At 45.6% G+C, this 144,179-nt stretch overlaps 1 protein-coding gene, 2 long non-coding RNA genes and 1 pseudogene across 6 annotated transcripts in view; 3 read left to right on the forward strand and 1 right to left on the reverse strand.

Annotated features, from left to right (window-relative positions):
• The window catches only part of LOC146036963 (polymerase delta-interacting protein 3 pseudogene), a 9,371-nt pseudogene extending 3,597 nt beyond the window's left edge, over nucleotides 1-5,774 (reverse strand).
• A 14,014-nt stretch (nucleotides 5,775-19,788) lies between these two features.
• LOC146036154 (uncharacterized) lies at nucleotides 19,789-101,317 on the forward strand. Its single transcript, XR_014460782.1, has 3 exons — nucleotides 19,789-20,111; nucleotides 20,268-20,313; nucleotides 101,272-101,317. It is a non-coding gene; the product is annotated as an uncharacterized LOC146036154 (long non-coding RNA).
• On the forward strand, nucleotides 52,829-74,579 carry LOC146036733 (uncharacterized). 4 transcript variants are annotated; one of them, XM_083160629.1, is made up of 5 exons: nucleotides 52,829-52,904; nucleotides 60,377-60,524; nucleotides 62,153-62,198; nucleotides 65,104-65,173; nucleotides 73,960-74,579. In XM_083160629.1, exons 1-4 carry the CDS (start codon nucleotides 52,882-52,884, stop codon nucleotides 65,127-65,129), a joined length of 243 nt encoding a protein of 80 aa, XP_083016755.1. In that variant the 5' UTR covers nucleotides 52,829-52,881; the 3' UTR covers nucleotides 65,130-65,173; nucleotides 73,960-74,579. The 4 variants fall into 4 exon arrangements, with proteins under 4 accessions (XP_083016755.1, XP_083016752.1, XP_083016754.1 ...); XM_083160628.1 differs by lacking the exon at nucleotides 65,104-65,173 and adding an exon at nucleotides 56,713-57,133 and having other exon boundaries at nucleotides 52,849-52,904; XM_083160626.1 differs by lacking the exon at nucleotides 65,104-65,173.
• Nucleotides 101,318-143,576: 42,259 nt separating the features above from the next.
• The window catches only part of LOC146036734 (uncharacterized), a 1,146-nt gene continuing 543 nt past the window's right edge, over nucleotides 143,577-144,179 (forward strand). The window contains exons 1-2 of the long non-coding RNA XR_014460946.1: nucleotides 143,577-143,759; nucleotides 144,155-144,179. The exon at nucleotides 144,155-144,179 is cut by the window's right edge and continues 62 nt beyond it. This is a non-coding gene — a long non-coding RNA (uncharacterized LOC146036734). The remainder of the gene's footprint in view (nucleotides 143,760-144,154) is intronic.

A 144,179-nucleotide genomic window follows, 5' to 3' on the forward strand; every position in this document is an offset into this window, starting at 1 on the left:
AGACTCTCCTGGGGATTTGTGGTGTCGGACAACGCCAGTAACATTGTGCGGGCATTAAACATGGGCAATTTCCATCACGTGCCATGTTTTGCCCACACAATAAATTTGGTGCTGCAGCATTTCATAAAAAATGACAGGAGTGTGCAGGAGATGCTTGCGGTGGCACGCAAAATTTGCGGACACTTTCGGCATTCTGCCACAGCCTGCCGAAGGCTGGAGCGGGAGCAAAAACTCCGCAACCTGCCCTGCCATCAGCTGAAACAAGAGGTGGTGACACGCTGGAACTCCACCCTCTATATGCTGCAGAGGATGGAGGAGCAGCAAAAGGCCATTCAAGCCTACACAGCCACCTACGACATAGGCAAAGGAGCGGGGCTGCACCTGACTCAAGCGCAGTGGAGGCTGATTTCCGTGTTGTGCAAGATTCTCCAGCCGTTTGAAGTAGCCACACGTGAAGTCAGTTCCGACACTGCCTGCATTAGTCAGGTGATTCCCCTGATCAGGCTGTTACAAAAGCAGCTGGAGAAAGTGAAGGAGGAGCTAAAGCGTAGCGATTCCGCAAAGCATGTCGCTTTTGTGGATGAAGCCCTCCATACGCTTTGCCAGGATACGAGGGTGGTCAGTCTGTTAAAGTCAGAGGAATACATTTTGGCCACAGTGCTCGATCCTCGGTTTAAAGCGTATGTTGTGTCTCTGTTTCCGGCGGACACAAGTCTACAAAGGTGCAAAGACCTGCTGGTCAGGAGATTGTCATCTGAAGGGGACCGTGACACGGCCCCAGCTCCTCCTTCATTTTCTCCCCCACCTGTGTCTGTGAGGAAACAGCTGCGATTTCCCACACAACCCGCTGGCGGGGATGCAGGGCAGGCAGGAGGGAAATTGGACATCTGGTCCAGACTCAAGGACCTGCCAACGATTGCTGACATGTCTACTGTCGGTGCATTGGATGCTGTCAACATTGAAAAAATGGTGGATGATTACTTTGGTGACAGCATCCAAGTAGACATGTCAGACAGTCCTTACCTGTACTGGCAGGAAAAAAAGGCAGTTTGGAAACCCCTGTACAAACTGGCTCTATTTTACCTGAGTTGTCCCCCCTCCAGTGTGTACTCCGAAAGAGTATTCAGTGCAGCGGGGAACCTGGTCAGTGAGCGGCGAAGGAGGTTGCTCCCGAAAAATGTTGAGAAAATGATGTTTATAAAAATGAATTATCACTTATTCAATGAAGACCAGGAATTGCCTCCAGAGATTATAACGGGACCTGTGATTGTGGAGTCCAGCGGGGACGAATTGATAATCTCTGAGAATGAGGAAGTACACACTGAAGGGGGCGAGGAATCAGAGGAGGAGGGGGAGGAGGAGGAGGATGATGATGAGTGACGATGACATCTTGTTGCTGTAGAGCCAGTTTATACAGGGAGATATTATGAATAGGTTTTTTTTGTGTGGGGGCCCAAACAAACCAATCATTTCAGCCACAGTTTTGTAGGCCCTGTCGCTGAAATGTTTGGTTTGTTAAAGTGTGCATGTCCTATTTTCGCAACATAAGGGTGGGTGGGGGGGACCAAGGACAATTTCCATCTTGCATCACCATTCATTATTCCTACTGCTGAGAGTCATTCATATGTGGGACTTGTCTCTTTTCAATGCATTCCACCTCATTGCTGCACCTTCATGGGTGAGAATGTGATCTCCCTGACCTGGAGGAGTCAGGGCTGTTGCCGGAAGGCTCAATTACACTTCTTTTTGGGCGGCTACACTTTTTTCTACCTGTCTGGTCTGGTGCCCACTGCTGAGAGTCATTTTTAATGAGGGTATTGTCTTTCAAAATTCAAATGCATATAGCTGTTTGCATTCCACCTCATTGCTGCACCTTCATGGGTGAGAATGTGATCTCCCTGACCTGGAGGAGTCAGGGCTGTTGCCGGAAGGCTTAATTACACTTCTTTTTGGGCGGCTACACTTTTTTCTACCTGTCTGGTCTGGTGCTCACTGCTGAGAGTCATTTTTAATGAGGGTATTGTCTTTCAAAATTCAAATGCATATAGCTGTTTGCATTCCACCTCATTGCTGCACCTTCATGGGTGAGAATGTGATCTCCCTGACCTGGAGGAGTCAGGGCTGTTGCCGGAAGGCTCAATTACACTTCTTTTTGGGCGGCTACACTTTTTTCTACCTGTCTGGTCTGGTGCCCACTGCTGAGAGTCATTTTTAATGAGGGTATTGTCTTTCAAATGCATATAGCTGTTTGCATTCCACCTCATTGCTGCACCTTCATGGGTGAGAATGTGATCTCCCTGACCTGGAGGAGTCAGGGCTGTTGCAGGAAGGCTCAATTACACTTCTTTTTGGGCGGCTACACTTTTTTTTACCTGTCTGGTCTGGTGCCCACTGCTGAGAGTCATTTTTAATGCACATCAGGGTCAGGATCAGGCACATCATAATTAATAATCAATCAATCATAATCATAATCAATCAATCATAATCAATCAATCTAAAGCTAAAGTTTTTTTTAGTTTTCCAGTTACTGCAGTTTTATACATAGCTTGGTTTTTTTAAGTTGAAGACTTGTCAGTGCAATTTTCTTTTACAATATCCTTTATCTTTGCATGGACTTTGTGTATTTGGTTAGCATTCTGAGGTGTACACTGACTGCCTTCACCTTGAGCACGATCAGTTTCTGAAGCGGCAAAAATCCTTTTGTTTTGAAGATAGTCACTTTCTTTGCCGTTAGTTGTACAGGCTGACCTACTAACAGACACAGTTGCTTCGGAACAAGTTGTTGGAAATTTTTTAGGAGATAAAGCTGTACAAACCTTCTGGCCCCCCTTTTCAATTTTTAATTGATTTGCAAACATTTTGTAGTATTTGTCATATGTGCATAGACAGAACTGCTTTTTCCTCATCAGATAACCTTTGTAATGATTTGACCTTCGCATCTCTCTCCTTTTTATTTAATGACAAGAACGATGAATACTTCTTTAATTTCTTCATCAACTGTTCTTTATTCATGAAATGGTCCGATAAAGCCTTTCCTCAAAACTTAAGTAAAGTTATGTTTCCTTGATAATACTTTCACAGCTCACAAAATTCTCATCACTGGCTTCCTTTTCTTTGCCACTTGATACCTTGTTTTCACAATAAAGATTGGTTTCTTTTTGATGACCAGTTGGGTACAATTACACATCTTTTTGGGCGGCTAAACTTTTTTGGGGGAGGCTGCATTTAAACTTCTTTGGGGGTGGCTGCAATTAAACTTCTTTGGGGCACAGGGGCACTCGGGGTATCATGTAGTGGGCTGCCACACATTTTTTTAAATATGGATCTTTCAGCACAGAGACCAACTGCACATCAGGGTCAGGATCAGCCAGGTTGTTAAACGGGGTTTCGACCATGAATCAATCACATCATAAAATTAATTAATAATCAATCAATCATAACCAGAATCAAGCCAGATAGGGGTCTTGTTAAATATTAAACTGACCAAAACAGATACACACACAACTAGTACTGCCTCATCTACCTGTCTGGTCTGGTGCCCACTGCTGAGAGGCAATTAAACTTCTTTGGGGGCCGCTGCAATTACACTTCTTTGGGGGGCACAGGGGGTATCCTGTAGTGGGCTGCCACACATTTTTTTTAAATATGGCTATCCACAGATTGTTCAGCCTGCCATTTGAGATTGGGATCTTTTATCACAGAGACCAACTGCACATCAGGGTCAGGATCAGCCAGGTTGTTAAACGGGGTTTCGACCATGAATCAATCACATCAAAAAATTAATTAATAATCAATCAATCATAACCAGAATCAAGCCAGATAGGGGTCTTGTTAAATATTAAACTGACCAAAACAGATACACACACAACTAGTACTGCCTCATCTACCTGTCTGGTCTTGTGCCCACTGCTGAGAGTCATTCGTATGAGGGACTTGTCTTTTAAATGCATACAACTGTTTGCAATACACTTGATTGCTGCACCAATCGCCCACTGCTGGTTGCAGCTCTCACCCTGCATTAATTTGGGAGTCTGCCACTGAAGTCTTTTTTTTTGGAGCCTTGAAACTTTTCGGGATGCTGTACTAGCCGACATCTTTAGGTGGACTTTGGTCTGTCTTGTATCCAGCACAGTGGTCTCGTGTGCAAGAGATTGTTCTCTGTCCTCTTTTGGATTTGTGTCACCATCACCATCTTCATGGGTGAGAATGTGATCTCCCTGACCTGGGGAGTCAGGGCTGGGGCAGGAAGGCTGCAATTACACTTCTTTTTGGGCGGCTGCAATTACACTTCTTTTTGGGCGGCTGCAATTAAACTTCTTTGGGGGCGCCTGCAATTACACTTCTTTTTGGGCGGCTGCAATTACCCTTCTTTTTGGGAGGCTAAATTTTTTTTATCCTCCTTTTTTAATCCTCCTTATCTGCACAGCCGGGTCCATCAGTTACTGCCACTGCTGCAACCAATGCTAGTTATGGTTACGCATGCCCTATGGCATCACCACGGGCAGCAAAGTTTTCCAGCGCTGCATGGAGCAACAGTTCGCTGGCTTTCCATTTGACATCATCGCTGTCAGCATCCTCCTTATCTGCACAGCCGGGTCCATCAGTTACTGCTAGAGATGTGCGGGCTCGGATTTCAGAGATCCGAGCCCCCACGGACGTCATCATTCCGAGCCCGATTCCGAGCAGCGCTCAGAGATTCCCACCTGACTCGGGTCCGTCCGCGTGATTAGAACATCATCTCCTGGCGCCGGATTTCGCGAGGCTTTATAAGCGGCTGACGCGCCCGCCATCTTCAATCCAGTCAAGTAGTGGGTTGGGAGAGGGTGTGTTGGTGCTGCTGCTGGGGCTTAAACTTGAGCTTGACCTTGAGCGCAATATTTTGCAATTATTTACCGTCATTTTCGTTCCTTCTAGGGGGCTGAAAACAGACTCTGTTGGAGGAGGTACCGCTGGTAGGGCCTCCTTTGTAACAAGAGTATGTGACATATTGATCAGCGTTTTAGTCCGTAGTAAAGGTACTGTTGGGGCAGGCGGTGTAGCACTGGGAGCAGTGTACGTATCATTCTGTACAACTTTAGTGAAAGGTAATGTTTGGCCAAGTGAAAATTGGTTGCCCAATGTTCCTGGTCTTTTCTGTAAAGTATTTGCAGCTGTGAATTTCATCTGTTTGGAAGGGATGGGAGCAAGTTCCATCTCATCATCCTCATCATCATAGTCATCATTCTGAGATGAGACCTGTTTAACAGGCTGGTGGTTGACCACATTTATTCGCATTCCCTTGACAGAGATATTCAGACCTGAAATGGTCTTGTGTTGTGGAATCTGGATGGTTTTTGTGAGGTTTATTGCCGATGAACCTTGTGCCATAGGTGATTTAGCAGCTACTGTTGGAGCACTCCTCTTAAAGTAATCTTTTCACGAGCGTCCATCACTTTGATAGGCTTGTCTCCTGCCATGATCTGTTGCTTTCTCGAATTCAGCATTTCACGGGCGTCCTGCACTTTACCCCTTATGCGGAAGCGAGCATCTTTGGCCACCAACTTTTCACGGGCATCTTTTATCCCTAGTTTTTGGCGTGCATCAGTCACACCAATTTTCTGACGAGCATCAATTGTTCTCTGAAAACTGGTGGCAAGTGGACGATTGTTCACAGATGGTTGGAGTCTGGATCTCACGTTTCCTATACCTCACCTGTTACTGACCCTGCGGTACATCCCGCTGCCCACGGACATTCCCCGTTTCCTGATCAGTTCATCCAGCGACACGTCGGCCATATTCCTCCAACCACACAGCTGCTATATCTAATTTAATAAAAACAAAAATAATACTTGTGCTGTGTGGGACTGTAAAAAAGAATTCCATGCTGCTTGTGCACTGACGTCTGCCACTGAGTGCCATGGCCAAGCAGTACCTAATAAGAAAATTAATTATTATAAATTCTGCTGGTGCACAATACTAGTATTGCTGACGTATCTACCTGTCTTGTGCCTAGTACTACTGTCTTATCTACCTGTCTGGTGCCTAGTACTGCCATATCTACCGTCTGGTCTGGGGCTCACTGCCTAATACTGCCGTATCTACCTGTCTGATCTGGGGCTCACTGCCTAATACTGCTGTACCTGTCTGGTCAGCGGCTCACTGCCTAATTTTTTTTGGAGCCTTGAGACTTTTAGGGATGCTGTACTAGCCGACACCTTTAGGTGGACTCTGGTCTGTCTTGTATCAAGCACAGTGGTCTCATGTGCATGAGATTGTTCTCTGTCCTCTTTTAAAATTGTGTCACCATCACCATCTTCATGGGTGAGAATGTGATCTCCCTGACTTGGGGGAGTCAGGGCTGGGGCAGGAAGGGTACAGGCTGAGTGGGGGTAGGGCACCCTTGTACTCTGCTGCTTTTGCCGGCTCCGGCCGGTAGCGTCTCCCTGGTGTCACGGCTGGCACTCTGCAGGGCCTCCCTCTTGCCTTCCTCATGATGCTGGCTGCTGGCTCTCTCTGTGTGCGCCGCTGTCCATCACCGCCGGGTCTCCTGCACGGAAACGCTGCCCGGCTCTCTCCTCTCTAGCGGGTCTCACTTCTGCACGCTTCCAGGCTGCGCACTCTGCTGCTCTCCTCTCTGTGGATCTTTAGGGTGCCCAGCCTGTCTTCTCTCTCTAAGCACGTGTCATCCTCTCTCACGCTGCTGCAAACCCTCCTCCGTCACGCTGCACAGTTTCATTTCACCTCTGACCTCTCCTTTTGCGCTCCCTGGGCAGCCAATCAGGGGGGTGTCAGGCTCCCTGCACGTGGACTGAGCTGGGGCTGTTTAACCCCTCACATCCCTGCAGTTTTCCTCTGAGCAGCATTGGCTGCAATTAAACTTCTTTGTGGGCACTCCAGGGGCACAGGGGGTATCCTGTAGTGGGCTGCCACACAAGCCCATTCACATTTTTTGAAATATGGCTATCCACAGGTTGTTCAGTCTGCCATTTGAGATTGGGATCTTTCAGCACAGAGACAAACTGCACATCAGGGTCAGGATTAGGAAAGTTGTTAAACGGGGTTTCGACCATGAATCAATCACATCATTAAATTACTTAATAATCAATCAATCAATCAATCAATCATAATCACAGTCAAGCCAGATAGGGGTCTTGTTAAATATTAAACTGACCAAAACAGATACACACACAACTAATACTGCCTCATCTACCTGTCTGGTCTAGTGCCCACTGCCTAGTACTACCGTATCTACCGTCTGGTGCCTAGTACTTCCTAGTACTGCCTTATCTACCGGTCTTGTGCCTAGTACTGCAGTATCTACCGTGTGGTGTCTAGTACTGCTTCATCTACCTGTCTGGTCTGGTGCCCACTGCTGAGAGTCATTCGTATGAGGGACTTGTCTTTTAAATGCATACAACTGATTGCATTCCACTAATGAGAGTAATTGATTGCTGCACCAATCGCCCACTGCTCCTCGGCTGCACTGTGTAAACAGTGCACAATCAAGCCAGATAGGGGTCTTGGTGCTTGTTTTGAGGTTGTAGCAGGGGAGTGCAGCTACGAGTCGTAACACCTTGAGAGAAGATCAGTACTTCTCTACCGGCAAAGGACATCCTCCTCGACAGAGCGCACAGCTTCACGAGGGACGCATGTGAAGCAGTGAGCAAAGGGAACACCCGCCTAGCGAGCCAGATCATCTGAATCCACCCTAGCGATCAATAGAGTTACAGAAGTCGCAGCCAGATAGAACTCTTCCAGCTGCCACCTAGTCATTGATTAGCCCCCCACTCCACGCATTAGGCAATGATTGACGAGACGAATGGTAATAATAAATAATAAATGAATAATATTACTAATCACCAAATTAAAAATCAGATGAAATTAATTATAAATAATCATAATCACAATCAAGACAGATAGGGGTCTTATGAAATATTAAACTGACCAAAACAGATACACACTCTGCACCATCGAGCAGGTGATCACTGACATGCCAGGTGCAACGGTCTTTAGCACCCTGAATGCCAAGTGTGGGTTTTGGCAGATCCCTCTGGACAGAGCCTCTTCCATGCTTACTGCCTTCATGACCCCTATTGGGTGCTACGTCTTCCTACGCATGCCCTATGGCATCACCACGGGCAGCAAAGTTTTCCAGCGCTGCATGGAGCAACAGTTCGCTGTCTCTCCCTTTGACATCATCGCTATCAGCATCCTCCTTATCTGCACAGCCGGGTCCATCAGTTACTCCCACTGCTGCAACCAATGCTAGTGATGGTTACGCATGCCCTATGGCATCACCACGGGCAGCGAAGTTTTCCAGCGCTGCATGGAGCAACAGTTTGCTGGCTTTCCATTTGACATCATCGCTGTCAGCATCCTCCTTATCTGCACAGCCGGGTCCATTAGTTACTGCCACTGCTGCAACCAATGCTAGTGATGGTTTACATTACATTACATCTTCCATCTGCCACCTTAAAATTGATTAGCCCACTCCCCTACACCCATTAGGCAATGATTTAAGAAACGACTGGTAATAATAAATGAATAATAATCACAAAATTAAACAATCAGATTACATTATCACACAATCAAGCCAGATAGGGGTCTTGTTGGATGTTAAAGTGATCGAAACAGTTACACACTTGCAGACAAACTCTGTGCTGCACAAAATGCCCACCGCTCCTTGGCTGCACATGGTAAACAGTGCATGATCAAGCCAGATAGGTATCTTTTATGGGCCTATTTTTTTAAACTGCCATCATGTCTGCCGCTGCAGTGCCACTCTTACATGAGCCACGTGTTTGTGCCGCACACTTGTGTGGCTTAGCATAGTTATCCAGCTACCTCAGTGCAAACTTTGGCAATAAAAACAATATTGTGAGGTGTTCAGAATACACTGGAAATGAGTGTAAATGAATGTTATTGAGGTCAATATAGCGTAGGAGCAAAAAAAACACCAAATTCTGCAATTTTAGCTGTTTTTAGGCTTTTTTAACAAAAAAAATCAGAACCCAAAACCCAAATAAATCCAAACACAAAACACTTAGGAGGTGTTTTGCTAAAACCCATTAGAACCCAAAACCTCAAGGTAATCAGAACCCAAAACCCGAAAAGTGGCCGGTGCACATCTCTAATATATATATATATATATATATATATATATATATATATATATATATATATATATATATATGTTGAATTACACCACACTGCAGATGTTTGGAGCACATCATAAATGCACAATTACAGTATAATTCAATATATGATAAGCAACTATCTAAATATAGGGTATTTAAACCTCTTTTGCTATGATGGGGCTCATTCACAAGTGGGCGCTGTAATGATTTTGGCCAATGTTTAAAGATCTGCCACCGCACGTGCGGATATTGGATTGCAATGTTACCATCACTTCCCCAAGCACATCAGCATGAGTGACCAGGGGCATTTCAAGAGAGGAAAGGATCCACGTGCAGCTCCTGCAGCGGGACCCCTCCTCCCTGTGCATTCTCAGGTCTCCAGGAACATGGCGCCCGTGCCTTGTTCCCAGGGACATATGCACTGCGACCAGGGCCGGCGCCACCACTAGGCAAATCTAGGCATTTGCCTAGGGCGCCAGCCACTGGAGGGCGGCACTTCGCCCCTCGCATGGAGGCTGCAGGGGTGTCTGTGCCGGGTACCTGCGGCACTGTGTGATCTGGCGGCGGGGTCCCTGCAGTGATGCACGCTATCCGGCAGCCAGGCGGCGGGGCGTTTCTTGGTGCCTGGGGCAAGGCAGTAATTTGGTGCCCCCCCTCCCCCACACACACAACCCCCCCCCCCCAGGGCCGCCAAAAGCGGGGTGCCAAGGGTACAGCTGTCCCGGGCAGGGCACTCTGCATTTAAAAGGAGCACCTCTACCTTCTGTCTACTTCAGATGTGGACATTTTTGTAGGGGTGCAGGGTCTCTGTCTACATGGGGACAGAGACCATGCACCCCTACAGCCAGTGACGGCTTAAGCCTTCGGGGGCCTGGGGCACGTTAGACAGGGGGGCCACCTTGCACTCCTCATTACTGGCTGCACAGGAGAATATTACACTGTCAAAACATAGAATAAAGGCAGCATAAACTTGGTCAGGGGGGGAATTAATAATATATAATATACTGTGGCCAAAAGGGGGGGTCTCATTTGCATATGCCACACCCCCTTTTTGAGCGCTAGTGTCCGTATTCCACCTTTTTAAAAGTTGCTAAGTGTGCTATTACTGCTGGATTGCTTTTATTATATATATTTTTTTATATTATTTGCCCATAATTCCACTTAATCTTAATAAAATTTAATACTAATATTATTTATTTATTTTATTACCAGTGGGACCATACCTTAGTGGAGAATTCATGTTTTTCATAAACAATAATAAATAACCGGAAATCGAGTACTTGTGAATCAGTAGGAATCCCACAAAGATTGGTGAAGGTATGACATCTTCCTCCTATATAAGAATAATGAACCAAAATATCTCTTCTGTATATTTTTAAGTTTTTTTTGTCCTATGGCAAAACAAAAATCAAGTTAATTCACCTCTTACAAAAAGAATTTCTGCGATCTGTCCATCTGTTCCTCATTTATACAACTGTTTGTAAAATAGAAGTCATTAACATAATTATGTCTTTCCTTTTTGCATGTTGACTGCTTACCAATATGTTCAATTTTTTTAGATTTATATAATGTACCCCTGATGAAGTCTCGTAGTGAGACAAAACGCGTTGGGTACATGGTTTCATCTACTATTTGAGAAAATCCTCTGACAATGAACGACCATGAAATACTTGTGTTAATGTTTGTATTTTAATAAATGTTTTATATTTAAGAATATTGTCTATGGATATGTAAGATAAAGAAAGACAAAAAATATATATTGTTAATTATTGGGCGCGCTATAACATTTTTGTGGTGGTATTTTGTGTTGTAAAAGCGTCACTAGTAGGAGGCTATAACTAGTAGGAGGCTATAACTAGTAGGAGGCTATAACTAGTAGGAGGCTATAACTAGTAGGAGGCTATAACTAGTAGGAGGCTATAAGACTCACTATTAGGAGGCTATAACTAGTAGGAGGCTATAACTAGTAGGAGGCTATAACTAGTAGGAGGCTATACAACTCACTAGTAGGAGGCTATAACTAGTAGGAGGCTATAACTAGTAGGAGGCTATAACTAGTAGGAGGCTATACAACTCACTAGTAGGAGGCTATAACTAGTAGGAGGCTATAACTAGTAGGAGGCTATAACTAGTAGGAGGCTATAAGATGATAACGTAACCAGCACTACTAATAATATCCACACAGCACATGTCCCATCATTGGTGGCAGCTGAGGAGGAAAACTTGCGTGCACCCCAAAATAGGGGGTATGGCCTATGATCGCAGTACTCCTATGCCCCATTTTCCCACTGTGGGGGCATGGCCACCACTCTTTGAGCTTTTGCCCATGCCCACAGCACCTCTGTCTTGCTGAATAGACACTGTGCACGGCATCTATTCACCTCTGCATGCACCAGGGGGACACCCAACCAACTGCCCCCCCCCCCCCCCCTCCCTGGACCAGAGGCAGAACTACCATGGGTGCAGTGCACCGGGGCCCCTGAGGTCTATGGGGCCCAATGCTGCACCTGCCACCCACTATTTTTCACAGTCACTCTCTGCCACCCCCTGCCTCTCCCTGTCAACCCTCTGCCGTTTTGCATTGTGATCTTGGGGTGGAGCAGGGCGGCCCAAATTATAATTTTGCACCTGGGCTCACCAACCATAAGTTTTCGGGACAGTTAGGAGGTATGACACAGATGTCAGTGGGAGGTATTAGGGCATACTTGCCTACCTTTGAAAACAATTTTCAGGGAGATTATAGTTGGTAGTAGAATATTGCACAGCGTCCCATCAAGGGGGCGTGTCATGCTCTACCCAAAGGGCATGTCTAGTTCCATATATGGGCGTATATGTGCTTAAATGCTTGTTGCAAGATATTTCTAGATAACATTAGTAACTATATACTTTGGGAAATGTATCAAGTATTCATAATAACAGTGAAGGGGCGTGGCTTGGCTGAGCATGTGAGTGGCTGTGTTCTCACAGAGCTCCCCATTTATCCTGTTATAAATCCTTAATCCTGAACCATCTATCTATCTGGACACCCCATATCTCCCCCACCACATCCCTGGAACCTACTGACACGGATTGGTGAGGGGTTTGTGCCGTGACTGCCATCTTGGGAGACGGAGTGACCGGACTCCGTGCCTCCTGTTTCCCCTACCTCCTCCTCCACTTGGACTCAGCGGGCTGCATCGCCCCTCCACCGCAGGTCCTGCTCCCAGGCTGAGCGACGGAGCTCCAGCACACGGCTCCGATGTGAACCCGCGGCCTCGTCCCCCCGCTCGGCGCAAATAGCCTGGAGCGGTAGATTGGACGTGGGGACTCGGCGCCCACCACCCCTACAGCCATCGGAGGGCAGCGGTCCCCCTAGGAGGATACACGGCGGGTGAGTCGGACCGGTTCAGCGGCTGCCGACGGTCGGGGGAGGGGCGGAGGCGCTCGGCGCCATCTTGGATCACTTGGCTATCTGTGTCACCCGGCCCTGGCGTCTCACGCTGTGCTCTGTCATCCTGACCTGTGATCCCTCTCCCCTAATACATCCAGTGCTTGGGGTGGGCTCTCCTAGCTCACACACTCTGCCCTCTATGCTTGTAGGGCTCCTTACTGGCATTCTGTTGCTTAGCATTTAAGGCACCTAAAGAGATAAAGCCAGTTATAGGGTCTGTGCTCTCTGATATTGCCTATGGGGCTCTTCCACTACAAGTGACAAACACCTGAAGGATTAACCCCTTATGCTGTGACCTTGTGCTCTTCGATATTGCTCCTGTGACTCTCACATTGGCTTCAGCTGATACCTGAAAGGTTAACCCCTGATACACTGACTCTGGGCTCTCTGATATTGCTTTTGCTACTCTGCCACTAACTACACCCGTCACCTGAAAGACTGATACCCTGTACAGCCACTCCTGGGCTTCCTGTTACTGCCTGTTATTCCCCCCCTTGACTCTGCTCCCCCAACACTTCAAAACTACAACCTCTGTCGCTCAAATATACACCCCACTGGACATTTGGCGGGATACCCTGCTCTACCCTCCACCATTAACCATGGTGAAAACCGGCACTGCGTCCGCCGCCACTAGGCTGGAGAAATATGCCCGTGGCTCCCAACCCCCCTCCTCAGCACACTCCTCACAAGCACTCTAACCCCCCGCCATCTCCTCAGGAGGGAGAGGAACTCCCCCCTGCTGAAAACCCCGTCCACTCCACACAGCAGATCCTTTTGGCCATTTCAGCATCCGAGCAGACGGTCATGGACAAAATTGGCCAGGTTCAATCTGACATATCCCTCATACGCCATGACATGCAAAAAGTAAGAGAACGGGTGGGAGAAGCTGAACACCGGATATCTGACCTGGAAGATACAACCAACCCCCTAAAAACAGCAGTGGCTGATCTCACCACACAAATGGCAGCTGTCAAGTCAAAACTGTCGGATATGGAGGGACGGCTTCGTCGCAACAATGTGCGGTTTGTTGGTCACCCGGAGAGGGTGGAGGGCTCCTCCCCCGAGAGATTCCTTGAGAGATGGCTCCTGGAGCTGTTCTCCCCGGGGGACTTCAGCAAACAATTCGCCGTGGAGAGAGCCCATCGCTTGCCCTCAGGGGCCCCGCCACCAGGCGCTCCTCCGCGCACATTTATTGCCCGCTTCCTACATTACAAAGACAGAGATGCAGTTCTTCATCTAGCTCGTTAAAAAAGGCCCGCTTAAAGTCGACAACCAGGTGGTGGCAGCAAACCCAGATTTTGCAGCGGACATTCAGAAGACCAGGGCCCAGTTTCTGCAGGTTAAGCGTAGGCTACGTGACCGTCAAGTCCAATACTCTATGCTCTTCCCCGCACGCCTTCGGGTGGTGGCGGACGGCAATACACACTTCTTCAACTCCCCTCAGGAAGCTGAGCAGTGGCTGGACCGCAGACCACGGTGACTGTACTGCTAATCCCTCAGTGAGCATAATGGGTCTACCCTATTATAAGTGGGGCATTTGACTCCTTTGATTCTTCTGTTTTGAGCCGCTAATATCTATTTTATTTTTATTTTTTTGACCTAGGCTCCAGATAGCATTCTCCGTCACTTAATATAAGTTTTTGTATGGTTCAGGATTTCCTTAATCTAAAGTAGCTCGATGCAAGGAAATAGTTTCTTTTATAGGCGACCACTGGTCTCTATACCCCTTAGTTTACACAGTTAATCTACTGGTTGGGTTAATTTAGTTTTAGCTGTTAAATGGGATCCAAAGTATATCTAAAGTTTGGTAGGTATGCCGGGTGGGACGGGAGTTTGGGTTTTTTCCTTTCTTTTTTCTTTTCTTGATGATTTATTATGTTTTTTTTTTATTTTCAATTGCAATGCTGTCCAAATGGGTACTGTACTTTATATCTGAACTATTTGTCTGCACTGATTATTGAGACTATAGGATGGGTGGATAGTGATGGGGCTTCTCACTTGCCAACTGCTGCTTGGGTGACGCTGGGGCGGACAGGGCCTCCTTTCTGCCTATACCTCTGCCTCTGCCCATGCTGTTTTGCCCTATTGAGGCCTACCCTCTCTCTTCCTGCCGTGGTGGCGGTTTCCCCTCCCTCCTTCTCCCCCGTGCCCTCTTTAAGCTATGTCTCCTCCAATTAGTGTTGCGGAGCTCCGCATACTCGGCTGGAATGTGAGGGGTCTGAACGACCGGGTTAAACGCTCCCTCGTCCTCTCCGAAATAAAGAAACGTGGAGTGGATGTGGCCTGTCTCTCAGAGACCCATCTGATGGGCACCAAGACTTTGTCCCTCAAAAAGCCCTGGGTGGGAAACATGTTCCACTCTCTCCAATAACGCCCACGGGGATAACAATATTGATAAAAAAAAAACATTAATTTCCACCTCACCCATCACCAAATTGACCAGTATGGACGATATGTGTTCCTTAGAGCTACAGTTAACCATATTACTATGAATATACTTGCTATATATACATACCTCCCCCCTATAATAACGACATCCTTAAGAAAGCTGTGACATTTCTCTCCTCCTTCCCATCGGCCCCTGTTGTCTGTATTGGGGACTTTAATAATATTCTGGATAGGTCCCTGGACAGGCGGTCGGGTGTGTGTGATCCCACCTGTCCCCCCTCTCCCTCCCCTACTCCATTCTCCAAACTAATAAATGAACTCGACCTGGTTGATGCCTGGAGACATAGACATCCGAGCCAGAGGCAGTTCTCCTGCTACACGGCGGGCCATCAATCTTTCTCCAGAATAGACCTTGTACTGGTCTCCCCAGACTTGTTGCCCAAAACTCTGTCGGTGGAGTACCTCCAGAGGGGGATATCGGACCATTCTCCCCTAGCTATCACGCTTGATCTGATGCCCGCTAGAGGCGCCAGTACCTGGAAGCTTAATCCGTTCTGGCTCACTTTACTGACAGACAGTGATGTGCTCCTGGAGGAGTGGTCTGATTTCCACATGGACAATACTTCGTGCCCTAGCCCAGTTATTAAACACGAGACATTTAAGACTGTTATCCGTGGCTCCCTCCTAAAGAGAATAGCCAAAATTAAGAGGGCTGGTAGGGAGGAGGAGGTTAGGCTTGAGGATGCATGTTCACGTTGCGAGAGCACATACTGTACTTGAATTCTGGCCTCCCGGGGATAGATTGGCGTGGGATGTGGCCCGTAAACTTTGGACCGACCATCTGTTTGATAAGTCCAAACGCAAACTCCTTTTCTCAGCGCACGCCAGATATTCCCAATCAGATGTGGGGGGGTAGCTACATGGCCTATCTGGCCCATGACGAGAGATCTTCCAGCTCCATTCAAAAGATACGCGACCCCCTAGGTGTGGAACACTTCACCACGCCGGAAATAGCACAAACCTTCCTATCCTTGTATTCATCGCTATACTCGTCCCGGGCTACATATACCCCTTACCAATTAGAGCAATACCTCTCGGGAGTTAACATACCTCCCCTCTCTCAACAGTCTGTTGCCCTTCTGGAAGCAGATATAACCTCCTCTGAGATAGAGTCTGCAATTGCCTCTTTCCCCAACAAAAAAGCCCCTGGTTGTGATGGTATACCGATAGAGGTGTACAAAAAATACAGGGACTATTTTGTGCCCTATCTTCTCCAACTGTACACTGATTTAAAAAGGGGGGGCGCTCTTCCACAGTCCATGGTGGAAGCTACTATTGTAGGAATCCCCAAACCTGGGAAGGATCCCTCCCTCCCAGATTCCTACCGCCCCATTTCACTCCTGTCAACGGACGTGAAAATATTAGCATAAATACTAGCTACCAGACTTAATGCGGTGGTCATCTCGGTTATCCACGAGGACCAATCTGGCTTTATGCTGGGCCGCTCCACCACTCGAAACCTTAGGAGACTCTTTTGCCACCTGCAGGGGGGGACTGGGGCGGGGTCGGGGCAGTGGTGGTGTCTTTGGACGCCGCCAAGGCCTTTGACTCTGTTGAGTGGGACTATTTGTGGGCGGTTCTACGGCGCTTTGCCTTTGGCCCCAATTTTATTGACTGGGTCCGCCTGCTGTACTCCTCACCTGTGTCCCGCATTTTGGTCAATGGGTTTGTGACCTCGGCATTTCCACTGGGCAGGGGTACTAGACAGGGCTGTCCGCTCTCACCTGCCCTTTTTGCCCTTGCCATTGAACCCTTGGCCATCATGCCACGTGACTCCCCAATCATTCGAGGTATCCCTTTGGGTGGATGGGAAGATGTTGTTGCCCTATATGCCGACGACACTCTTTTATTTCTTAACAATGCTGGGGCTTCCTTGGAGGGGATGCTACAGATAGTGGAATCCTTTGGGACATTCTCGGGTTTGCTCATTAATTGGGGGAAATCCAGTATTCTCCCCCTCTCGGGTAAGATCCCAGACGGAATATCGTCCACCTCCCCGCTTCAGTGGGTCCTTAAGTGTAAATACCTGGGAGTCTGGATCACCCCTAAAATATCAGAATTTGTATCCCTTAACATTGACGCGGTCACTAAGGAACTTAAAAAGAAAATACACCAATGGAAGAAACTCCCCCTAATTGTTATGGGCCGAATCAACCTTATTAAAATGTCCATACTCCCTAAGTACCTATACCTGCTCCAGCACGCCCCGATCTATATACCTAAACGAGTATTCATGGCTATTAATACCCTCCTCTCCTCCTTCATCTGGGCGAATAGACCACCTAGGATTGCACTTAAGACACTCACTAAGCCTAGAGTGGATGGTGGTCTGGGACTCCCGGACTTCCGAGTCTACTACTTGGCGGCCCAGCTGATGCACCTGTCAGACTGGATATTGGGTAGAGCAGGTCCTACCTTTGAGAGCTCCTATGCCGAGTGTGTGGGGTCCCCCCCCCCCCCTTCAGTTTCTTCTTTCTTCACCCCTCACACCCACCCTCTCTCCTCTCTTTAGACAGGCACTACTAGTATGGCGGCAGACTCACAAAACTTGCACCTGGGTTGGGGTTGATGGGGATACCCCCCTGTGGCACAATAAGGAATACCCTGAATTTAAGCAACTCTCCTATGATGGTTTCTGGTTAAAGCCGGCCTTATATCCGTCTCCCAACTATTTCTTGGGGGAACGTTAAAAACATTTCAGCAACTCTCTGAGGAATTTCAAATAGCTAATAGTTCCTTTTACCACTACTTGCAGCTTAGACACGCAACCCAAACTCAGTTTAAAGACTCCCCCCCCTCTACTTCTGACTCCCCAATCAAAACCCTCCTTCAAAATTTGGCCACCACGAAACAAGTTTCCACCTTATATAAATGTATTGTTAACCGAATAAATACTAATAGTCTCGACTCCCTTAAATCCAAATGGGAGCTCAATATTGGGCCACTGGATGGGGAGCAATGGGCCGAGATCCTTGACTCGGTCAGATATGCCACTCCCTGCCTGAAATATCAGCAAATTTCATTTTATGTGCTGCACAGAGCCTATCGCTCTCCAGCGTCAATGCTCCGAGCATTGCTCCCAGCATTGCTGACGACGCCTGCCCCAGGTGTGACTCGCCCGGCGCGGACTTCTGGCATATGCTATGGTCCTGCCCACCAGTGCTGGCCTTCTGGGAGGCGGTATGGGCTGACATAACTACTACTGAACCGTCTCTCCCCCCCATGAACCCCAGATGGTGTATGTTTGCTCTAGGTATTGAGGAATCCTACTCGCCTCCAATATACAAATATGTCATCTGTCTGACCACCCTGGCGAAGGTCCTGATTGCCAGGAGATGGTTTGATATCTCGCACCCGAGTATATACAGGTGGAGAGCCCTTGTCAACGAGGTCCAGGGATGGCGCCACCACTAGGCAGTGTTAGGCATTTGCCTAGGGCGCCGGCCACTGGGGGGCGGTAGTTGGGAACAGGGCAGGAGGGAGAGCTGGAGGTCTGGCTTAGCGGACAGGAGGGAGGGCTTGCTGCGCTGTGTGCAGTTCAGTCCCGGACCCCGGTGCATGTTAACTGACATTTTCCTTCACCCGCACCGCGTACAGCCGCTCAGCCGGGCAGCGTCTGAGGGTGAGCCAAGTGCTCAGCGCTGCCCGGCTGAGCGGCTGTACACAGTGCGGGTGGAGGAAGGAAGATGTCAGTCACACTGCACCGGGACTGAACTGTGAGGCCTCCCTCCTGCCCGCTGAGCTCTCCAGCTCTCCCTTCCGCCCGCTGAGCTAGACCTGAGCGCCTCATCTCCTGAAGGGTGAGTAATATATACACCGGATCCCCCCCCCCCTCCAGGAGCAGCACGGCGGCTTATTCCTCCCCACCTCCACCCGTGGAGCGGGTGAGCTCCGGGATGCCCCCCTGCCTGGGGCGCTCCGGCGCCTTGCACCGGCACTGACGAGGTCACTGGCCACGAAAGATTCACCTACAGATCAAGAGGCTCACTCGCCCCCTACATAGCTAAGTGGAGTAGATGGACCTCTTCTAGATTTGCCCTGTCCACAGATCCCCAGCAGAATTTGTCTGAGCGTTAATACCCATTAGGGTTCTTACTGCTCACTTATCCTCTCCCCAGGATGGTTTGGACAAGGCCACTTCATACCCCTTCTGTTTAGCAGAAATAATAACCGGTTAAGTGTGCTATGCCCATCTTTTCTCTTTCTTCTTTGCATTGCAATTTCTTGCAGTTGTTCTTTTTTCTTTTCTTTGTAGTTGGTTCTGGGGTGGGGAGAAGGTACCCTATCTTAGGGGCACCGGGCTAAGTTTATAAAAAAAAATTTTAACATGTAAATGATCCATATGCATATGCTGTACGGGTATTAAACCCACTCAAACAAGTGATCCTACTGAACAAGAACAAAACTTGACACTGACACCAATGGAAGGCTAACGCTTGTTTATTGTTAGTAGATATTTTGTGCACTGATTTACTGCTGTTAATAAAAATCACTCAATTTAAAAAAAAAAGTATTCATAATAACAGTGCTGCCTGCAATATCTGATTTTATATATCTCTGATTTCACCCCACCCCCCCACCCCCCCCCCCCCCCCACCCCAAAAAAAGTAACAGCTTCATAAGGTGGGTTAGGAGAAATCAGGGAGATTTCGAGATTTTTCAGGGAGAGAGGGAGATTGCTCCTATTTCGGGAAGTCTCCTGCAGAAGTCTCCTACAGGAGGGTAGGCAAGTATGTGGTAAGGTTATACATAAACTTGCTGTCTCAGCTGCATGTTGCTTAGGATAATAGTTTGCTTATTCTTACCACACCTATTTCCCAGCTACAACAGCCTGGTTTCTTTGATGTCAAATCAGGCAGAGATTGCTTAACTGTGGGCGAGTTCATGTGGTGGGGAATGCAAGAAATGAGTCCATACTGAGAGGTAACATAATCTGCTCAGTCAGGACATGTTATAAGAGGAGACTGGTTGTGATTGGTCGGCGGGAAGAGGACGCTGTTAGTTTCCTGTTTTCTACAGTTCTAAACCACAGCTATACGTCCAGCACTTACTGTATGAAGGAAGGGCATTCATCCTGTTATCGCTGCTCAACGTTACACAGCCTACAGACATCTCAGGTGAGTGGATTAGATAGATAGATAGATAGATAGATAGATAGATAGATAGATAGATAGATAGATAGGAGTCACTGTTGGTCTGGGAGAAATTGCTTACTGTTTTTACTATAATGTCATTTTCAGTCCCTCACTTATAGTATGTATTGCTTATTACAGAGCTGGTGAGTTACTGTTGCAGGATACAAAGTCTTATATATATAAGGTAAGTAGTAAGAAGCGATGTATTAAATGGTAAGTGTGATGAAACAAGTGCACGATTACATCCACACTCCCAGCATAATTCCACCTGACAACAGTGGAAAGTCACTTTTGAGTGCAAATAATCACATTACCGTTACCACTGTGAAGTAGGCACCAGAAGCACGGGCATGCAGGGTCGTAACTACCGGTATGCCAGTGGTGCCTTGTCTACAGCTTATAGGCACTGTGGGCGCAGTACCACCAACAGCACCCGGCCTCGTGACTCTGCCACCCGCCTGCCTAAATATGATTGTCCGATCTGGCCGTGGATGGAAGCAGCAGCACTGGCCGGCTATGTGGCTACTTCTCACAGCACCCTCAGTGTTGGCTAGCTTCTTATGTATAGACAAAACGGAAGTTTATGCCAGTCGCACAGGAGAATATGATATCAATTAAATTCGGTGGACCCTTATGTACGGGTTATTGCGAATTTCACAGTAGAACCAAAAAGGGTGTGCTACCATTACACATTGGATATTGAGAACAAAGCGAGAGAAAGGAAAAGAATGTCTTTGGTTGGTGCACCTAAGAATTATGTACAATAAAATGTAACTTTTATTTGGAGTTTCTAAAAGGAAAAACACACAAACATACATGTAAACAGACTGGTGAAGATAATCTCCGGGTGTGTATATCGAATATCGAATCTCAGAGAACCTAATTTGCGGTTCTTATTTCACACACTATGAGATCGATTAATCAATTGCGGCTTATCCGGCAAACATAGTAACCCTTGTTAATAATCTGCTATAGGTTGGGTTTTTAACTATAATTTGTTCTATAAATATAAAGGCTGAATGGTAAGTCCCAGCAAAAGAAAAACAGGAATGTCCTGTTTATATGGGTGCACCTATCATAATTACAATTTGTACTTTTATTAGGTATACTTTAAGAAATACTGCGAATTGTTTAAAAAAAAATAGGGAGAATGGACAAACAACAATTAAAGTAGGAAATCACAAATAGTAAAATAAAGGTGGCAGACAGGCTGCTCTCTCCAAATTCACTTCTATAGTAAGGACGGATTGGTGTGTGAGTATTGAAGGTGTTTGGTGTATTCACACAATAGATGTCTTCACCGTTAGTATCCACAAAAAATAGGGAGAATGGACAAACAACAACAGCCTGTCTGCCACCTTTATTTTACTATTTCTGATTTCCTACTTTAATTGTTGTTTGTCCATTCTCCCTATTTTTTTAAACAATTCGCAGTATTTCTTAAAGTATACCTAATAAAAGTACAAATTTTAATTATGATAGGTGCACCCATATAAACAGGACATTCCTGTTTTTCTTTTTCTGTGACATATCTCACTGTCCTGGGGTAGCACACCTCCTCTTTCAGTCATTTCTATATTAAACTGAATTTGGGGGTCAGTTAAGACACTTATTGTGTAGTCTTGTGCGACCAATCTTTCTCCTCTTGGTCTGAATGGTATGTCCTGCTGTGCAGAGTTAACCTTTGGCGCTAGGTGCAGATGGTGGTTCCGTCACCCGCCCAATGGTTTAATCACTACTGCTGCTACTGACTGCAGCCATTGATTCCCTTGTTGCCAGGGAGTGTCTGAGGTATGTGCCCGTGCACGGCCTCAGGGATGCGAGCTGCTTGCTGAGGTGGGGTGACAGACGTCAGACACCCCACTTCTCAACAGAGGGTTCCGTGTACAGCGGAGACCCGTGAGCGCAACGTTACATAAATCAAAAATACATTGATATGTGTGGAGGGGGTATCGGGGGACACACTCTGTTGAGAAGTGTGGTGTCTGACATCTGTCACCCCACCTCATCAAGCACCTTCCATCCCTGAGGCCGTGCACAGGCACATACCTCAGACGCTCCCCATCTCATAGCAGATTATTAACAAGGGTTACTATGTTTGCCGGATAAGCCGCAATTGATTAATCAATCTCATAGTGTATGAAGTAAGAACCGCAAATTGGGTTCTCTGAGATTCGATATACATACCAGGAGATTAACACGTTACACCCAATCCAATATTAGGGAAATAGTACATCTTAGGTGCACCAATCAAAGACATTATTTTCCTTTCTCTCGTTTAGCTTCTTATGTAGCAGTGCTACCCCTGCAGCTGTCACCGGTCCCTGCCTCCATTTTTTTTTTCAGAGTCCGAAACCACCCGCCCTCAACTAAACCCCACTCTTTTGACACACATGATGTGGTGTCGGCCAGCAGCCTATCAGAGCTCACAGGCCATCATCAACAGTTAGTTATTGGCTAGCAGACCGCGAGTTCCGAATGACTCACAAGCCGACACCATATTTGAAACATACAAAAAGAATTTTAGGAGGGCAGTGCTCTACTGTGGGTACTGATTGCCAATGATACACAAATAGGGTATGTTTTACCCGGCGTAGATCTCAGACAGCTTCTTTTCCACAGTTATTTTATATGATCACATGTAAATAAAATGAAAGACAAAAAAGAAATATATAGTGTAGTAGTCCCAAAACACAAAGTCTCTATGAATATAGGAATCCCACGGGACCACAAAGGCTGGGCACTTTTCTTCTATATTTCAAATGTGAAGTAAGAGGATCTTGGTTATGGGGTCACCTCGTGCATCTACAGGATATTCAGAATGCTTACACTCTGCTTACATGAAAAGGGTTAATACCCCATATATAAAGGTTTATTTTTAACGGAATCCTTCTGTGTCAGAAACTGTACAACAATGCTTACTTGGCCCTTACGTGTAAAAAGATGGTTGTATATAAAGGTTTCTTTACATAAATGTCTCAATCCAGTTCCATTTGGTAAAAAAGGTTTCTCTTTTATTATAAAATCACATAAAACACCGGTGCCAGATGTAATAGACAGCCAGAAGTCCTGAAAGGGGCCAGATGGAAAACCCGGGAAGCTCACTCACGGTTTGCTGGCGTACAAGGCAACTCGGCAACAGATACTCATCAGACAATAGTGGCACCCCACCAACGCGTTTCGACCTTTGAACAGTCTTTATCACGGTGGTGCCACACCTACTCCTCTGGCGGTTTATATACCCTCAGGTACAGATGACCTGATTAAGGGGCGTGTTCCACATAAACAGTAATCAATAAAATGCCATAACAAACATAAACATCTCACAGCATGTGTATAATATACATCCATTAAATACATCTCATGATACAATAATAAGAAAAATAAGTATAAATAGACGATTCTACCTAATTCCAGCATGTAAAGTTTAACCTGGAAGTCCTGATATGGTCATATAGGGCCTTATTTTGGTTCATTCTTTCTGACAAAATCCTTCTTAGATGGACAAAACCATGTGCACTGCAGGGGGGGCAGATGTAACATGTGCAGAGAGAATTAGATTTGGGTGAGTAATTTTGTTTCTGTGCAGGTAAAATACTGACTGCTTTATTTTTACACTGCAATATAGATCTCACTTTGAAGTAAAACCCCACCCAAATCTAATTCTCTCTGCACAAGTAACACCTGCCCCACCTGCAGTGCACATGGTTTTGCCCATCTAAGAAGGATTTTGTCAGAAAGAATGAACCAAAATAAGGCCCATAGTGCTGATATAAATGCTGCTCATCCTGTGTAAAATGAGGAAGTGTGCAGCCTCATACTTATCCCCATTCACTGATAGTAATGTATTAACCCTTTTTCATGTAAGCAGAGTGTAAGCATTCTGAATATCCTGTAGATGCACGAGGTGACCCCATAACCAAGATCCTCTTACTTCACATTTGAAATATAGAAGAAAAGTGCCCAGCCTTTGTGGTCCCGTGGGATTCCTATATTCATAGAGACTTTGTGTTGGGACTACTACACTATGTATTTATTTTTTGTCTTTCATTTTATTTACATGTGATCAGATGAAATAACTGTGGAAAAGAAGCTGTCTGAGATCTACACCGGGTAAAACATATCCTATTTGTGTATCAAGTATCATTGGCAATCAGTACCCACAGTAGAGCGCTGCTCTCCTAAAATTCTTTTTGTATATGCTTTGTTCTGACCAGGTTGATAACTCCTGGTAAAGGAGGTTAGCTGCACTTTTAATTGCGCACAAGAAATCCAACCTGTTTACCACCATATTTGAAATGTCCACCGGATGCACAGGAGGGGAGAAAAAGGCTACTTGTGTATTATCACGGCGCCCAGTTTTCCTACGTACGGCACCGCAGGCAAATCGCATCTCATCGCATGGGCCATTTTAAGGGTCATGCGAAGCGGTGCGATTTTTTTAATGTCATTTATTCACTGCTCTGTATGCCCCGGGGATCGCATCACATCGCATTGCACCTCCCGCATAGTCGCATGCGATTTTATAGGGTGTGCGATGCCATGACATTACCTATACTATAATATCATTGGATGACATACGATGAGGGTACCCCTCACTATCCACGCCATCCCGAAGCACGGCGAGCCCAAATCGTGGCGAGCGCAGCGGATTACTTTACACGCTTCGGGCTCGGTGGCTCGCTGCGCTCCACACACTATTAGTGGATGGTGGGGTAATGAAAACGTCGGAGGATGCGTTCTGTCGCGGCTTGCCACGCGATCGCATGCGGCCCATGCGATGCGATTTCCCTACACAGAATAGCCCACAAAGCAAATTGCTTAGTGGGCGCCGTGATAATACACAAGTAACACAAACAGTGTGCTCTGCGCTGAGCTCTCCTCTTATCCCCCTCTCACCATTTTAGCAGCTGCTCCTCTCTGGCCTCATATCAGAAACTGAGTGGCACTTTTGGGGGCATTTCTTAAGGGGCACTACTAGTGACATTATGTGTAGTGGGCATTCTAGTGTGTGGCGTGATGTGTAATGGGCATTATGGTGTGCAGCATCATGCATAATGGGCACTACGGTGTGCAGCATCATGTTTAAGGGTATTATATGGCCATACCCCCTTACCTATGAAGCCACTCCCTTCGTTTTTAGCGCACCTCCGGTGCGCACTGTCCCTATTTTGACACGGGAAGGGGGGCACCAATTCCCTTTCTTGCACAGGGCAATAAAATGTCTAGTTAAGGCACTGCAGACATGTACTGCTACATATTTTTTTTTTTTAAATAGCCCCCATTACACACTATGGGGGCCAGTGTGGGGGATGATCGGTTTGCTGGGGAGGGCTCTCCTGTTGTGCTGACCAATCAGCAATGATCAGCAGCACGGCAGACACTACGGGAGGGTTGCGGGAGGTCCCTCTGTGACTGGCGGCTGCAGGCAGATTATGTTCCGGTTGCTGCCCTCGCTATGTAACGCACTGATTTCACCATCTGCGAACAGTTTAGATAATGTACTTGCTGGTATGTAGAAATGCCAGAAAACGGTTAAAGTATTATACTGTATATGAGATAGGAACAGTAGCACAAACCGTTGCATTAAATATCACAGATGAGTCACTAATTCATTGTCGTGTTTTGTTTTGGTAAAACGAGTGTGGATTGTTACATAGGCTGGGGTAAATTTACTAAGATGGGAGTTCTATTGAAGATGGGATGTTTCCCATAGCAACCAATCAGGTTCCATCTATTATCTTCTAGAACCGTTGTTCTCAACCTCAGTCCTCAGGACCATAGTTGCCTACCCTCCTGCATTTTGCAGGAGACTCCCTGAAATAACAGCAATCTCCCTCTCTCCCTCATTAGTCTACCAATCTCCCTCATGTCACCTAGCCCACATTACACTGTTACACCATAGTTACCTCAGCTCCTGCATTCTGCAGGAGACTCCCTGTTACAGCAGCCATCTCCCTCTCTCCCTCATTAGTCCAGAAATCTCCCTCATGTCACCTAGCCCACATTACACTGTTACACCATAGTTACCTCCCCTCCTGCATTCTGCAGGAGACTCTCTGTTACAGCAGCCATCTCCCTCTCTCCCTCATTAGTCCAGCAATCTCCCTCATGTCACCTAGTAGTAGTAATAGTACATTTATTTATAAGGCGCCACAAAGTGTCATAGCAAACAAAAAACAAATTACAAGGTAACGTACAGGGTGTGTTGAAAAATACAGTATAAATAGGGGTATAGCTGGTAGAACTAAAATCAGCATCAGTTCAGAAGTAATAATGAGGGAAACTGGGCGTAAACATGGGCGTACACGGGGGTGTGCACAAAAAATGTACGGTGCTACTACCGCTCGATCGGCGAAAGCACCGTGCATTTCGGACACAAAACAGGCGGACACCAACCGCCACCTCCAGACCACCCCTACAGATAACGCATGAGAGCGGACGCCTGGGTCTGCTAATTAACGCTGATTACTAGTCAAACACATACACCTGAATGTAATAAGCAATGCTGCAGTCTATTAAGTCCAAACCATTATTTCACTACCTGCAAGCCACACACAGCACTCAAACACATTGGAAGCATATCTTTATACACTTCTCTACATGTAAAGGTTGGTTTAATTGTAGGTAAGAATCATTCTTATGTAGAGTACACACCAGGACGACCACCATCGTATACAACCGATAGACGACCATGGAACGATTTCCCTTGGACTTCCCGGGAGCTCCCAGGCAGTCCCCAGCAAACGATTAGCAAAAATTGTGGTTTTTTGGCGGAACGATCCAGATCCGATCCCGATGCGCCCGCGATGGTCGTTAAGACGGTCGGATCGCTGGTTTTTGTTTTTTTGCAAGAACACATGCGACCGTCGTCAGATTGGCCTTTGAAATTTGAATGAAGGGGCTGGACTAGCAGAGGGGGAGGACTAGCAGAGGGGGATAGGAATAGCAGCAGCCATTTTAAACCAGTGTATTTCTGCTTTGTTACTAGTGAGGCTTGGTTTATACCTGCTGAACGCTGGACATAGCTATTTACACATTACTTTGTTTTGCCTGCCATTACAAAGTGTCTTTTAACCCTGCACTATGGAGAATGCAGTGATGGGTAGTCACCAGCAACAGTACCTGCTCTATTATGCAGTGTTGAAGCTCAGACATCAGAGAGCCCAGCGCAGGAGAGAAAGATCATGCTGGACAAAGCAGTGGCTACTTCAGCGTCAGACTCGTTCGCACATGCCACTGCTCAGGGACATCAGGGAAAATAACCCAGACGATTTTCGTAACTTCTTGAGGATGGATGATGCCACATTCCAGGAATTGCTGCGTCTGGTGACTCCCCACATCGAGAAGCAGGATACCAAGTATCGCATGGCTATCCCTGCTGAGGAACGGCTGGTGGTGACCCTGAGGTTTCTGGCGATAGGACGGTCTCTTGCTGACCTAAAGTTTGGATCCCTCATCTCCCCCCAAGCTTTGGGCCTCATCATCCCGGAGACCTGCAAAGCCATTGTGAAGGTGCTGCAGTACCAGTATTGCAAGGTAAGGATGAAATATACACCGTACACTTTATTGTGCAAACAAAATATTTTTATTTATCATTTAGGCCTAGGACAGAAACAGGTTTTTTAGGCCTTTCATATGTAAAACATGTGTAAATAGTAAAATAGTAAATAGATTTATTGTGTCAACACAAATATATTATAATACCATATAAAAGCTATTGTACAAAAAAACACACTATATATAAAGATTTAAGTATGTATGACCCAGTTTAAACTTTCCCAATAAGTACGGGCTACTGTGTGGCAGAGGATGTCTGCCGCAGATAAGTAAAGGCTGCGGCCCACATGGCGCATGGCGCAGATGCAATGGCCCCCGCCCCATTGATGTGCGCCGTACGACATGTGAGCAGTGGCCATCACATACCTGCAGCTGAGACCATGTCTGCCGCACAGTACCCCATACTATTGGCAAAGACAAAAGGGCAATAAATGGAGTTTGCTATCCAGATTGAGGAGAATCCTGTTCTCCCTCTGGTAATGCAGGTACAGGTAGCAGCATATAAAAAAACAAAAAACACACTCTGGTAACTTCTGGAACAGGCACTTACAACAGTAGGGATAAGGTACTGTGTGGCAGAGGATGTCTGCTGCAGATATGTCAAGGCTGCGGCCCACATGGCGCATGGCGCAGATGCAATGGCCCCCGCCCCATTGATGTGCGCCATACACCATGTGAGCAGTGGCCATCACATACCTGCAGCTGAGACCATGTCTGCCGCACAGTACCCCATACTATTGGCAAAGACAAAAGGGCAATAAATGGAGTTTGCTATCCAGATTGAGGAGAATCCTGTTCTCCCTCTGGTAATGCAGGTACAGGTAGCAGCATATAAAAAAACAAAAAACACACTCTGGTAACTTCTGGAACAGGCACTTACAACAGTAGGGATAAGGTACTGTGTGGCAGAGGATGTCTGCTGCAGATATGTCAAGGCTGCGGCCCACATGGCGCATGGCGCAGATGCAATGGCCCCCGCCCCATTGATGTGCGCCAAACACCATGTGAGCAGTGGCCATCACATACCTGCAGCTGAGACCATGTCTGCCGCACAGTACCCCATACTATTGGCAAAGACAAAAGGGCAATAAATGGAGTTTGCTATCCAGATTGAGGAGAATCCTGTTCTCCCTCTGGTAATGCAGGTACAGGTAGCAGCATATAAAAAAACAAAAAACACACTCTGGTAACTTCTGGAACAGGCACTTACAACAGTAGGGATAAGGTACTGTGTGGCAGAGGATGTCTGCTGCAGATATGTCAAGGCTGCGGCCCACATGGCGCATGGCGCAGATGCAATGGCCCCCGCCCCATTGATGTGCGCCATACACCATGTGAGCAGTGGCCATCACATACCTGCAGCTGAGACCATGTCTGCCGCACAGTACCCCATACTATTGGCAAAGACAAAAGGGCAATAAATGGAGTTTGCTATCCAGATTGAGGAGAATCCTGTTCTCCCTCTGGTAATGCAGGTACAGGTAGCAGCATATAAAAAAACAAAAAAACACACTGTGGCCCTTGTGTGGCAGAGGATGTCTGCTGCAGATATGTAAAAGCTGCGGCCCACATGGCGCATGGCGCAGATGCAATGGTCCCGGCACCATTGATGTGCGCCATACGCCATGTGAGCAGTGGCCATCACATACTGTGGCCCTTGTGTGGCAGAGGATGTCTGCTGCAGATATGTAAAGGCTGCGGCCCACATGGCGCATGGCGCAGATGCAATGGTCCCGGCACCATTGATGTGCGCCATACGCCATGTGAGCAGTGGCCATCACATACCTGCAGCTGAGACCATGTCGATGGTAAATGATAAAATAGCCTATTTTTTAAGACAGATCCTCAAAAACAGCAGACTCTGGATCTTCTATCAGTAAAGATCTGTAGAATTGACGGTACTGGGGGGGTTGAGAAGGCTGTGTAGGTGTTGACTGGGTATGTGTTGGAATTGTGCTCGACTGGCCTGCTACGCTGGCAGGCGGAGTAGGCACTGGTGATTCTAATGACAGTGGTGTGTCTGGTGCACTACCCATGCCAACTATTTTAGTGCCACTGTTGAGATACCCTAAACTGCCATTATACACCAACTCCATGCATAACTTTTCAAAAGTAAGTTGCTGATCCGGAGCCATGTTGCGAACACACTCTGCCACATAAGTGAAGTAGTTGTCATGTTTGTCCGGGTTTCTTTGCAGGACTTGATGTGCCCGCATCATAAATTCTTCATGTGCTGATGCTTCTCCTTTTTTTCCTTTGCCACGCATTTTTTTGGCACGGGGGAGTGGTGGAGTGGGTTCCAGGGTGGGTGGCGGAGTGCGTGCCGGAGTAGGAACTTCGCTTGATGTGCATGCATTATCGGATAGTACGGATAGGTCTGGGGTTGCAGGTGGGTAGTCACCAAGCTGTAAAGAAATTGAACATGTTTACTAATCAATTCTATTTACTTCTTATTTCAGTTCCCTACCAGCGTGAATGAATGGAAAGTCATCGCAGAGGAGTTTGAACAGCGATGGAACTTTCCAAATTGCGGTGGAGCCATTGATGGCAAACATGTCCGCATAGCCCAGCCTATCAATAGTGGGTCCTACTATTTTAATTACAAGGGCTATTTTAGCATTGTACTAATGGCTGTTGTTAATGCCAACTATGAGTTTATCTTCCTGGATGTAGGAAGGAATGGCCGTGCATCGGATGGTGGCACTTTCAAGGACACAAAGTTCTACGAAAGGCTCATAGCGAACACCCTTCACTTGCCGTCTGTCCAGGAAACTAAACAGGGGCTTAACTTTGTTTTTGTGGCTGACGAGGCTTTTGGCCTGCACGAGCATGTCATGAAGCCATATGCGCAAAGGGGCCTGAACCATGACAAAAGGATCTTTAACTACAGGCTATCCAGGGCACGGCGTGTTGTGGAAAATGCTTTTGGCATCCTGGCTAACCGGTTTCGCATTTTCCACACTGCCATTAACCTGAGGGTGGACAAAATTGACTGGGTTGTCACGGCGTGCTGTGTCCTGCACAATTTGCTCCGCAGAAAAGCCACACAGCAAAGGGCTACAGGCACAGCACTCCAAGAAGACCAAGAACTGCCGGAGGAGGTAGTGCAGATATCCTCCTTGCAAACCCCAACACAACACTACACAGGGAGTGCACGAGCCAAACAGGTGAGGGAAGAGTACATGGCCTACTTTAATGGGGAGGGCGCTGTGGATTGGCAGGAGGAATCAATTAGATAGCCAAAAAAATAGACTCACCGATGCAGACTGCGAATTCTCCTCCTCCTCCTGCGCCGTGACTTCTTGGTTTTCATGTTCTACCATAAGGACTACTCCTGTCCTCATCGACTCCTGGCTGAGGGTGAATGTCAACCGGTCATAGTACCAGAGCGATGTTTGGTACATCTCGTCGACTCCAGCACCAGACTTCTTTGCAGCCTCCACCTTCTTGTGTTCCTTTAAGAACACTGTGCGCAGATTCTGGATGCGTTTCCTCACCCATTCAACATTGGCCTCTGGGTGAAATGGAAGACTGTAGCGTGCCAACTCCTCCAAGGCTTGGTTTCTTTTCATTTTGTTCGAATACTCTTTGGATTTTGTTCGCCACAGGCATTCGTGCGAACGATATTTTTCAATAAACCCTTCAAGAAACTCTTGTTCCTTTGCGTTGGACATTGGGACTGTAAAAAGATAAAACCATTTTAGTTGTTATAGTTATACCCATGTTTTGTTTCATATTTAAATTTTTATAGTATATCCATGTTTTGTTTCATATTTAAATTTTTATAGTTATAGTTATATCCATGTTTTGTCTCATATTTCAATTTTTATAGTTATAGTTTTTTTTTTTTTTTTTTTTTATTTAATTTTTATTTTTCCAAAATTACAAAAAACATACAAAATGACCTATATCGTTTACAGATACCTTACATTGACCATGCATCTTTACAATGTTATTCCAGTTCCAACAATAGTTCGTGACGACTTAACATCAACCCGGGTTTTAATAGACCCAACATAAAAAAAAAAAAAAAAAAAAAAAAAAAAGGATTTTAAAAATTTTTTTTGCACTTTATCACAATATACAATCAAGTTTCTTTAGTGTTCATTGGTGTATATACTAAGTATCAATTAATCTAACGGCGGAAGGGGAACCCCAGTCCCAAAACCAACGGTGTACAAGTTTACTAAGTCTAATTGTATCTAAGATACATAATGGAATATTACCAGTGCATAATTAATTGATGATTAACTAGTGAGAGAGGGAAAAAAAAAAAAAAAAAAAAAAAATTTTTAATCAGTGCACTTTATCACCATATACAATCAGGTTTCTTTAGTGTTCATAGGTGTATATACTAAGTATCAATTAATCTAATCAAACATCCGTGTAATCTTACTTAAAATACAATCCAGTGATTATCATACATAACCAATAAATTAAGTCTAAAAGCATAACAATGTTTGGGGGTCATAATTTCAAACTTTAGGTCGGTTGTCGTCATTATTAAGTATGGTCTTATAAGTCTCACAAATTGACAGTGTATCCATGGAACACATACCCTAACCCCCCCTAGGAACAAGCTTACTCCCCTCCCCCCCTGGTTTGCCTCTAGTAATAAGTAGTTGACTGTGCCTAATAACATCTCCGCAGATTGCTCTGTGTAACTATATTATGCCAACAAGACCACAATACCTCACCCTTCTTCTGTGCCCCTCTGGCTATATATATATACCGCTCATGATCCATTGTATTACCTGCCAATGCAAGCCATTCTTCATACATTGGACCCTCCGCTGCCAACCATTTTCTGGCAATACATACTTTCGCGATAGTACAGAGGTTCAATATCATGTTCCATGTGTTTCTAGGTATTAACTCCCTGCCCTTTACATTCAAAATACATAATTTCGGGGTACATGCACTCCTAGGAATCCCAGCTTGCACAAGGAAGCCTATAATCCGATCCCAGAAGACCTCAATCACTGGGCAGCTCCAAATTAGATGCCAAAAAGACCCTTCCGCCCTTTTGCATTTAGGGCATACTATCTCCGTTCTACCACCAAATTTTGCTAATTGTTCAGGGGTAATATATGACCTATGTATAATAAAAAATTGGATTTGCTGAAACTTTATTTGAGCTGTAGACCTGGAAGTACCTGCTAACGCTTCTCGCCACTCTTCGTCGCTTATGTTACCGATGTCCGTAACCCACTTATTCTTTAAAAGAGCGAGATTATCTTCTCCTGATTTCCCCAGGAGAACTTTGTACATTTGAGAGGTTAAATGGTTTGATTTAACCTTTCCCATAAGAGCTTTTACTCTAGATTCTTCTATAGCAGGGCCTCCAACCCCAAATTGAGCCCCAAGTGCGTGTTTTAACTGAAAGTGCCGGAATCGGTAAGAGGCATCAAGATTAAATTCTTCTTTTAGCTCACGGAACGAACGGTATTCCCCCTGGGCATAAATCTGCCCAATCTCCGTTAGGCCTTTAGATCCCCAGGTCTTCCCCATCTGGAGATCCTCAAGCTCCGGGAACAATTTAAAACTCATGAGGGGAGATTCAGGGTCCAACCCTTTACTACCCAGGAGATTATTAACTATTGTCCATATTTTAATAATTTGTTTAAGGATTGGGGGCCATGATTTTTTAATACCACCGGTTAGCAGGAGGTGTAGAGGCGAGTATCCGGGGGCTATTACCCTTATCATATTGTTAATTATGTCGGGTTCTTGTCCTATGCCTATACATGTTTTTATAATTGACAATTGAGAGGCCAGGTAGTACAACCAGAAGTCAGGTAGCCCCAATCCGCCCTGGGGCTTAGGCCTTGACAGCGTTTTTAACCTGACCCGGGCTCTTTTTTTATTCCAAACAAGTGAGGAGATGATTCCCTCAAGGGTACGGAACCATTTCCGGGGAAGGTATTTCGGAGTATGTTGTATAATATATAAGATTTTGGGCTGTATGACCATTTTAATCAAGTTTACTCTTCCTGTCATTGAGAGAGGGAGCTTAGACCAGGATGTTATTTTTAGTTTGATGTCTTTTACTAAGGGGGTCAAGTTTAACCTTTCAAAATCCTCTATATCGTTGGAGATCCATACTCCCAGATATAAAAATCTATCTACCCTTTGTAGTGGAATACCTGGGGCGGGGAGTGTGAGAGGGGGGTTCCCCAGTCCAAGTGCACATGATTTACCCCAATTAATTCTGAGACCAGACATGGTGCCAAAATATTCAATCATGTCCAAAATAATTGGCATTGATTGGGCATAATTGTGAAGAAAGAGTAAAATGTCATCCGCGTAGAGAGCTATGCGATCCTCCCTTTCCCCCATAGAGAGACCCCGAATACTGTTGCTAAATCTAATTGCACTGGCCAATGGTTCTAATACTATGGCAAAGAGTGCCGGCGAAAGTGGGCAACCTTGACGGGTGCCCCTTCCTATGGGGAAGGAGGATGAAATATAACCGTTAACCATAACTCTTGCTGTAGGATGTATATATAGGAGTTTGATCCACCTCACAAAACCCGACCCTACCCCCATCCACTCGAGCACCTTCCACAGGTAGTCCCACTCCACTGTATCAAACGCCTTAGCGGCGTCTAATGATACTACCGCGGCGTTACTTGTCCCAGCTTGCAGGGTTTGAATATGAGCATATAGCCTTCTCAGATTGGATGAAGAAGACCTACCTGGTATAAAACCAGTCTGATCGCTGTGGATCAAGTCGCCAAGGACCTTATTTAATCGAGTGGATAGTAGTTTGGCAAGGATTTTAGTATCACAGGGGAGAAGTGAGATGGGTCTGTAGGATTCCCTAGCACACGGGTCTTTATCTTTTTTCAGTAGTGTTATTATCAAGGCCTCTGACATAGAGGGGGCTAAACATCCTCTCTCATACATATCATTAAAAAGGGTAAGTAATTTGGAAGCAAAGAATTGGGGAAAGAGCTTGTATAGGTCCTGGGGAAGACCGTCCGTCCCTGGAGCTTTCCCACTGGGGCTAGCTTTAATCGCCTCAATAATCTCTTGAACAGTTAAAGGGGCGTCCAACATGACCATATCCTCCTGAGAGATTTTTTGGAAGGGGATGCGGGACAGGTAGGTCTCTATAACTCCTGCAGTACACTTGGTTGTAGATGTATAGGTTTTTTTATAAAATTGTGCAAAACTTTGTACTATATCAGGGGTGGTGGTATAGCCTTCTCCCTTATCCCCAATTATTTTTGACACTATAGCAGGGGGTCTATCAGCCTTTACTAAGGCAGCAAGGAAGCTCCCGGGTCTATCCCCTTGTGCATATATTTTGTGATGTTTAAATACCTCACGTCTCTTAGCTATCTCATTTACTTTATTCAACCAGGCTTCCTGGGCTCCCAACCAGGCTTGTTTACTTTGCTCTGTTTTTTCTTTTATATGCTTTTGTTCTGCACTAGTACACTTATCCTCTAATAGTAATTCTTCCTGCCTACAATTTGCCTTAAACTTAGCAATCTCTTTAATTATTGAGCCCCGAACGTTCGCCTTAAAGGCGTCCCAAACTATTTCGGGAGCTGCCGTACCTTGATTAAGAGACCAAAACCCCTCCCACTGCTCCTCCAACCCCGAGCCCGGGACTATTTTGGGTAACCATTGTGGATTAAGTCTCCAGTACACTAACCCTCTCTCCTCTCCAGGGGTGACTATCACTTCCAGAGGGGAGTGGTCCGATATGCCCCTAGCCCTGTGTCTCACCCCTGAGACTCTAAGACAGAAAGATTCAGTACCCAAGGCCATGTCAATTCTAGAAAGGGTTTCGTGTGTCCCAGAGAAGCATGAAAATTCCCGGATTCCAGGGTTCCATACTCTCCATATGTCCTTTAGCCCCATATCTTTAATAGTAGAGGAGAATGGGGTATCTTTACTAACAGTGCTACTCTTTGACGAGTGCCATCTATCCCAGTGTGGATCCTGGACGTTATTAAAATCGCCGAGTACCAACGCTGGTGTATTAGGGGCAGAAGCCATAAACTCTGCGACTTTTTTCAGGACCCCATAGCTAAAGGGGGGAGGTATATATACAGACATTAACAAAAACTCAAACATCTCAAGTTTACATTTCATAAAAATAAATCTACCATTGGGGTCCGTGTGTACAATTTCAGGTTTAAAAGGAATACCTTTTCTCACAAGTATAGAGACCCCTCTGGAATTTGTGGTGTACGTCGAGTGGTAAGCCCACCCAACCCATGGTCTTTTGAGTGACAACACCCTACCACCTTCAAGGTGGGTCTCTTGAAGACAGGCAATATCAACTGCGTTTTTACGTAACTCATTCATAACTAATGCTCTTTTAAACTTATTGTTAAGACCCCTGGTATTCCATGATGTAATATTATATTTAATAAGGCCCATATTTAACTCTTAATTACAACATATTAGAAAACAGAGAAGGGCAGAGAGTTAACTGAGCACAAGGCAAACCAAGGAGCGAAGCTTGTTCCTAGTATCCCATTTCCTCCCAACCACCCCCCACCCTGCATGCCACCCCCTCTTCCAGACATGCCTACCCCCCTATCCAACCCCACCCATTCACCCCCGCTACCCCAAAAACCACCCTGTGAGGCAATATATGTCATGACCACACATTTGCGCTACTCTCCCGTCTGACAACTGACTTAATTCGAATAGTATTATGTCACCTTAATCCTATCCTTAGGCCTTCTTTACATACCAATTTTGCTTACAAGAAAGGAAGGAGAAGGAAAAAAAAAAAAAAAAAAGAAAAAAAAGGAAAAAATCATTAAACCTGGTGGTTAATGCTTGATTAGCTATTTAACCCTATAGATCATTCAGTAGCCAATGCCCGTTTACTAGGATGATTCCTATCCAACCAGTCCGCGGCCTGACTCTGGTCTGAAAAGAAAAAAGATTTCCCTTCCGCTATGACCCTAAGTTTTGCAGGGAATAAAACTGCATAATCCAGGTTCAGCTCCCTCAAACGTTTTTTAACTACATTGTATTGAGCTCTGTCTCTTTGGACTCCTTGAGAATAGTCCGGGAACACTGATATTTTCTTCTGGTTCCACAACAGTGGCCCTTTTTCTCGATTTAACCGCAGAATGCGGTCCCGGTCAGGGTAGTACAAGATTTTCGCAATCAGAGTTCTATCTGGTGCCCCTGGGGGTAGGGGTCTCATAGGCACCCGGTGAGCTCTTTCAATTGCAAAGAACTTAGACAATGATTTATCCCCAAGTACTTCCACGAGCCAGTTTTGCAGGAAGCCCTCTGGATCGGACCCCTCAACCTTCTCGGGGAACCCCAAGAACCTCAAATTCTTGCGCCTTAGGCGGCCTTCCATGTCGGTAATTTTTGTATCCATTTTATCGACTTGTTTTTTCAAAAGATCTATTGTTTGCACCAAGGGGGTGATGATTTCTTCGAGGTTAGTTGTACGTTTCTCTATTTCAGTGGTGCGTTCTCTAATATGTTGAACCGCTGTGTTTATAACTCCCAGATCTTCTTGTAAACTCTCAATCTTGAGGGTTAACCGTCCCTCGCTTGCAGACAGAGCATCCAGAACCTTTTGGATATTAGGAAGTTCACTTTGTGTGTTTATCCCTTCAGGAGGTGTGGCGGGGGGATTGCTGTCTGCTCTAGACGAAGTATTGGGTGATGCTGGGGTTCTGGCGAACTTAGCCAATTTATTGGCTGCGGTATTCTGCGTTTTCCCCATTCTGGGACCGGGTTAGAGCTCCGGCTATGGTACCGGGAGGGCTAGAAGTATCAAAGGCGTACACAGAGTTCTTATAATTAGGCACAAGATAGTTTTGAGGCCTTAAATCTCCAAAGAGACAAGTGTGGGTGAGGTAAGGTATTGATTTTTGAAACACCCTTCCTTACAGTCCAATCGCTCAGCCAAGTTTCTAGGTAACAACGCTTTTAGGGGTAGCAAGATCAGTGTAACAACTGGCAGAATCGGCCACAGCACAGTGCAATACCGGCCCCTTCCAAGGGTCAGCCCATATGATCACAGCGTCGAATATGCAAGGTAGGTTATACTACCTCTAGTGCGTTTGCGCCAAGAGGATTAGATACTGGCTTTGAAGTTAAAATACCCAGGTATGACAAATATGAGTGCTGGTGTGTTGCTCAGGTCTAAACACTGTGACCCAGCTGTACGCTCTGCCACCGCGTGCACCGGGGAGCAGTGGGACCTTGATAGCAAATGGCAAACCGCGCAGTCAGTCCAAGCACTCAACCAGATTTCCTAGATGATAACCCCTCAATGATGGCCCAACTCGATCGATAATGTCACCAGTAGCGTCTGACCACAGCACAATGCAACACAATCCCCTGCCAAGGGACAATTTATGCATCAAATGAGTAAAGTACCTTTGATTCAATATACGATTAGCTCTTCTGCTGTATCCTGGGTACTTGGTGTAACAACCATAGGGGTCCCTGGAGCAGGCCGCTGCTGTATCCCACCTCCAGTCCACGCTCTGCCACCGCGAGTCAGGAGGATTATACCCTGGTTTTGGTTCTGAGGTGCCCTGGCTCTGCCACCACGGGGAAGGATGTTGAAAAACGTTGCTCCGGTCCAACCGCTACAACCCGGCTGCACACTCTGCCACCGCGTGCACCGGGGAGCAGTGGAAGCCTGATGATGAGTGACTGCGCAGTCAGCCGTACGCTGACACTCGCCTCTTGGTGATCTCTGCGGCAATAGCTTGGCGCCCTCCTCTTGCGTCTCTGCGCACGTCACTGGGTCACGCCGCGAGAGTGAAGCCTGTCCCCGCTATGAATCCCCCACCAGCCGGAGTCCCGGGCCACCCACGAGAGCTCCCTCAGGCGGTCCAGACGCCGGGGGGGGCTTTGGATAGAGCTCACAAGCCGGGTAGGGAAGGAATTAACTCAGGCAGGTAACAGCATCGTGGGTAATCACAGCGTCAGGCGGGAGAGAGCACGGGAGCGTCCTACTCCCTACATCCTGTGGTCACGCCTCCTCCTTTTATAGTTATAGTTACCAGTTTATCTAGTTCTTATGTTTTAAGTATTTAAAATGTTAATAAACTTTTATGAAAACCACTATACATTTTATTGTGCATATTGCTATTCACACACACAGGTGAATGGGGCCTAGCAGAGAGGAGTGCATGGAATACTGCAATGGTGGACAATGGTTTATGTATATATCTATATATACACAAACACACACACACACACACACACACACAGGTGAATGGGGCCTAGCAGAGAGGAGTACATGGAATACTGCAATGGTGGACAATGGTTATATGTATATATACACAAACACACACACAGGTGAATGGGGCCTAGCAGAGAGGAGTACATGGAATACTGCAATGGTGGACAATGGTTATATGTATATATACACAAACACACACACAGGTGAATGGGGCCTAGCAGAGAGGAGTGCATGGAATACTGCAATGGTGGACAATGGTTTATGTATATATCTATATATACACAAACACACACACACACACACACACACACACACAGGTGAATGGGGCCTAGCAGAGAGGAGTGCATGGAATACTGCAATGGTGGACATTGGTTATATGTATACACACACACATGGGGCCCACCCGAGCAAACAGTGACATGGTCGGGTGCACGGTTGACAAACCAGTGCTCTATACACACTATATACATTGGTGGCAACAGTGGGCATGCATAGGAGAGCATTGGGAGTGCAAACATACCAGGTTGTTGTTCTGGGAGCTGAGACAAGAAGGAGAGTCCAACTGCTGCGCCAGCGCTGTTTGCTATGTGGAAAAACATGGCGCCGGGGGAGTGTTTAGGAAATGCCACTCAAATAGGCTGGATCAAACAACGGACGCACCAACGGACGCACGACGGAGGCGGCAAAAAACACTCACGATCTGCATACGATTGACGGTCGGTCGGCCTGGGATTGCCGGATCCTACCTGCAGCACGTAGGACCAAAGATGCGACCAAACGAGTGGCGGGTACGCGCATTGGATCGGAATCGAATCAAATAAATGGCAAAAACACACGATAGTACATACAATCTGCATACAACCGGTCGGAATTGGATCTAAATTGACAGAATCGGGCCCTAGTCGTCCTGGTGTGTACCCAGCATAAGACCTGCTTATATATGCCAAAGTAGTTATTTTGTAACCATTTATACACATTCAGTAAGTGTTTTCATATACTTTAAACAGCAGCACACTCAATCTACACAAGTCGACATGTGTCAACGTTTTCACTCTAATACAAACATATTTTTTGTCATTATGATAAAAATACATAAACCACATCTAAGAGCTACAAGGATGTGCCAGCAATGTTCTAAGGCCATGGCCACTATTTTGCACACAATCTTTGTACAGTACCCAAAATACATAACTGTACCACTTTCTGATCTGCTATGAATTGGATGTAATACACTCTGGATGTAAGATGCCACCAATCACATTATTGCAATCACATCTCTCTAACAAAGGATTCCTACATCTGCTTATGACACTGAAAACTCATATATGTTACAATATTTAAACATGTTTGTTCACAAGCAATTTTATCATGTTTGGTCGAATCACACATCCTTAACATACCTGTACCCAGACCTGACTGGTTTTTTAGGCGAACGCTCAGATAGCCGTAAGATGTTGGTGTGAAAACGGAAGAGACCCGTCCGTATACGGTGGCGTACGCTCTGTTGTACGCCAGTTGTCGGGGTCTAAGAGGTGATCCGTCCGTATACGGTGGCGTACGCTCTGTTGTACGCCAGTTGTCGGTGTCTAAGAGGTGATCCGTCCGTATACGGTGGCGTACGCTCTGTTGTACGCCAGTTGTCGGTGTCTAAGAGGTGATCCGTCCGTATACGGTGGCGTACGCTCTGTTGTACGCCAGTTGTCGGTGTCTAAGAGGTGATCCGTCCATGTACGGTGGCGTACGCTCAAGTGTACGCCACTCCCCTTTGTCGGTCTTTGAGACCGTCCGTATGCGGATGTTTTGTGGGTGGACTTTCACTCACCGTCCGCGTACGGGAAACGTACGCTGATATGGAACGTGCGTACGCAAGACCAGAATAAGGTCCATTGTTACATCATAGTTACCTCCCCTCCTGCATTCTGCAGGAGACTCCATGTTACAGCAGCAATCTCCCTCTCTCCCTCATTAGCCTAGCAATCTCCCTCATCTCACCTAGCCCACATTACACTGTTACATCATAGTTGCCTCCCCTCCTGCATTCTGAAGGAGACTCCCTCACATAGCAGCAATCTCCCTCTCTCCCTCATTAGTCTAGCAATCTCCCTCATGTCACCTAGCCCACATTACACTGTTACATTTTTGGGGAGGAAAAGGAATGAGAAATAGATACATTTACAGTGAATCATCAGCAGCATTTCCCAGCACTTTACCAAGTATATCTGCTCTTACTAACGGCTTTGGGGCTCATCTACATTTGGATATACAGATGGAGCCTTCATCCAGGCAGGGGCTGGCGAAACTGTCGCCAGCTCCCGCCAGGGGGCGCGCACGCACGAGATGCGTGCGCGCCCCATGGCTACAGAGCTCCCACCGGGTCCCCGCCACCTCCCATGCCGCCGGTCTCCCCCCACCCCCCAACCCTGCCCGTCTCCCTGAAGCGGAGACGGGCAGGATACCAGTGCCCCGCCGCCTAAGGATTGAGACGCGCGTGCGCGTGATATGCCCGCGTGTCCCAGTTCAATGTAGCCCCTGTCCGCAGGCGCTCGCCAGAGGGGAGGTTCTGGTGGGTGCCGAGCAAAGCTGACAGGGGCTACATCTGTAAGTCATTTTACAAGATTCCTCTTAGATGTAGCAGTACACACCCACGCTTCTAGGTGCCACATTCACAATCTCTTTTCGCAATCTCTCCATATATGGAACTAGACACGCCCTCTGGGTGGAGCATGACACGCCCCCTCAATGGGGCGCTGTGCAAAATTCTTATACCAACTATAATCTCCCTGAAACTCGTTAGTTTAGGTTGACCACTAAAGGTCTACAGGCTTAAGGGAAACAGGGACGGAAGGTTGACACAAGCATTTGGTCAACAATGGGAAGGTCGACAGTCAAAATGTTGACATGAGTTTTTCTCTTTTATTTTCAAAAACAGTCAGTGTTTCATACCCTACCATCCTTAGGGTGTGTATATAATAGTGTGCCGGGGCAGCGAGCCATACAAGGGGGCGCAGTACACAGATTCGGTGTCTTATGTCAACATTCAAGACAATAAAACTCATGTAAATGTCGCACTTATCCATTGTCGCATCTCTTTCCAGATCACGCCCACCACGATGTCTTCAGTATCGCCATTTGTCCTGACGCTTGGGATCATCCTCAGTCTCTCCCATCTGTCCACATGTCAGAACTGGGCAACGTTTCAGAGAAAACACGTCACTGGCTCATCCACCATCGACTGTACCAGGGTCATGGATCAGCCCCTGTTCATTGTAGGTGGGCGCTGCAAGCAGTTCAACACCTTCATCCACTCTACTGCCCCCACTGTCCAGGCCATCTGCAGCAGTGTCTCTGGCAACCAAAAAGTGCTAAGTAAGACAAGGTTCCGTCTCTCCAACTGCCTGAGAGCATCTGATAAGAATCCGCCGTGTCCATATAATCTCAGACCTGAGACAAATGTCATATGTGTAACATGCGAGAACAGACGTCCCGTACACTTTGTTGGGACTGGAAGATGCTGATTTATTATGATGTTGCTTCCATCCTTTTTTGTGCAATGTTGCACTGCTGAGGATAACGGTGCATCCTCTTCTGTACAGCACGTAGTAAATTACACCATTGTGTATAACGCTTGGGGAAACCCTCTATAGGGGGCAGTTGGAGAAGTTACCAAGACCAACCAATCTTCTTCTAGCTAGCATATTATAGAATACATTAGCTGTCCCAATGCCTCGCCGCAGCAGATAAAAATCTTATACCACATAGTAGTAGCCTAGTCCCTTTTGTGAGCCATAGTCGTGCCCTAGTTAATGTTATGTCACATTGTAGGGTTGCCAGTACACATTATGCCAAACAGTATTGGCTCTCAGTATTCATTTGCGGGCCCATTTCTTAGTACATTTTTGGCCATGGTATTTCACTTTCTTTGGAGGGTAAATCCGCATGGGTTAAAATGGTCGACATGTCCGCAAATTCAACCTAAAGTGGTCGAAAAGATATGGATGGTTGGCAAATTCGAAAACTTGGTATAGTTATTGAATAAGGTGAATCCAATTCAACCTAAAAACTGCAGAAAAGTTACGATTTTTAGACTGGCTGAAAAATCTGTCACTAATTAAATACCTTTCACAGAGTCCACTTTTTATGTGAAATTGGAGGGGGGGAGGGGTAAACTGAAGTCCTGCATAGGGCACTGGGAAGCAATTTATAGTATATTGCAAACATTACATACATTGTGCTATTAATATATATTCAAATTCATCCATTCGCTTTGCAGTGTATGCTTTTTCATAAAATGAGTGGTTGCAATTATTTTGAACCTTACACTAAATTAATACATTGGAATCTCAGGCTCTGTAGACTACGCAATAGGGGCGATTCAACTCGCTAAACAGTGGTCATTCGTTGCTTAACGCCGCCAGCTGCCTGGACAAACCCCCCCCCCCTTCGCCACCTAATCCCCGAGAAGCTGCAGCAGTGTATTGACATACAATCCACTTTGAGCTGCCCCGGCACCTTCCCGGGAGGCATGATCGTATGCAATACATCGCTTCCGGTCAGGGCCGGTGCAAGGGTGTTCGGTGCCTACCTTCAAACTATAGATATGTGCCCTACCTCCTACAGTGCACTGCAAAAAACAAGTGGGGCATGGTAACAAGAAAGCACCCCCAAATTCAAATTATGCCACATAGAAGCACAATCTTATTCACATTATACCGTACGTAATGCCTGATTCCTATCACACCACATAGCAGTGTTCCTTATTCACATTACAATACACAGTAATTTGGTCGTTTTATGTTAAGACACACAGTAGTGTCCCCTATTCACAATATGACGCACAGTAATGTCCCTGACTCCCTCTACTGCCTGTCACATAGATTGATAGGTGCAGCAGGCAAATGCAGGATTTATAGGGGTATGGGGGGGGGGTGTCCAAAAATATACTACAAATAAAAGTAGATGGAACTCAAAAGATTTGTCTACAATCCCTTGAACTGCTAGCCTCTGCAGTAGTTAATATCAATGTTTCAGAGTTTAATCTTTTGTTAGGATAAAATATCCTGACAAAAGATTAAACTCTGAAATGTATATCATAATATCACATTACAAGACTAGGAAACCGCTCTTTAAGTGCCTGCCTAGCTACCCGGATAGACCTAGCCAGCTCATACACACCCATGGTTGTTTCCACCAATGCCTCATGCACAATGCTGTTTCACGTGGGAACTGGACCGTTCCTCCGCCTACTGATAATACCTGGAAAGGTGACAGCCTGTCCACCTTCAGACAAATACACCAGGGGAACTCTTTTACTAAGTCTAGTGCTCAGGAATACTCATATTATGCTATATGGTATACACTACTGGGCCTAGTACCCCTAATGACCTGCAGGACTAGTGCCGGATATACAGTCTTGTGGTACTGTGGCGGCTCAGGCTAAATGCCTGTGATAACTGGCATGTCCGACCTATATAGGCCACAGGCCTGGAGGGCCCGGCTAATGGGGACCACGGGCCAGTAGCCCGAAAACTGGCCTTATGCTTGAAGGATCCAGGTACTGTAGCCAACTTTGCCCACGGGCTTAACCCCTTGGGTGGTGGGTTTTGCTGGGGCGGGACAAACCTACCAGGGCAGGTTTGTCCTGCCCCATCAAAACCCACCACAGGCATTTGCAAGCCCCCCTCCCTCACCTCTGCTCCGGCGTTGGTACACCGGAGCTGCCGTTGCTGCCTTAGCCGGCCGCCTGTCACATTGAGCAGTGACGTTGGCGGCAGGCTGGGGGATGATTGCGGCGGCTCGAGAGGACTCGGGTGCCTGAGCGCTCCCAAGTCCCCCCTGAGCCGCACCGACCATACCCGAGCCTGCCACCGACGTCACTGTAAGATGAGTGATGGGCGGCTGGCAGGCGGGTCAGGGGAGCTCCGGCGAGCCGATCACCGGAGCACAGATGATGGGGGGACGGGGGGGGGGACAAGGTTTGTTATGGGGGGTGGTCACTTGAGGTGCTGCACCAGTGGTGCACACCTGGACACCACTGGCGCGCACCTATTGTATATTAGTGGTATGCCTGGAGATTTTCCGGGACAGCCCGCTGCGGCAGCGCAGCTGAGCCCGGAAAATATCTGGGCATACCACTCAAGGGGCTAATGCCCGAACACCCGGTGGTCTAGGGAGGCGGTAGGTGGCCGACAGCCGCCTACCTGTAGTTGAGAGAAACTGCGGAGGAGAGCTTTGTCAGATCTATTGCATCCCACCACCACTGGCCTCTCCGACGGCCCTCTTTGTCCAGTCCTGGCCAGTGGCAGTGATGCTTCTTCTCTTCTGCCAGCACTGGGAATCATTTTTCTTGCACCTGGTGCCTTCTGGCCTCTTCAGCCATGATTGGCTTCCAAATGGCGCCAAATTTAAACTGCCATGGGTGGCATTTCTTAATGGCAGCCAGAATGGCGACAATTTTTAAATGCCACGCCATCTGCCGCATTCATGCTTCTCCCTGTCGTCACTTCCAGTCTGGGGCTTGAAAACAATAGACAGCCTTGGCCCCAGACACCTGGCGCAGCTGGCAGATCCCATATGTGGGTGCGTGGACAGCACTATAGCGTCCTCACTACCCACCCCCCGCTGTGCAATGCAGGTATTTAAGGTATTTTGCAGTGGGGGGGGGGGGGGTGCTACAATGACGAGATTTGTGTCATTTACTCACATAGACCCTTTCAAGGGGGGTTGAGGGAGACTGCCCACGATCTGGGTGGTTTGCCCTCCTTTCTGGGGGGGATGCAGGAGGGGGACCCGATTTCCAGTACTCTCCCGGCCATTCCGGGAGGGTAAGCAACACTTTGTTTACTAAGGGAGAGCAGACTGAGGAACAGGCGCCTGCCACGAGTAGAACAAGTAACCCGGATCTCGCGGTTGACTTCACGCCCAGTGAAATTATTAAGAGACTTAACAAAATTAAAACTAATAAATCACCGGGGCCTGATGGGATTCACCCAAGGGTTCTGATGGAATTAAGGGAAGAACTAGCTACCCCACTACATTACATCTTCAGCAACACTCTGTCGACAGGTATAGTACTGAAGGACTGGAAATTTGCGGAAGTGGTCCCAATATTCAAGAAAGGGAAAAAGGAGGACCCAGCCAATTATAGCCCGGTCAGCTTAACATCAATAGTGGGTAAAATTTTCGAAGGTTTTTAAGGGATTGTATCATAGACTATTTGGACAACCATCAATTACTCAGCACGAGTCAGCATGGGTTTGTAAAAAATCGCTTCCGTCAAACCAATCTTCTAAGTTTCTACGAGCAGGTTAGCAAAAATCTTGATAACAGGCACAATGTAAATGTGATTCTCTTGGATTTTGCTAAGGCATTCGATACGGTCCCACACAAGATGCTTATAACAAAAATGGAGACCATGGGACTGGGTAAGAATATTTGTAGATGGGTAGGGAACTCGCAGAGTAACAGGGAACAAAGAGTGTTTGTGAATGGGGCTGTTTCAGACATGACACAGGTACTAAGTGGTGTACCACAGGGATCCGTTTTGGGGCCCATCCTATTTAACATCTTTATCAATGATATCAGGACAGGATTGCTAAGTAACATATCAATCTTTGCAGATGACACAAAACTGAGTAAGGTTATCAAGACAATGTAGGATGTTATCACACTTCAAAATGATATAGATAAGCTAGAGGAATGGGCTAACACGTTCAACGTAACTAAGTGTAAAGGCCCCCATACATTAGCTCATACAAGTCGGACCTGATTTCCCCGGCAGCTCCCCGGGAGGTTTCACACATGATTAGGCACTTGATGTGCCAAGTTTTGCATATGATAAATCCCCATGCGATTTATCATATGAAACTCCCGGGGAGCTGCAGGGGGAGAGCCGGGCAGAATCAGCGGGCGAGGGACACTGGGGAGCTACAGGGGGGGAGCCGGGCATTGTAAGCTGTCAAATAGGCAGCGGGTGGGGGGGCACTGGAGAGCCGGGCTGGGGACACAGAGGCAGTGTGAGTGGGTGGACGCCGGTGAACACCAAGGAGCTGGGCAGGAGGATCGGGGACTCATTCTGCAAGCCAGGGAAAAAAACAATACAAATGAATGGGCAGCCAGTGATTGGCTGAGAGCTCTCTCAGCCAATTTCTGATTGGCTGAGAGCACTCTCAGCCAATTGCTGATTGGCTGAGAGCTCTCTCAGCCAATTGCTGATTGGCTGAGAGCTCTCTCAGCCAATCACTGGCTGCCCGTTCACTTGTAATGTTTTTTTTTTTCCTTGCAGAGTTGCCCACGTCCCTGGTCCTCCTGCCCAGCCGCCCCAGCTACCTCGTCAGTTCACCAACGTCCCCCCCGCACGCTGCCTCCGTGTCACTTGCCCGGCTCTCCAGCATCCCCCGCCCGCTGCCTTTTCGACAGCTTACCATGCCCGGCTCAACCCCTGGAGCTCCCCAGCATCTGCCGCCACAGACTCTGCCCGGCTCTCCCCCTGCCAGGCTCTGGCGTCCCCCGTCCGGAGGCTGCATATAAGATTTAGGAAATCTTATGTACAGCCGGTCCGACTGCTCAACTCGGAGGGGATGTCAAAAAATGCGATTTGGGCCGATTTTATAGCCCGATTCATCCGAATCGGGTGAAATCGTGCCCAAATCGTATAGTGTATGGGGGCCTTAAGGTCATGCACCTGGGGATACGCAACCAGTGTGCAAGTTATACCCTGGGAGGTGAGGTTCTGGGTAAATCAAAACTCGAAAAGGATCTCGGAGTCCTAATTGACACCAAATTTGGGTGTAGTTCCCATCGTAATGTGGCAGCAAAGAAGGCTAACAAAATTTTAGCATGCATCAAAAGGGGTATAGAAACTAGGGAATCAAGTGTGATTATGCCCCTGTACAAGGCATTGGTTAGACCGTACCTCGAGTATGGAGTGCAGTTCTGGGCGCCATACCTCAGGAAGGATATCGTCGAATTGGAGAAAGTTCAAAGAAGAGCAACCAAGCTGGTTAGAGGATTGGAGAATTTAGCCTATGAAGAAAGGCTAAATAAGCTGGGCCTATTTACACTAGAAAAAAGGCGTCTAAGGGGAGACATGCTTAATATGTATAAATATATTAGGGGCCAATACAAGGATCTATCCAAGACCTTGTTTTCTCCTAGAATGGAAAACAGGACCAGGGGGCATGACTACAGACTTGAGGAAAAAAGATTTGCTACAACTGTCAGGAAGAACTTCTTTACAGTTAGGGCTGTCAGGCTCTGGAACTCTCTTCCAGGCGAGGTGGTATCAGCATCCTCAATCAATGCGTTTAAAACTAGGTTGGATATTCATTTGATGGCCAAAAATATCCAGGGCTACAATTAAATAGCATATTCAGGCTTTAAGTCAAGTTATCATAACATGCATCATAACGTGGCTGAACAAGATGGACGCAAGTCTTTTTTCAGCCTTACCTACTATGTAGCTATGTATAAATGGAACATAGGCAGTGATTGGGGCAATGGACCAATTGCATTGTCAGTTTACAACAGCATTTTCAAGCATTTGTTTTACTGAAACCTTGCAATCTTCTTGGCTCTCTTATGCAAACGGTCTGCTATCTATAGAAGCGTCCTTATGAGATATGAGATACACTTCTCTAATAATATGAGGAAGTGGTCAGTCAGCATTGCCAGAAGTCACCACATGGTGGTAAGCTGTGTACACTTACAAAGATTTATCATTAGACAGTTTAACGGAACGTGTCCCAATTCTCTGCCACATGCACGCACGCACACACAATCATAGATAGATAGATAGATAGATAGATAGATAGTATTTATTTCTGTTAGAGTCAATTTATCACTGCCCCAGATCAAAAAATAAATCATCTATATATCTTTTGAACAGGATGATATTGTTAAAAAGAATTGGATCTGTAAAGAACATTTCAGCTTCAACACAAAACATGAATATATTAGCATAAGAAGATCCAGCACTCATGTATTAACACGGCGCCCACTACGGCATTTGCGTAGTGGGCTATTCAGGGTAGTGAAATCGCATCGCATCACATGCCATTATTGTATGGGGATACGGTCATATTGTCTACAGCATTTAGGTCTACAAGCATTAGGTCTACACCACTAGGTTGACCTGCATTTAGGTCGACCTGCATTTAGGTCGACATGACTGAAGGTCGACAGGGTCATTAGGTTGACTTTTATAAGGTCGACAGGGTCGTTAGGACGACATGGGGAAGGTTGACAGGCAAAAGGTCGACATGGGGTCATTTGACTTTTTTATGAGTCGACATGTGCCGACAGGCGGTACCATCCACTAGGGCAGAGGTTCCCAATCTTTTTTGATTCACGGCACCCTAGAGAATCAGATTTTTTTTTCACGGCACCCCTAGGTCCCAAAAAAATTAATTAGATTGGGTTTATATGCGATTCTTAGAGGCAGTTATGTGGTAAAGGGCAGGATTTGCTTCTGATTGTACACATTCTATGATTGGCAGCCACCAGCACTGGTTTTGCTCCTAAATAATTAACCATTAATAGTTTGAGTTGGTCCTGGACCACCAAGCCGCTGCACCCCTGCATGTGTCCCGAGGCACCCCAGGGAGCCACGGCACACAGTTTGGGAACCACTGCACTAGGGCGTGGTGGGAGAATAAAATAGTGTGCCAAGCGTAGCGAGGCACCGTGCCCGAAGCATGGCGAGTGCAGCGAGCCATGCGAGGGTATAATCCACACCAACAGAAACAATTGTATCTGTTGGTGTGGATTATACCCTGACGAAGGGGCTGTGTCCCCGAAAATACTGGTATTTGGTAATGTCCACATTGCCAAACTAAAAGTTTTCTTTGAACTTCTGCTGTGTTGGAGTGCCTTTCTTGGGAAGGATTTATATATATATATATATATATATATATATATATATATATATATATATACTGTGTGGTGCACAAACAGCGCTACCCCACACTTAGGGCCTTAATCTGGTTGGTGCGTACATTTCCGTATACTTTCGGATGGCGTTTTTTAGCCTTCTGCGCATGCGTGGGGAACGCTATGCGCATGTGCCACGCATGGTCTACGTACTTGTTCTCACTAATACCGTACAGAAATGTGCACCGCAATCACTCGGGAAATATGGGCGTATTATGGGCGTCATTCGGAAATACACAGGGGCGTAGTTTCAAAGTAGGCTAAACTGGGCGGAAACATGGGCGGACACGGGGGAGTGCACTTATTTTGGTGGGCGTGCATTCGGACAGCACACCGAATGCACGCGAACAAAAAGGCAAGAAATATGCGGTGTCCATAAGCAAGTATTGCTTTGCAGACACCACTCGGTCATGCGCTAGGCAATCGGAACGCCTAATCAGGACGGCCGCACCTCAACCAATGTCAGCTGAACACAATACAATCACCTACTTTACTCATTACTTGTTAATTACACGCTTGTCACTGCTTCAATTGGAACCATTGCAGCTTAAATGGACCCTTACTAAACACACACATATATGCTGCACTTTTCACACACTTTTACACTGCAAATAATGAACCCAACTTAATATTAATAATACAAATACACATGTCACTTCTACATGTATCAATTAAACCACACATTTGGGGGAAATAAAAAAACATTTATTAAATGAACTTATAAAATAAATTAGAAATCGCCACAAAATAAAAGGTAGCATAGCAGGAAGAAAAGTAAATAATATATAATAAATACATGTATTGTAGACATACATAGCCACAGCAGAATCATTAGGAACACATCAGGTGGCTTCACAACAAAAGTATAGCACCAACACTTCAAGTACAGCAGACAGTAATGGTAGCCGAAACAGGGCAACAGGGGAACCAAACATGACATTCGAAACGAGGGCAAATGTGGGTACCCTCTGCACGGAATTGGACACAGGAAGCTGACACACACAGCTCAATGAAAGATTTGGGAAGACATAAGGGTAGAATCTCAAGAGATCAGTCAGGTATTAAGACCAGTTTATACAGGAAGCCCACGGACCGCAACAATTTTGTCTTGGCCAGCAGCGCACATCCTACCCACAGTACAAATTCATTACCTTATAGCCAATACTTGTGGGTCTTAAGGATAGTAAGCCAGCAAGAGGAAGCGCTGAAAGAGCTATCCACAATGACAGAAAAATTCATTGAGAGGGAGTACAAACGTGCCGACCTACTCAAGCAGCAGCAGAAGGCTCTTGCAAAAACAAGAGCTGAACTGCTCAATGCAGAAAAAAATCTAGAGAGAAAATCTGACAAATTCATTTGGGTAAATCTTTTTACTAACGAGTCACATAAGAAAATTCAAAAGATCAAAAAACTCTGGCCATTGGTCAAAACGGATCCAGACTTGAACCTGGGTAACAAAGCCCTGATGCCAGCATATAGGAGGGGTAAAAACCTCCGAGATCATCTTGTCAAAACTGACATCACGCACATGGGCAAAACAACGGGAAGCACCTTTCTGGGTAAAACCAGAAAGGGATGCTTCCGCTGCCCCAACTGCACATCGTGCAGCTTTATGCAAACAGGTTCCTCAATAGCACATCCGTATTCTGGTAAAAGATTCCCAATCAATTATTTTTTGACATGTACAACAAAATTTGTTATTTACATTATTTTGTGTCCCTGTTCTCTGGCCTACATCGGCAAAACCGAGAGGCAATTTAAGGAGCGCATGGCGCAGCACCGCTCAGCCATACGCGCAGCCATCAATAAAGGTACTAGTGACCAACCACTTGCCAGACACTACGCGATAGCCCGACACCCTTTGTCGACAGTTAAATACATGATTTTAGACCATGTGCCCCCACTGGTGAGAGGAGGAGATAGAGGCCGCAGGCTCCTACAGCTGGAAGAAAAAAGAAAAAGTGGCAGAGCGCAAATCTATGCACTTGAATCTGCTGCTGTCTCTGATAAGGGGACACCCCAGCCCCTTAGATACAGATACAAGGAAGAAAAAGTTTCAGAGGCAGCGCTGATTCAAATATTCATATTCATTCATTTTTCATTGTTTTTTATATGTGTATTTTATACATTGAAGTACCGGCCGGTATCTAAATACCAACTGTATTAATTGTGTCATAATAAATTTTAAATGAATATTTGAATCAGCGCTGCCTCTGAAACTTTTTCTTCCTACAGCTGGAGACCAAATGGATCTTCAAGATGGGGACCCTGGCGCCCAAAGGTCTCAACGAGCAGTTGGGACTCCATTGGTTTCTTTGAAACCATGGTGCTTGTGTCATCAGATAGCTAATTAACATGACAGCTAGCAACAAGAGTGCTATATAACAAAGAGCAGCCATAAAAAATACATTGGTAAAGAATGCATTCAGTGTTTTGTTTAGTAGAGTGTATAATAAGATAGAGCCAATACAGGGCAAAAAAATTTTTTTAAACAGCATGTTAGAGTTTTGCAAAAAAATCTCCTTAATAAGCAGTGAATAATACTTTAGGAAGACATTAGTAATAAGCTTACAGGTATGTCGACAATAAGAGTAGAATAGTACAGGCAGCTGAGTCTGAGTGACAATAATCGTATTTATTTTCATGTTCTTTAATATTATATGTATCACATTGCCACGATCTATAAATGTATATGACACTTATAACTATCAAATCCGCTGTCAGTTAATGCACTTTTGTTTAGTTTATGCACAGTTATGAGTTTGTTTTTGTGTTGCACCACTGGTTTGTGACAAGAGACAGCGGCACATAGAATGATATAGCAGGTTTAAATGAAGCCTCCTCACACTTTTTTTCCTCTGTTTTCAACAAAACTTTATTGTTCACATATAGCAGGTTTAAATGAAGCCTACTCACACTTTTTTTTCTCTGTTTTCAACAAAACTTTATTGTTCAATTGTTCACATACAACACAGACGAGTTGCTGAGGCAACAGTCCCACTGATAATGATGTCACTGCATGAGCGCCCCCAGCATCACCATGTGACCTCTGTCCCACCACACAGACTAATGGTGCAGCACTATTTAATGAGGTAAGCACACACTGTCTAACGTATGTAAGCTGTTTTGATAAAAGCCTGAGGGCTGAAACGTCAACTTAACCATTGTCTGGCTATGAGTTGTTTGTTATTGAACCAGTCCCGAGTGACGCAGTCTTCTCCTATTGTCTACATGGGACAGCATTGCCTGTACTTATACTGAAGGCACCGGGCAAAAAGTTTCCTTCTGGTGTTGAGTGCCAGCGTTTTTGCACAATTGGAAGACATAAGGGTGGAGATTAATGCGGACACAAGTTCATTTGCGGGCACGTTTGCCCCTGGCAGGCTCCTTGCCACGTGCAGCAGCTCTTCGGCCATTGCCACGGCCACGGTCAGATGGAGGGCCAGGTGGAGCAGATGCTGGGGAGGGGGTGGATCGTCTTCCCCCTCTGGCAGCAGGGAGTGCTGATGGTGGGAATGCACCAGAAACTGATGACATTAGGACCCTATTGCTGGCAACTAGCTCCACCATAAGCTCATTATGGTGGAGGAGGAGGAGGTCATTTTGCCGCAGGGCTTGATCAGCCAGCACCTGCAGGCTAGCAGCAATGGATTGATGGGTGGCAGCCATAGCCTGCAGGCTCCCAGCGATACTCTGCTGGCTGGTGACCAAACCCTGCAAGACCTCCTCGGTCCTACGCACCCGCTCTGATACCGACTCTCCCTGCTGCTGAATATGGCCAAGCACCTGCCCCCACGTGGCCAATTCAGCCACGGTCAGTGGCTGCTGCTGCTGCACGGGCCTGGTACTGGTGGCAGGTGGCACAGACTCCTCAACCTCCTCAAGAGATTCTTGACCAAGCGGTGGGGATGCTGGTGAAAGAGAACATTACAATTACAACACATTCCATGCAAAATTAGAACCAGCTACTTATGGCATGGCAAATAATTACCTTCAAGCAAAGAAGCCATGACTTCCGCTGGGGCCTCGCTGTCCATGGTGCTCACCCCCGGTCCTCCTCGACTGCAATGCAGCACTCTGCCATCTCTTCCAGGGGGGTGAGCTGCAGCTTTGATGGCATGGGGCCAGCCCCAGAGGTGTGGCTGTGTTCCCACCGCTGGGTCAATTTCTTCTTGAGGTTCGTTTTGAAGTCGTGCCACCTGCAATCAAAGTTAACATATTAATACATGTCACTCCTCATGTTTGCTGTAGCACCCATAGCAATCTGCAACATAATACAACATGTGCCTCATGACACCAAACTTAGATTATATTAAATTTGAAAACCAACCCTTAGAAGATACACTCACACTCACCCTACAATAACTAGCAATTAAATGACATGGCAAACATGTCTGTGCCTCCAAGCAACGTGAACGCCCATTGACCAACTCCATCTAATATCTAATGTAAACATTACTGGTCTTGTACTGCTCAAATGTAACACACATGAACTTGCCTCTTCTTAACGTGCTCCGTCTCACGAACTTGTGGAGCCACCGCATTAATCTCCGCCGTTATGTCCTCCCAGATCTTCCATCTCCTTGTGTGTGTCAACCGGTCCTGTGGACACTCGATCCAATCCCGTGCGCGGGGCACCAGGATGGCAAGCTCCTGCGCTTCGAATGCCATGTTTCTGGTGGTTGGTTCCTCTGTTGCCCTATTTCGGCCACGGCCACGACCACTGGCACCACCACTGCCACTGGCACCGCCGCTGCCACGGCCACTGGCACCACCACTGCCACTGGCACGGCCACGGCCACCTGTCGCTGTACTCGAAGTGCTGGCCAGGCTACTCTGTTGGGAAGCCACCTGCTGTGTTCCCAATGATTCTGCTGAGGCTGAAGATGGGCCAGCTGCCGATTGGCCTGATGTAGATGGCCCATCTGGCTGCTGTTCTCCCAATGGCTGGTCTGGGTTGATGGGGACATAGGTGGTGCTGGAGTCCATGCGGGCAAACAGGTCCTGGCACTCCTGCTCTTCCTCAGATAGAGATGCAGCCATGTTTGCAACAACATTGCATTTGTCTAACAAACCTTTATATACTATTTCTGTAATTGGCGTACATCAGCGACACCCTGCGTTCCGTACGGCCGCGTTCCGTATGGCAGCGTCAACCGTGCGGCGCATAGGCCACGCCCCTAGCTGCGGAATTTTTTTTTTTTTAAACCTGGCAAACTTAGTAAGTCTGATTTAGTAGGTAAATGCAGATTTGTAAATACTCCGCATCGGTGCGTACGGCCAGCTTCCCGTACGTTCTAACGCGGTAAGACCGTGCTTACGCTGCAAGACCGTGCAGAATCTGTACGTGTCCACCGCACACGCAAGGTTTGTATGTCGTCCGTACACACGCCTAATTCTTAAAGAGTGAGTCCGTCCGAATGCGGAGGCTCAATGGGCGTTTCTATGGACGATGTCCGCATAGCGTTGCGTGCGGCCCGCTCCGTTAGAATTCGGGAAAGTACGCACCGATCAGAATAAGGGCCTTAGTGACTAATATATGTGACAAACTTTACAATGATATAGACAAGTGGTATTATCAACACTCCAGAATATATACTGTGTCAGCAAAAGTTTTCAAAGTGGCCTAATTCCCTTAGGACCAGAAAAAACGTCTATTTGGTGGTAAAACTTCTGCGCCTTCAGTGTTGACAAGGAATAAATCTGTGACAATCCTTAATAAATTTTCTATGTGCGTACCGCAAATAATAAGCAATTTCACGTGTAGTGGTGTCTTTCACTCCCAGATATTCATCCTTTTTCTCCTTCCAGAATCCGCTGGAGGCGTAAAGATGTTCATGCGTTTATATGAAAGGATGATATCAGGGTTTCAGTGAAAAAATATATAAATCTGTGCAAAAGTGCTGTTTTTCTCTAAAGTGCTTAGTGCATGAGAAAATACTTAAAAAGGTGAACAACGCCACCTTGTGGCTGTTATTATTATCACACGTGTAATCACCCTGTGATAAAAAAGAGGGTTTTAAAAAGAGATGGACTCACACTGGGGTTAGCTCTGTCCAGGTGTAGTTCCCATCAGGCTTGGTATAAAGGCCCTTAAAACCAAAGAACTCCCAACAAAGGGGAAAACTGATAGCGTAATAATGTTTTTATAAAACACATTTATTTCAAAACAATACGGATAATAAATAAAAACAGAAACAGTGGATGGACCCGTACATTTGACATAAAAACATAAGCTTATCTGATTATAGTCATCGGGAACGGAGAGGTATGTATATATATATATATATATATATATATATATATATATATATATATATATATATATATATATATATATATATATATATATATACACATAAATACATACCATATGAAAAGCCTGTGTTTGTCCCTCTGCACCTTACTCTGTAGGAGACCTTACAGTCCTAGTGCTGCCTTTGATTAAAAACCCTCCCATGACTAAGCTGCTGCTGCTGTTCTCCATGGGCATGTAATGAGCTCCACCAATTAGAGCTCAGCACAAACCTCTCAGCCTCTGCCCTCTTGTTTAAAGTGTCATGGTACTTAGTCAACTCCCAGTAATGCACTGCACACTTGTGCAATCAGTGTGCCTTGGCTCCCGATGCTCAGCACCATTAATCATTGTCACATTGGCAGATAGGTAAAGCTGCAGCACTACTCCACTCCCATACACAAAACCTTTAGCTAAAAAAAAAAACTACAGGGGGCCCCTAGCTAGTGGGGGGCCCAGGGGCACTGACCCCTTGTGCCTCCATTATAATCCAGCCCTGCGCTGTACTAAATAACAATTGTCCCTTTAAAAGTCGAGTAGAAAGAAAGTTAATGTGAAGGTATTATCAATTAGAGCCCGATAACACTGTTTCTTTATTTGTATAGAGGGAAGTCAGCCCAGAAGACGCGGGAACCACAGCGCCACGTCCAAACACGGAACGCCGCAACCGGAAGTGACGTCACTTCCGGAAATCACAGAGCGCTCCGTGATCAGAAATTCAGAAAAACCACAGCGCTGGACATAGCGCCTGCATGCTAGATAGGATCTTCCATTAGACACTCCTTAAACCTATCTAGGTGATTTCATCAAAGAGGACACTGGTATTTAAACGGGGAACATTACAAAAAGACGGAACCATCATTTCCGGTTTTGGAAACAGGAAGTCAGAAGGCGGGATCAAGACAGCTATATAAGAAGATTGTCATTGACTGAGTATGCATCCTGAGGAAGAGATTGGAGATATCTCGAAACATGTTGATGTTCATACTCAGTCTTTTCATCTAGAAATTGGCTGAAGCTATTTGGGTGAGTAGGAGTTCAGTGTGCCTAGAGATTCCAGATCAGGATCTTTGGTTTCCCAGGGTAATGCCGTTACCTCTCTCACACCATACTGAAGCTGATACTAGACTTTATTTTTATTCATGTTATTTGTTTTTACTAATTTTTATAATAAATACATTTATACCTGAAAACCAAAAGAAACCTTGATGGGAGTATCATTGCACCGTATATCGTGAGTACCGGTACGCCACTGATTTTAACAAAAGATACCTTTATGAATGTAACTGCACCATTACTCACGTGAGTCCTGGTACGCATTTGCTTCCAAAGAGAACCAGTGTATAAGAATCTGAGAGTTTGTGTTACAGACTCACCCATTGTATATATATCCTGTGTTTCATTTACATATATAAACCACGATCCCCTCAATGTAAACAACGAACTTGGAGAAAAAAAGAAAACAGAAAGAAGACACGCCCAGAAAGGGGAGTATAATTTATTCATCTTTACACATTGGTAGTCAATCTGGTCGGTCGCCTGTCGTCCATACTCCCGAGGTGATTCCCGGCAGTTTCGGTTCAATAGCTTTCGTTCTGTCTTCCATCTGGCTCCCCTGCCTATCGGTGCGGTTTGCCGCGACAACTTGCGCATTTCTCACTGCTTTGCGGCCATTCCGAGGGCTAGTGCTTCTACCTGGTGCTGGAGGGACTGACCTGGGTCTCCCGATGACTGCTGGCTATGCTGTATGGCCCGGTCCTTTGGCTTCACGGGTTGTTCTGGGTTCGTAGCCGCTGGTCATCGGGATACTCCACCTCAGGGTCAGAGTGGTTCCCGATTGTGATGATGGCAGTGTCTTTAAAATCGGCAAAGGATTTACCCAGCATTCTTATCTTCAGGAGCCGTAGCTGGGTCTTAATGTTGGGGTTCGATGTTCCTTCGACGAACTGTATGGTAAGGGCTTCGTCGCCATTGCGAATTTCGTCTTTGTCAGCCGCTTGTATGAGTTTCAGGGTCGCTTGTAGACTCAGGGCGAAGTCTCGAAGAGTCTCGTCTGGCCGTTGTTTTCGGCCGTACAGCTTCATCTTCAGTTCTGGGAGGTGGTGGTCTCGAATATCGTGGCCAGTCGCTTCAGGATCCCATTGGCATACTTCTTCTTGTCATCCGGCCAAGACTCGACCTCGTGGAGGGCGGAACCCGTTAATTGGCCTATCAAGATCTCGACCTTCTGCTCTACGCTCGGTGTGTATAGGCGATAAATCGACTTGAGTTTGCTTTTGAAGGTGGTAAATGTGGCGCAAGGCACCTTGCTGGAGTCTCCACTATAAGTAAGCATCCATGGGGCTCCGAAATAGTATGGTAGCATGATTTGGGCATGATGGGTCACTGCTGGACCAGGTGCTATAAGGGGTGGGGCAGCTTGTTGGTCATTGTTGAGGGGTGCAGAGGCTGGCAATCCGCCTCCGGCCTATGGTGCCTCCATCCTTGGGTTGGATTATACTCCTAGTTGACCGGATCCTGTTCGTGACGCCACGAAAGGTGTTGACCCCGGGCACAGGGGTGCCATTACCTTACTTTGCACAGTGTCTCTCAGGCTGCACGGAGTAGTCTCCTCTCCATGTGCTAGCCTTCCTCCTACTCAGTCACGCTGCTGGGCTCAGGTCACCTCTGACCTCTCTCTTTTTGTCACGCTCCAGTCTGTCTGTGTTTAACTCTTTAGGGCTGAGCTGTCTAGTTAGATAGCGGCAGCACCCAGTTATAGTGCAGACAGTGGCAGCATCCAGTTATAGTGCAGACAGTTGCAGCACCTAGTTATAGTGCAGACAGTTGCAGCATCTAGTTATAATGCAGACAGTGGCAGCACCCAGTTATAGTGCAGACAGTGGCTTTTATGAATCTCGGTGTTACCCAGCAGCTGTGACAGCTGTTTGGGATGACCACAGTGAACCCAACACTGCCACTGTTGATCTGTCCTGATGGGTGGCCAGTACCTGCATATGTTAAGGCTTCACCTTTAATAGCCACGTTTGAAAGGGCGAATTAGGTCCGCCCCAACTGCGGTGCCACCAGGTCTTAAGATGTGACAAGGTAATGGAAACCCCTCAGGAACAGTCAAAAGGTGAAACTAACTAATAAAGGCCTGACTGAGGAAGGACACTAACTAATGGATCCTGAGCCAAACCCTGGGATATAAAGCTTTTAACTGAATAAGCAACCTTTTCGCAAACCATGAGCAACCCAGTCACAAACATAAGAAAGTAGACACCACACTAAAGCACAATATAACAGAACAAAATAGGCACAGCAAAACACACCAAAAAGTACCAGAGGTACAGAAATAAAAAAAACTGACTGGGGTAAATGCCACCTAATGGTGCACAGCCTGCGGCATCCTCTGAACAACTCAGAGCACCCGCATGAAATAGTAAACAATAAGATTTAGGAAAAGGAACAAGATATGCCAGTAAGTATGTAATGATGGAACACCTGGGCTCCACAAAGGAGCAATTACGGCTACCAGAACCGGAACCAGGTTAATGGCAGAAGTCCAGGAACAGAGGAAAATATCCAACCCAAAGCAAAGAGTATCTGCAGGGAAGGCCAGCAAGGAACCTGAATAAAGCAAAGAGAATGGCAGGTGTCTGCTGAAACAAGAACAATCACCGACGGGGCTGTGCTGGACTGAATCCCATAAAAGAGCTCAGGTGACCAATCAACTTCAAGTGACAATCTGGGCTAATTTTCCATCTATGGTCCTCCTAACTTTTTTTGGAACTTGTGATTTAGACTCAAATTCTGTCTATGAATGGGATTGTGTTTTAATATACCCACTTTGCCACCAACAGTATGGGCACTGTGCATGAGACATACGTCAACTACAGGGCCTGCAGGCTCAAAGTGATCTCTTTAATAAGCAACACATATGAATGACATAGGTTCCTGACTGCTCATCGGATGTGATGACAGTTGGTATTACCTCTGACACATCCCAACCATGCCAACTGTCATCACATCCGATGTGCAGTCAGGAACCTGTGTAATTCATATGTGCTGCTTATTATAGGGATGATCTGGGAACTATGGCCATGCCCTACACCCATGAGACCATTCCCCATATCCCAGTGAGTGCACTGAAGAACAGGCCCTCCCAGAGGGGTACAGACGACACTGTGAGGGGTGTTTGGTCAGCCATCAGAGGGAATAAAGAAAATAACAAAACTGCCCATCTGTCACCTCATCTGAATGTTTCTTTTTGTCTTTCTGGCACAGTGACCTCCTGCCTTGTCTGTCGTGGCGGTGGCTCCTCTATCTGCGCTCCTCACTGATACCACCAGGCATGATGACATCTCCTCTGACATTGAGTGCCACCACTGGAGGAGAAGGACAGGAGGAGTACGGATGCCGGCCAGCGCTAACGGTAATGCCATATGCAACTTTTTTATCTTTGATTCACCCTGCCTTAGGCTGCTCTGGGGCCCTTATGCTTGTGTGGCCCCCAGACAGTAGCCTTCCAGCCCAGCGGGAAAGATGGCCCTGCTTGGGTGACATTTTCACCAGTGTGTGACTGATCTTGGTCTCCTTCCTATCCGCTCGGTGGGCTACTACTAGGTGCATACAGCTTGCCCGGTATATGGTCATCGGGTAGACACACCAAAAGTTAACATGCATTGGGACAACCACTGAAGGTCGACACCTGAAATAGGTTGACATGCCTAAGGTAGACATAGATGGAAGGTCAACACAAGCATTATGTTGGAAATGGCTAGGTCGACCTAAAGGTACATAAAATGTACAGAGGCTAGTAATACATAAACCCCCACAGGCTCCAAACTCGGCTCGACATTAACCCTTTGAGTGCCAAGTGAATTTGTCAAAATAGGTGTGAAAATTGGCAAGCAAACATTTTTGTTCATCATAATGACCTGTAATGTTGCCTTATATAGGAAATATCTGGGGTTTTTTTCCACAATTTTGTATTTGAATTTATATAACAAATGTGAGCGACGCTGGCATTTATAGCGGATATTTGGCGCAACTCTCACAGAGATAATGGCACTCAAAGGGTTAATTGAACAGAGCCTGTACTCAGCATCTTGTCTCTTTGGCCCTTATTCTGATCGGTGCGGATATATCCGCGTGCGTTCGGCCCGCCGATGTTTTGTCTCTGCGCATGTGCGAGCGGGGCGTACGGCCAAATCCCGCATGATATGTGAACACTCCGAACAGGGGGTGGAGAGGGGCGTGAAGGGCTATTTGGGCTCATTACCATATGCATACGCCCCGCGTTTCATGGGCGTTCCCATGCAAACGCTGGGCGTACGTATGTTAATGCGGCCGTGACGCACGTGTAGGGGGCGGACATATGACATCGCCGGATGTCAGCTGCCCGCCCAGATCCCTGCTTTTGCATGGAGAAATGTCCGTGTGGTCTGAGGTTGCGGGAGCTGGTGGAGCACACGGTCCTGCATTCGATGGTCTGCGACCATCGAATGATGGGGGAGTTTCCCTGAGATGGAGGAGGCGTATTCCGTGAGAAATACACGTGCGGTCCGTTCGGCCAGCTTCTTACCGCGTATGGACGGAGTTGGCGATCCGTATGGAAGGCGGGGTTTCACACGCACGGTCCTGGCCGCATAATCGGATCCGGCCGCACCGACCAGAATAAGGCCCTTTATGACTGTTGTCTATATCATTTGTTTATTGCTCTTAAAATGTTTTAATTAATTAATTAGACCTGTTTTGGCAAAAAAAAGCAGAAGCCTGATTGCACTCATAAAGCCACTGTTCTTGCACAGTTTGGTGTGTTCATACTGTACTGATAAGATAAAGAGTTCAGAGTTGTGCGATTTCCTGTTCATTACATTATATAAATGCAGAGATTACCAAGGAGCAATATAACAGTTTAATAATATTACAGGTGAGGGGGGTCTGGGGGACAATGTGCACAGTATAACTTATAGTATTGTTGTAGCTGATTGGTGAGAAAATTAATTTAATTTATATCCTAAAATATATTTAAAATGTCATTTATGTCTCTTATTACAGATCTGCTCTGTCACTGAGTCACGGGGTACAAGACTTTATACGGAAGGTAAGTGGCACAGGGATCTATTTATCACTCTCTGTATTTTTATTGCGCATGTTGTCAATTATTTTCACCTAAGGGACTAATTCAGCAGTGATACATACGCGCATGCGTACATTTGCAAAAAATTTGATTAGCGGGGCCAAGCTGAATCGGGCCCTTCGCTGAACAAAAATATTTTAGTCAGAATTTAGAAGGAGGCTCACGTTTTATAACTGAGACTCCCGCTCACCGCTAACTTCTGCTTATCCTCCCAGTTTTTGCAGTTACCTCCTATTTGCATGTACAAGTCTGGAAATATGGGGGGCAGGGGTCTACGCGGGATACGTCACAGCATCATGACGCGTGATGCCATGATAAATACTGTAAAAACTGGCCACCGCAGGGTTGTGGGTCATGGTGGCCATTCTGCAGTATTACACTAGCTGCTGTGGGAGGCAGTATGAGCAGAAGCTAAGGAATCCCGGGGGTGATTCTGATTAACTTGCAATTTAGGCCCCATCACAAATTTTTTGGGACTGCACATGCGCTTGGTCTATTATGCACATGTGCAGCTCCCATTTGCGAATGTCCCTTAGCAAGAATTGGGGCGGGCCGGGGGTGGACGGCGGTGGAAATCGCCCATGGGAACGGCCAGTGTTTTATGGGTGTTCCCATGCAAATTCAGGGTGTTCCCATGGGTATCTGAGTGGGCCGATACCTACTGGGGGTGCCCTGTGCTCATCCCGGCACTCACAAATAAAAGCCAGTCGCCTGCAAAGGCAGGAGAAATCATTAGATGAATTGAATTGAATGATTTCTCCTGCAGCGGAGACATGTGAGGATATGTGTCTTTGTTCCACATCCCCTTGCATGTTAACAAGGGGAATTGGTAGCAGTGTAGGGAGGGGGCATTCAGACGGGCGGCAGGCAGCGCCTCAAGCGCTTGGTAAGCTGCGAAATTCGCAGCTTACCGAGTTAACCTGAATCCCCCCCCAGTGTGCTCGTTGGCAGCGCCGGTGGCCTCTTCACCCGGGATGCGGTTAATTTGCCGGCGGTCGGGATCCCGGCGGTCGGAATCCCGACACTGGAATCCCGACCGCCGAAATCCCGAAACTTTCTCCCTCTGTGGGTGTCCACGACACCCATAGAGGGAGAATAAAATAGCGTGCCGAGCGTAGCGAGGCACCGGGCCCGCTGCGTGGCGAGCGCAGCGAGCCCGCAAGGGGGGGGCGATCCATGTCCCCCCCTTGTCGGGATTTCGGCGGTCGGGATTCCAGTGTCGGGATTCCGACCGCCGGGATCCCGACCGCCGGGAAATCGTATCGGATCCCTTCACCCTTCATGGTGCAGGGTCCCTGTTAAAATGCCATTTTCTGAGGTTTGGCCGCAGCCCCCATATGCACCAAGCCCAGAATGCGTTACATTCCGGGGCTTGGATGCGGTGTTCAGCGTGATTTTAAAATCAGCATTGATCCCTCCCAGCATGCCTAGTGGTTAGTGTGTCACTGGACGCATGCGAAGATGGGACTGCAGGTCCAAAACCTGGAAGTCCTATGTTCACAAAGGTTGTCTCTTACCTCAAGAGCCGTCCTTTGCCGCATTCTCTATGCAGTCGGCGTTGCTAGACTCCGGTATTCATGCGAAGACCGGCGGTAAGCAATGCAAGTTGCTTGTGATGCTTGCTGCATCTCGCCCAGTATAATAATGCAAAGGAGCTACATAGGCAGTCACATGCTGCTGCTCACATACAAGGGGTGAGATGCACTAAAGCAGAAATGCGGTAAGACCCCCATTTTCTAGTTTGTCACCACATTTCTGTATGCACTAAAGCCCGCACATCGGGGACTCATTGCCGAGGGTAACAGCAACTGTAGCTGGAGCTACCCTATAGAAGCCTATGGGCCTATGGGCTTCACTCTGCAGGACTGGTTGAGGGATCCATCACGGGTCGCTCCCAGCATGCCCCACGGCCATGCACAGACGGACTCACAGGTCTCAGACACGGAGGTCCAGTGCTGAATGGGCATCGCAATGGACAGCTCTCCTCGGTAGAGCTGTCCTCCGCATTACTAATCACATACGTTAGTGCATATGCGATTAGTATGGATGCGATGTGTGCGGAATGCACCAGTAGTATTTAGTGCCTCGTGACCAAGGCGCACAAAAGGTCCAAGGTGATTTTTAAATTGAATTATGTGACTTCCCCATATCCACAAACCATCCATATTCTGTACTCCCTTGCACGGTGACGGGGAACCACACTAAAACTGGGTACCCACTGGGGAACCGGGATTAGTTTTGACATCAAAACAACAGCAGCTGCCCAAATCGCCTCCTTCATTAGGTTTGAGATGCAGCACATGAAACCTCGTATCAGCACAAGCAAACACGATAGCGAGCATATTGGGATTGGGATGGTGTAATGGTTAATATTGCAGCCTCACAGCACTGAAGTCATGGGTTCGATTCCCACCATGGCCCTAACTGTGCAGAGTTTGTATATTCTCCCTGTGCTTGCGTGGGTTTCCTCCAGGTACTCCAGTTTCCTCCCACAATCCAAAAATATATATATTGGTAGGTTAATTGGCTCCCAACAAATTAACCCTAGAATGTCTGTGTGAGTGTACATGTGGTAGGGAATATAGATTGTAAGCTCCACTGGGGCAGGGACTGATGTGAATGTTCACATATTCTATGTACAGCGCTGCTGAATATGTGTGAGCTATATAAGAAACTGTTAATAAATAAATAATGCACATTGAGCGATAATGGTGATATGTCAGTTCCATCCGCCCAACTGGATGACACATTGCTCAGTGTGTACCTGCTGAATACAGCAACTCTTGGAATGATTAGTGGGGACCTCTGCTGGGCATTTTCTGTAAACACACTAGTTACCTCCAGTGATTACTATCTTTCTTTTATATAGTGCCACAAGGGTTCTGCAGCACCTAATAAAAGAGCAGACAAGAATACAACGAATTACAGTACAAGACAATGTAAGACAAGTAACTGGTATATAAACATTACTGTATCAGCAGACATTGCACCAAAATAAGCATCTTCTAGAGCAGGTGGCTAAACCTGTCCCCAAGATCTACCAAGTGTTCATGTGTCTCAGGCAACCTGTGGATCTATAGTAGGAATGAATGCAGCATGTTTGATAATGTGACAGTTAGTAATGACTACAGCTGTGCAGCAGCTAGGTGATCTGGGTATGTTACAGTTAATAATGACTACAGCTGTGCACCAGCTAGGTGATCTGGGGAATGTGACACTTAGTAGTAATCAAGGGCGTAACTACCATAGGTGCAGGGGGTGCAGCTGCTATGGGGCCCAGAGCTGAAAGGGGTCCACTTTGCCTGTCAAAGTATTATGTACTGTATACATTTTTCAGCATTAGGTGATAAATAGGGGCCCTTAAAAACTTTTGATATGGGGCCCACATGTATCTAGTTACGCCACTGGTAGTAATGACTACAGCTGTGCACCAGCTAGGTGATCTGGGGAATGTGACAGTTAGTAATGACTGCACCTGTGCCCCAGCTAGGGGATCTGGGGAATGTGACAGTTAGTAATGACTACAGCTGTGCACCAGCTAGGTGATCTGGGGAAATTGACAGTTACTAATGACTGCTCCTGTGCACCAGCTAGAGAGTCTGGGAAATGTGACAGTTAGTAATGACTACAGCTGTGCACCAGCTAGGTGATCTGGGCAATGTGACAGTTAGTAATGACTACAGCTGTGCACCAGCTAGGTGATCTGGGGATTGTGACAGTTACTAATGACTACAGCTGTGCACCAGCTAGGTGATCTGGGGAATGTGACAGTTACTAATTACAGCTTTCCAACAGCTAGGTGGTCTGGGAACTGTGACAGTAATGACTACAGCTGTCCACAAGCTGGGATTCTGTGAAATGTGACAGTAATGACTACAGCAGTGCACCAGCTAGGTTATCTGGGTGGGATGCGGTCATTCGTCAGACTGCATTTAGGTCTACAGTCATTAGGTCGACCCCACTAGGTCGACTGGCAGGAAGGTCGACCTGACTTAAGGTCGACATGGGCCAAGGTCGACATGACTTAAGGTCGAATTTGCATAAAGGTCGACATGAGGAAGGTCGACTGGTCATAAGGTCGACATGGGTTTTTCACTGTTTTTTGAGCCGACATGTGCCGACAGGCGGTATTTCATGCCCTACCATCCACTAGGGCGTGGTGGGAGAATAAAATAGTGTGCCGAGCGCAGCGAGGCACCGTTCCCGAAGCATCGCGAGCGAAGCGAGCGATGCGAGGGTCCGATTCTCATTGCCAACTGTGTCGACATTCGGATAAAAAAACAGTGAAAAACACATGTCGACCTTATGACCAGTCGACCTTCCTCATGTCGACCTTTATGCAAATTCGACCTTAAGTCATGTCGACCTTGGCCCATGTTGACCTTAAGTCAGGTCGACCTTCCTGCCAGTCGACCTAGTGGGGTCGACCTAATGACTGTAAACCTAAATGCAGTCTGACGAATGATCCCATTCCATCTGGGTAATGTGACAGTTAGTAATGACTACACCTGTGCAGCAACTAGGTGGTCTGGGAAATTTGACCAGCTAGGTGATCTGAGGAATGCGACAGTTAGTAATGACTACAACTTTGCAACAGCTAGGTAGTCTGGGAACTATGACAGCTTTGCACCAGCTGAGATTCTGGGAAATGTGACAGTCAAGGTGCGTACACACGGGGCAATATGATCGCTGGCAATATATTGCTAGCAATATATTGCTCAGCAATCATATTGCCCCGTGTCCCGTTTTAATCTGCGACCAGAGATGGTCGCAGATGAAAATTTAAACACTGCTGGGTGAAGAGGCAGGGGATGTCGCTGGTCGGAGGAGCATGCTTCTCCGACCAGCGACCATTCAGGGGCTGAAACCGGGAGCGCGCACCGGGCGATTTATCGCTGGTGCACACTCCAATCACTGGCAATATGGTCGCTCAGCGACCATATTCCCAGCGATTTCAGCCCCTATCGCCCCCGTGTGTACACAGCATTAGTAATGACTACAGCCATGCACCAGCTCATACTTGCCTACTTTTGAAAACGACTTTCAGGTAGATTATAGTTGGTAATGGAATTTTGCAAAGTGCCCCCATTGAGGGGGCGTGTCATGCTCCACCCAAAGGGCATGTCTAGTTCCATATTTGGAGAGATTGTGAAAAGAGGTTGTCAAAGACGCATCTAGAAACGTTGGTGCGTACTGCTACATCTGAGTGGAATCTTTTAAAATGCCTTATATCCAAATGTAGATGAGCCCCAAAGCAGTTAATAAGAGCTACTGTACTTTGTAAAGTGCTGGGAAATGGTGCTGATGATTCAATGTAAATGTATCTATGTCTCATTCCTTTTTTCCCCAAAAATGTAACAGTGTAATGTGGGCTAGGTGAAATGAGGGAGATTGCTAGACTAATCAGGGAGAGAGGGAGATTGCTGCTATTTCAGGGAGTCTTCTGCAGAATGCAGGAGGGTATGCAACTATGCACCAGCTAGGTGATCTGGGAAATGTGACAGTTAGTAATGACTACACCTGTGCACCAGCTAGGGAGTCTGGGAAATGTAACAGTTAGTAATGAATACAGCTGGGCACCAGCTACAGTAGGTTATATGGAAAATGTGGACCGTTGGTAGATCTCAAGGACCAGTTTGACCACACCTGTTCTACAGAGTAATAAGGCGCCTACACGGTTCAATATAGTTTTTTTTTCCGGTACTTGTGTAGTTTTGCGGCGGCAGAGAAATCACATGCAATGCGATAGTACTTTTGTAGTTTCGAGTTTCCCCTGCTTGCGGATCGCATCGTATGCAATGTAATTTAGCACATTTAGCATACCCCCACTATCCCTGTCACCCCAAAGCGTGACGAGCACAGCGAGCCCTGCAAGGGGACGCGGTATGCGTCCTTCCAACTTGTTCATACCCCCACTATCCATGTCGGCATGGAGTTGATTTTATAAAGTGTGGCGAGTACAGCGTGCCACCGAGCCCGAAGCTTGGCAAGCATAGCAAGCCCAGCGTGGGGACCCGGAATACATGTCAAGTAATCCGCGTCCCTGCGCGGGGCTCGATGCGCTTGAACCACGCTTTGGGCTCATCTTCATGGTCCGCTCGCCATGCTTCAGGCTCAGTGGCTCGCTGCGCTCCCCACACTTTATAGAGTCAACTCCACGCCAACGTGGATAGTGGGGGTATGAACAAGTCGGGAGGACGTGTTCTGCATCCGCTCACTACGCTTCGGGGTGGCGTGGATAGTGGGGGTGTGCTACACGTGCTAAATCACATCGCATGTGATCCGATGCAATCCGTGAGCAGAGGAAACTTACCATCGCATCGCATCACATCGAACGCCATCGCATGCGATTGGATAAGCAAAATCAAATCGAGTCGAAATCAAACTGAAATCGAATAGAAGAATAGACTGTTCAGGCAAGACCATATAGAACAGACCTGTACTTTTTAGTCTAAATCGAATGTGTGCATCAAATCTTTATTGAATAGAAAAATTTATGCACACTCCCGTGCATCATCAGCTACATCCTCTGTCGGCGTTACTTGCATCAGTAGTGAGGGCCATGCTGCTGAGTACAGCAGGGCCACTGGCATCGGCAAGTGTGTTCCCAGTATCAGGAAAACGTGCAGGGGCAAGCAGATGGGTGGCACAAATGGGGTATATAATGATGAACCTGCTGTAACTCCTATACAACTCTTTTTTTTTTGAGCCGACGGGTGGTATTTTCTACCCTACCATCCACTAGGGCGTGGTGGGAGAATATAATAGTGCGCTGAGCCCAGCGCGGCACCGTACCCGAAGCATGGCAACGCGGTACACTGATATGGTGTCTGTGTCGACTTACGTAGATAATTGGGACAACAAAAATGTGTCGACCTAGTGCTTGTGTTGACCATCCGACCCTGCCAACCTTGGCCATGTCAATCTATTTCATGTCTCGGCCTAAGTCCTGTCGACCTATAAGAGGTTGACCTAATGTATGTCGATCTGCGCCTGCAGCTTTTCTTCTTCCAGTGTACAGCTGAAACAAATACTAGAAATAAGAATTTAAAATCAAGCAAGCAAACATCTCTAACACAGATTCATGACTCATCATTGTCCTCTGGTTCCATCCATTGCGGTTCTGCTCGCAGCTTATATACATCCAAGATTTCGGTACTTGTGTATTATCACGGCGCCCAAGTTTCTTACGTCCAGCACCGTAGGAAAATCGCATTGCATCGCATGGGCCATTTTAAGGGCCGTGCGATGCGGTGCGATGCAATGCGATTTTCCTATGTAATTTATTCACTGCTCTCTTAGCCCTGGGGGATTGCGATTTTATAGGGTGTGCGATGCCATTACTTTAGCTATACAATAATATCATTGTATGATATTCAATGAGGTTTTAGCCCCCCCCCCACTATCCACACCACTCCGAAGCGTGGTGGGCGCAGCGGTACGTGTCCTCCGACCTTTTCATACCCCCACTATCCACGTCGGCATGGAGTTGCAGCGATCGCAACGACCCCACTGTCCACAACGGCGTGGAGTTGATTTGATATAGTGTGGCGAGCGTAACGAGGCGATCGCAGCGAGCCCCGCGAGGGTACGCAGCATACATGTCAAGTAATCCACGTCCCCTCGTGAAGATCGCTGCGCTCGCCACGCTTCGGGCTCGGTGGCTCACTGCACTTGCCACACTATATGAAATCAACTACACGCCGATGTGGATAGTGGGGGTATGAAAAGGTTGGAGGACGCGTTCAGCTTCCCCTCGCGGGGCTCGCTGCGCTCGCCATGCTTCGGGGTGGCGTGGATAGTGGGGGGGGGGGGGCTAAAACCTCATTGTATGTCATAAAATGATATTATTGTATAGCTAATGTAATGGCATCACACACCGTATAAAATCGCATGCGATCGCATGCGATTTTGCCCGACGTGCGATGCGATCCCCCGGGGCTAACAGAGCAGTGAATAAATTATATAGGCCCTTAAAATGACCCATGCGATGCGATGCAATTTTCCTAAGCAGAATAGCCCACTAAGCAAATTGCTTAGTGGGCGCCGTGATAATACACAAGTACCAAGATTTCAGTTTTAGAACTGGTGCAATTTCAAAACCCTCATTCATTCCTTGAGGATGTAGAGTATGTAAAATAAATTCAATGTTCCTCGCTTAGATAAAGGATTCAGGGGGTTATTCTTATTCCCTCGGCCCTCCGTGTATTCGCAAGGAGGAGCAGTGTTGCGCATCTGCGCTTGCACAGGTGCGTTCCTGCGCATGTGCAGACGTAGGGTGCATGCACCCACGGCGAACTTTTGGTTCACTGGGTGCACGCACCCTAAACAGCGTGGCGTGCGTGCCCCATTACCATATGGGAACGCCCAGCGTTCCATGGACATTCCTATGAGAATGCTGGGTGTTCTCATGGTAATGAGGCGGTGGCGCGGGTGCGGGGGGCTGGCAGCTGACATCACCGGGTGTCAGCTGCCCGCCCATATCAGACCCATTTATATGCGTGTACCTTCCACAAGTTTGATGGTCGGTGACCATCGAAAGATGTGGGAGGTTACCCGCAGCATAAGAATGGATGTTTATGCTAAACATCCATTCACAGACTGTGCAGGCGAACCCACGCAGTGAGGGGGGGGTGGGGAGATGTTCATTCGGCGGGTGGGGTTTGGTGGATTTGCAAGGCTGCGAATTCGCAGCCTTGCAAATCAAGCAGAATAACCCCCTCAATATGTGACCACACCTTCGATTTATAATAAAATGCTCTAGACCCGTAATATTCACAGCTCTCCGATCACTTCCTTCCACATGTTTTATATTCATGATACGTTCCAAAAACTTTTAATGCTCTTTTGTAATACCGCCCAGTGGCATCACAATGGGGGTGCGGGTAACCGTATGGTAAATCAACAATGTCTAGGTCAACAGCCGATAGGTCTACACTATATTGTTGACATGCATATGGTCAAAATAGTCAACAGGTCGACACAAGCAAAATGTAAACACGGCTATGGTCAACACATGAGCAGTTTGAATGAGTTTTGTGGGGGGGGGAGGGGTTAATTGTTTGCATTTCTTGAAACTTTAGTATACATATGGACTCCGAATGGTAGTGGAGCGAGGGGATAGGTGACCTTTTCATGTCAACCTTTGCTGGTGTCATCCTTTTCTCACTGTTGACCTTTTAATTTTACCCTAGACATTGTTGACCTAATATACCACACCCACCCAGATAGCGCTCACCGAGGCGTGACACCGGCTCCCGCCCCTCTGTGAAGCCACGCCCCATTTCCACTATGCGCATCTACTGAATGTGTAGAGTTCTCCAAGTGCTGCGCAGATTGCCTTAGGGGCAAATGACGTCCCTGATACTACCAGGGCGGGGGAAATGCTGATACGTGGATGCAGAAGAAGATATGTGGGTAAAACCAAAAGAGCAATAAAAGCTAGAAATTTATAATTCATCAGGAATATTAAAAAAATCTTTGCCTAATAATGTAACAGCCCAGTCCCGCACCCTAAAGTGTTCTACAGCGTCTTTTCTCCGGGCATCTCCCTTATAGGAGGAATAAGCTTAACAGGAAAGAGAGCTACCTACGCATTTGGGTCACATAGACTTATCCATTGTCTTTGTGTGTGTCTTCAGACTGTGGGCGGGATGTACTCAACATCATTTTCAGATGCAATATAGCCCCACCGCTGGTGCTTCGCTGGGGGGTTACACCAGCCCTAGCTGGCGTAACCCCATAGAAGCCTATGGGCTTCTTTTCATGACCCCCGCCACTCTATGCTGACCCCCGCTGCCCCACACTGATCCCTGCCGCCCTGTACTGCTAGCCGCCCCCCCCACCCCCTCACCTCCTGCTTTGCTGCCCAAACCAGTGACCTCCTCCTCCCTAGCTCCTTCCAGATGCAGGGAGGAGGAGGCGGAGCCCCGAAGTCCCTGCAGCCATCTCGGTAGGAGGCAGCCGGGAACAGGAGGAGGGGGAAAGCTGGAGGGAAAGCTGGTTGCTTTGCAAAGGTCAGCTCTTATGCAATATTAATTGCGTATGTTGCTTGGTACATCCCGCCATGTGTGATTTCAGAAACAGATACCAGAAGGGCCGATGGCAAGCTAGAGCAGTCCAACAGCTCGAACGTGGAGCTCTTCCACCACCATGCAGAGTGATGGAGCTCACTCAGTGGCAAACGCAGGATTTTTAGAGGGGCTTTCCAAATGTAATCCAAAATCTCCCACTCTGCAGCACATTGGAGTACAGGAGTCTGGGGGAGCGGTAACAGCCCTAATATTGGTCTTGTTATACACTGGATACTGTATGGAATGCAATATTAACATATAACAGTACAGATGGGCTATAGTATAGGCTGTTTCAAACATTTAAATAAGATAAGTGGTCAGCAAAAGGTTAAACATAATACACAGACATAATAGAACCAGTACTGCACTTTCTAATGCTGGGTACACACCAGGACGACTAGGGCCCGATCCCCTCAATCTAGATCCAATTCCGACCAATTGGATGTAGATTGTGTGCTGATTGGGCCCTTTTCTGTCCTGGTGTGGACCGATACCGATCCGATGCGCGGTCCCGCGGGTCAATGACGACCATACAGCCGGGTGCGGGTCGCCATCGGATCGGACCCGCTCACGGTGCACATCATGAGCGGGTCGTGCCCCCCCGCGTCACCGTGAGCGGGTCGGACGAGACACTGACGACCCGCTCACGATGTGCATCGTGAGCGGGTCGTCCTGGTGTGTACCCTACATAAGCTCACAATCTCCCACTTCATGATAAATCTCCTGTCTCTTCCTACTGGTATATCTCCAGAAGGATATAAATACATTAGAGACCGTAAAACGAAGGGCAACTAATATGGTGCATGGCCTATATCACAGAACGTACCAGCAAAGACTAAAAGATCTTAATATGTATACTTTAGAGCACAGAAGGGAAAGGGGGGACATGATAGAAACTTTCATATATATCAAGGGTTTTAACAAGGTACAGGTGGGAGACATTCCTCACAGGAAGAGGAGCAGCAGAACACGAGGACATGCACTGGCACTAGATGGAGGAAGATTCAGGGGAACTGTGAGGAAGAATTACTTCACAGAAAGAGTAGTAGATAAGTGGAATAGCCTCCCATCAGAGGTGGTAGAGGCAAATACAGTAGTACAATTTAAACATGCTTGGGATAGGCATATTGATATCCTTACAAAGAAATAAGGATCAAATATGGTTTGAGGGAACATGTTTAAAAAAGGGGCAGACTAGATGGGCCAAGTGGTTCTTATCTGCCGTCAAATTCTATGTTTCTATGGCAGCTGCTCTCTGGTCCATTGCAATGTTTGAGGGCTCAGATCCACACAAGCAGTAAATGTGGTAGAAGAAGCTGGTACACTGGGCATGTGCAGCAGCTCTGCTCTGTCCCTTACACTGCATGATGTGGTGAAATCTCTATTAATCATATTATATACCAGCTATTGTTGTCATAATTTAAAGCACTTGCCAAGAGGAGTGGAGTCCACCCCCCCACCCCACCCCCCCTGCGTTTGCCTATGTCACTGCTGGGCCACAAACCGTTCATTACGCTGCTTTATCACGCCCCATGAGTTGTGACCATGCCCTGTTCTGCATGCATGCTACTAATGTCAGGGCCGGCTCGCGGTCTGAGTCCATCATTGCAATGGATTATGTTCTTGTAACCTCTTCTCCGTATCTGTTACAGCTCACTCCCACCAGGATGCGTTCACCAGCACCACTTATCCTGACACTTGGAATCCTCCTCATTATCTTCCACCTGTCAACATGTCAGAACTGGAGAGCCTTTCAGAAAAAACACATTACTAATAATTCGAACACCAACTGTAATCGAGCCATGAGCCGGATCAATAATGGGAGGTCTTGTAAACCGGTTAACACCTTCATCTTTACCCGTCATCCCAACGTCTTTAAGAGTAATTGCAATGGTCTTGGTAATAGGAACGTGACAACTGACCTAAGTTACAACCTCACTAAATGCATACGAGTTGGCCATACCAAGCCTTGTAGATATAAAAATCATATACAACGTAATGTGGTCTGTATTAAATGCGAGCGGAATGAACCTGTACACTTTGTGAAAGAAGGTAGATGTACGAGGTGGTCTTCTTAATGTGACATTTCTTCAGTTTCCTGCAACCCTGTACAGCCGAGGAGGAAATGTCACCGTCTTCTGTAGACCTCAGAGTAACAGGCAGCCTTCATTAATGCATAGCTACCAACCCTGTATAGCCGGGATACGGTCGGTTGGACAAACTAAAGATGGTCAACGGTCATTATGTCGACACCATTGGGTCGACATACTGCAAGGTTGACAGGTGTCTAGATTGACATGGGGCATAGTCGACAGGTCGTTAAACCGACACAAGCATTAGGTCAACATGGTGTAGGTCGACAGTCAAAAGGTAGACAGGGGGTTTTTCACTGTTATTTAAGCCGACATGTGCCGACAGGCGGTATTTTGTGCCCTACCATCCACTAGGGCGTGGTGGGAGAAGAAAATAGTGAGCCATGCAAGGGTATGCAGTACACTTTAATCTGTGTCCATGTCGACTGTGTCGACATTCGGGTAAAAAAAAACCAGTAAAAAAAACCCTGTTGACCTTTTGACTGTCGACCTAGACCATGTCGACCTAATGCGTGTGTCGACCTAACATCCTGACGACCTTGCCCCATGTTGACCTAGACACCTGTCGACATTGCAGTATGTCGACCCAACAGTGTCGACCTAATGACTGTTGACCATCTTTTGGTCGACTAACCCATCCACACCCGTACAGCCGAGGAGGAAATGTCACTGTCTTCTGTATACCCCAAAGTTAGGCAGCCTTCCTCTGTACAATACATAGCTACCAACCCTGTACAGTAGAGGAGGATATGTCATTGTCTTCTGTAGACCTCAGAGTAACAGGCAGCCTTCCTCTGTACAATACATAGCTACCAACCCTGTACAGCCGAGGAGGATATGTCATCGTCTTCTGTATACCTCAGAGTAACAGGCAGCCTTCATCTGTACAATGCATAGCTACCAACCCTACTTTATAGAGCAAATGGTTCTATGCTCCATAGCATAAACCAAAAGGCAAACCCTCTTCTGTATGAGACGCGGAAGATGTGATGTACATGACACAATTGTACAGTGCTTCATATAACCAACTGTATTACTAGCGTTGCTTATCTAGCTTATTCTACACATAATAAATGTATCCAATCACATTGCTGTGTAATACATTTCTTTATTATATTTAAGGATTGCTATAGATAAGATCACATGGCCTATTTCTCACACCTGACCTACGGCAGATGTCACTGAGGCGGGTGTCATCACGTCACACCTGTACCAACTGTGTACGAGTTATGAGGTTATATAACATGGAGTAAATTATGACGATTATGCACAATGTTTGTGTCTTTGGTCAGTTTTCAGCAATTTTGCAACTCAGTGATTTATTCAGGGGAAACCTGAATGAAAAAGTGGCCAAAAAATGATCCTTAACCAAAATCGATAATCGGAAAAATATCCATGTTTTCCCATTGTATCCCCAGATTTACTAAAGCAGTAGTTCTCAGACATGGTATTCAGGACCCGACACAGTTCACGTTTTCCAGGTTACATGACAGGTGCATTCATTACTGACTGACGCATTTTAAAAGAGCCACTGGTGGAGCTAATTATTTCACTTGATTCTTGCAAAACATGCACCATGTGGGGTCCTGAGGACCGAGTTTGAGAGCTGTGTATTAAAGGTCCATCCAAACAATGAGTTTGGTTGAATGATAATGCAGACTAATATATATATATATATATATATATATATATATATATATATATATATATATATATAACAATTCCAGGGGGTGGGAGGCACTGAAATAAGACACTCAGCCGATGGGTAAAACAATGCTGTGTATTGCGCAATACACAGCATTGTTTTACCCATCGGCTGAGTGTCTTATTTGAGTGCCTCCCACCCCCTGGAATTGTTGTATGCAGCTACCGGGAAGGCACCTTGCTTTTGCTTTATTTGGAGAGTGCCGGCATATTGTGGACTTCTATATATATATATATAGTAGAAGAAATGATGGGGCACTCACCGGATTTTGCTTGCAGAAGCAATTTTTTAATCACATACCGATTATAACACCATTGTGTGACAGTGGGTACAGGTCAACGTTTCGGTCCTTCCATGGATCTTCTTCAAGACCCCCTTTGCTGCCTCCTCTGCATGCAACTACACATCTATTCCTATGGTCCTTAAATACCCAAATCCAGTGTCACATGGCCACTCCCCTTAGATGCAGGAAGTCATCCAGGGGCGGGCTGGGCCGGGGGGCAGAGTGCCATATGCCCCCCGGGCCGCTTACCCACCCACTGGCTGCGGGCCGCGCTGGATCAGCTCCTCCAGCCCTCCTGCGCTGGCCGCGGCTTCCAGAACACGGCCGCGGCTACAGGAAAATGGCCGCCGGCCTCCTGCACTGAGGACGTAGTCAGTGCAGGAGGCCGGCGGCCATTTTCCTGTAGCTGCGGCCGTGTTCTGGAAGCCGCGGCCAGCGCAGGAGGGCTGGAGGAGCTGATCCAGCATGGCCCGCAGCCAGTGGGTGGGTAAGTGCTCCCCCCTCCCCGCAGCATATGTGCCTCTGGCACTCTGTGGGGGCATATGTGCCTCTGGCACTCTGTGGGGGCATATGTGCCTCTGGCACTCTGTGGGGGCATATGTGCCTCTGGCACTCTGTGGGGGCATATGTGCCTCTGGCACTCTGTGGGGGCATATGTGCCTCTGGCACTCTGTGGGCATATCTGGCACTGTGGAGGAATATGTGTATTTGGCACTGTGGCGGAATATCTGGCACTGTGGCGGCATATGTGTCTGGCACTGTGGGGGCATATCTGGCACTGTGGGGGCATATGTGTATTTGGCACTGTGGCGGAATATCTGGCACTGTGGATGCATATCTGGCACTGTGGGGGCATATCTGGCACTGTGGGGGCATATCTGGCACTGTGGGGGCATATGTGTATTTGGCACTGTGGCAGAATATCTGGCACTGTGGGGGCATATCTGGCACTGTGGACATCACATTGTGTGGTGTAATGGGCATCATGGTATGGGGCGTAATGGGCATTACGGTGTGGAGAGCATTGGGTAATTGCCATCACAGTATGGGGTGTAATGGGCATCAAGGTGTGCGGCATAATGTGTAATTAGCATCACAGTGTGCGGTGTATTGAGTAATTAGCATTGCAGTTTGGGGCGTAATGTGTAACTGGCATCATGGTGTTCAGCATAATGTGTAATTGGCATTACGGCATGTGGCTTTATGTGTAATGGGTATTACAAGGTTCGCTAAAATGTGCAATCTGCAGGTAGACAATACAATCATGGTACAGGCCACGTCCCCTTATGATAGGCCACGCCCCTAATTTTATGCCCCACGCCCCAGCATTAATGAAGCGCACGGCCGATAATACTATGCAGGTATGCAGGAGTTGGTGGATATATTCTGTGCTTTTGTGTGTATGATTACAGTGTCTTAATGGCTGTTAGCATATAGCATAAATATTGATTATGTTGAACTGCAATAAGTAAGCTTTTATTATGAAATTGGATGACTTTTGAATAATCTAAGGGTGGCCATGTGACACTGGATTTGGGTATTTAAGGACCATAGGAATAGATGGGTAGTTGCATGCAGAGGAGGCAGCAAAGGGGGTCTTGAAGAAGGTCCAAGGAAGGACCGAAACGTTGACCTGTACCCACTGTCACACAATGGTGTTATAATCGGTATGTGATTAAAAAATTGCTTCTGCAAGCAAAATCCGGTGAGTGCCCCATCATTTCTTCTACTTTGTATACTGAAGATACCTGGACTGCAGGGACTCTTTTTGGGCTGGCACCCTGGTTTATGTCCCATATTTTGGAGAGTGCTGTCCATACGGACTGGATTATATATATATATATATATATATATATATATATATATATATATATATATTTTTTTTTTTTTTTATAACCCTTAAATAAATGTATGACAAAGCTTTACTTGCAAGATACGTTAATTACAGGTATTTGCAAATGCAGACTAACACAGAAAAAATGAAATTGATTAGCTAACACTTAAACAATAATTCTAAATGAAATCAAAATCGAAACCTATCAAGGACAGTGATCAGCCATTAAACCTCCTTCATAGTTACCTCCAGCCCCCTGCTTGCCTGTTCTTCCTCAACTGCCTCCCTCTTCCTTCTCTAACTCTGATATTTAAAACTTAATCACATTAATTAATTACTCATAAGCATTGAGTCTTATTGGCAAGCTCTGCTTTCAATCATGATGCCATAATTGACCCAACACCCAACTTCCTTGTTACTAGGGAAATATTCAGTGGCCTTGGGGTCTACGCATGTGTGGCCCTGTTCCCATATTATTGAAAAGTTTGTGGAGACTAGCTGGCTGTCCTTGCTCTCTGTACTGTCAACATTGCATTCTTACACTTATAAAATCAAAAACAATTTTCTATAAGAAATCACTTTTCCAACACTGTTCTAAATCTCCAGCCATTTTATAATGTTTTTATGCAAGTCATTGTTGACAAAATGGTTGCTGCTTCTAACAAACACATGCTGCTTAGCGCAAAGGGTAGGCCTCATACGCCATGGCGAGTACCTTGTGCAACAAGCTAACGCCATCTGCAGCAATAATAACAGTATTTAAGACAACAGAGTATAATAAAAGCATAGAATTATTGATGCGTTATTTCTGTTTTAACAGTTCCATCCTCTCCGATAAAAGTTCATATATTTCGCAATACGCATCATTAGTCTCTCTCTTAATACATCGGTAAACCTTCCTGAGGCATTTCCCTAATATACAGAGAAATCAATAATATTATCTTGGCAAAAAACAGTAAACTTCTCAAAACATATATAACGTTGACTTGGTTATTGGGGTTCAACCAAAAAAAGCAACTGTAGGGAATCACATCACTTATGCCTGTTTAGTAAACTAATTTTTAACCCAAATAATTTTATCCAACTTTCCTTTTAACGTCACCATCAGTTTAGTATTCGTGATGCTTGTACCATATTTTAATTATGTTCACAACTCCAATCAAATGTTAAAATCTGGGAATAATGTAAATAAATGTTTATTTTAATATACCATATGTTACTTTCAAATGTTCATGTTCATTGTATTAATTAGTAAAGTACCTCTAAAAATGTACAATAGATCTTCTTTGTAACCATTTAGAAACCATAAGTTTGTTAATATACTATAATCCTTGTGGTAATGTCCATGGCTTACGAGACAGTATGTTTGAGAAAACATCGCAAGAAACAATTCAATAAGTACCCTTTTTATCTAGATCTTCAAGTAGCTCATCCCACTCTGTCACATGATAACTACATGTTTTGTTGTACTCCAAAATATCTCCTGTTATTACACTCTTTACCAATTTAGTGTATTTAATGTTCTCTACAACAGCATTATTCTCTAATCATGTTCAGTTATTCAATTTTGTTAATACATGTCATACTTTCCTGAATATACTTTGGATACTTTGTTAATTTTATACCTGGGGAGTCAGTAACCTCATAAGATTTACTTACCCAACATTACCGGAGTGATACCGTAGATGCAATATACCCAACAATCAGTTTACCTTTTTGTTCTTTCTATCAGCTCATGATGAGCGTCTAAAGAAGAAATGTCAGTTTGTATATAGATATTATGTTTGCACCATTGTTACCATCCTTAGAATGGCTCTTGCTTACTGATACCTCACTAGATGTATTTTAGGTACTTATGTAATATCTGGGCTCCCGTCTTTCGTATGAGACCGCGTCCCCTCGCGGGGCTCGCTGCGCTTGCCATGCTTCGGGCACGGTGGCTCACTGCGCTCGCCACACTATATAAAATCAACTCCATGCGTAGTTGGATAGTAGGGGTATGAAAAAATGGGGTGCATTTAACATGGGAGCCCAGATAATACATAAGTACCATATTTTATCAACGGTTCTGGTGTGGGAGTTCTAAGTTACTGTTATGTTATTACTCATATATTTATTTTCAACCTTCTAATTAGTTTAATATATTGGCTATCAGTATTTTTTTACCATCCTCTGATGCATACGGAAACCTGTGAGCATCAGTAGTATGATGTATATGTGTACCTGTTATGATTATTACTATACTTGTGAGATTAAATTTAAAAGCAGAAGTAGAATACACCACCATGACTCTAGCAATATCTCTTTGATAACTATACACACTGTCCTTGCCAGCAACCAATCCCTATGAAAAGATGAAAACTTACAAAATAAAAAATGACTTCTCCAGTTAGTGAGTGTACGTGAAACTTGGTCACTCATTGGAACCCATCTTTTAAACCTTGTCCACAACCCGCAGGGACACCACTAAGTGTATCCCCCCAATTCCATGGACCTCTTCTTACCCACAACCCACAGGAACACCACTAAGGATGCCCCCCGTTTCCGTGGACCTTGTCTTGGTCTGTGTGGGGGCCCTGGACAGGCCCATCATAAAATACATTTATTAAGTTAAAATCAAAGTCACAATATTTATCTGCATCAGTATTTTTTTCCTTCAACTGATATCACCACCGTGTCGGAAACCTTCTTGCAGTGAGACGCATTAATTCAATTGGTTTGTTTAGCAGGGACGGGTCTTGCCTTTGATCTACGAGACATTTAATTGTAAGAAATTTCTCACCATTGCATAGTCTCCAGGCTGGACTTCATAACAACGTCCCATAGGCTTGCTTGCTTTTCTGATAAAGTCTTTAGATGCTGTGAATTAGAGTGACAAGTCTGCTACTGGATGCTGAATAGGGTTTGATGGTCTCCCCAAAAAATGTTATTATATATATATATATATATATATATATATATAAAATCAATTAAAGTAATGATCTTATAAGAGGACAGGTTCAGTGGCTTCTGAGGAGTAGTGTGAATGTTATACAAAACCGAAGGCAAAACCTCAAGTCAACTCATGGTAATTTCCACACCCACCCTAAATAATGTGTTCTCAATGTGCATTTTTTTAACATGTATAATTTTGACTAAAACCTTTTAGTGTGTGTTGAGTGGAACCAAATTTTCATAACCATATATTGACTTATTCCTTAGAATACCTTTCCTGTCAAATGTGTACCTCTATGATTTTTTTAATAACACATGGGACAACATATCTAAACACAAATTTCTCAATAAATGTCTTTGCTGTAAAGGATGCTGTACATGGGACAGCTGGGATGTTCTTTCTGATCAAGATAACGTATCAGATACCATTTAATTATAATGACAATTTTGTACTTTATGCATGTGAATTCAATAAATTTATTTTTAACCTTAGGAACGGACCTTGGTAGGGCGGATGTAAGATGGTTCTATAGGAATAATTTTCCTGAGTTCATTCTCCTGCAGATGCTTTTGGGCCTTTTCTGCATAAGATGAAATCAAAATACATGCCCTCTTTCTCCTTACATGGGTCATCCCATGGGCAGCTTCTGTATATTCCAGGAGGAGGGATTTTGGGAGCTACTGGTCTGTCACCACCATCTTTACCATAGGCGAATCTAGAATTATGGTATTGGGTGGTCCCAGATCTAGACATAACAGCAGGGGGACCTTTGCGCGGCGTAGCCGTGCGGCAAAAAGGGGTGTGACCTCATGGGAAGGAGGCATGGCATCACAAAAAGGGGTGTGGTATTACACTTTAGACCATACACAGTAATACCCATTACACATTTTAGCAAACTCCGTAATACCCATTACACATAAAGCCACACGCCGTAATGCCAATTACACATAAGGCCACACACCATAATGCCCATTACACATTGTGCCACACATCATGATGCCCATTACATACTATATAACAAACCGTAATGCCCATTACATATTTGCCACATAAGTACTGCTTACCTACATGCTCATTGCTAGGGGGTTCTTGCTTGATGGCACCATAGTACCCATTTCACATGATGCCGCACACCATAGTACCCATTACACATGATGCCGCACACCATAGTACCCATTACACATGATGCCACGCACCATAGTACCCATTACACATGATGCTGCACACATATTGTTCCTTACACATGATGCTGCACACATAATACCGCTTACACATGATGCTGCACACCGTAATGCCCCTTACACATTAAGCCACACATTATGCGTAATGCCCCCACATACCGCCACTTGTAGCGTCCCTTAAGCAATGCCCCCAAAAGTGCCACTTACTGTACATTTTTATATGAGCCTTCGCTGCTGCTTCAGGGAGAGATGGAGAGCGGTGCAGCTGCTTCTATGGGGAGAGGAGCAGAGCGCAGAGCACGCTCCCACTCCCCTCCTGGTGTCCCCCCTAGCCGAGTGGACATTTGAAATATTGTGCGCGCTGTTGTTGTGCGTGACGTCGGGGAAGCACGTCGGGTGCCGGCACCACATGATTAAAGGGGGGGCGGGCTGAGGTGAAAGGGGGGAGAGGAATTGGAGCGGAAGCTGCAGGGGTGACAGTCATTGACAGCTGGGCAGAGAACAGGGGGCTGCCCGGCTGTATTCAGAGCACTGCAGGTCACGGCTGTTTGAAATAATACCCCTTTCACAACAGAAAATGCAGGGATTTACCCGGGAATATGGTCTCAGGATCATGCAGGGACATTCCCAGGCTGACCCCTTATACACCAGCCTAGTCCCTGCATTTTCTGGTGTGAGGAGGAGAGACAACCACTCCCCTCTCCCTACTCCCTTTTAACCAACCAGCTATATCTGCAGAACCAACTGACCCATTTACATGAGACCAGTATCATATTGAATAACTTTTGATTTGGCTTTGAATGATTTTGGTCCTGTGAAACTGCGCTGTTTGGTTCCAGAGAAATCTGCCCTTAAAGAACATACAGTCATGAAATTACATTTAAGAAATGAAAAAAAAAAACGGTTTAACCTCAATATCCCTGGAACCAATTAACCCATATGGATCCAGCCTGGTATCAGATTAAAGGCCCAGTGATTTGGGTTTGACTGAGATCAACCTCGAGCTTCAGGGAACTGGCAGCCGTTGAACTGGGTGGGCGTCGGAATTAGCGGGTCCCATGTTATCCTATAGGGAAAACGTTCCAGCTTTGCCTGGCAGTATCTCAGGTTCCCAGGGGGCTAGAGACACGGGGCTGGGCTCGTTGGAAAGCCCCATCCCTCAGCTACAAAATGGGTTGTCCTGTGCACCCCCGGACCACCCCCTAGATTCGCCTATGACTGTGACCATTTAACACTCATTAGGTGGTGGTGGTGGTGTAATCCAATAGGAGGAAGCCTAATCTTGCTACTGTATGTTCTTCATTTAGATACACGTTTGTACAGTGCATATTTCGGATACACAGTTGTTTGCTTTTTCTCTATCAATTAGAGAATCCTAAGTCCTGGGAATCGGGGACTCGCCCTCAGTGGTTCAAATAGCTGGATGCCTACACGCTGCTGGCCGCTGACTGGTAAAGCATAAACGGTCCTGCATATTGGTAGAAGAGATGTCGGAGAATATTGTTTGAGTGGTGCTGTACCTGCTGGAGGCAAGCAGCCCATGTAACATTTAAAACACCTCCCTGGTTACTTGAGTGTGCTGAGTGTTTGCGGACCCACCAGCTCAAAGAGAAGATTGGAGCACAGGTGTTATGACAATTGTTGTGATCGCCCAGTGGGAATTGCGGTGGAGGCTGGCCTCCTGAAAATTGGGGAACCACTCCTAGCTGTTTGAATATTGGGGTACAACATCGATACTGTCCATCTGAGCTTGCTTACAGTACATTTAGTGGCAACCATATTAGAGGCACAGATGCAACTCCAGTACATGTCCCTCTTTCTTGGTAACAGAGCCAGGATGTATTCGAATCTGTTACCTGTAAAGGTGTGTGGCTGGAGAGACAAAACAGGCACTTAGTGGATACCTACGGGCAGTGAATGGCTGAGGTCGTAGGATAGTTATCATCGTCGTCCAGAGGGAACCGTGACAGGTATCTGCTTTTGGATACAGGGGAACTGCTTTGAAAGACCTGGCCCCACAAGTGTTTTGTAAAACCTCCAGGTGATCTTGATGAACTGACACCCAGTGGGCACATTTAATATCTCTGTATAATTATTCCACTTTGAAGATAATAAGACAACCAGCCAGAAGCAAACAAAGGGACTTATAATGGTTAATTATCTTTGGCTAGTTGGTAATTGCCGGTAGCTATAGTAGATCTGTAACTTTAACCCCCGGCATTGCTCAGAACAATAGAGCCTGAAGTGGAATGGAGACTGTGTAAATAGACCAAGGACTCTGGTAAAACGTTTTGGGAGTGAGGACTGGTTTACGTCCTTATCCTGTCCACATATTGTTAACCCATACGGTAATAGAGTTTTGATAGGGGGGACTAGTTCCCATCTTTTTGGGGTGAAAAGAGGTATGACGCTTACTTGAACTCTCCCGGCCTGGTTGCTAACCACATATTGTGGGTTCCTGTTTGACCCCATTTATTTTTTTTATTTACAATTGTTTCCCTACTAACATAGAGGAATCCTATTTTGTTTAATCCCAAAAGATTGTTTTTCCCATTTTCATTTTTCAAATTTTTTTATTTTTTTTCGCAATGGGCTAAATTGCCAGTTAGGGTATCTAAATTTTTTGGATCCCCTGCTTGTGTTTTTTTTTTTTGGTATTATTTGTTTAGTGTGACACAATACTCACTATTCACTTTGGAGAGTCACAAGATTCACTTGATAGTTATTTTTATTTAATTTTTTTAACACTTTAGGTTCAGCTACACATTGTCATCTAGTAGAATATTATTAATAACTATTTTGGAAACCTGCTAGTATTGACCTTATAAATTGATTAATACACCAAATTAGGGTAGTCAAGCAAATTTGGGACACTAATTGAATTAAGAGAAGAGGGGGGGAAGGGGGAAACCCTTTCACAAACTTATATATCTTTTTTTTTGTTTCTTTTTTTCTTCATTTGTGTATGGATACATTTCTCAATAAATCCCAATCCTCACAGCCACAGAGGTCATCAAATAGGAATATGGTAAAACCTAATAAGAACCTGGCGAAGCAGGGCATTAACCCAACTTCTCCTAATGTAACCCCATCTAAGATGGCTGCTGACCAGTCCATGGATGGACCTAATCCTTTTAATACTGAGATGGTAAATGTGATTCTTAATGCTATTATGCCAAAGATGGAGGAGAAATTTGAAACTCTTATGCCCAGGATCGATGAAAAATTACAGACTTTCTTACCTAAAATAGAAGAAAAATTTGATACCAAACCAACTAATACCAAAACTTAACATAAGGTTGGATAAATTACAGACCTCTATTGATAAAGCATTAGACCGGCTTTCTGACCATACCAATAGATTGGAAGCAGTGGAACAGAGGGTTAGTGACATGGAAGATAATTTATATGTGTTACAATCATCCTGTACATCCTGTAGTACCTCATATCAGGTTCCAGCGGAAAAAAGTAGATGATTCGGAAAACCGTCATAGACCGAATAACCTCTGCTTTATAGGTATTCCAGAACTGGTAAAAGGCCAAGCTTTAGTCGACTACATAACTAAAAGACTGGTAGTAGCTCTTAATATACAGGATGAAATGGAAACCCCAGTCATGGAAAGGGTTCACAGAATGGGACCAGAGAGGGAGGGACCAGATGCGAGGCCCCGCCCAGTCATAGCAAAGTGTCTGAACTACCGTGACAAAGAGAGATTTGCATTAATGTATCCAGCAAAGTTAAAGATCACGGAAAATGGGCGTACCTCTGTGTTTGATAAAGTGGAAGATGCACGTAAACATATTTTACCAGAAGAGGGGCCAGGTAGGGTACATGACCGAAAACATACTTTATCACAAGGTACCCCAAGCAATGTCTTCAACACACACACACAAGCTTTTTTGTTTTTGCTCTAATGTTTGTTTGGATTATGGATATTGTTTTACAGAATTTCACCTTGGTAGATATAAGGGAATGTATACGCTTAATTGAAGTTGTGATTAGGAATATTATAAATTTACTTTGTTTGATAAATACGCTAATATGTATTTTGACTAATGTGCCTGTATCCAGGGTAACCCTTGGAAACTGGCTATGCTTGATTTTGGAATGGAAAAAATGTGAAAATGTATTGAAGCAGACTTATTGGTTATGGAAATGTACATGTTATGTATTACATGGCACGGTGGGTCCAGAGATGTATCATTTGGATTTGGTGGAGGAGAATGCCCATGCTTGCTGGGACAGGGGCAGGGTCCTTGATGGGGATTATTGGTTTAGGCTCTTTTTTCCTTTGACGGGTGTGGGATGACCCCCTCTGCGTTCAATAAAGGAGGTGGCATATCAGGCACACCATGCAAGATCAAATTAATATCATGGAATGTAGGGGGATTGAACACACCTGTTAAACGTGAGAAGGTTTCCACTTCTCTTAAAAAACATAAATCGGACATAGTATTCATTCAAGAGACGTATTGGAAACAAGGGGAGGGAAGTACTATGCAAGATATTTGGATTAATGAATGTGTATCTGCATGTCATCATTCAAAATCTCGAGGGGTAGCAATACTTTTTTCAAAACGATTGCCATATACCATTATGAATATGGTTGCTGACCCTGAAGGTAGATTTTTATTGCTTGACGTCCAGATTTATGATGTGAATTATACTTTACTTAATTTATACGCCCCTAATAATGACCAGAAGGGTTTCTTCCAGAAAATATCCCAGCTTTTATCTAGTAGACTCACTTATGATTTAATGATAGGTGGAGACTTTAATATAGTAGCTGATCCTTCACTGGATAAATCCTCTTCACCCTTAAGTTCGGTTAGGCGCCAATGGAATATCATCCCGGAGATGCTAATAGAACATGCGTTAGTGGACCCTTGGAGGATGTTTAACCCCACAGAAAGAACATATACTGTACATGCCCCTGGCAGCACATAAGTCACTATCTCGTATAGACTATATACTGCTTTCCACTTCTTTGCTTACTTATACGATTTTGACTAATATAGGGGATATAGTGATCTCGGATCACACTCCAGTATCGGTGACACTAGAAGCACCCTCGGGGGGAACACAGATCTTTCGTTGGCGCTTCCCGTCCTATCTCTATTACTCTGATCAATTTAAACAATATATAAAATCAAAGTAGGTAAACTATTTAGATGGTAATATAGAGCATTGGGACAACCCGGTGTTACTGTGGGAAACGTCTAAGGCAGTGATGCGAGGCCATGTTATATCTTATGTATCAAAAAGAAACAAAGAGATTAACACCCAATACACAGATTTACAAAAGGCAATGCAGACCGCCTTGGTAAACTACATCGCCAACCCTACAGAAAATGTTTATAAAATTTATTTGGAAACCCGACAAACGTTGGATAGTTTTCTGATGACTCAGGCGAGATTGAAACAAGATTATACACAACAGAAATACTTTTGCTGGGGTAATAAGACTGGAACACTACTGGCCAACATGACTAAGGGGCAGATTTATTAAGCTTGGAGAAGAGATAAACTGGAGATAAAGCGGAGAAAAGGTAAAAGGAGATAAAGCACCAGCCAATCAACCGCCAACTGTCTTTTTCAAACACAGCTGATTGGCTGGTGCTTTATCTCCTTTTACCTTTTCTCCGCTTTATCTCCAGTTTATCTCTTCTCCAAGCTTAATAAATCTGCCCCTCATCAGAGTTTTAAAAATAGACATCATATAGCTGCGGTTAAAGATGTCCATACTAATACAATGATAACAAAAACCTCAGATGTCTTGAATATTTTAAAATGCTACAACCAGAGATAATACCTGCACTTCTTAACCTTTATGAACATATGCAACACGATAACCCTGTCTTTTTAACAAAGCATTCACTTCACTTATTCCAAAACCGGACGAGGATGTAACACTCCCTTCTTCATACCTTCCAATAACATTATTAAATGTTGACTTTAAGATATTATCCAAAATACTAGCGGATAGACTCCAAACTCATTTAGCATCAATACTCACTAAACATCAGCTGGGGTTTACTAGGGGAAGACACTCGGTATATGGAATCCGTACAGCGTTAGCAGCGGTAATAGCAGCTAGTCATCAACCTAACACGTCAAATATGCTTCTTAGCTTGGATGCCACCAAAGCGTTTGACATGATCTCATGGAGGTAAATATCAACATATGATTAAATTCTTCTACACCTCGTCAACTACGGCCTTATTAATTAATGGAAATATAGAAGAACAAATAGTCTTAGCTAGAGGCACAAGACAGGGATGTCCATTATCCCCTTTACTTTTTAATTTGGCCCTTGATCCTATGCTTAGGGTATTACAGAATTGGTCAGTATTCCGAGGGATTAAATTGGGTAATGAGGAACTGAAACTATCTGCTTTTGCAGACGACGTTTTGTTATTTATATCATCCCCTAGACAATCTTCAAGACCATTATTAGCCCGTATTGAGGAATTTGGAAGTGCCTCAGGATTTGAAGTTAATTTTGAGAAATCAACAGCCCTCTATTTAAAACCAGGCTATATACGCCCGGCAGGGTATGCGGAATTACCCATTCGATGGGCTAAGAAAAAGATTACCTAGCTGGGGATCCAAATTCAAAAAGATATGGGCAAATTATATGATCTCAATATGAGTAAGATTATTAATTGTATGAAAAAGGACATAAACAGTTGGAAACATTTAAAATGATCATATTTAGGCCGAGCTAATCTAGTTAAAATGATCCTTTTCCCAAGACTTTTATATCCCCTTCAGTCACTTCCGATTTTATTAACAAAACGAGATACACTAGAAATCAATAAGATTATGCGTATGTTCCTATGGAGTGACAAAAAAGCGAGGTTCAGCTTGATAAAGCTGCAACAGACTAGAGAAAATGGGGGCATAAACCTTCCCAATATAGAGGAATATGGATATGCCTCCCACTTGAGATATCTTCGGGACTGGCTACATGGCAAGGACATGTATGCTGACACAACGGGGATAATCTAATAGTTTTCTTACATAGACATGACGGGGAACTACACCCCTTGATACAGAATAACCCACTACTTTCGACTACTCGCAGAGTTTGGCATTTGTTACGCCATAAACAACTATTGAATCAATATACCTCCCTCCATCTCCCCCTGGTGTCTAAACCCACAGCTTCAGCAAGGCATGGCCCAATACCCATTTACCTTGTGGAAAAGATTGGGGATTACTAAAGTAGGCCACTTAATGAATAAAACATCTAACAAACCACTAACGTTCACACAAGCGGTAGATAAGTTTCCATTCTTACAGTCCTTTCCATTAGCATTTTACCAAGCTCAGCACTATGTGGCTGGTCTCGATAGGGTGCTGGCTCCTAAGGACCATAGTAACTCATTGGATAAACTTCTGGCCCAAGAAAATCACCCCTCTAAGTCGATATCTGCCCACTACTTATTCTTGCATAATCCTTTACAACATGAACAGATATGTAATGGGATGGCGCAGTGGAGAGACCATATGCCTACATGACTATAAAACAAATATTGAAAGCTTTAGAAATTTCCATTAAATTGGTGCCAGCTGCTTCATACGTAGAACTCTTTCTTAATGTGGTGCACAGAACCTATTTGTCACCACATCGTCGGTATTTGATGGGATCACTCCCTAACCACTTATGTCTTCGATGTGGGACACAGGAGGCTGAGTTATATCACTGTATATGGAAATGTCCTGTGATAAGGAGATTTTGGGTCCAGGTATGGACATATACCATACATTTAGTTTCAGCCTTAAGCTTGACCGCAGAATGGGCAATATTTGGAATTATGACTGTAGGTACACGGATTACACAGGGAGTACGTAGACTTCAAATTATTATATCAGCAATAGCTAAGAAGTGCATCTTACAAAATTGGCTACAGCCTATAGCTCATCCTCCCTCTTTCTTAACAAATGACATCATATATTTAAGATGGAGTGGTTAGAAGCATCTCTGAGGAAAGTTATAGCAACTGGGAAATTTTTCAACACATGGGAAAGTTATAATAATACCTAACCCAATATTGTGAAAGATCAGGTTTGGAAAGGCTTCCGGAATACACCTTGGTACGAAGCACATATGAATGCACAAGATCCACCAATCTTTTTTGGGTGAGAGTAAATAATACTAATAGTGTGGAGCATAATTTGGAATTGTGAAATAATGGGGATATGTATTGGAAATGTATAACTGGACCCCCCATACATGATATTTTATTTTGGATGTGTACATGGATTTTCCAAGATATGTAAAAAGAAACGGTAATGATTCTTTTCTTTTTCGAAATGTGCTTCAATAATAATAAAGAAATATATAAAAAAAATGCAGGACGTCACGTCCCGTCCCCAAATGGCATCAGTGTGTCAACCACTGACAGTCTGATGCCTACATAGCAGGATGAGTTGGAGCAGGCACATCCATACTTTCATCACTCTGGGGGTATACACAACATTCCCGGAGATGCTGGGCTGCACATGGACACTCTCCTTAAGTGACAGGAGCGGGACGCTGCATGATGATGTCACAGTGCAGCACCCAGCTCTCAGTCACTGAGGAGGAGCCGGCATTTTGGTGTCACCTATCTGAGGTGTTTGCACCCCCTGCCTTTATTCTTATTGTCAACCTTATATACCAGACCTCAGAATACTACTCCGTCCATATCCAGGGTTCCTTTGATGGGTAATAATTAGTGATGGGCAACAATTTAATTTTTTAATCGCCTGATAGGCACATAAGTGCCGCTTACCTAAAATCTCGTTACCAGGGGTTCCATGCTCATTGCCAGGGAGGATTTCTTGCTTGGTGCCAAGGAGGATTTCATGCTTGGTGCCAAGGGGGATTGCATGCTTGGTGCCATAGTGGGTTTCCTGCTTGTTGCCAGGGGTTTCATGCTCATTGCCAGTGGTAGGTTTACTTGCTCATTGCCAGGGGGGTTTATGTGCACCATGCCAGGTGAAGTTTATTTGCTTGTTGCCAGGGGTTGCAGGGCCACAGCTCTCCCGGAATCCACACTTCTGGGTGGCGCTGGGCACTCTGCATTTAAAAGGAGCACCTCTACCATCTGTCTACTTCAGATACGGTCATTTTTGGAGGGGTGCAGGGTCTCTGTCTGCATGGGGACAGAGACCCTGCACCCCTACAGCCAGTGCCGGATTAAGCCTTCGGGGGGCCCGGGGCACGTTAGACAGGGGGGCCCCCTTGCACTCCTCATTACTGGCCGCACGGGAGAATATTACACTGTCAAAACATAGAATAAAGGCAGTATAAACTTGGTCAATGGGTAACTGCAGGGGGGGGGGGGATTAATAATATATAATATACTATGGCCAAGAGACTTCCGGTTCCGGCAGCGTGGAGTGAGCAGCAGCTTCACATCGCTCCGTCTGCCGTCATCTCTCCTCACACCCGCACCCTGAATTCCTCACGAAGGAGCCGCTCAAGATCACCCAGAGGGTCCATGGCTACTATGGAGCAACATAAAACTGCTCCGGAGGCTTCCAATTCGGCGCAGAAACACCCGCCTCAGACGCCGCACATCCCCCAGCCGCAGAGACAGGAAAAAAGGCGCGGTGATCACGCTGCAGCCCAGAACCCTGACAACGCTAAGGGGACACCACTTGCCAAGAAACAGATTGGAGACCAAGGAATAGAGTGGATAGCGCCCTCAAACCTCTCAGGTACAGCAGCGATCCCTTATCCTGATTTAATTGAGGCAATACAACACGCAATGGCCCCGCTTTTACAAAAAGCCGTCACAGACATCACTGACCAGCTCAGGTCTCTCACCACACGCACTGCAGCTGCGGAGCAAGCGATCAGTAATAATACTGACGACATTACTGTCTTACAGAAAGAAGTTAAGCTTTTACATATGGAGAATAAACGCTTATCTGAGTCAGTGGAGAATATTGAGAACAGGGCCAGACGCTGCAATCTGAGGATAACGGGTCTCCCTGAGATGCTGAGAGGTGCTCAGTTAGAATTCTTTGTCAGACACACCCTACCTGAGCTATTGAAAGTGGAGGAGGCTTGTAAGGACTTAGTCATAGAACGAGTCCACAGAATGGGAATGCCGCAAACACATCAAAACCCAAAACCAAGAGTGGTTATTTTTAAAGTACTTAATTACTTGCATAGACAGGTCCTATGGGCTGCCTCCCGCAAAATTAACCCAATCACCTGGGAAACTCATACACTGCGCCTATATCAGGACTTCTCCCTTGATCTCTCTAAAAAGAGGAAAGCTTTTACTCCAGTTTGCTCGGAACTGGTGAAGAATAACATTAAATTCCATATGATGTTCCCAGCTCGATTAAGAGTCTTCACTTCGTCAGGACAAAAAGACTTTTTAAGCCCTCAGGAAGCCTCAACGTCATTGAAACAGATCATAAGAGACCAGATACCTGATGACATCTCTGATCCAAGATCACTTACCTGACTTTCTTGAGACTCTGCTTAGAATTTCTTCAACCCCACAGGTTTTAGTCCCTCCTTCAGTGGGAAGCTAAGTATATACCTCTCTCATTTGAAATCCCAAATGAGACAGATGGGGAGAGATGGGTAGATGGATGCTTGGCTTTCTAACACAAATTTAGATCCTAGCTGAAGCTTTAAGCTTCAAATAATTTTCTAACGGAAGTCAGTTTAAATTTTACTAAGAATGCTGCAAAGTTTATTTTTTCTTACATCTTTTAGGTATAGTTTATTAGTAATTAGAAATGTTGTCTATTTTGTCTATATGCTGTCTTTTTTCCCTTATGTTTCCTCCCATCCTCTTCCTCATACTAAGGTCGTCTATAAATATATACTGTTTATTAATAATCTGATATGGCAGTTGTCTTAGGATCACTAAACATTAGGGGTATACACACACCTGCTAAAAGGAGAAAACTTTTTACCTACCTGAATAAACAAGGTATTGATTTAATCTGCCTTCAGGAAACGCATCTAATCCCTTCTGAACATAAAAAACTTGCTATGCTGAAATGGGAACTTCTCGGTTCAGCACATTTAAATTCCAAGTCCTGTGGAGTTGCAATACTTGCAAAAAAGCAACTGAAAATTAAGGTTCTTGAAGCTGATGCGGATCCTCAAGGCAGATATATCATCCTTAACATGGAAATAATGGATAAAAATATTACCGTTTGTAATCTTTATGCCCCCACACAGTACAAGAAATCCTTTTTCACACATATAATTGCTAAACTATATAAATATGATCCCAAAACCCTCTTTATATGTGGAGATCTGAATCTTTTGTCTTTGGTAACCCTAGACCGTACTCCTCCTCCTAGAAAACCCATCACACTGCCTAAAATAGGAGTTCCATATCTCTGTAAATGCTTTAACCTAGTGGACTCATGGAGGGTCCTTAACCCTATAGACATGGATTTTACGTGCTTGTCCTTGACACATGCCACATGGTCCAGGATAGACTATATTTTACTCCCAGAGCCCTTACTTCCTAACTTAGAAAAAGCTGTTATCCTACCCCCCACTTTATCCGATCACAGCCTAATATCTGTTAATTTAATTCTACAATCCAAAGAAAAAACATCTCCGAACTGGAGATTTCCATCTCACCTTTCCCAGTCTCAAGGCATGACTGATGTACTAAATCAGACATGGTCTAATTATATATCTGATAACAAAGAATATGCCTCAGATAAACCCAGTATCTTTTGGCAGGCTGGGAAGGCAGTAATTAGAGGAGAAGTCCTCGCCCATGTCTCGAGACTTCGGAAACAACAAAACCAAAAGTACAAAGACCTACAGTCTACATTGACCAACCATTTTCATAACTATAAGATATCCCCCACATCTGAAAATAAAATCCGGTACTTGTTTCCTAGCACGGCCACAATCGGGAGTAATCGTGTACCTTAACTTAAGGTACACGATTACCCCCGATGGACCCGATTTCCTTTGAAATCAGGTCCATTTGGCCGGCTAGGATAAAATATCGGGGGCATCGCGTCGGTCGGGACCGTTAACAATGGTCCCGACGCGACCGACGCGATGCCCGCGATTTCCCCATAGGCTTCAATGTTAAAAAATATTTTAACATTGAAATCGTGTCGGGAAAGGTAAAATATCGGGGGCATCGCGTCGGTCGGGACCATTAACAATGGCCACGACGCGATGCCCCCGATTTTTCCATCGGGTTCAATGTTAAAATATTTTTTGACATTGAAATAGTGAAAAAATGTAAAAAATGTGAAATGGGCCAATATGACCCATTTCACATTATAGATGTCCCCGTCGTCACCCCACTATAGACGCCAACCCGAAGCGTGGCGAGCGCAGCGAGCCCGCGAGGGGCGGCGGTGCGCGTCCTCCGACCTTTTCATTCCCCTACTATCCACGTCGGCGTGGAGTTGAGAATAGAATAGTGTGGCGAGCGCAGCGAGCCACCGAGCCCGAAGCGTGGCGAGCGCAGCGAGCCCCGCGAGGGGGCGCGGATACCTTCACAGTTATACGCGTCCCCTCGCGGGCTTCACAGGTGTCCGTGGCGACGCGGACACCTGTGAAGTCCGCGAAGGGACGCGTTTACCTGTGAAGGTATCCGCGTGCGCTCGCCACGCTTCGGGCTCGGTGGCTCGCTGCGCTCGCCACACTATTCTATTCTCAACTCCACGCCGACGTGGATAGTAGGGGAATGAAAAGGTCGGAGGACGCGCACCGCCGCCCCTCGCGGGCTCGCTGCGCTCGCCACGCTTCGGGTTGGCGTCTATCGTGGGGTGCGGTGTACGCCGTTACATTTGGGGGGGTTGGGAATATTTTTACATTGAATTCAATGTAAAATCGGGTCCCAGGGACCCGATTTACATTTCATAAAAAAAAAAAAATCGGGTCCAAAATCGGTCGGTCGCGTCGATCGCATCGCATGCGACCAAATCGCATGCGATGCGATCGACCCGATTTTTCCGACACGACCACCCCGATGTAAATCGGTGTGGCCGTGCTAGGAAACAAGTACCTAAAATCCATTATCAAAACTCGAAACGACAACTGGAAGATTATTTGCAATTTCATGGAGACAAATATCTCTTTAACATTAATTCCAAATTTTACAAATTTGGGAACAAAGTGGGAAAACTCCTGACTAAGCTATTGCAGGGGTCCAGAACACAAGTTACCATTCAACCCTTGTTGAAGATAGACGGTACCCTTACGACCTCTAATAAGCAAATAGCCCAAATTTTTAGAGATTACTATTTAAAACTATATACCCCGCCGGGGGTGGCTCCAGATGAGCGAATGGATGCAAACCCAAATAATACTCTCCCTGACCCTACCCAACGAAATGCCTACTGGAATATGCTCCAAACACCCCAAATACCCCAACATTGTAGTGACTCCCTTAAAGCCCCTATATCTGTTGAAGAAGTACTTTGGGCAATAGGTAAATTGAAGTTGGCAAAGGCACCGGGTCCAGACGGATTCACGAACGAATTTTATAAAAAAATGTCACAACAAATTGCTGAACCCCTGACCCTATGTTTTAATGAAATTATAGACAAAGGAATACTCCCAGATCACTTTTCAGATGCGACGATCAAAGTAATCCCAAAATCAGGACGACCCCTAAATTTAACTGGTTCTTACAGACCAATATCCTTGCTCAACGTGGATTATAAAATATTTACTAAAATAATAGCAGAAAGGTTAAAACCCATTTTGCCTCTGATTATACATGAAAATCAAACAGGATTTATAACTGGACGACATTCAGTTGTTAATGTAAGAAGAGTCTTAGCGGCAATACAACACTCCCTGGATCATCCATCGGCCTCCTCGGCGTCCAGCCTGATTATCACGCTGGACGCCGAGAAGGCTTTTGATATGGTTCTTTGGCCCCATCTTTTTGAAACTTTGAAAAAATTTGGATTCCCCCCTCTTTTTATAAGAATAATACAAACATTATATAAATCCCCTTCTTCAAATATTTCCTGTAATGGCATACTCTCTGAACCCTTCTTGCTCGCCAGAGGCACGAGGCAGGGCTGTCCTTTATCTCCCCTCCTCTTTGCCTTGGCCATAGAGCCACTGGCCATTGCCGTACGAACATCTCCATTGATCACAGGAATAAATATTGGTAATCAAGAATTAAAAATTGCCCTTTTCGCCGATGATACATTAATCTTTCTTACAAACCCGTCTAAATCCCTCCCTGCTCTATTGCATCTTATTCGTTCATTTGGAGCTATCTCCGGTTACAAGGTCAACCTAAATAAATCAGAGATCCTCCCAATAGGTCAGAAGTGTGCAGATATAATTAAAACCTTAGACACCCCATTTGCAATAAATCTCTCCCATTTTAAATATCTCGGTGTACAAATCCCAGCTAACCTTGCCAAATTGTATCCTTTAAATTATCCCCCAATCATTTCCCAAATTACAACAAAACTGGAAGCCTGGAAAGACTTACCTCTCTCACTATTAGGCAGACTGGCGGTAATCCAAGCCATAATCTTTCCGAAAATATTTTATAGCATGCAAATGCTTCCCCTTGCTCTATCCTCATCGGATATTGCTAGATTAGACTCGTTATTTTCCAAATTTATATGGCAGAATAAGAGGCCGAGAATTGCCAAACAAAAAATTAAAACCTTAAAAAATCAGGGAGGATTTGGGTATCCTGATCTGAAAGCTTATTCTGACTCAGTTTTTTTTAGATATATATCCGACTGGATAATGGCGTCCTCTAAATATACAGATTATGACTTGGATTGTCAGATATTCTTGCCGTACTCCCCCAGTGCTCTGATGCATACTGATATAACGAAAATACCCCAACCACTAAGATCACATATATTGCTCCATGATGCGCATGTGGCTTGGACAAGCATGAATAAGAAGCTGCATAGAAACCCCCACATTACCCACTATGTCCCGCTTTGGGGAAACCCCTCATTTATCCCTTCCCTTCAGAATACGGGATATAAAAATTGGATGGAGAAAGGATTAGACACATCATCTAAAATGTTTGACCCAGGAGGAAATCTTTACACATTCCAAAGCTTAGCTATTAAATATGACCTGCCAAATACCCAACTGTTCATGTACTTGCAGGCTAGACACTTCCTATTATCCCATAAAATCCCCAGAATACCAGCTCCTAAGAAAGGCGCCATATTACAGATAACAAACATTGACACATTGTTAGCATTTATCGCAGAGAGGCCATATAAGGTTAAATACTTATACTCCCTGCTGATGACTATAGAAATTCCCAAAGACCCACAATGGAGTAAACTTTGGTCCAAATGGAAAATGGATATCCCATCGATAACAGATGTTACTATTTTGTTAGATTCGTATAACGTGACTATGTCTTCTTTAAAATCTGTATACCTTCAGGAAGTATATGTTAGAACCTTACATCGAGCATATATAACTCCCCATAGACGCAAGTATATGGTCAGTGAGGAATCCGGAAACTGCATGAAATGTCGAAAGCAAGTAGCAGACTTTTCACATTGCATGTGGGACTGTTACAAGTTAAAACGTTTTTGGAATAAAACCTTGCAATTTATAAATGCTGTCTTCCACTCCACTTTTAAGCCAAATCTGGCTGCATATATGGGATTATCATTCCAAGCATGGGACCTTCATAACCTGGATAAACATGAGCTCTCGTTACTTGTAATGATTATAACTACAGCAAGAAAATGTATACTAGTCCATTGGACAAAAAAGACTGCGCCGACTTTATTGGAACTGAAGCAGAAACTCCTTCAACTAATGTCCTTTGAAAGAAGATATGCTCGGCTTGACCTTCTAAGAGGGGCAAAACTCTTTTTCCAGAAATGGTTGCCTTTTATAAATACATTGGACACTCAACAAAAGAACTTAATTCTTAAAGATATCTAGATATGTTTGGTAATCTATACATAATAACTACCATTTAACATGGGGAACACAATATTTCTTATGAAAATTTCTTATGGAAATGTCTTATACAATATGTCCTAGCAACAACTGTATGATTCAGATCTACGATACTGACCTAAAGTAAGAAAATCATAATCTGCATTCCCCCCCCCCCTCTCCCCCCCCCCCCCCTCCTTCTACTTTTCACCTTGTCTCCCCAGTCTTTTGTCTTTATGTTATATGTTTAGAATGTTAGATATAAGGAGTTGTACTAAATGAGGCAATTTGGAAAGAGACTCCATCCTGGACTCTTATAACTACGTTTATAGTAATATTTAATAGATAATGTGATGTTATATGACCACCTTATGAAAAAGAAAAAATAATATAATACTGGAAAATTGCATCTATCATAATGTCAAGATAACTGTTACAGAAAAGTAAGACTCTGACACTGGTTTGTATACCAATTTTGTTTAATTTCTTTTGTATGACAGAAAATTCCAATAAAAATTCATTTAAAAAAAAAAATATATATATACTATGGCCAAAAAGGGGGGGGGGCTCATTTGCATACGCCACACCCCCTTTTTGGGCGCAAGTGTCCCTATTCCACTTTTTTAAAAGTTGCTAAGTATACTATTTGGGCTGGATTGCTTTTATTATATATATTTTTTATATTATTTGCCTATAATTCCACTTAATCTTAATAAAATGTAATACTAATATTATTTATTTATTTTATTACCAGTTTATTACATGTTTTTCATAAACAATAATATATAACCGGAAATCGAGTACTTGTGAATCAGTAAGAATCCCACAAAGATTGGTGAAGGTATGACATCTTCCTCCTTTATAAGAATAATGAACCAAAATATCTCTTCTGTATATTTGAAAGCTTTTTTTTCCTATGGTAAAACAAAAATCAAGTTAATTCACCTCTTACAAAAATAATTTCTGCGATCTGTCCATCTGTTCCTCATCTATACAACTGTGTGTAAAATAGAAGTTATTGACATAATTATGTCTTTCCTTTTTGCATGTTGACTGCTTACCAATATGTTCAATTTTTTTAGATTTATATAATGCACCCCTGATGAAGTCTCGTAGGGAGACAAAACGCGTTGGGTACATGGTTTCATCTACTATTTGAGAAAATCCTCTGACAATGAACGACCATGAAATACTTGTGTTAATGTTTGTATTTTAATAAATGTTTTATATTTAAGAATATTGTCTATGGATATGTAAGATAAAGAAAGACAAAAATATATATTGTTAATTATTGGGCGCGCTATAACATTTTTGTGGTGGTATTTTGTGTTGTAAAAGCGTCACTAGTAGGAGGCTATAACTAGTAGGAGGCTATAACTAGTAGGAGGCTATAACTAGTAGGAGGCTATAAGACTCACTATTAGGAGGCTATAACTAGTAGGAGGCTATAACTAGTAGGAGGCTATAACTAGTAGGAGGCTATATGACTCACTAGTAGGAGGCTATAACTAGTAGGAGGCTATAAGATGATAACGTAACCAGCACTACTAATAATATCCACACAGCACATGTCCCATCATTGGTGGCAGCTGAGGAGGAAAACTTGCGTGCACCCCAAAATAGGGGGTATGGCCTATGATCGCAGTACTCCTATGCCCCATTTTCCCACTGTGGGGGCATGGCCACCACTCTTTGAGCTTTTGCCCATGCCCACAGCACCTCTGTCTTGCTGAATAGACACTGTGCACGGCATCTATTCACCTCTGCATGCACCAGGGGGACACCCAACCAACTGCCCCCCCCCCCTCCCTGGACCAGAGGCAGAACTACCATGGGTGCAGTGCACCGGGGCCCCTGAGGTCTATGGGGCCCAATGGTGCACCTGCCACCCACTATTTTTCCCAGTCACTCTCTGCCACCCCCTGCCTCTCCCTGTCACCCTCTGCCGTTTTGCATTGTGATCTTGGGGTGGAGCAGGGGGGCCCAAATTATATTTTTGCACCTGGTCTCACCAACCATAAGTTTTTGGGACAGTTAGGAGGTATGACACAGATGTTAGTGGGAGGTATTAGGGCATACTTGCCTACTTTTGAAAACTATTTTCAAGAAGATTATAGTTGGTAGTAGAATATTGCACAGCGTCCCATCAAGGGGGCGTGTCATGCTCCACCCAAAGGGCGTGTCTAGTTCCATATATGGGCGCATATGTGCTTCAGTGCTTGTTGCAAGATATTTCTAGATAACATTAGTAACTATATACTTTGGGAAATGTATCAAGTATTCATAATAACAGTGCTGCCTGCAATATCTGATTTTATATATCTCTGATTTCTCCCCCACCCCCCAAAATAAATAAATAAATAAAAGTAACAGCTGCATAAGGTGGGTTAGGAGAAATTAGGGAGATTTCGAGATTTTTCAGGTAGAGAGGGAGAGTGCTCCTATTTCGGGAAGTCTCCTGCAGAAGTCTCCTACAGGAGGGTAGGCAACTATGTGGTAAGGTTATACATAAACTGTCTCAGCTGCATGTTGCTTAGGATAATAGTTTGCTTATTCTTACCACACCTATTTCCCAGCTGCAACAGCCTGGTTTCTTTGAGGTCAAATCAGACAAGAGAGTTCATGTGGTGGGGAATGCAAGTAATGGGGATGTGTCCATACTGAGAGGTAACATAATCTGCTCAGTCAGGACATGTTATAAGAGGAGACTGGTTGTGATTGGTCGGCGGGAAGAGGACGCTGTTAGTTTCCTGTTTTCTACAGTTACAAACCACAGTTATACGTCCAGCACTTACTGTATGAAGGAAGGGAATTCATCCTGTCATCACAGCCTACAGACATCTCAGGTGAGAGGATTAGATAGATAGATAGATAGATAGATAGATAGATAGATAGATAGATAGATAGATAGATAGATAGATAGATAGATAGATAGAGTCACTGTTGGTCTGGGAAAAATTGCTTACTGTTTTTACTATAATGTCATTTTCAGTCCCTCACTTATAGTATGTATTGCTTATTACAGAGCTGGTGAGTTACTGTTGCAGGATACAAAGTCTTATATATATAAGGTAAGTAGTAAGAAGCGATGTATTAACTAGTAAGTGTGATGAAACAAGTGCACGATTACATCCACACTCCCAGCATAATTCCACCTGACAACAATGGAAAGTCAATTTTGAGTGCAAATAATCAGGTTACCGTTACCACTGTGAAGTAGACACCAGAAGCACGGGCATGCAGGGTCGTAACTACCGGTATGCCAGTGGTGCCTTGTCTACAGCTTCTATGCACTGTGGGCGCAGTACCACCAACAGCACCCGGCCTCATGACTCTGCCACCCGCCTGCCTAAATATGATTGTCCAATCTGGCCATAGATGGAAGCAGCAGCACTGCCCGGCTATGTGGCTACTTCTCACAGCACCCTCAGTGTTGGCTAGCTTCTTATGTATAGACAAAACTGAAATTTATGCCAGTCGCACAGGAGAATATGATATCAGTTAAATTCGGTGGACCCTTATGTACGGGTTATTGCGAATTTCACAGTAGAACCAAAAAGGGTGTGCTAAATCCTTACACAGTGTGCCCCCGATGTACAATTTCCCTAATATTGGATTGGGTGTAATGTGTTAATCTCCGGGTGTGTATATCGAATCTCAGAGAACCTAATTTGCGGTTCTTACTTACAGATGACCTGATTAAGGGGCGTGTTCCACATAAACAATAATCAATAAAATGCCATAACAAACATAAACATCTCAAAGCACGTGTATAATATACATCCATTAAATACATCTCATGATACAATAATAAGAAAAATAAGTATAAATAGACGATTCTACCTAATTCCAGCATGTAAAGTTTAACCTGGAAGTCCTGATATGGTCATATAGTGCTGATATAAATGCTGCTCATCCTGTGTAAAATGAGGAAGTGTGCAGCCTCATACTTATCCCCATTCACTGATAGTAATGCAGGGGTATTAACCCTTTTCATGTAAGCAGAGTGTAAGCATTCTGAATATCCTGTAGATGCACGAGGTGACCCCATAACCAAGATCCTCTTACTTCACATTTGGAATATAGAAGAAAAGTGCCCAGCCTTTGTGGTCCCGTGGGATTCCTATATTCATAGAGACTTTGTGTTTTGGGACTACTACACTATATATTTCGGTACTTCTTTACTTTTACGGCGCCACTAGAAATCGCGGGCATCGTGGCCATTGAATGCACTAAAAATCGGTTGCGACGCGACCGACGCGATGCCCGCGATTTCTCATAGGGAACAATGTTAAATTTCTCAATTGACCCGATTTTACTGTTCAATGCCTCAATTGACACGATTTTTCCATAGGAAACAATGTTAAATGGCCCACAGAGGCCAAATAGGCACCCTCAAGTGTGAAATGGCCCCCACAATTGTTAACGCCACCCCACGATCAACGTCAACCCGAAGCGTGGCGAGCGCAGCGAGCCCGCGAGGGGCGGCGGTACGCGTCCTCCGACCTTTTCATACCCCCACTATCCACGTCGGCGTGGAGTTGAGAATAGAATAGTGTGGCGAGCGCAGCGAGCCCCGCGAGGGGACGCGGATACCTTCACAGGTAAACGCGTCCCTTCGCGGGCTTCACAGGTATCCTCGTCCCCTCGCGGGGCTCGCTGCGCTCGCCACGCTTCGGGCTCGGTGGCTCGCTCCGCTCGCCACACTATTCTATTCTCAACTCCACGCCGACGTGGATAGTGGGGGTATGAAAAGGTCGTAGGACGCGTACCGCCGCCCCTCGCGGGCTCGCTGCGCTCGCCACGCTTCGGGTTCACGTTGATCGTGGGGTGGCGTTAACAATTGTTGGGGCCATTTCACACTTCAGGGTGTCTATTTGGCCTCTGTGGGTCATTTAACATTGATTCCTATGGAAAAATCGTGTCAATTGAGGCATTGAACAGAAAAATCGGGTCAATTGAGAAATTTAACATTGGTCCCTATGAGAAATCGCTGGCATCGCGTCGGTCGCGTCGCACCCGATTTTTTAGTGCATTCAATGCCTGCGATGACCGCGATATCCTATCTGTCCTAATCTAGTGGCGCCGTGAAAGTAAAGAAGTACCTATATTTCTTTTTTGTCTTTCATTTTATTTACATGTGATCATACGAAATAACTGTGGAAAAGAAGCTGTCTGAGATCTACACCGGGGTAAAACATATCCTATTTGTGTATCATTGGCAATCAGTACCCACAGTAGAGCGCTACCCTCCTAAAATTCTTTTTGTATATGCTTTGTTCTGACCAGGGTGATAACTCCTGGTAAAGGAGGTTAGCTGCACTTTTAATTGCGCACAAGAAATCCAACCCGTTTACCCCCATATTTGAAATGTCCACCGGATGCACAGGAGGGGAGAAAAAGGGTACTTGTGTATTATCACGGCGCCCAGTTTTCCTATGTACGGCACCGTAGGCAAATCGCATCTCATCGCATGGGCCATTTTAAGGGTCATGCGAAGCGATGCAATTTTTTTAATGTCATTTATTCACTGCTCTGTATGCCCCGGGGATCGCATCACATCGCATTGCACCTCCCGCAAAGTCGCATGCGATCGCATGCGATTTTATAGGGTGTGCGATGCCATGACATTACCTATACCATAATATCATTGGATGACATACGATGAGGGTACCCCTCACTATCCACGCCATCCCGACGCGTGGCGAGCCCAAATCGTGGCGAGCGCAGCGGATTACTTTACACGCTTCGGGCTCGGTGGCTCGCTGCGCTCCACACACTATTAGTGGATAGTGGGGTAATGAAAACGTCGGAGGATGCGTTCTGTCGCGGCTTGCCACGCGATCGCAAGTGATTTTGCGGGAGGTGCGATGCGATCCTCGGGGCTGAAAGAGCAGTGATTAAATTGCATAGGAAAATTGCATCGCATCGCATGGCCCTTGAAATGGCCCATGCGATGCGATTTCCCTACACAGAATAGCCCACAAAGCAAATTGCTTAGTGGGCGCCGTGATAATACACAAGTACCACAAACAGTGTGCTCTGCGCTTAGCTCTCCTCTTATCCCCCTCTCACCATTTTAGCAGCTGCTCCTCTCTGGCCTCATATCAAAAACTGAGTGGCACTTTTGGGGGCATTTCTTAAGTGGCACTACTAGTGACATTGGGCCTTATTCTGGTTGGTGCGGCCGGGCCGTACGCGTACGTCCCGGGGTTTTTTATGATCTGCGCATGCGTACATTCGCTAATGCGCAGGCGCGAACACTCCACAACGCTTACGGACGGGTCTCTACGTGCGAAAAAACCTGTACGCGAGTGTACGGGCATTGGGGGCGGCATAGGGGCGTGTTGAGGGGAGCGGCCGAAATAATGAGGGAAAATGGGCGTAAACATGGGCGTACACGGGGGTGTGCACCAAAAATGAGCGGTGCTACTACCGCACGATCGACTAAAGCACCGTTCATTTCGGACACAAAACAGGCGCCCGCCAACCGCCAGCTCAGACCACCCCTACAGATACCGCATGCCAGCGTGCGCCTGGGTTTGCTAATTTACGCTGATTACTACCAAACACATACACCTGAATGTAATAACCAATGCTGCAGTCTATTAAGTCCAAACGGGATGCAGTTAAGATCCCGGCGGTCGGGATCCCGGCGTTCAGAATCCCGACGCCGGAATCCCGACCGCCGAAATGCCGACACTTTCTCCCTCCTGGGGTGTCCACGACACCCCTGGAGGGAGAATAAATTAGTGTGCCGAGCGTAGCGAGGCACCGGGCCCGCTGCGTGGCGAGCGCAGCGAGCCCGCAAGGGGGGGCGATCCACGTCCCCCCCTTGTCGGCATTTCGGCTGTCGGGATTCCGGCGTCGGGATTCTGAACGCCGGGATCCCGACCGCCGGGATTCAATACTGAATCCGTCCAAACCATGATTTCACTACCTGCAAGCCACACACAGCACTCAAACACATTGGAAGCTTATCTTTCTATACTTCTCTACATTTAAAGGTTTGTTTAATTTAAGGTAAGAATCTTTTTAAGACCTGCTTTTATATGCTAAGGTAGGTATTTGTTAAACAGTTATACACATTCACTACGTGCTTTCATAGACTTTACACAGTAGCACACTCAATCTACACAAGTCGACATGTGTCAACGTGTTCACTCTAATACAAACATAGGTTTTGTATTTATGATACAATAACATAAACCACATCTAACACCTACAAAGGATGTTTCAGCAATGTTTTAAGCCCATGCCCACTATTTTGCACATTAATTAATTCAATCAATTAATTAATTTTCATAATTATAGTTGAAAGGCAAGATTTGCAGGTCCATATATGTGAAGGGTATGCCAGCGTACACGGACGTACGCTCACTCTCACGAGCGGTGACATAAGCTGTTTTCTATTGAAAACAATAGGGACCCGTCCGTGCAAGCTGGCGTACGCTCAGATAGCCGCAAGAAGTCGGTGGGAAGACGGACGAGAGACGTCCGTAAACGGTGGCGTACGCTCTGTTGTACGCCAGTTGTCGGAGTGTAAGGGCTGGTCCGTCCGTGTACGTTGGCGTACGCTCAATTGTACGCCACTCCCCTTCGACGTTGTTTCTGGCCGTACGTATGCGGCTGAGTTGTGGGTGGACTCAACCCCAACGGCCGCGTACGGATAGCGTACGTTAATAGCGAACGTACGCACGTTTGGCCGCTACGATCAGAATAACCTCCACAATGTGTAGAGGACATTCTAGTGTGTGGCGTGATGTGTAATGGGCATTATGGTGTGCGGCATCATGCATAATGGGCACTACGGTGTGCAGCATCATGTGTAAGGGTATTATATGGCCATACCCCCTTACTCCAGTTCAATGTAGCCCCTGTCCGCAGACGCTCGCCAGAGGGGAGGTTCTGGTGGGTGCCGAGCAAAGCTGACAGGGGCTACATCTGTAAGTCATTTTACAAGATTCCTCTTAGATGTAGCAGTACACACCCACGCTTCTAGGTGCCACATTCACAATCTCTTTTCGCAATCTCTCCATATATGGAACTAGACACGCCCTCTGGGTGGAGCATGACACGCCCCCTCAATGGGGTGCTGTGCAAAATTCTTCTACCAACTATAATCTCCCTGAAACTCGTTAGTTTAGGTTGACCACTAAAGGTCTACAGGCTTAAGGGAAACAGGGACGGAAGGTTGACACAAGCATTTGGTCAACAATGGGAAGGTCGACAGTCAAAATGTTGACATGAGTTTTTCTCTTTTATTTTCAAAAACAGTCAGTGTTTCATACCCTACCATCCATAGGGTGTGTATATAATAGTGTGCTGGGGCAGCGAGCCATACAAGGGGCGCAGTACACAGATTCGGTGTCTTATGTCAACATTCAAGACAATAAAACTCATGTAAATGTCACACTTACCCATTGTTGTCTCTCTTTCCAGATCACGCCCACCACGATGTCTTCAGTATCGCCATTTGTCCTGACGCTTGGGATCGTCCTCAGTCTCTCCCATCTGTCCACATGTCAGAACTGGACGACGTTTCAGAGAAAACACGTCACTGGCTCATCCACCATCGACTGTACCAGGGTCATGGATCAGCCCCTGTTCATTGTAGGTGGGCGCTGCAAGCAGTTCAACACCTTCATCCACTCTACTGCGTCCACTGTCCAGGCCATCTGCAGCAGTGTCTCTGGCAACCAAAAAGTGCTAAGTAAGACAAGGTTCCGTCTCTCCAACTGCCTGAGAGCATCTGATCAGAATCCACCGTGTCCATATAATCTCAGACCTGAGACAAATGTCATATGTGTAACATGCGAGAACAGACGTCCCGTACACTTTGTTGGGATTGGAAGATGCTGATTTATTATGATGTTGCTTCCATCCTTTTTTGTGCAATGTTGCACTGCTGAGGATAATGGTGCATCCTCTTCTGTACAGCACGTAGTAAATGACACCATTGTGTTTAACGCTTGGGGAAACCCTCTATAGGGGGCAGTTGGAGAAGTTACCAAGACCAACCAATCGTCTTCTAGCTATCATTTTACAGAATATATTAGCTGTCCCAATGCCTCGCCGCAGCAGAAAAAAATCTTATACCACATAGTAGTAGCCTAGTCCATTTTGTGAGCCATAGTCAGGCCCTAGTTAATGTTATGTCACATTGTAGGGTTGCCAGTACACATTATGCCAAACAGTATTGACTCTCAGTATTCAATTGCGGGCCCATGTCATTTATTGCCGATGACATTTCACTTTCTTTAGAGGGTGAATCTGCATGGGTTAAAACGGTCGACATGTCCGCAAATTCAAACTAAAGTGTTCGAAAAGATATGGGGCGGGATGTATTAAAATACATCGCCGCCCTTCGCGCCCCCCCCCCCCCCCCCCCCGCCGCGATGCCGCCGCATATGTACTAACATATGCGGCTGGCATCGCGATGCGGTGACGGAGGCCCCCCCGCGATACCTGTACTGTGGTCTGCGGGGGGTCTCCGTCACCTCTCAGCCGGCTTCTGCTGCTTTCACGCCGGGGACAGCTAAGCATGCTGTCCCCGGCGCTTCCTCCTCCCCCCTGCAGCCGGAAGGACGACCGGCTGCGTTGATAGGGGGAGGAAGGTCCAGGAGGACCTTCCGGGGTCCAGGAGGACCTGCAAGAAGGTAAGCCCAAGGGAGGGGGAAAAGGGGGGGTCAGCGAGGCGGCGGGGTTGCGGCGACACGGCGGGCGGCGAAAAGAAGCCCATAGGCTTCTATAGGGTTACCCTGCCCTGCGATATCACTGCGAACGGGTTTTAGTACATAGGAAAATGCGGTAAAACGGGTGTTTTACTGCATTTTCCCTTTAGTACATCTCGCCCATGGTTGTTTGGCAAATTCGAAATATTGGTATAGCCATTGAATACGGTAAATACAATTCAACCTAAAAATTACAGAAAATTTACGATTTTTAGACTGGCTGAAAAATATGTTACTAATTGAATAGCTTCCATAAAGTCCACTTTTTATGTGGGATTGGGGGGGGGGGGTAAACTGAGGTCCTGCATAGGGCACTGGGAAGCAATTTATAGTATATTTCAAACATTACATTGAGCTATTAATATATATTCAAATTCATCCATCCGCATTGCAGTGTATGCTTTTTCATAAAACGTGTGGTTCCAATTATTTTGAACCTGGCAAAACAAGTCAATAAAATAATAAATAAATAATGTAATTATTGTCTTTTATTTACATTGGAATCTCAGGCTCTGTAGACTACGCAATGGAGGTGATTCAATATCGCTCGCTAAGCAGTGGTCATTCGCTGCTTAACGCCGCCAGCTGCCCGGCCGAACGCCCCCCCCCCCCTGCCACCTAATCCCCGAGAAGTTGCAGCAGTGTATGGACATACAATCCACCTTGAGCTGCCCCACCACCTTCCCGGGAGGCAGGATCGTATGCAATACATTGCTTGCGGTCAGGGCCGGTGCAAGGGTGTTCGGTGCCAACCTTCAAACTATAGATTTGTGCCCTACCTCCTACACTTAATAATGGGACAGTGCACTGCAAAAAAACAAGTGGGAGGTGGTAACAAGAAAGCACCCCCAAATTCAAATTATGCCACACAGAAGCACATTCGTATTTGCATTATACCCTACGTAATGCCTGATTCCTATTACACCACATAGCAGTGTTCCTTATTCACATTACAATACACAGTAATTCGGTCTTTTTATGTTATGACACACAGTAGTGTCCACTATTCACAAAATGACGCACAGTAATGTCCCTGACTCCAATGTTTCAGAGTTTCATCTTTTGTTAGGATAAAATATCCTGACGAAAGATTAAACTCTGAAATGTATATCATAATATCACATTACAAGACTAGGAAACGTCTCTTTAAGTGCCTGCCTAGCTATCCGGCTAGACCTGGCCAGCTCATATACACCCATGGTTGTTTCCACCAATGCCTCATGCACAATGGTGTTTTACGTGGGAACTGGACCGTTCCTCCGCCTACTGATTATACCTGTAAAGTGACAGCCTGTCCACCTTCAGACAAATACACCAGGGAAACTCTTTTACTAAGCCTAGTGCTCAGGAACACTCGTATTATGCTACAGGGTATACACTACTGGGCCTAATGACCTGAAGGACTATAGCCTGATATACAGTCTTGTGGTACTGTGGCAGCTCAGGCTAAATGCCTGTGATAACTGGGATGTCTGACCTATATGAGCCACAGGCCTGGAGGGCCCGGCTAATGGGGACCACAGGCCAGGAGCCCGGAAACAGGGCCTCAGGCTTGAAGGATCCGGGTACTCTAGCCATGGTCCGACTTTGCCCACGGGCTTAATGCCCGAACACCCAGTGGTCTAGGGAGGAGGTAGGTGGCCAACAGCCTCCTACCTGTAATTGGGAGAGACTGCGGGGGAGAGCTTTGTCAGATCTATTGCATCCCACCCCCACTGGCCTCTCCGACGGCCCTCTTTAATCTTCTGCCACTGGCCCGTCCTGGCTAGTGGCAGTGACGCTTCTTCTCTTCTGCCAGCACTGGGAATCATTTTTCTTGCACCTGGTGCCTTCTGGCCTCTTCAGCCATGATTGGCTCCCATTTGGCGCCAAATTTAAACTGCCATGGGTGGCATTTCTTAATGGCAGCCGGAATGGCGCAGCCAGCAGATCACATATGTGGGTGCGTGGACAGCAGTATAGCATCCTCACTGCCCGCCCCCCGCTGTGCAATGCAGGTATTTTAGGTATTGTGCAGCGGGGGGGGGGGGGGGGGGGGAGGGCACAATAATGAGATTTGCGTAATTTGCTCACACAGACCCTTCCAAGGGGAGTTGAGGGAGTCTGTCTACGATCTGGGTGGTTTGCCCTCCTTTCCGGGGGGTGCGAGAGGGGGACACGATTTCCGGTATTCTCCCGGCCATTCTGGGAGGTTAAGCAACCCTGTATAAATGGTACTTATGGTCTTACATAGGCAGTGATTGGGGCAATGGAGCAATTGCATTGTCAGTTTACAAAAGCATTTTCAATCATTTGTTTTACTGAACCCTTGCAATCTTTTTGGCTCTCTTATGCAAACGATATGCTATGTATAGAAGCGTCCTTATGAGATATGACATAAAGTTCTCTAATAATATGAGGAAGTGGTCAGTCAGCATTGCCAGAAGTCACCACATTGTGTTAAGCTGTGTACACATACAAAGATTTATCATTAGACAGTTTAACGGAACGTGTCCCAATTCTCTGCCACACAATCACAGATACAGTAGATAGATAGATAGATAGATAGATAGATAGATAGATAGATAGATAGTATTTATTTCTGTTAGAGTCAATTTATCACCGCCCCAGATCAAAAATAAATCATCTATATATCTTTTGAACAAGATGATATTGGTAAAAAGAATTGGATCTGTCAAGAACATTTCAGCTTCAACACAAAACATGAATATATAAACATAAGTTGGTTCCACAGAAGATCCCACGGCACAACCTTGTATCTGTAAATAATAATCGGGATTGTATATATATGAAAAAAAATATTATTCAAAATTAAATCCAGAAGCAGGGAAAAAAAACCTCAATTTAAGTGATACTGAAATCACTTTTAGCATGCAGAAATTTACTAACAGCGGTAATAGCTATAGATTGTAAGCTTGCAGCTGGGCCCTCCTACCTCCAAGTCTGTCTGTTGTTACCCAGTTTGTTTTATCACTATCTACTATTGTAAAGCGCAACGGAATCTGCTGCGCTATATGACACTGTAACGGAATCTGCTGCACTATATAAGACACTGTAACGGAATCTGCTGCACTATATAAGACACTGTAACGGAATCTGCTGTGCTATATAAGACGCTGTAACGGAATCTGCTGCGCTATATAAGACACTGTAACAGAATCTGCTGCGCTATATAAGACACTGCAACAGAATCTGCTGCGCTATATAAGACACTGCAACGGAATCTGCGGCACTATATAAGACACTGCAACGGAATCTGCTGCGCTATATAAGACGCTGTAACGGAATCTGCTGCGCTATATAAGACGCTGTAACGGAATCTGCTGCGCTATATAAGACACTGTAACGGAATCTGCTGCGCTATATAAGACGCTGTAACGGAATCTGCTGCGCTATATAAGACACTGTAACGGAATCTGCTGCGCTATATAAGACACTGTAACGGAATCTGCTGCGCTGTATAAGACACTGTAACGGAATCTGCTGCGCTATATAAGACACTGTAACGGAATCTGCTGCGCTATATAAGACACTGTAACGGAATCTGCTGCGCTATATAAGACACTGCAACGGAATCTGCGGCACTATATAAGACACTGCAACGGAATCTGCGGCACTATATAAGACACTGCAACGGAATCTGCTGCGCTATATAAGACGCTGTAACGGAATCTGCTGCGCTATATAAGACACTGTAACGGAATCTGCTGCGCTATATAAGACACTGTAACGGAATCTGCTGCGCTATATAAGACACTGTAACGGAATCTGCTGCGCTATATAAGACACTGTAACGGAATCTGCTGCGCTATATAAGACACTGTAATGGAATCTGCTGCGCTATATAAGACGCTGTAACGGAATCTGCTGCGCTATATAAGACACTGTAAATAAATAAATAAGTAATAAATAGAGTGGGGATGCCAGTATATAAATGAACCACATCAATGGAGGCCAGCTAACAGTAAATAGGTATTGAGATATTGTCCGCAAATGTATTTAACAAGGACGTAGTATCCAGTAAAAGGGTGGTTTGAAATTGAATGAGAGGTTGAAAGAGAGCATCTAAATAAGTTGCTGCTTGTTGCAGGAGAGAATCCTTAGCAGAAACAACGGGGCATCCAGGCGGAGGAGCTAGACCTTTATGGATCTATAAATTGAAGTGTCATATAGGTGGCGCATAACCTCACAGTGGTAATCCTGTAAATATTGGAGAATAATAGCATCTCCTTTGTCAGCAGGTCAGATTATTCGATTTTCAATTTGTGACAAGGTTTTCATCGCTTGACATTCATACAAAGAAAGATTAGGGTGCGACTGCTGCATGTCTTGCAATTTTAGCAGAAACTCCCTGTTCTAGTAGACGAGAGAAGGTTTTGATACCAGCGCTGTGTGTCTGTGGTTCAAACGTAAAGGGAGAACTAAATTTCTTTGGTGATGGTGGTAATGGCTGAGAGGATTATGCCAATGGCGTTTGATTAGGAAGTTTATAAGCGAAAAATGATTTTCATTTAAGCTTTCAAGTTAAGTCAGATTTTTCTATTTGCCATTGGAGATCATCAAAAGGCACAGATGAAATAGAAGACAATCCACGACAAAGAACGCAAAACTCCCTGTCTGATATCACATATGAAGAAAGGTTAAAGATTATGTTTTTTCCCAGGGCTGGAGGACACCCTCCACGACGTTTGCCTTTGGCATTGCTCACCTCTTCTGGTAAATTGCCTTTTGCAATGCTCTTGGCTCCCCTGGTGCGTACCCCTAAAGGGATACTAGGTTGAGCAGTTTATTTCCATCTTCACTTGTAGAACTCCCAAATTCTTGGGACGATTCAGTGTCAAAATATATATTTTTTTCGAGACAACTGGCGTTTGTTCTTATGGTAAAACTGGTGTTTATTACCATCAGTACGGTTAACACATAACCAGCGATATACTGTGTGCCTTTTCATAATCACCTTCAACTTTATAAAGTCTTATAAAAAAAAGTCTTAAAAAAGGCCCATGCAGGGCCGAAACATCAACATGGAGGTTATGCTATTCTTACATTAGAGACAACTACTTAATACTTGATGAGAGCCCTCTGCAGAATTACTTTGGATGCGGAACAGCCTTGATTTTATATATTTATATAGGTGGCCGCACCCAAGGGTCTTCGTAACAGAACTATGGCATAAATGAAGTTCTGGTGTGAAGACCCGTGAATGTCGTGAGTGCCGCCTCTGTTGGATTTATATGTTGGGATTCATGGTGGATACTCCAGGAAGGCAAAGAAAGAAAAGGATTGTCTCTGTTGCTGGCGCACTAAAGAAGATTTTTAAAATGTAACTTTTATTAATGTTAATAAAAGAACCGTTATAATGAAATATATGCTACGTACAAGACATACATGAACATTGAACAATTATTAAAATGATGCACGCGCTGTGTGTGTGTCACTTCCAATATGAGTCTTATTGTGAGGTTTCCCCTGATTGGTTTGTTACAATAAATTATATAATAGGCCGTGTCGCCCTCAATTGGTACCACTATTTTTACTGAGTACTGTCGATGAAGTCGTGTGGGTGACCAGATACTGTGCTGTGACTGGTTCCTCTATAGTGTAACGACTATATGTTTACTATGAGTCAGTTTGCATAGACTTTATATTAGTTATTCCTTAAATTTGGTAGATGTATATCAATTCGGCAGATGTTACAACACCTGTTTAATTCAGGGGCTGTTCCTGTGTGCACAGCTGTTATATTCAACCCTCTATTGTTTATCCGTTTGGGTAGTTGATATGTACAGCTCCGTCAGTACTCACTGTCGGTCTGTATACAACCTGACTCCCAGATTGCATGGGTTAGATTGGTTGGTGTGTATCAATGCGCTATATGTTAGCAGGTGTCCGTGGTACTTTCAGCTTATCGTTATATTTGTTCAGCAGCTGCTGATGTGCTGAAGACTAAGTGTTTGCGCACAGTAAAATTTGTGAGTGTATTGTTTGCTACCCACACCTTGCTAGTGCTCATGGTCCAGGTTTCACCAATTATGCATACCGTCAGATCACCCATACAACTTCCTCCAGGGCACCTCTGAAATAATACCGTGACTCCCTAAGAACCACATGATTTACAAACTGTGTATGTAATATGCTATCCTCCATATTAAAGAAAATGAATGATTACTGTCAATAGTTATTTTCCTCTCATCAAGTCGGCAGTGTATGAATAAACTGCTTTAATACAGTGAATGCAACCAATAGACACAAGCACAAATTTTACTGTGCATAGCACAAAAATGCTATTTGTGCACTAACAGTTGCTAGAGCAGACACTTGCCGATTTTGAATAGGACAAATTGTAACCAAATAGAGGGATCTGACAGAATACACACTGTCAGATTGCCCGTACAATTTCTCCAAAGGCATCCTCTTAAAAAAATGTGAGCCTGTCGAGCCCCCGCCCACTGTCAAGCCCTCGCCCATTCCCTACTCAGTTTACCAATATATGTACGAGAAAGAAGCGTATGTTACTAATAACTGAGAATCCGTACACCAATCACGGACGCACAGACTTTACTGTGCACAGCACAAAAATTCTATTTGTGCAAAAAGAAGAGTTGTTAAAAAGGGACACAAGAGACAGTTAAGATTGGGGAATATGCATGATTGGTGAAACCTGGACCATGTGCACTAGCAAGGTGTGGGTAGCAAACAATACACACACAAATTTTACTGTGCGCAAACACTTAGGGCCTTATTCGAGTTCACTCTTTCAGACAAAATCCTTCTTAGATGGACAAAACCATGTGCACTGCAGGGGGGCAGATGTAACTTGTGCAGATCTAATTAGATTTGGGTGGGGTTTTACTTCAAAGTGAGATCTATATTGCAGTGTTAAAATAAAGCAGCCAGTATTTACCCTGCAAAGAATCACCAAAAAATCACCAAATCTATTTTTATCTGTACATGTTACATCTGCCCCCCTGCAGTGCACATGGTTTTGTCCATGTAAGAAGGATTTTGTCAGAAAGAGTGAACTCGAATAAGGCCCTTAGTCTTCAGCGCATCAGCAGCTGCTGAACAAATATAACGATAAGCTGAAAGTACCACCGACACCTGCTAACATATAGCGCATAATCTCTTATATATTTGGCTACATTTGTCACTCAAAGTGTGTCTGGAGCTGTAACGCTGGGTTGTGGACTTCCATCTTAATTTATGATTGTCATCACCTGTTTTAAACAGGGTAATTGATAAGAAAGGTGTTTAAGCACAGGTGATGGTACTCCATAAATTATGAAGAAAGTCCAGAAACAGAGCAATGTGTCCCTCCTGGAGAGGGTCATGTTGGGAGGTATGCACCTCCCTCCCTCCCCCCCCCCCCCCCCCATTCACGGCATCCCCACGATTAAATGGCACATGCAAAACACTGACATGGCTATGGTCGACAATGAAAAAGGTTGACAAGATTTATTTTTCACTTTTTCAATGTTTTCATATTCATTCTCATGTGTCGACATGGACACCAATGAAGTGCCACACTTATGTCAACATTTACATGTGTTGACCTTTCTGTGTTGATTTTTTCTTGTGGCAATTCGTGGCACCCCCCGCGACCCCCCTCCCGCGATTTGCAGCACACCCCCCGCAATTCGCGGCACCCTCGGTGACTCCCGCGATTCGCGGCCCCACCCCGTGACACCCCCCCCTCCTGCGATTCGCGGCACCGCGCAACCCCCCCCTCCCACGATTCGCGCCAACCCCCCGGGCCCCCCCTCCCGCGGTTCACGGTGCCCCCCACGACCCCCCCCTACCGCGATTCTCCACCCCTGACCCCCCCTCCTGTCATTGCGGCAACCCCCCGCCCCCGCGACCCACCCTCCCGCGATTCACTGCAACCCCCCGCACCCCCCCTCCCACAATTCGCGGCACCCACACCACCCCCCCGCGACCCCCCCTCCCGCAATTCATGGCATCCACCCACGACCCCTACTCCCATGATTCGCGGACACCCCTCACCTCCTCCCTCCCCCCCACCCCCGCGCGCGATTCACGGCAACCCCAGGATTAAATGGCACATGCAAAACACTGGCACGGCTATGGTCGACAATGAAAAAGGTTGACATGAGTTTTTGAAGATTTATTTTTCTTTTTTTTTATGTTTTCATATTCGTTTTCATGTGTCGACATGGACACCGATGAAGTGCCACACTTATGTCAACATTTACATGTGTTGAACTTTCTGTGTTGATTTTTTCTTGTGGCGATTCGCGGCACCCCCCGCGACCCCCCTCCCGCGATTTGCAGCACACCCCCCGCAATTCACGGCACCCCCGGTGACTCCCGCGATTCGCGGCCCCACCGTGTGACACCCCCCCTCCTGTGATTGCGGCACCCCGCGACCCCCCTCCCACGATTCGCGCCAACCCCCCGGGCCCCCCCTCCCACTGTTCACGGTGCCCCCCATGACCCCCCTATCGCGATTCCCCACCCTTGACCCCCCTCCTGTCATTGCGGCAACCCCCCGCCCCCGCGACCCACCCTCCCGCGATTCACTGCAACCCCCCGCCCCCCCCCTCCCACAATTCGCGGTACCCACACACCCCCCCGCGACCCCCCCCCTCCCGCAATTCACGGCATCCACCCACGGCAGCACCCCTAAGCCCCTCTTTAGTCCTCCGTATACTCACACACCCCTATCACTACCCAGCTTCCTGCTCTCCTGAACCGTAACTTCCACCACTGGGGAGTCGCCGACGCTGTTTTGCCCACATGCCCCTATCATGCCTCATAGCCCAGCCTCCTGCTCTCATGCACCCGAACTCCCACCCAGTAGGAGGAGACACTGACTAAGGGCCACCATCCTGTACTCCTGTACTGCCACGCTGGACCCTCACCCACTGGCAGAAGCTGCACAGTATCTCCCACCCTCCTCTTTAGTCCCCCTTATGCCCACACACCCCTATCACTACCCAGCCTCCTGTTTTCCTGTGTCGTGACCTCCGCCAGTGGGGAGCCGCTGACTCAGAAACACCCTACTATACTATTGAACACACCCACACACCTAAACAACACGCACACACAGCCCCCCCCCCACACCCACAAATGTCACTGTACATCTTACTCTGTAACCGCTTTTTAATTAAACAAAACAATACAATACACACCCCCTTCCACATCATATGCTCTCTATTTAACACATTTCACCTATAACTCAAGTTGCAATACAGGGCATCTTTCATACAATTCTAACCATCTTTCTCATATGCAAATATTCACAAATTAAGGGGGCGCAGCCCCTTACGACGGTGTGAAGAGCGCCCGTAGGGCGCGATGAATCACCTAGTAATTTAATAATTGTTCAATGTTCATATATGTCTTGTACGTAGCATATATTTCATTATAACGGTTCTTTTATCAACATTAATAAAAGTTACATTTTAAAAATCCTCTTTAGTGCGCCAGCAACAGAGACAATCCTTTTCTTTCTTTGCTCTTTGTAACATAACCATTGTCTTTGGCAGCACCCCCATACATGCACTAACTGCAATTGCAACACGGCAATTAGAAACTGGGGACATCAGTGAAAATATAAAAACTATACTCTTGTGCAGAACTACTTCCCATACCCCCCCCTCCCCTTGTCTGAGTACTCCAGGAAGGCACCAGGGCAGGTTTCAAAATTGACACAATGGACACAGTTGTTGTTTCCTGTGCTTTTGCCAGCTTAATATTTTTCTTTTTTTGAGAGGGAGGAGGGCTTCCATCTGCAGGAGAAGCTGGATCTCTAGTCATGAACATAAGACCTTAGTCTAATTCATACGCTCCCCTGCATGTTCGCAAAGGGGAGCGATGGTTTGCGACTGCGCATCCGCATGTGCAGCCACTTGGTGTGTGCGGGCACAGGGAATTGATTATTCGCCATCCTGTTTGCACCTAGCAGTGCCAGCAGGGGGTGGGGCGGCGGCGAGGGGATGTGCTCATGGGAATGCCCAGCGTTTCATGGGCGTCTTCATGAAAATGCTGGGCGTTTCCATGTTAATGCGCCGGTGACGTGAGTGCGGGGGGCGGGCAGCTGACATCAGCGGATGTTAGCTGCCCGTCCACTTCCCATAAAGGGAGCCTTCAGATCTAAGACAGCAGAGAGGTGTCTTAGATCTGCGAGCGCTTGCAAAATCATTCGACCATCGAATGATTCTGTCCCCGCACGCAAGGCTGCAAATGGATGTTTATGGTAAACATTTGCATGCATGTGAATTTCGCGTATGTGTCAACCAGAATCACTTCCGTAGGCCAAGGCCTTAGCCTTTCCTTGCCAAATTGTGTCGTTGATGGCATATTGCCAATTTTAAGTTTCTCATCAGATCATTTACTTTTTGTTTTGGCTATTAAATTTAGCTTCTTGGATTTTACAAGCCCTCTACGACATTGGGCATCGGCCAGTGGCGGGCTGGGCCGGGGGGCAGGATGCCATATGCCCCCCGGGCCGCTTCATCAATTAGTACTGAGGGGCCGGCCGCCTGGTAGTCCACCGAGGATTGCTACATCCTCTGTTCAGCCCTGCAGCACCGTTCGCGGCTTTAAGAACATGGCCGCCGGCCTCCTGCACTGAGGACATATCACAGACAGTGCAGGAGGCCACTAGAGGACGGGCTGTGGGCGGGACGAGATGCCAGCAGTGCATAACGCGGCACCCTACTTCCGGCGGCCGGCCTATGCGTCCGCCGTCCAGCCGTCCACCTTCCCCCTGAACAGAGCCTCTGTGTCCGCCCGGCGGTGTTGGAGCGCCCAGACTCAGGTTAATAGCATCTGTACAGGCCGGGAGAACAGGACTGAGGAGAAGCCTGTGATGTCCTGACTCCTCACCTGTTATTATGAAGGGGGAGTAGCCTGTGGTGTCCAGTTATTACGCAGGGGGAGCAGCCTGTGGTGTCCAGTTACAATGCAGGGGGAGCAGCCTGTGGTGTCATTATTATGCAGGGGGAGTAGCCTGTGGTGTCCTTTTATTATGAAGGGGGAGTAGCCTGTGGTGTCCAGTTATAATGCAGGCGCAGCAGCCTGTGGTGTCATGATTATGCAGGGGGAGTAGCATGTGGTGTCCTTTTATTATGAAGGAGGAGTAGCCTATGGTGTCCAGTTATAATGCAGGGGCAGCAGCCTGTGGTGTCCAGTTATTATGCAGGGGTAATATCCTGTGGTGTCCTGTTATTATGAAGGGGTAGTAGCCTGTGGTGTCCTGTGAGGTAGTAGCCTGTGGTGTCCTGTTATTATGAAGGGGGAGCAGCCTGTGGTGTCGTTATTACGCAGGGGGAGCAGCCTGTGGTGTCCAGTTATTACGCAGGGGGAGCAGCCTGTGGTGTCCAGTTATTACGTAGGCGGAGCAGCCTGTGGTTTCCAGTTATTATGCAGGATGAACAGCCAGTGGTGTTCTCTTATTATGCAGGGGGAGCAGCCGTTGGTGTCCTGTTATTATGCAGGGGGAGCAGCCTGTGGTGTCCAGTTATTACGCAGGTGGAGCAGCCTGTGGTGTCCAGTTATTACGCGGGGGAGCAGCCGGTGGTTTCCAGTTATTATGCAGTGGGAAAAGCCAGTGGTGTTCTCTTATTATGCGGGGGGAACAGCCAGTGGTGTTCTCTTATTATGCAGGGAGAGCAGCCTTTAGTGTCCTACTGTTATTATGCAAGGGGAGCAGCCCATGGTGTCCAGTTATTACGCAGGGGGAGCAGCCTGTGGTGTCCAGTTATTACGCAGGGGGAGCAGCCTGTGGTGTCCAGTTATTACGCGGGGGGAGCAGCCGGTGGTTTCCAGTTATTATGCAGTGGGAACAGCCAGTGGTGTTCTCTTATTATGCAGTGGGAACAGCCAGTGGTGTTCTCTTATTATGCTGGGAGAGCAGCCTTTAGTGTCCTACTGTTATTATGCAGGGGGAGCAGTCTGTGGTGTCCTATTCTTTTTATGCCGGGGAGCAGCCTGTGGTGTCCTGGTTTCTTATAGTAGAGGAGCAGTCTGTGGGGTCCTGTTGTTGTTGTTATTATACAGGGCCAGTGCTCTGGTCTTGCCCCCCAGGCTAGAAGTTGCCAGCCAGCCCCTGGCATCGGCCTTAGCAGATGACATTGATGGACGTGCATAATCAATGTCATGATTACAGGCAGCAGCTTCAGCACTAGGAAGTGGTTCCTGATCTTTCACTATTTTTACCTCAAAATCTTTATCCTCCATTTCACATTCAGACAGGCAGCACCCCGTTATATTGCAGACAGTGGCAGCACCCAGTTATATTGCAGACAGTGGCAGCACCCAGTTATATTGCAGACAGTGGCAGCACCCAGTTATATTGCAGACAGTGGCAGCACCCAGTTATATTGCAGACAGTGGCAGCATCCAGTTATAGTGCAGACAGTGGGCAGCACCCAGTTATAGGGCAGACAGTTGCAGCACCCAGTTATATTGCAGACAGTGGCAGCACCCAGTTATATTGCAGACAGTGGCAGCACCCAGTTATAGGGCAGACAGTTGCAGCACCCAGTTATATTGCAGACAGTGGCAGCATCCAGTTATATTGCAGACAGTGGCAGCACCCAGTTATATTGCAGACAGTGGCAGCACCCAGTTATATTGCAGACAGTGGCAGCATCCAGTTATAGTGCAGACAGTGGCAGCATCCAGTTATATTGCAGACAGTGGCAGCATCTAGTTATATTGCAGAGAGTGGCAGCACCCAGTTATATTGCAGACAGTGGCAGCATCCAGTTATATTGCAGACAGTGGCAGCATCCAGTTATATTGCAGACAGTGGCAGCATCCAGTTATATTGCAGACAGTGGCAGCATCCAGTTATATTGCAGACAGTGGCAGCATCCAGTTATAGTGCAGACAGTGGCAGCATCCAGTTATAGTGCAGACAGTGGGCAGCACCCAGTTATATTGCAGACAGTGGCAGCATCCAGTTATATTGCAGACAGTGGCAGCATCCAGTTATAGTGCAGACAGTGGGCAGCACCCAGTTATAGGGCAGACAGTGGCAGCACCCAGTTATATTGCAGACAGTGGCAGCATCCAGTTATAGGGCAGACAGTGGGCAGCACCCAGTTATAGGGCAGACAGTTGCAGCACCCAGTTATATTGCAGACAGTGGCAGCACCCAGTTATATTGCAGACAGTGGCAGCATCCAGTTATATTGCAGACAGTGGCAGCATCCAGTTATATTGCAGACAGTGGCAGCACCAAGTTATATTGCAGGCAGTGGCAGCACCCCGTTATATTGCAGACAGTGGCAGCATATTGTTATATTGCAGACAGTGGCAGCACCTAGTAATATTGCAGACAGTGGGCAGCACCCAGTTATATTGCAGACAGTGGCAGCATATTGTTATATTGCAGACAGTGGCAGCATCCAGTTATAGTGCAGACAGTGGGCAGCACCCAGTTATAGTGCAGACAGTGGCAGCACCCAGTTATATTGCAGACAGTGGCAGCATCCAGTTATAGTGCAGACAGTGGGCAGCACCCAGTTATATTGCAGACAGTGGCAGCATCCAGTTATATTGCAGACAGTGGCAGCACCCAGTTATATTGCAGACAGTGGCAGCATCCAGTTATATTGCAGACAGTGGCAGCATCCAGTTATATTGCAGACAGTGGCAGCATCCAGTTATAGTGCAGACAGTGGCAGCACCCAGTTATATTGCAGACAGTGGCAGCATCCAGTTATAGTGCAGACAGTGGCAGCATCCAGTTATAGTGCAGACAGTGGGCAGCACCCAGTTATAGTGCAGACAGTGGGCAGCACCCAGTTATAGTGCAGACAGTGGCAGCACCTAGTTATAGTGCAGACAGTGGCAGCACCCAGTTATATTGCAGACAGTGGGCAGCACCCAGTTATATTGCAGACAGTGGCAGCATCCAGTTATAGTGCAGACAGTGGCAGCATCCAGTTATAGTGCAGACAGTGGGCAGCACCCAGTTATAGGGCAGACAGTGGCAGCATCCAGTTATAGTGCAGGCAGTGGCAGCACCCAGTTATAGGGCAGATAGTTGCAGCATCCAGTTATAGTGCAGACAGTGGCAGCATCCAGTTATAGTGCAGACAGTGGGCAGCACCCAGTTATAGGGCAAACAGTGGCAGCATCCAGTTATAGTGCAGACAGTGGCAGCATCCAGTTATATTGCAGACAGTGGCAGCATATTGTTATATTGCAGACAGTGGCAGCACCTAGTAATATTGCAGACAGTGGGCAGCACCCAGTTATATTGCAGACAGTGGCAGCATATTGTTATATTGCAGACAGTGGCAGCATCCAGTTATAGTGCAGACAGTGGGCAGCACCCAGTTATAGTGCAGACAGTGGCAGCACCCAGTTATATTGCAGACAGTGGCAGCATCCAGTTATAGTGCAGACAGTGGGCAGCACCCAGTTATATTGCAGACAGTGGCAGCATCCAGTTATATTGCAGACAGTGGCAGCACCAAGTTATATTGCAGACAGTGGCAGCACCCAGTTATATTGCAGACAGTGGCAGCATCCAGTTATAGTGCAGACAGTGGCAGCACCCAGTTATAGGGCAGATAGTTGCAGCATCTAGTTATAGTGCAGACAGTGGCAGCATCCAGTTATAGTGCAGACAGTGGGCAGCACCCAGTTATAGTGCAGACAGTGGCAGCACCTAGTTATAGTGCAGACAGTGGCAGCACCCAGTTATATTGCAGACAGTGGGCAGCACCCAGTTATAGTGCAGACAGTTGCAGCATCTTGTTTGTACCCCTCACCCCCCCTACCGTTTTTGGCCGTTTATCTGCGTTTTTGCCCATGTGGGAGCAAACGGCTGACATTTGCTCCCGCACACTAGAAAAGTGGTTTCCAACTAGGGTGACCAACTCATCCCTTTAACCCGGGACACATATTAATTACACAGGTTCTGTGGCTGGCTTTCACCTGGTTTTAAACTGCCACACCTCAAGACTCCATTTCACCTGGATTTAAACTGCCACAGAACCTATGTAATTAATATGTGTCCCGGATTCAAGGGATGAGTTGGTCACCCTATTCCCAACCCTGGTCCTCAGGTACCCCCAACAGTGCACGTTTTCTAGGTCACCGGGCAGATGCATTCATTATTCAGGCACATTTGAAAAGATCCACAGGTGGAGCTAATTATGTCACCTGTGATTCTGTGTGGAGACCTGCAAAACATGCACTGTTGGGGGTACTTGAGGACCAGGTAGGGTTACCACCTAGTCCCTTTAATTCCGGACACATGTTAATTACACAGGTTCTGTGGCAGTTTAAAATCAGGTGAAGTGGAGTCTTGAAGTCAGCCAGCCACAGAACCTGTGTAATTAATATGTGTCCGGAATTAAAGGGACTAGGTGGTAACCCTAGGACCAGGGTTGGGAACCACTGCACTAGTAAGATTATCATTCCAACCAGCCAAAAGTTGGCTGGTTGGAACGATATCTTTCTGATGTGTGGCCGGCATTAGACAAGGCTAGCAGAACTCCAGTAGGAAGTGGGGACTTAGACAAACAGACTTGCACACAGGGCTGAGAAATATAACTGGCAGAGTGGTGCAGGTCAGAATGCCATAAGGTGCGTACACACAGGGCGATATATTGCCGGGCGATTTATCACCGAGCGATATATCGCTCAATGCCCCTTTTCATCGGCCAGAGATGGTCGCTGATGCAAAGAAACCTCTGCCTGCGACCAGTGATTAGAACGGGCTGAAAATGGGAAGGCGCACATGGCGATTTATCGCCGGGGCACACTCCCATCACTGGGAATATGGTCGCCAGCGACCATATTGCCGGCAATTTCAGCAAACATTGCTGCCGTGCGTATACGGCTTTAAAAAGGACTCAGGTGATCAACACCTGTGAACATATCCAGCCCAACTTCCAGAAGGGATAATGAGGTCAGACTTGTGAATAATTAAATTCAGAGACCATAAGCTGCAATGGCACAAACCCACCACCGGAGGTCACCAGAGAGTAAAATAGCAACACAGACTGAAAATAAGAAGGCAGAAGATGTGATGTACATGACACAATTGTACAGTGCTTCATATAACCAACTGTATTACTAGCATTGCTTATCTAGCTTATTCTACACATAATAAATGTATCCAATCACATTGCTGTGTAATACATTTCTTTTTATTTTATTTAAGGATTACTATAGATAAGATTACATGGCCTATTTCTCACACCTGTCCTACGGCAGATGTCACTGATACCCCTTTTCCATCTGCAAGCCGGGTCACACCCCAGGATTTTGTACCCGGCTACAACCTGGGTGCGACCCGGCTTGCAAAACCGTTCACACTAGAGTCCCCGCCCGGCATAATGCCGGGCGGGTGATGTCACCGGGAGGTGGGGTTGGGGAGGCGCTGGATGATGAAAGCATCTCCCAGTGCTGGCTTTTGCACTGTAGTGAACGGTTACCAGTTTACACTACACAGTGACCCAGGTTGAACCCGTGTTTGGTCGCTACCTGGGTAGAAATGCCGGGTCTCATGACCCGGGTTATTTCTACAGGGAGCGTTTACACCTGCCTAAAATCCCAGGTTTTGCAAGCTCCCATGCAAAAACCCGGGTTATTTAGGCTAGTGGAAAAGGGGTATGAGGCGGGTGTCATCATGTCACACCCCTGCCACCTGCATACGAGTTATAAGTTTATAATAACAAGGAGTACATTTACTAATGGACCATTATGCGCGATGTTTGCGTCTTTGGTCGATTTTCAGGCGATTTTGCAACTTAGTGATTTATTCAGGTGAAAACTGAATGAAAAAGTGGCCAAAAAACGATTCTTAACTAAAATCAATAATCGGAAAAACATTCATGTTTTCCCATAGGCAGCTATCGTATGCCCAGATTTATTAAAGCAGTGGTTCTCAAAATCGGTCCTCATGTCCCACACACAGTTCATGTTTTCAGGGTCACCCGACAGGTGCACTCATTACTGACTGACACATTTTAAAAGATCCGCAGGTGGAAGCGAATTATTTCACTTGATTCTGTGAGGAGACCTGCAAAACATGCACTGTGTGGGGCCCTGAGGACCGACTTTGAGAACCTGTGTACTAAAGTTTGGACAATCCATCCAAACAATGAGTTTGGGAGGAGCACTGCACAGATCACTGGTCAACAAGCATTTGGCCAACACCGTTAGGTCAACATGGGACAATGTCGACATGGGTTTAGGTTGACAGGTCAATAGGTCAACACAAGCATTAGGTCGACAGTCAAAAGGTCGACATGGTGTTTATCGCTGCAAGTGCATCCCATTCCCTCGCTGTGCTCGGCACACTATTTTATTCTCGCCCTAGTGGATGGTAGGGCATGAAATACCGCCTGTTGGCACTAGGGAGGCCAATCCCGGGCCATTTTTTCAATCCCGGGATTCGGGATTGAAAACCTGTCAATCCCGGGATTCCCGGGATCCCGGGATTGGCCTCCTGATATGTGAAGGAAATGTGTTAATGGCTGCCGGGCACTGCAGCAGCTCATTACCTGTTCCGGAGGAGCAGGAAAACTGCTGACAGCCGGGCCATGTACACAGCAGCAAGCGGGGGAGGAGGTGCGGGGACTCCGGTGACCGGTCAGACCTGTCTGCGGGGTTGAAGAGATGACTGCAGACTGAAGTGGTCCCGCAACGAACGCGGTGGTGATGGGAGGAGACCAGCCTGCCAGGTGACTTCCGGCAGACATGGCGGGGTCAGGACAGTGCATGGCTGCGCAGCGTGACCTCTGACATCACGCTGCGCAGCCACATAGCTTGATGCTGGGCAGCGCCTGAGCCATCCACCGCTGGTGCTCAGCTGAAAGGGATAAAATGCGCATGCGCATTACAATCCCGAAATCCCGGGATTGGAGACACCAATCCCGGGATTCAAATCCCGGACAAAAATGCCCTAAATCCCGGGATCCCGCCGATCCCGATCCCGGGATTGGCATCCCTAGTTGGCACATGTCAGCTCATAGAACAGTGAAAAACCCCATGTCGACCTTTTGACTGTCGACCTAGACACTGTCAACCTAATGCTTGTGTCAGCCTAATGACCTGTTGACCTAAACCCATGTCGACCTAGACTCATGTCGACCTTGACCCATGTTGGCCTAGAACAGGTGTGGGGAACCTTATTTGTGCCAAGGGCCGTTTGTAGGGGGAAAAAATCCTTAGGGGGCCATATGTTAAATTTTCTCTTACAAATTGTACTGCTGCAGCTGTCTCACGCTCCGGCGGCTGCCGCTGACTAGGACTGACAGTCTCCAGCTGCTGTTGATTAAGAGGAATCTTGCGAGAACTTCCAACCTCTCACGAGCCGGGCCACTCAGAACAGCTATGGGGGCCCCATACGGCCCCTAGGCCTGAGGTTCCCCACCCCTGGCCTAGAACCACGTCGAGCTATCCCCCTAACGGTGTCGACCCAATGTTTGTCGACCAACTTGCTGTAGACCCAATGACCGTATCCCTCTACAAGTGCTGCTTAGGGTTAAGCATGAATAAAAGAGTTAAACATTTAATATAGGGTTGGGTGGAGTTTGGTCTCCTCCCAAAAACCACAAGTGCCAGCATGCACAGACGTAAAGGTGGCCATACACACACAGATTTATCTTCAGATCTGTCTGGTTGGAACAAAAACCTGGTTATGGATGATAACAAATGACAGTTGTCTATTTGCTTGGAAATGCTGGAAAACTGACAAACTGTCACTCAGATATTACCAGATTTTTGTTCCAACCAAAGGTGAAGAAGAAAAGTACTCTCTTCTGTTTGGGGGCACTCCTTTAAATGTCAAAAAAGGTTTTTAATAAAATTTTACTTTTAATGGTTCCATAAAACTTATAATTTGACATACAGACAGACAACATCAAACATTAAGGATAGACAGTTGAATGATATTTAAATATTATAGAATAAATTTGTATTCAACTGTTGGTATACACACCAGGTTAATCTGATAGGAAACAAATAATGAATAATGATCAGACAATCGGGGCTATTGTTATACAGATGGCGCGGGTCTTATTATTGCCGCCTATGGCGATGTTTCCGACACTCGCCATGGCGCATACATGTAGCGAATCGCCGTGGCGCTTCACGACGAGTGCAATATCACAGACCAACCACCAGATGTCACTTTTAAAAACCTCATTTGCGCATGCGTAAGATTTGTGCTTCAGCGCGTGCATGATGCGCAGGAATTACATGAACTTTATTATACGATGAGCACCTCTCTAATGCCGCTGGCACGAGCGTGATCCAGTCTCTTCAGCCGAGAGTGCATCATGCTGATGCGGACAGAGAGTGTCGTACATGTACGTCATGGCCGGGAGGTACTTCCCGACACATGACGTACATGTACGTCATGGCTTCTAACTGTCACTGCGTCTATAGACGCAGTGACAGTTAGGAGATGTAGCCGCACAGACGCTAATGCGTAACATCAAACACCGTACTGTAGTTCTAAAGGTTGTACGACACGGACGCTATGCGTCTCAGTATACAGTACAGTATTGTTCTAAAGGCGGTCACAATATTGGAAACTTGGTCACAATATGGTTTTGCAGCATTACATTCACAGTATTGTGCGGTAAGTTACTGATGGGTAGATTTACAGTATGAAGCGGTGATAAGGGAGGAGAAGTGGAAAATGCCGTCCAATCAGCTCCTGACTGTTAAGCTACAGGCTGGGTGTAGAATCAGTCATGGTAGTATAGTAGTCATTACACTGTACAGTTCTTGGCTGTAGTGTAGTGGTTATCTGCATGGTGTTTCACGCCGGAGACCCGTGTTCGATTACGGCGTTAAACCTTTAATATTATAGTATCAAATTTTACAGTTTTAACTAAGATATAATTATTGACAATATACTGTGTGATTAAAATATAATTATTTATATTTACAGTATAGTATTACATTTTACAGTATATTGTATAAGTAATGTATTACAGTATATAAAAACTACTGATAAACTACTGATAAACTACTGTACCCACTACTCAGCGGCGGGCGCACAGAATGGGACGCTGTTCCGCACAGGACGCACGGCGCATAGGACGCACGGCGCATAGGACGCACGGCGCATAGGACGCACGGCGCACACGCTATTGCAGTATACTGTAGGCGCCATTATCAGTATCGCTAGTACTGTACCTGGACCTGTTCAGTATGTCGGACACTGGCAGAGTCAGGAGGGCAAGGCCCTTTGGCAGAGGGGAGCTCCTCACCCTGGTGGCTTGGCGGGACAGGCTCCTGGTCTCTAATCGGGAGATTGTGGAGGCCTACCAGGGGGCCCGTCAAGCCATCAGGGTGAGGTTCCATAGAGACAGGCCAGTTAGGAGCCTCCAGAGGAGATGGTCCGACCTGGTCCGTCGGGACCCTCAACTGCTGGACTCCCTCAGGCAAAGTAAGTACTGTACATACCTGTACAATGTTGAGTGCTATTGTATACAGTATTTTTTTACTTGTTGCCATGGGGGATTTTACAGTATACTGTACCTGTATTTTTTTTTAATGTGCTGATTGCTGTACAACTGTTCAGGTAGATTTTACAGAACTTGCTATTAGAATTAGAATTTAGAATTAGGGGGTGTGTCATTCTCCACCTGAAGGGTGTGTCTACAGTACTTCCATACAGTACACTACTGTACTGTACATGGAGATACTGTATTGTGTGTGGGGGGGGCGCTGACCTGGACAGAGAGGTTTTTTGGACCGGGTCTGAGAGCGCCAGAGTCAGCTGTTCAGCAGTGGTATTGATACAGATTTGGGGGGAGCAGTATTAGACAGGTCCTTCTGAGCATTGTTCCGCTCTCCAACTCCAGGGCCTGGACCCCACTTCTTACATTCCCATTCCTGCAGCCACCAGACCTGGTTTCCAGCCCATGGTTGGGGTGATGTCAACATGTTAACCCCCGGAATCCATGGCAGATCATGTACTGTACAGTAAATTCTTTGCAATGAGCATGTTAATCCCTTCCAGAGTGTGCAACACCTGGAAGACCAGGTTCATCCCATGGCAACGAGCATGTTAACCCCCTAATATGCAATGAGCATTATAGTGTGTGTAGTAATGGGTAATGGACATTATGGAATGTGGTAAAATACTGTACATACTGTACTGTAATACAGTAGGTACTGTACAGTATTTTGGTGTACAGTATGGCATAATGTGTAGGACTAATGAGAGAGAGATGGAGATTGCTGCTACAGTACTGTGCAGTATTTCAGGGAGTCTCCTGCTGAAGAGGGAAGGCAACTACTGTATGCTGTACAGTACATGCTTGTTGCCATGGGTGATTTCCTACAGCATTGGTTTTCATGACATACTGTACAGTACTGTACAGTAAATTGTGGGCCCTTACAAACTTTTGATATGGGGCCTACAAATACTGTATCTGCAGTAATTACAGTATGCCTTACGCACTGTATTTCTTATTTTTCCAGGTATCAGCAGGATGACGCTGCGGGAGAGACAGCACCGCCACTGTAAGTACAGTACAGTATACTGTATACAGTACAGAGCGGAACATTGCATATTGACTTTCAAACATGTGGGATACTGTACAGGACCACAGCATTTCATCCCTCCTGGAATGGGTCATTTTGGCAGGTACTGTACTGTACTGTACTGTTATGTACTGCACAGTACAGTATGTACTGTAGTGTTGATACAGTACCTTAACACATTGTACTTTATAGTACAGTATGTTCGTGTTAGAGAATATACAGTACTGTACAGCACAGTAGTTTTTTTGTGTGCTTTTCCGCAGTCCCAGTGGATGTCGCAGCTCCAGAAGGCCTCCCTGCCGCCACCCAGGAGGAGAGGGCCACCTCTGCCCCCACCCAGCTGGAGGAGGAGTCTCTGAGCGCGGTTGGTAAGTATTGTACAGTATAACACCAGGGCTCTCACCATCTGTACCGGAAAAGTATTTTTGAACAGGCTCCAGCATGTACTGAGGCCCTTGTTCTTCTTCACTCTCTGACAAAATCCTTCTTGGATGGACAAACCCATGTGCACTGCAGGTGAGGCAGGTGTTACTGGACTTGCGCAGAGAGAATTACAGTATGTACTGTACAGTAGATTTGGGTGTGTCATTTTGCACTGCCTCGCCTGCTGTGCACATGGGTTTGTCCATCTACTGTGGGGAGGATTTTGTCAGAGAGTGAAGCAGAGTAAGGGCATCAGTTCCTGCTGGAGCCTGTTCAAAAATACCCCTGCTTGCACGATACAGCCTCTTTATTTTGTCCTTTTTTTTTTGACATTTGCAGCTCCAGAAAGCCTCCCTGCCGCCACCCAGGAGGAGAGGGCCACCTCTGCCCCCACCCAGCTGGAGGAGGAGTCTCTGAGCGCGGTTGGTAAGTATTGTACAGTATAACACCAGGGCTCTCACCATCTGTACCGGAAAAGTATTTTTGAACAGGCTCCAGCATGTACTGAGGCCCTTGTTCTTCTTCACTCTCTGACAAAATCCTTCTTGGATGGACAAACCCATGTGCACGGCAGGTGAGGCAGGTGTTACTGGACTTGCGCAGAGAGAATTACAGTATGTACTGTACAGTAGATTTGGGTGTGTCATTTTGCACTGCCTCGCCTGCTGTGCACATGGGTTTGTCCATCTACTGTGGGGAGGATTTTGTCAGAGAGTGAAGCAGAGTAAGGGCATCAGTTCCTGCTGGAGCCTGTTCAAAAATACCCCTGCTTGCACGATACAGCCTCTTTATTTTGTCCTTTTTTTTTTTGACATTTGCAGCTCCAGAAAGCCTCCCTGCCGCCACCCAGGAGGAGAGGGCCACCTCTGCCCCCACCCAGCTGGAGGAGGAGTCTCTGAGCGCGGTTGGTAAGTATTGTACAGTATAACACCAGGGCTCTCACCATCTGTACCGGAAAAGTATTTTTGAACAGGCTCCAGCATGTACTGAGGCCCTTGTTCTTCTTCACTCTCTGACAAAATCCTTCTTGGATGGACAAACCCATGTGCACTGCAGGTGAGGCAGGTGTTACTGGACTTGCGCAGAGAGAATTACAGTATGTACTGTACAGTAGATTTGGGTGTGTCATTTTGCACTGCCTCGCCTGCTGTGCACATGGGTTTGTCCATCTACTGTGGGGAGGATTTTGTCAGAGAGTGAAGCAGAGTAAGGGCATCAGTTCCTGCTGGAGCCTGTTCAAAAATACCCCTGCTTGCACGATACAGCCTCTTTATTTTGTCCTTTTTTTTTTGACATTTGCAGCTCCAGAAAGCCTCCCTGCCGCCACCCAGGAGGAGAGGGCCACCTCTGCCCCCACCCAGCTGGAGGAGGAGTCTCTGAGCGCGGTTGGTAAGTATTGTACAGTATAACACCAGGGCTCTCACCATCTGTACCGGAAAAGTATTTTTGAACAGGCTCCAGCATGTACTGAGGCCCTTGTTCTTCTTCACTCTCTGACAAAATCCTTCTTGGATGGACAAACCCATGTGCACTGCAGGTGAGGCAGGTGTTACTGGACTTGCGCAGAGAGAATTACAGTATGTACTGTACAGTAGATTTGGGTGTGTCATTTTGCACTGCCTCGCCTGCTGTGCACATGGGTTTGTCCATCTACTGTGGGGAGGATTTTGTCAGAGAGTGAAGCAGAGTAAGGGCATCAGTTCCTGCTGGAGCCTGTTCAAAAATACCCCTGCTTGCACGATACAGCCTCTTTATTTTGTCCTTTTTTTTTTGACATTTGCAGCTCCAGAAAGCCTCCCTGCCGCCACCCAGGAGGAGAGGGCCACCTCTGCCCCCACCCAGCTGGAGGAGGAGTCTCTGAGCGCGGTTGGTAAGTATTGTACAGTATAACACCAGGGCTCTCACCATCTGTACCGGAAAAGTATTTTTGAACAGGCTCCAGCATGTACTGAGGCCCTTGTTCTTCTTCACTCTCTGACAAAATCCTTCTTGGATGGACAAACCCATGTGCACTGCAGGTGAGGCAGGTGTTACTGGACTTGCGCAGAGAGAATTACAGTATGTACTGTACAGTAGATTTGGGTGTGTCATTTTGCACTGCCTCGCCTGCTGTGCACATGGGTTTGTCCATCTACTGTGGGGAGGATTTTGTCAGAGAGTGAAGCAGAGTAAGAAGCGAAATTTTGATTAAGTCCTGCGCTGCGGGTGGCTTGACCTACCTAATCCGTAATATACAGTAGCACGGACTATCACACCTCATAGACTGCTGCTGTTCTGTGGGGGACAGCTCAATTCCCCAGGTTAGTTAACAGAAAAAACAACAAATAGAACTGCGCAGTATAGGGGGAAATAGTATATGCAATTTAATTATACCAATATAAAACTCAAGTAAAACATACACAAACAAATTTAAATTAAAACACAATTTATGTGCACAACCGGTTGTGTCAGAATTAATAGGTTTAAAACCAAGTAGATTTTGCTTCCTTAATTTCTCATGGCCGTGTTAGTATGTTAGTTGTAAAAGATACTGATTAGGTCACAGTCTTGGTATGGATTAGTAGATATTACTGTCCAGGTTTTGTTATGTCTGGCCAGACAGTATTATGTTAGGGGTACCTTACAGCTGCCACCTGTAGTTCCTCCGGCCTCCCAGTGGATGGTGCTGAATCACCTGTGTTTGTCCAACTATGTCTGGAGTCGCCTTCGGTCTTGTGGGCTGATAGTAAGCCTGTATGGATTCCCCTATGGTGCAAAAAAAGATTTTGTAAATATCCAACGCGTTTCCCCGCCTCCGTTTATGGTCTCAGCGGCTTTCTCAAGGAAGGAAAGTGGAAGGTAGCAAGTGAATGTCTCTTAATCAGGTCTTATATTTATACCTCAGGATGGTCTGAGCGGTGTGGCTTAGCGCCGTCTTGCCGTTTCCGGCTATGCGGCGGCTTTTCGTTGTTTGTTACCTGGTTTCCGGTCCGTGCGTTCCACTGGACCAGAAGCGCGTCACTCTGCGTTTCATTTGGCCGTCATTGAAGTGTCCGTTGTTTGTATTCCCTTGATTTCGGCTGCGTAAGTTGTAGCGGCCATTTTTGTTAAGGGAATATGCCATTTCTATAAGCAGATATGTCAGTTTGGAGTATTTCAAAGTCTATAGCGGCCTTTATTCTTTAGGGAAGTCAGGGAAGCATACTTTCGACCAAAAGCTCTCTTATATGAATTCAATCCATTTTGGGTATATCGCGTTTCTGTAAATAGCCATTATACATTAGGCTGCGGATGTTTTTATTTATATTTTTTCCCTCTATTTCCACCGCATTTTATCAAATTAGCAATATATCGATAGACGCTCAGTGGACATTTTGTCCCAATAGCAGCAACATACATATATCGCATTTTTATATATATATGAATAGCCATTATGCGATAGGCTACGGATATTTTTATACATTCTATCCCAACCCTATTTTATCAAATTAACAATATATCAATAGACAATCAGTAAACATATTGTCCTAATGGTAACAACATAAATATATCATGTATCCAAAGACATTCATTTTACATCCACCTACTAATTTTTTAATAATGTATATGGAGGAGTCCATATCTCAAGGGCAAAAATCGCTAAATATGATATACTATACTGTAATGGGTAATACAGAGCCTTTTTTAGAATGAAAGGCAGAAACTAAGAAAGAGGAAATGGAGAAAAAGGAAATGAAGAAAAAAAGGGGGGGGGAAGAGGGAGAAAGGGGGAGAACAGACCAATTTTGATAATGCACATATCTACATATATATGTCTCTTTTTTATATACATATATATACACACATATGTGTTCTTTTTATATTATTTTTTTCCCTCTATGTGTATATACATGTACATACAGCTAGATCTGAACACACCTATATTTTAAGGCGAAACAGTTATTACTATAGATCTCAACATAGGTAGATCCATATATCAATATATCAATATATCCAGATTCCATGGATCTAGGTATCTTGACAGGATAGAGATGTTGGTACAACACTTAAAAAAAGTTGCGTTCATTCCAATAATGGATTCATGTCAACCATTTCTCTGTGTGACAAAGGACCAGAAAAAAGGCCACACAGAGTGGTCGAAATGAATTGCTAACACACATAAAATTACCCTCATATGGGTGCATACTATACACCATAGTTGTTTCGAAGGAGGACCACACAGCGCTAAAAAACCATCAGTCCTATATAGCCATAGAGTTTTCTCTTTATTTTCTTTGTTATTATTATTATTTATTTGTAGTTTGTTAACCAAATAAACAGTGATACATTTAAAGACTCATTATTCTCATCATATTATTCCATTATGACTATATCATATCTTCAAACATACTTTCAAATCAGGAACATATATTGCCTGATTGGTTTTTGTCCTGGTATCTTCTGTGCCTCTGCACATATGGTCCAGATGGACTTCCGGTACCACACGTGCAGGGGTCTCAGATTTGATGCCCCGACAGACCATAACACCCATGTTCTGGTATTACCAGCGAAAAGAAGTGGAGAGGACGGAAAGGGAAAGGATGAGGAGGATGCTGCACCTGATGTAGAGATGGTATGTTTTGGTATTACCAGCGAAACAAAGTGGAGAGGACAGAGAGGGAAGAATGAGGAGGAAGATGCACCTGATGCAAAGACGTTGTGTTGCAATTTAGATTATAGTTACTACTAGTTCACAAATAGAGGAGAGACGTGGGGGGCTGGAAAGGGATGTTACATCCTCTAGACACAATCTGTTTCTCTTTTTTTTTTTTTTTTTTTTTTTTTTTTGATGCTTATACATACACAAATGAGAAAATATGAAAAGATAAATAATTGAAAAAATAATAATAACAATAGTATTAAAAAATAGATGTGACCCCCAATGTATAGGTTATAATTAAATGTTGTTTAGTTCTATTGCATCATTTAAGCCGTTTGGCATCAAAGAGTCCATTCTGTAGATCCAGAATGCTTCACGGCGACATAGTCGACCAAATCTGTCGCCACCTCTATTTGTACTTTTTATGATTTCAATCCCAATTATTGTAACATCATCCACTCTTCCTCCCTGACATCTATGTATATGGCTTGAAACTGGGTGTGTTTTTACTCCATTGAGTATATTCCTCCTATGTTCCATTCCTCTCACATGTAGTGTTCTAGTCGTTCTACCTATGTATTGCTTTCCGCAACCGCAGGAGAGCAAATAGATCACATAGGTAGAGCCACAATTTATGAAATTTTCTATTTGGAACACTTCGCCGTTAGTGGTAGATTTATAGCTAGTTGTTTTTCTAGGTGCCATTCGGCATATTAGGCATTTTTCTTTACCACATCGATGGTATCCGTTTGGCTTTGGGGGTAACCAATTTAATTCACTGTTAGTGTCCTCTCTTTTCCCTTTTTTATCTATGTTTAGAAAATGGCTGTGTATTAATTTCGATTTTAAATTATCTGCTTTGCGAAAGATCATTCTGCCATCATGTTGAATCTCATCTTTCAAGAGAGGGTCTTGTAATAGCATGGCAGTATTATTTTTTATTATATTTCTAATCTCTTTTGCACATCCATTATACTGGGTTATGAAAAGGCCTGTCATTCTATCTCCACTCTCTTTTATTGAGCTTTGTTTTGCTTTAGTATTATTTCTACCCAGTAGATTCGTTCTATCCATTATATCCACTTCTTGTTTTGCTTGGTTAAGGATAGTTTCTGGGTAACCCTGTTCTCGAAATGATTCTAACAATACGTCTGCCTGTTTGAAATAGGCCTCATTCGTTGAGCAATTTCTTTTTATACGAACCAGCTGTCCCTTCGGGATGTTTTTTTTCCAACTATCTGCATGTGAACTTTGGTAGTCCAGATATCGATTCTGATCAACTGGCTTTATATAAGTTTCAGTTGTCAGCGTATTATTGTTTACATGAAGGGCGACATCCAGGAAACTAATGTGACTAGTGCTGTGGTTACTAGTAAATTTAAGCCCGAATTTATTAAGATTTAATTGATCAGTGAAATTTTGAAGTGATTCTAAATCCCCATCCCAAATAATAAACAAATCGTCTATATATCGTCCGTATAGGGCTAGGTTCGCCCCGAACCCGCCTCCCCACACATGTCGGTCCTCGACCACTCCCATGTACAGGTTGGCGAAGCTCGGGGCGAACCTAGTCCCCATAGCGGTCCCCCGTGTTTGTAAATAATATCGTGAATCAAATAAAAAGTAATTGTGCTCTAAAATAAACTGAATAGAGTGTAATAAAAAAGCGCGTAGGGGATCCGATATCTCCTCATCTTTTGAGAGGTAATAATCTACTGCGTTTATCCCTAGTTTGTGTGGGATATTGGAGTACAATGCCTCCACATCGCAGGTTACCAGATGATACGTTTCTTTCCACTTAATATCGTTGATTATATTTAGAAAGTGTTTCGTATCTTTAATATACGATTTCAGATCCACTACGTACTTTTGTAAATAAAAATCAACAAAAGAGGACAAATTATTAGTGAGTGACCCTACACCAGAAATAATGGGACGACCGGGTGGGGTGTTTAGTGACTTGTGAATTTTGGGCAAATAATAAAATGTGGGTGTGATAGGAAATTTAACAAATAAAAATTGTGCAGTTTCCCTGGATATCGCACCTTCTGCAAGTGCCTCATCCAACATCAGATGCAGTTTTTTCTGATAGGGGGCGGTGGGATCATGACCCAGAACACTGTAAAAGATTTTATCGTTCAATTGTCTCAGACTTTCGGCTATATAGTCTGCAGTGTTCAGCATCACGATCCCACCGCCCTTATCAGCCGGTTTAATAGTAACTGTGTCGTCTTTGCAAAGCTGTTTTATGGCTTCTCGTTCTCCTTTGCTTAGATTGTCCCTGATGGGTTTTTTATCAGCCTTATCGCACATTTCTTTAAACTGCCTTAGTGTTGTATTATAAAAGCAGTCTACAAATGGGCCTTTGTGTTGAAGGGGATAGAATTCTGACTTGTTTTTGAATCTTTTTGTATCATAGATTTTAATTTCACTCTCAATTTTGTCATTAGTTATTGTGGATTCATTTTGCAAGCCTTCTAATATTTCGAGTGCCTCGTTGTCTCCCTGGTCTAGAAAAATAGGGGAACCGCCAGTATTATTTGTATCCTTTAGTGCTTTATTAGCAAAAAACCTTTTACGGCTCAAAGTTCTTGTGTACCTATTTAGATCCACAAAGAGTTTAAAAATATTAGGTTTGCTGACAGGGGCAAAGTTTAAACCCTTTTCTAATAGTCTGACCTCATCCTCTGTCAATTCTTTGGATGAAAGGTTATATATTCCTTTTCCGCTAGGGGCTATCTTATGCTCAGAGTCTTTTTTGATCTGGACTCTTCTGCCTCCTCTACATCCCCTTCGTCTCTTTCTCGGTTTCTTTTTAATGGAGTTTTTGTAGGCCTCAGGCTGGTTTTGCCCTGGCCTAAAAAAACTCTTTCTCTTAGGGGTGCTTCATATTCATCCTCGGTTTCGGATGGGCCACTATTGAATCTGTTTCTTCTTTGTTTATAATGGGGCCTCCTTGGAGACTCATAGTCACTTAGGCTTGAGTATCTGTTTGTAAAATCTTCTCTATGGTTATAGGAATTATTTCTTTCTCTTCTTGGTCCTTTGTTAAATTCTCTATAATTCGTCTGGTACTGATTTTTATTATTAGTATTTTGTTGGAATCTTACTCTTTTGGCTGATTGTGGTCCTTCTCTTGTTCTAAATGAATTAGATCTCTTTTTTTCTTGGAATTTTTTATTATATGTATAAACCTCATTTCTTTCATAATCTCTGCTGTCTCTATCCATTTTGTTGTCTTTACGTGCAATCAATTCCTGTTCAAATCTTTCTATTTTTTCATTTACCTTATTATCTCGTTCCTTAAACTCCTGATTGTTTTCAAATTTTTTTAAAAAAAGGTGTGTTTGTTCAATTTTTTCCTGTATTACTTTTACCTGTTCCTCTCTATATTTAATTAGTAATTTGATCAGACTTTTAGAGCAGTTTTTTAAGATGTTATTCCATTCCTCTGTAAAAGTCTGATCATCGCCAAAGGTGGGAGATTTATTTACTCTCAACCCTCTTGGTATCATGTCACTGTCCAGATATTTTTGGAGAGTGACCTGGTCCCACCAGTGTCTTGTCTCTGCTAAGCAAAGATCTTCCATTTCATTGAAAACCCTATGCATATCCGTCGGACCGCCATCATCCCTTATATTAGATGATGAACCGTCCGATTTGCCCTTAAGATATACACTCCTCCTTTCTATCCTTTCAGAAATGCACCTAAGAGAGGCCATTTCTTTTAATCAAAAAATTAAAACAATTATTTCTAAATATATAATTATATAGTCCAAACCACTCGCTGCAGCTGGGCTTATTTGAGCTAATAGGTAGACAGAAGCGAAATTTTGATTAAGTCCTGCGCTGCGGGTGGCTTGACCTACCTAATCCGTAATATACAGTAGCACGGACTATCACACCTCATAGACTGCTGCTGTTCTGTGGGGGACAGCTCAATTCCCCAGGTTAGTTAACAGAAAAAACAACAAATAGAACTGCGCAGTATAGGGGGAAATAGTATATGCAATTTAATTATACCAATATAAAACTCAAGTAAAACATACACAAACAAATTTAAATTAAAACACAATTTATGTGCACAACCGGTTGTGTCAGAATTAATAGGTTTAAAACCAAGTAGATTTTGCTTCCTTAATTTCTCATGGCCGTGTTAGTATGTTAGTTGTAAAAGATACTGATTAGGTCACAGTCTTGGTATGGATTAGTAGATATTACTGTCCAGGTTTTGTTATGTCTGGCCAGACAGTATTATGTTAGGGGTACCTTACAGCTGCCACCTGTAGTTCCTCCGGCCTCCCAGTGGATGGTGCTGAATCACCTGTGTTTGTCCAACTATGTCTGGAGTCGCCTTCGGTCTTGTGGGCTGATAGTAAGCCTGTATGGATTCCCCTATGGTGCAAAAAAAGATTTTGTAAATATCCAACGCGTTTCCCCGCCTCCGTTTATGGTCTCAGCGGCTTTCTCAAGGAAGGAAAGTGGAAGGTAGCAAGTGAATGTCTCTTAATCAGGTCTTATATTTATACCTCAGGATGGTCTGAGCGGTGTGGCTTAGCGCCGTCTTGCCGTTTCCGGCTATGCGGCGGCTTTTCGTTGTTTGTTACCTGGTTTCCGGTCCGTGCGTTCCACTGGACCGGAAGCGCGTCACTCTGCGTTTCATTTGGCCGTCATTGAAGTGTCCGTTGTTTGTATTCCCTTGATTTCGGCTGCGTAAGTTGTAGCGGCCATTTTTGTTAAGGGAATATGCCATTTCTATAAGCAGATATGTCAGTTTGGAGTATTTCAAAGTCTATAGCGGCCTTTATTCTTTAGGGAAGTCAGGGAAGCATACTTTCGACCAAAAGCTCTCTTATATGAATTCAATCCATTTTGGGTATATCGCGTTTCTGTAAATAGCCATTATACATTAGGCTGCGGATGTTTTTATTTATATTTTTTCCCTCTATTTCCACCGCATTTTATCAAATTAGCAATATATCGATAGACGCTCAGTGGACATTTTGTCCCAATAGCAGCAACATACATATATCGCATTTTTATATATATATGAATAGCCATTATGCGATAGGCTACGGATATTTTTATACATTCTATCCCAACCCTATTTTATCAAATTAACAATATATCAATAGACAATCAGTAAACATATTGTCCTAATGGTAACAACATAAATATATCATGTATCCAAAGACATTCATTTTACATCCACCTACTAATTTTTTAATAATGTATATGGAGGAGTCCATATCTCAAGGGCAAAAATCGCTAAATATGATATACTATACTGTAATGGGTAATACAGAGCCTTTTTTAGAATGAAAGGCAGAAACTAAGAAAGAGGAAATGGAGAAAAAGGAAATGAAGAAAAAAAGGGGGGGGGAAGAGGGAGAAAGGGGGAGAACAGACCAATTTTGATAATGCACATATCTACATATATATGTCTCTTTTTTATATACATATATATACACACATATGTGTTCTTTTTATATTATTTTTTTCCCTCTATGTGTATATACATGTACATACAGCTAGATCTGAACACACCTATATTTTAAGGCGAAACAGTTATTACTATAGATCTCAACATAGGTAGATCCATATATCAATATATCAATATATCCAGATTCCATGGATCTAGGTATCTTGACAGGATAGAGATGTTGGTACAACACTTAAAAAAAGTTGCGTTCATTCCAATAATGGATTCATGTCAACCATTTCTCTGTGTGACAAAGGACCAGAAAAAAGGCCACACAGAGTGGTCGAAATGAATTGCTAACACACATAAAATTACCCTCATATGGGTGCATACTATACACCATAGTTGTTTCGAAGGAGGACCACACAGCGCTAAAAAACCATCAGTCCTATATAGCCATAGAGTTTTCTCTTTATTTTCTTTGTTATTATTATTATTTACAATATGTTTACTGATTGTCTATTGATATATTGTTAATTTGATAAAATAGGGTTGGGATAGAATGTATAAAAATATCCGTAGCCTATCGCATAATGGCTATTCATATATATATAAAAATGCGATATATGTATGTTGCTGCTATTGGGACAAAATGTCCACTGAGCGTCTATCGATATATTGCTAATTTGATAAAATGCGGTGGAAATAGAGGGAAAAAATATAAATAAAAACATCCGCAGCCTAATGTATAATGGCTATTTACAGAAACGCGATATACCCAAAATGGATTGAATTCATATAAGAGAGCTTTTGGTCGAAAGTATGCTTCCCTGACTTCCCTAAAGAATAAAGGCCGCTATAGACTTTGAAATACTCCAAACTGACATATCTGCTTATAGAAATGGCATATTCCCTTAACAAAAATGGCCGCTACAACTTACGCAGCCGAAATCAAGGGAATACAAACAACGGACACTTCAATGACGGCCAAATGAAACGCAGAGTGACGCGCTTCCGGTCCAGTGGAACGCACGGACCGGAAACCAGGTAACAAACAACGAAAAGCCGCCGCATAGCCGGAAACGGCAAGACGGCGCTAAGCCACACCGCTCAGACCATCCTGAGGTATAAATATAAGACCTGATTAAGAGACATTCACTTGCTACCTTCCACTTTCCTTCCTTGAGAAAGCCGCTGAGACCATAAACGGAGGCGGGGAAACGCGTTGGATATTTACAAAATCTTTTTTTGCACCATAGGGGAATCCATACAGGCTTACTATCAGCCCACAAGACCGAAGGCGACTCCAGACATAGTTGGACAAACACAGGTGATTCAGCACCATCCACTGGGAGGCCGGAGGAACTACAGGTGGCAGCTGTAAGGTACCCCTAACATAATACTGTCTGGCCAGACATAACAAAACCTGGACAGTAATATCTACTAATCCATACCAAGACTGTGACCTAATCAGTATCTTTTACAACTAACATACTAACACGGCCATGAGAAATTAAGGAAGCAAAATCTACTTGGTTTTAAACCTATTAATTCTGACACAACCGGTTGTGCACATAAATTGTGTTTTAATTTAAATTTGTTTGTGTATGTTTTACTTGAGTTTTATATTGGTATAATTAAATTGCATATACTATTTCCCCCTATACTGCGCAGTTCTATTTGTTGTTTTTTCTGTTAAGCAGAGTAAGGGCATCAGTTCCTGCTGGAGCCTGTTCAAAAATACCCCTGCTTGCACGATACAGCCTCTTTATTTTGTCCTTTTTTTTTTTTACATTTGCAGCTCCAGAAAGCCTCCCTGCCGCCACCCAGGAGGAGAGGGCCACCTCTGCCCCCACCCAGCTGGAGGAGGAGTCTCTGAGCGCGGTTGGTAAGTATTGTACAGTATAACACCAGGGCTCTCACCATCTGTACCGGAAAAGTATTTTTGAACAGGCTCCAACATGTACTGAGGCCCTTGTTCTTCTTCACTCTCTGACAAAATCCTTCTTGGATGGACAAACCCATGTGCACTGCAGGTGAGGCAGGTGTTACTGGACTTGCGCAGAGAGAATTACAGTATGTACTGTACAGTAGATTTGGGTGTGTCATTTTGCACTGCCTCGCCTGCTGTGCACATGGGTTTGTCCATCTACTGTGGGGAGGATTTTGTCAGAGAGTGAAGCAGAGTAAGGGCATCAGTTCCTGCTGGAGCCTGTTCAAAAATACCCCTGCTTGCACGATACAGCCTCTTTATTTTGTCCTTTTTTTTTTTGACATTTGCAGCTCCAGAAAGCCTCCCTGCCGCCACCCAGGAGGAGAGGGCCACCTCTGCCCCCACCCAGCTGGAGGAGGAGTCTCTGAGCGCGGTTGGTAAGTATTGTACAGTATAACACCAGGGCTCTCACCATCTGTACCGGAAAAGTATTTTTGAACAGGCTCCAGCATGTACTGAGGCCCTTGTTCTTCTTCACTCTCTGACAAAATCCTTCTTGGATGGACAAACCCATGTGCACTGCAGGTGAGGCAGGTGTTACTGGACTTGCGCAGAGAGAATTACAGTATGTACTGTACAGTAGATTTGGGTGTGTCATTTTGCACTGCCTCGCCTGCTGTGCACATGGGTTTGTCCATCTACTGTGGGGAGGATTTTGTCAGAGAGTGAAGCAGAGTAAGGGCATCAGTTCCTGCTGGAGCCTGTTCAAAAATACCCCTGCTTGCACGATACAGCCTCTTTATTTTGTCCTTTTTTTTTTTACATTTGCAGCTCCAGAAAGCCTCCCTGCCGCCACCCAGGAGGAGAGGGCCACCTCTGCCCCCACCCAGCTGGAGGAGGAGTCTCTGAGCGCGGTTGGTAAGTATTGTACAGTATAACACCAGGGCTCTCACCATCTGTACCGGAAAAGTATTTTTGAACAGGCTCCAGCATGTACTGAGGCCCTTGTTCTTCTTCACTCTCTGACAAAATCCTTCTTGGATGGACAAACCCATGTGCACTGCAGGTGAGGCAGGTGTTACTGGACTTGCGCAGAGAGAATTACAGTATGTACTGTACAGTAGATTTGGGTGTGTCATTTTGCACTGCCTCGCCTGCTGTGCACATGGGTTTGTCCATCTACTGTGGGGAGGATTTTGTCAGAGAGTGAAGCAGAGTAAGGGCATCAGTTCCTGCTGGAGCCTGTTCAAAAATACCCCTGCTTGCACGATACAGCCTCTTTATTTTGTCCTTTTTTTTTTTTACATTTGCAGCTCCAGAAAGCCTCCCTGCCGCCACCCAGGAGGAGAGGGCCACCTCTGCCCCCACCCAGCTGGAGGAGGAGTCTCTGAGCGCGGTTGGTAAGTATTGTACAGTATAACACCAGGGCTCTCACCATCTGTACCGGAAAAGTATTTTTGAACAGGCTCCAACATGTACTGAGGCCCTTGTTCTTCTTCACTCTCTGACAAAATCCTTCTTGGATGGACAAACCCATGTGCACTGCAGGTGAGGCAGGTGTTACTGGACTTGCGCAGAGAGAATTACAGTATGTACTGTACAGTAGATTTGGGTGTGTCATTTTGCACTGCCTCGCCTGCTGTGCACATGGGTTTGTCCATCTACTGTGGGGAGGATTTTGTCAGAGAGTGAAGCAGAGTAAGGGCATCAGTTCCTGCTGGAGCCTGTTCAAAAATACCCCTGCTTGCACGATACAGCCTCTTTATTTTGTCCTTTTTTTTTTTGACATTTGCAGCTCCAGAAAGCCTCCCTGCCGCCACCCAGGAGGAGAGGGCCACCTCTGCCCCCACCCAGCTGGAGGAGGAGTCTCTGAGCGCGGTTGGTAAGTATTGTACAGTATAACACCAGGGCTCTCACCATCTGTACCGGAAAAGTATTTTTGAACAGGCTCCAGCATGTACTGAGGCCCTTGTTCTTCTTCACTCTCTGACAAAATCCTTCTTGGATGGACAAACCCATGTGCACTGCAGGTGAGGCAGGTGTTACTGGACTTGCGCAGAGAGAATTACAGTATGTACTGTACAGTAGATTTGGGTGTGTCATTTTGCACTGCCTCGCCTGCTGTGCACATGGGTTTGTCCATCTACTGTGGGGAGGATTTTGTCAGAGAGTGAAGCAGAGTAAGGGCATCAGTTCCTGCTGGAGCCTGTTCAAAAATACCCCTGCTTGCACGATACAGCCTCTTTATTTTGTCCTTTTTTTTTTTGACATTTGCAGCTCCAGAAAGCCTCCCTGCCGCCAC

This window comes from Crinia signifera, chromosome 9, assembly GCF_055691185.1.
Source record: "Crinia signifera chromosome 9, ASM5569118v1, whole genome shotgun sequence".
In the NCBI taxonomy this organism is placed as follows: Eukaryota; Metazoa; Chordata; class Amphibia; order Anura; family Myobatrachidae; genus Crinia; species Crinia signifera.

What these genes read in the sequence shown, in the direction of transcription:
- LOC146036733 (XM_083160626.1), top strand. Translation starts at nt 52,882, where the DNA reads ATGGTGCAGCACTATTTAATGAG. An exon ending in GATGCCGGCCAGCGCTAACG is followed by an intron (nt 60,525 to 62,152) that starts GTAATGCCATAT and finishes CTCTTATTACAG; the next exon opens with ATCTGCTCTGTCACTGAGTC. An exon ending in TACAAGACTTTATACGGAAG is followed by an intron (nt 62,199 to 73,959) that starts GTAAGTGGCACA and finishes TATCTGTTACAG; the next exon opens with CTCACTCCCACCAGGATGCG.